The sequence below is a fragment of the Mustelus asterias genome, chromosome 1, assembly GCF_964213995.1.
Source record: "Mustelus asterias chromosome 1, sMusAst1.hap1.1, whole genome shotgun sequence".
Taxonomy (NCBI): domain Eukaryota; kingdom Metazoa; phylum Chordata; class Chondrichthyes; order Carcharhiniformes; family Triakidae; genus Mustelus; species Mustelus asterias.
Window position 1 is genome coordinate 125,473,953 of NC_135801.1, and position 135,627 is coordinate 125,609,579.

The following is a 135,627-nucleotide window of genomic DNA, read 5'->3' on the forward strand; positions in this document are numbered from 1 at the left end:
GGCGGCCTTCGCGACACACGGCGGTGCAGAGTCGCTGAGCAGAAACTGATAGCCAAGTTCCGCACACACGAGGACGGCCTCAACCGGGATATTGGGTTCATGTCACACTATCTGTAACCCCCACAGAGTTTCACTGGCTGTCTTGTCTGGAGACAATACACATCTTTTTAGCCTGTCTTGATGCTCTCTCCACTCTCATTGTTTTGTTTCTTAAAGACTTGATTAGCTGTAAGTATTCGCATTCCAACCATTACTCATGTAAATTGAGTTTGTGTCTTTATATGCTCTGTTTGTGAACAGAATTCCCACTCACCTGAAGAAGGGGCTTGCAGCTCCGAAAGCTTGTGTGGCTTTTGCTACCAAATAAACCTGTTGGACTTTAACCTGGTGTTGTTAAACTTCTTACTGTGTTTACCCCAGTCCAATGCCGGCATCTCCACATCATTCTGAGAAGATACAGCATTATGCCTTTTAAGTATATTTAAATTCATTCAGATTGATGGTAATCAGATTCACGCAATGGCTGGATGTGAACCTGATGACATTGCCGGAGGGGGAGGGGGGGGGGGGGAACGAAGATCGCATTCCGAGATCTCCCCGGTGCTAATCCCGTTATGGGCCTTTCTCTCTAGAGTTGGCAGCCATAATGGGATTCACGCCCATCAAGAACGACTCGGAAGATTGCAGCCATCATTTCCAGGGATAGCAATCAAGAGTCCTGGCATTAATGCTCTAACGGACAGTGAGGACAAGGGCTGGGGCTCAGACTAGAGTTTGGGACTTGGACCGTTTGGGTGCCATGGCCTGGAACTGGACCTGCACTGAGACCAGAGCTTCAGCTGAGGCTTTGGCTGGGACTCTGAGAAGAGCTTTGCCTGGGGGTTGGAGCTGGGAGTAAGAGCAGCCTAAGTCCTGCTACCCAAGCCTTTCCAACCCAACTCCGGTTAAAGTTGGGGAACTTAGGTTGTGGTTTTGGAGGAGACTCGAACACCAAATGGAGTCGGGACAAACGGAACAAGTGTTTTAAGCATTTTAAAGTTTATTTATTAGTGTCACAAATAGGCTTACATTAACACTTTGCAATGGAGTTACTGTGAAAATCCCCCTAGTCGCTACACTCAGGCGCTTGTTTGGTCACACTGAGGGAGAATTTAGCACGGCCAATGCACCTAACCAGCACGTCTTTCAGACTGAGGGAGGAAACCCACACAGACAGTGACTCAAGCTGGGAATCGAACCCAGGTCCCTGGTGCTGCAAGGCAGCAGTACTAACCATTGTGCCACCATGTGGTCAGCTGAGCTGAAAGAAAAAATGTTAGATCATTACCTGCTGATAGTTTTCTGTGTGAAGTGGAAATAAATGTTTTTTAACTGTTTTAGAACATATTTTCAAATTTACTGTCCAACACCAGCCAGCCTGATTGCTGCGCTCTGGTCCTCATGGTTAAATTGGCCTACAGCAGAAGGCATGTGCTGGTGCATGTACAAAAGAAAAGATGCAAGGACAGTGACCAGAGCAGTCTCACCAGCAATCTCCCATTCACACCCCAGGAAATACAGGATAAATGACATTCTGCAGCCAAAAAAGGATGTGGAACGGAATGTAAACTTATGGAATGATCCCATAAAATATGAGATAGTTGGTCCTGCTCCACCTCCCACCCACCCTCAATGGCACTTTACAGTCCCCATGCAAAATCATATCAACTTAAGCCTATTCATGGCCCCAAATACCCAAAGAACTAAAACAAAATATAGTTTTAAAATTATAATACAGATTTCACAACACCGACTGGATAGTAAAAACAAATTCCATCCATAATGCCCATTTAAGCGTTCTTAAAAACCTCTTATAAAAGTAAACTTCTATTCAGATTGCACTTCAAATCCATGGATAGACTCTAAGTTATCAATCAAACTATGAACTCAGAATCCTCTGCTGAGATATTAGTAACTTTTTGGAAATCAGCCAAGCATTCATAATGAGCCCTTATGTAAATGTCAAATAGCAACTATTAAAACTGCTAGAATGGAAGTTTTTTTAAAGCTCTTACACCCGCAGTCTATCTTTCTTCCTCATTTTTAAAGGGTTGTAATTAAGATAGCTTCACATAATGACATTAAAAAGACATTATTTATTCTACAAGAGCTGTTATGGATACTCCATAAATTTGTGACACCCACACTAAGGGTGAAGACCCTTGGAACAGCCAAAATGTGGTCTGTTTGAACTCAGCATTGAATTCAAATAGCCCTTGTGATGATACTGTTTTGTTGACATGTTTTACATTTCTGCAGAGTGTTTAAGTTCAGTGTTTATTTTCCTCAAAATAGTTGGTATGTCTGGAGGGAATGCAGCAGATGCTGGAAAGCAGGATAATTAACATTTACATAGAATTAAGCTAATGTCTTCTTGTTTATAACTAGAGAGGATGCCTGGGGCGGCTTCTTGATTAAATTAATGGAAGATGAGTTAGGTATACAGGGTCATATCATGTGATACTAGAATTGGGAGGAGCCAAGTTTGTAGCAGAAGAGCTGTTTTTTCAGAGTTCAGCTGCTGGAGAGGGCTTTATAAAGATAGAAGCCTACAAGCAGCCCACTCTCTCTTTCTTTCTGAAATGTTTCTGGATCCTTCTCAATTTAAAGCAAGTATGCCTGGATTTGCTAACTATGGTTAAATTGGGTTTAAGTCTATGGGAAGAATGTCACTTGAAACTGAAATAGTGATACTTAGAAATTGAGTTGTTTCTTTTCATTTTTAAAGATTGTTCAACGGTTAAATGTTAAACTGCTTCATTTTGTTAAAGTTATACTTAAACTGTGTTATGAATAAAGCTTGTTTTGATAACAAGATCCCTAATTTGTCAATGGAATTACTCCTGAATAAAGCACCCTTCCCTCATATTTATGCCAAATAGGAAAACTGTTGGGGTCTAGTCCAGCTTTATAATATACCTTGGAGTTCGAGTCTAGCACCCTAACACCCTGCTGAATATGGGTTTCCATCATATAGGAATCATGTCCCACTCCTTTTCTCCTACTGGCAAAAATTGGATCGGATCATCATGTGGGTGGAACTGTCACATCGGGTTCCACCTATTCAGTTGGGCAGCATGGTCGGTGCAGGCTTGAAGGGCCGAAGGGCCTGTTCCTGTGCTGTAATTTTCTTTGTTCTTTGCCTGTGGAGTCTTTACAACTCTGCAAACATTTGGGTCAATATTTGAATTGACATACAATAAATGTAGGAAGGAGTGACTTTGCACCTCTGGGCTGTAATTTCCCCTATCCTGGAGAAAGGGATTTGGAAGTGGGACTGAGAGTAAAATTAGAGAATCTTCCAATGCGTTCTCATCTCCAAACAATGTTTCCAGAAATGGGGTTTGACTGACACCGGCTACTGCCTTACAGTGGTGCATAGTAAATTAGGCTCAGTTAAGTGCCTACTTGGTGGCAGATTTGTGACGCTGCTTAGATCTTCATGATGGTGGATAGCTGAGGATGAAGTCCAGTCTTTGCTTGGAGACAATGTCCCGGTTGTGGGGAGGGGGGGTTGATGGGTAGTTGCAGTGAGGTGTCCTTCCCCTTCCACCTCTGAGCTGCACTTATCAGACGACCTTTGCTGAATGCCAGCTTGTAGATGGGTCATCCCTCCACAATGATGGACTGTGGGCATAATTATATTTTGACAGTTTCATAATTCTCCAGAGGAAGCCTCCATCTTGAGATGCTCTGGCTTTCTCCTTCTAACTACACTCCCAATGGGACTGCCAACCAGATATCACTGCAGGCCCCCTGAGTGGGCCTTTAACTTCCTAGTCTGTCTTCCATCCTTAATTGGACCAGGCTGTCAGACACAGATTCTTAATTGGTCATCTCCGGAAATATCAAAACTGATATCCCAGCATATGAATACTTCCGGATTTCCAACTCAGAATTGAGGCCAATGCAGGGACCGAGGGCCTGATTTTGAGACTACCAGCCACAGATTACTCTTCCCTGCAGGGGCAAGAGAGAGGGAGAGATGGCTGTGGCTGGTACTGTACCAGTGATGGTGTATCCATTTACAGGTCCAGCTTGGTCCTTCTCCAGTGTCTCCTCTTGGACTTGTACTGATCTTGTAGCTGGTTTTCATGCGGATCCACTGTGGAATCGGCCGGTTCTGCTTCATCATCTTAGCGAGGAATCGCTTCATCCTGAAGGTTTTGTGGGCTGGCATGGCCACACGTCCACTCCAGCAGGAGGGATTCGTTCCTCCGGTGGGGAGGAGGGATTGCCCACAGAGTGGCGGCGGAACCCCCTGCCCCCTCCCTCCCCACTGATCGGCCGCAGACTGGCAGCGGACCCCTCCCCGACCAGAGGATATCTGGGCCGCTCCCCCCCCCCCCCCCCCCCACCCCCCGACCACCAGAGGATGATCGTCAAGAGAGCCGCTCTCTCCGCTTTCTGCTTTTTTTTTTCGCGCCCGGGCACGCTCTGTCAGATTTTTTTCGAACTGCGCATGCACAGATCAGAGCTCCGATCAGTCCGCCAGCGCTAAGCCCCGCCCATAGCGTGAATCGGACGGGAGCCGGCAAAACACGTATGGGCGCGCTGGAAAGAGGATTCCAGGCTTGGATCTATTTGACGCCCAGATTCGGCTCTTAGACTCAAAATGGTAAAATCAGGCCCCATGACTCAACCAGGAAAGGTCAGCCATATGATTCCTAAGGTTCTCCATACCATCCAACAAACAGAAGGGTACAAGGTTGATTCAATTGACCTTTGTCTTTTTTCTGTCTTGCAATTTCTATAGTTCTAAGTGACTTAAGGAATGGATTTAGCTCATTTTTCACACGGTGAGAACAAATTCAAGATTATAAACCTATGCCACTTTAACTGTGCAATACTAAAACTTGACTTTGGACTTTCTTTTTCACAGATACAGGCTATATCGACAGCATCTGGAATACTTTTAGCAGAGTGACAAATGTGCACATGTCACTTTGCTTTTGGACAGCACCAGGTTACATGAATGCAATCAAATGCTTGAGATTCATCTCCGGACTGTCATTCAGCAGGATGACAAAGACCAACAACTTTAACACATCTTATTAGGAAGGAAAGAGAATACATCAAAGAGTTCAATAATTCCAAAAATACTTTCTAAGTGCTGTATTATTACGCAGAAAGCTTGTATGATGGGTTACCATGGAAACTAAGTGCTATATGGTTAAGAGTGTGTGTTCCAAGAATTTCTTTGCTGGTTAAGTGACTTTAGATTGTATGAATAGGCCCTGATGGGTCTTGGCTGAGTGCCATGGTGATTAACAATTGTAGTAGTTTGTGCTGGTGTGGAGACTATTCTTGCATCAGCTGGGCATCCATGTAACAACCCTTTAATGTCTTGAAATATAAAGAACAAAGAAAAGTACAGCACAGGAACAGGCCCTTCAGCCCTCCAAGCCTGTGCTGATCACGATGCCCTAACTAAACTAAAAACCTTCTGCCCTTACTCGGTCCGTATCCTTCTATTCTCTTCCAATTCATGTACCCATTCAGATACCTCTGGATACCACATCCTATATGTTTGTCATCCTTTGAGTAAAAGAACTTTAGTTATTATTTGTTTTAAATCTCTCACAGATAAAAGCAGTTGGAGGAAGTCAACCTTCACAGCAGCAAATTGCTTGAATGAATCCTAATTTTCTGCTTTCATTACTGCAAGGACAATTCCATGCATTGGCTGCTCTTTGAATAAGTGGATGTAGACTTGTCATTTACTCTTAAACTTCTCCAATCTTTCCTTAAACTCAATCTGTTTCTCTTTGAAAAAAGGTAAATATTTAGCATTTGTGCATTGGAGATCATCTTTCAAAATGCTATAATTCTGGAACGCTTCCTGCAGATTTGAAGGTAGCAAGTGTAACCCCACTATTTTAAAAAGGAGGGAAGGAGAAAACGGAACTACAGACCTGTTAGCCTCATGTCATTGGTAGGGAAAATGCTAGAATTTATTACAAAGGATGTGATAACCGGACACTTAGAAAATAATAATGGTAAGATTAAGCAGAGTCACCAGATATTTATGAAAGGGAAAGCATGTTTGACAAACCTGGAAGAGGTTTTTGAGGATGTAACTAGCAGAATAGATAAGGGGGAACTATTGGATATGGCGTATTTGGATTTTCAAAAGGCTTCTGAGGAGAAATCGAGGAAATATCTTCGGCGTTTAGAAGAATGAGAGGTAATGGCAATGAATATACAAAATGACAAAATTTTAATAGAGCTTTATGGAATAGATGCAGGATGCTTTTCCTGGCCTAGGGAGGGGAATGTGTGGTGGGGGGAGTCTAGAACCAGAATAAGGGGTAGGCCATTTAGGGCTGAGATGAGAAGGAATTTCTTCATTCAGAGAACAAGAACAAAGAAAATTACAGCACAGGAACAGGCCCTTCGGCCCTCCAAGCCTGCACCGACCATGCTGCCCAACTTAACTAAAACCCCTTACCCTTCCAGGGACCATACCCCTCTATTCCCATCCTATTCATGTAACTGTCGAGATGCCCCTTAAAAGTCACTACCGTATCCACTTCCACTACCTACCCCGGCAACGAGTTCCAGGCACCCACCACCCTCTGTGTAAAAAATCTGTCTCGTACATCTCCTTTAAACCTTGCCCCTTGCACATTAAACCTGTGCCCCCTAGTAATTGACTCTTCCACCCTGGGAAAAAGCTTCTGACTATCCACTCTGTCCATGCCTCTCATAATCTTGTAGACTTCTATCAGGTCGCCCCCTCAACCTCCATCGTTCCAGTGAGAACAAACCAAGTTTCTCCAACCTCTCCTCATAGCTAATGCCCTCCATACCAGGCAACATCCTGGTAAATCTTTTCTGTACCCTCTCCAAAGCCTCCATATCTTTCTGGTAATGTGGCGACCAGAATTGAACACTATATTCCAGGTGCGGCCTAACTAAGGTTCTATAAAGCTGCAACGTGACTTGCCAATTTTTAAACTCAATGCCCCGGCCGATGAAGGCAAGCATGCCGTATGCCTTCTTGACTACCTTCTCCACCTGCATTGCCACTTTCAGTGACCTGTGTATCTGTACACCCAGATCCCTTTGCCTATCAATACTCTTAAAGGTTCTGCCATTTACTGTATATTTCCTATCTGTATTAGACCTTCCAAAATGCATTACCTCACATTTGTCCGTATTAAACTCCATCTGCCATCTCTCTGCCCAAGTCTCCAACCGATCTATATCCTGCTGTATCCTCTGATGGTCCTCATTGCTATCTGCAAATCCACCAACCTTTGTGTCGTCCGCAAACTTACTAATCAAACCCGTTACATTTTCCTCAATCATTTATATATATTATATATATTGGAAGCTGGTGAACCTTTCGAATTCGCTACCACAAAGGGCTGTGGAGGCTCAGTCATTAATTATATTCAAGACAAAGATTGATAGATTTCTAGATATTAAAAATGTAAAGGGAATGGGAAAATGCAGGAAAGGTTGAAGATCAGCCATGATGTCATTGAATGGCAGAGTAGGCTTGAGGGGTTGAATAGCCAATACCTGCTCCTATGTTCCTATTTACATCAGACATTGTACATCCACAGGTACGTATTTTGCAACTCAAATTATTTGGGAAGTGTAGTCACAGCTGTGTTGTAGGCAAATATAACAGCAATTTCACGATTAGTAATGAGATGAATGTCAGTTTATTTATTTTTCAAACTGCTGGCTTAGGGATAAATGCTGACCAAGGCACCAACTCTTCTTTAAATATTGCCACAGGATCTTTCATGTGTACCTCCACAGACACAGACCTCTACTTAAAATTTCAGCCAAAAGACAGCACTTCTGACAGTGCAGCACTCCTGGCATGTCAGCCTAGATTATACACTCTGGCCCTGTAATGGAGCTTGAAGCGAGAGGCTTCTGAATCAAAGATAAGGGAACTACCACTAAATCATGGGCAACATAATTCTGCTTCTTCATAACAATAGCAATAACTTATATTTATATAGTACCTTTACATATTTAAACCTCCCAAGTCATGACACAGGGAATTATAAAACAAAATGTGACATTGAACCATATAAGGTGGTATTAGGTCAGATGACCAGAAGTTTGGCCAGAGAAGGAGGTTTTAATGAGTGTCTCAAAAGGAGGAAAGCGAGGTGGAAAGGTATCCAGAAGCTAACCTATCTTCAACAGCTGCAAGAACTGAGGTAGTAGCCCTTTGAAAGCTCGTTGCCGAGCCAGAGATCTGGGTGGGCCATGTAAAACCTTTGCACGAAGAAGGAGTATCCCAGTATATTGTTTTAACTGCAACCTCTTGGGCCACTATGCTTGCCATTATTCTAATAATTCTAGGAACTGATAGGAATAGTGAGCCTAGCTTTCTTCCTCCTGTAGCACAGGTGAGTCCCACCCCTGTTGAACAGCATCTAGAGAGAATGGAGTTTAAAATAACATTTGATTTACATTGGATCTGGAAGATCCATGTAAAGTTGATACCATTATCTGCATTTCAGAACACTTGCGCCATTCTTTTGTAACACTGCAGAGAAGTCCCCTATGTTGACACTATAGTTAAAAAAGCCCACCAATGCCTCTACTTTCTCAGAAGATGGGCGGCACGGTAGCACAGTGGTTAGCACTGCTGCTTCACAGCTCCAGGGACCTGGGTTCGATTCCTGGCTTGGGTCACTGTCTGTGCGGAGTTTGCACATTCTCCCCGTGTCTGCGTGGGTTTCCTCCGGGTGCTCCGGTTTCCTCCCACAGTCCAAAGATGTGCGGGTTGGGTTGATTGGCCAAGCTAAATTGCCCCTTAGTGTCCCGGGATGCGTAGATTAGAGGGATTAGCGGGTAAATATGAGGGTTAGAGGGATTAGCAGGTAAATATGTAGGGATACGGGGATAGGGCCTGGGTGGGATTGTTGTCAGTGCAGACGCGATGGGCCGAACGGCCTCTTTCTGCACTGTAGGGTTTCTATGGATTCTATGGAAGACCAAGGAAATTTGGCATGTCAGCTATGACTCTCTCCAACTTTTACAGATAGACCATAGAAAACATTCTTTCTGGTTGAGTCACAGTTTGGTATGGCTCCTACTCTGCCCAAGATCACAAGGAAATACAAAAGGTCGTGAATGTAGACCAAACGATCACACAAACCAGCCTCCGATCCATTGACACTCTCTACACTTCCCGCTGCCTCAGAAAAGCAGCCAGCCTAATTAAGGAACCCACGCACCCTGGACAATCTCTCTTCCACCTTCTTCTTTCGGGAAAAAGATACAAAAGTCTGAGGTCACGTACCAACCGACTCAGGAACAGCTTCTTCCCTGCTGCTGTCAGACTTTTGAATGGACTTACCTTGCATTAAGTTGATCTTTCTCTTCACCCTAGCTATGACTGTAACACTATATTCTGCACTCTCTCGTTTCCTTCTCTATGAACGGTATGTTTTGTCTGTATAACGTGCAAGAAACAATACTTTTCACTATGTTAATACATGTGACAATAGTAAATCAAATCAAAATCAAAAAGTTAGCCCTTTCCATTGACAGTATGGTGACAATTTAAACTGACTTCACCTTTTAAAGATTTGATTTTATCATCAAGACAAAGTGTTCGAGAAGGGCAGACATTAAAGCCATTTGACATTAGCTACAAGCATTTTTGTTTCTTGATGTAATAACACCATAATGTGAGAATATTGAACTGGAGAATAAAGTTCCTTCAGGGCGAGTAAAGACTAGAAAAAAGACAAATAAAATCACACCACCAAATGAGAATTGGCATAATTCACCTTGGGTGTAGTTCAATTGAATACAGCCATTGATGCACATTCGAGTGAAGGGAAAGTGTGGATGAGACTTGCATGTTGATAGCATTCTCTTGAAAATGTCTGTGTCCTAGCCTATTAAACCTTGAATTCAATAGTTTGCCTGCTACCCAAGATATCAGGGCCATGCAGGGGGAGGTAAGCAAAGATCTTCAGACAAATACTCCCTTGAGAAGATGAGTTGAAAGTCAAGAAGGCTTGTATAAAATGGAACATGTGTGGAATGATACTGATATTGTGTGAGTGCACAGAAGTCACTTGTTACATGTGGAGTCTCTGAAGTGCAGAAGGGCTGACATGCTCAGATACTCAACCAACAAAACAGTGTGACATGAAGTGGGTAATGTGGCCGATAGAGTGAGAAAACATTTTAAAATCAAGACATGGATGAATACTCTGTAGAGAAACCGACATTAAGACAATTCAAATAGAATTAAGCACAATAGCATACAGCATATCATGGGGAGCAAAAACAAAGTGAAGAAGATTCTAGAATGGATTTAGAAAGTAGCCACTAGATTGTTAAGTCTGAGACTACCGGGCTGGGATGGGGTCAGTAGCTCCAAGAAGTCACATTGCAAGACATGCCACAGGAACAGGGTTTATTGATGAACTGTACTCCTCACATGCCAGCCCTCAGCTGGCTGTATGGGCAGTTTACTGGGCAGGTCACCCCATGCCTAGGTCACCTGACCCATCCTCTTAAAGGGGCTACAGCCCATATACATAACAAAGATGGATGCAGGTAAACAGAGAGTCAATGAATCTTTAAATTCCATGTATGAACTTTTATTTGAACCGTATGTATTTACAACATGCTAATCATTTCAAATTTTGTGAGATGATCTGCAGGCTTTTATATTTATTCTTGGGGAGGAAATTTCCCAACCTGCCTGCCACAGGAATCGTAGCGGATGGGACATGGACCATGCAAACATCCATTGACCGCGGGCAGGATTTTCCAGTCTTGGGGTGAGCGCAGCTGGAAAATCCTGCCCTAAGTGTTTGTGTTGATGATTCTGATCATTATAGTAAGAAATCTCACAAAACCAGGTTGAAGTCCACCAGGTTTATTTGGTATCACGAGCTTTCGGAGCTCTGCTTCTTCATCAGGTGAGTGGAGAGGTAGGTTTCACAAACACGGCATATATAGACAAAGACACAATTGCAAGATAATAGTTGCAATGTGAGTTTTTTCAGGTAATCAAGTCTTTACAGTACGGACAAGGCGAGTGGAGAGAGGGATGATCACAGTTTAAAGAGATGTGAATTGTCTCAAATCAGGACAGTTAGTAGGATTTTGCAAGCCCAGGCCAAATATGTGTCTTTATGCAAGTGGTATCTCTGTTAGTCTGTAGGTCTGATCTGGATTTGATTTGATTTATTATTGTCACATTTATTAGCATACAGTGAGAAGTATTGTTTCTTGTGCGTTATACAGACAAAGCATTCCGTTCATAGAGAAGGAAAGGAGAGGGTGCAGAATGTAGTGTTACAGTTATAGCTAGGGTGCAGAGAAGGATCAACTTAATGTAAGGTAGGTCCATTCAAAAGTCTGACAGCAGCAGGTAACAAGCTGGTCTTGTGTCGGTTGGTACCTGACCTCAGACTTTTGTACCTTTTTCTCGATGGAAGAAGATGGAAGAGAGAATGTCTGGGGTCCTTAATTATGCTGGCTGCTTTGCCAAGGCAGCGGGAAGTGTAGACAGAGTCAATGGATGGGAGGCCGGTTTGCATGGTGGATTGGGCTACATTCACAACCTTTTGTAGTTTCTTGCGGTCTTGGGCAGAGCAGGGGCCATACCAAGCTGTGATACAACCAGAAAAAATGCTTTCTATGGTGCATCTGTAAAAGGTGGTGAGAGTCGTAGCTGACATGCCAAATTTCCTTAGCCTTCTGACAAAGTAGAGGCATTGGTGGGCTTTCTTAACTAGTGTCGGCATGGGAGGACCAGGACAGGTTGTTGGTGATCTGGACACCTAAAAACATGAAGCTCTTGACCCTTTTTACTTCTTCTCTGTTGATGCAGACAGGATGTGGAGATGCCGGCATTGGACTGGAATAAGCACAGTAAGAAGTCTCTCAACACCAGGTTAAAGTCCAACATGTTTATTTGGTAGCCCAAGCCACAAGCTTTCGGAGCACTGCCCCTTCATCACAACTCCCACTCACCTGATGAAGGGGCAGTGCTTCGAAAGCTTGTGGCTTGTGCTACAAAATAAACCTGTTGGATTTTAACCTGATGTTGTGAGACTTCTTATGATGTAGACACGGGCATGTTGTCCTCTACGCTTCCTGAAGTTGATGACAATCTCCTTCATTTTGTTGACATTGAGGGAGAGATTGTTATCGCCGCACCAGTTCACCAGATTCTCTATCTCATTCCTGTAGTCTGTCTCGTCATTAGAATCATAGAAACCCTACAGTACAGAAAGAGGCCATTCCACCCATCGAGTCTGCACCGACCACAATCCCACGCAGGCCCTACGCCCATATCCCTACATATTTACCCACTAATCCCTCTAACCTACGCATCTCAGGACACTAAGGGCAATTTTTTGGCATGGCCAATCAACCTAAACCGCACATCTTTGGTCTGTGGGTCTTTGGTCATTGTTTGAGATCCGACCCACTATGGTGGTGCTGTCAGCAAACTTGAAAATCGAGTTGGAGGGGAATTTGGCCACACATTCAGAGGTGCATAAGGAGTATCGTAGGGAGCTGAGAACACGGCCTTGTGGGCACCGGTGTTGAGGATGATCGTGGAGGAGGTGTTGTTGCCTATCCTTACTGATTGTGGTCTGTGAGTTAGGAAGTCCAGGATCCAGCCGCAGAGGGAGGAGCCAAGGCCCAGGCCACGGAGTTTGGAGATGAGTTTCGTGGGAATAATGGTGTTGAAAGCTGAGCTGTAGTCAATAAATAGGAGTCTGTCATAGGTGTCCTTGTTATCTAGATGTTCCAGGGTTGAGTGCAGGGCCAGGGAAATGGTGTCTGCTGTGGACCTGTTGCAGCGGTAGGATCCAGGCAATCCGGGAGGCTGGAATTAATTCATGCCATGATTAACCTTTCGAAGTACTTTCACTCAGTGCTAGTAATTTTATTAGTGTCTTAAATCCCTGATTATTTGAAATTTCTCTACCATTGGGTATGGCTTGTTATCTCCTTGTCTTCATGGCCATTGTTTTTGCAGCTTGTAACTTACAGTCTGAATAGTTTCCAGAAACTTTACTGCATTCAGTAATTTCTAACCCCTTCAGTTACAAGAGGCCTGAACTTCCTCAGAGAGGCAATCCGAGTCAGACTGCCACTCACTCCTAGTTCCTCACCCAAAGTTTTTCTCAATCTTGTCTCACCTGACCTTTCAATTCAGGCTGAATCATGCAGTGTGTCCTTGGGGTCTAGCAGGTGGAGAAATTGGGCCTTTGAAGGTGGCGGGGGGGGTGATGCGGTTGGGGTAGGTGTTGTACTTGGTCAGGTCAGACCTTGGGGGTTGTGTCAGGTTGGGTCTTGGAATGGGGAATCCCAAGGGTTGGGGCGTTCCTGTTAGGATTTCCTTAAGGGTGGGGGAGTCCCTTGAAGGGGTGTAGTCAAAGAGCTGTGGGTAGACCACTGGGGGTCAGGAGGGTGGGGGAGTACTGGGGGGGGGGGGGGGGGGGTGGTGCTTGATGTGGGGCTGTGCAATAATTATCCAGAAGTTAGAAGAGGTTTTAATTCTTTAACTTTTTTCTGGGCAACTACTGGGGTAACCCAATTGGAACCATCTGAAATTTATGAGAAAAACTACAGATCTTTATTAAAGCAGACCCAGATAAGCGTCAAGGCCTTGTTACAAGGGAGGCAACCCCAGAATAGGTTTGTTTATCTAACAAAGACCCTTAGTCTGAGAGAATTCATTAAATCAGACATCTGGACATGGGAGAGATAATTATTATCTCCCAACCCAGGCACAAGCTAGGATGTTAAGGGCAACTTGTAACAATAATAAATTAGGTGAGCTAGCATGTTCAAACCTTTACACTGATTGGATATTACAATTAAGAAGAGGTGTATGTATTGTGATGGGTCTTTAACATTTGTACCTTATGCATGATGTAACCCTAATCAATAGATGTGAGTGGATAGAGATAACGCATATACAAATGCAACCCTTTAATTGGTATATGTTAATTATGTGTAATCCAATCAGGAAGTATATCTGTTTGTGTAAACCTGTATTCAGGGACTCTGGCTCATCACTAGCTGGCGTATTAGGGTCCCCGCTATAGCTTGCATAATGAACAGCTGATTTAAAACATGAAAAATTGAAGGGAACAAAGTCTGAACAAGATAAAGGTTTGAACACGAACAGCCCCGCAACATGCATCATACCCAAGATGTTGCTTCTTAAGCTTAATAAACTACCTTAAAATCACTTATGAATTCTCGACTGCCTTATTTTGGGTAATCTGTGAGCTCCAATAGTAGCTGAGCTTTCATGACTTCAGTTGGAGCTTTCACGACTTCAGTTGGAGCTTTCACTGCACCACTGTATCACCCAAATGTTGGGCAACTTCTGTTTGTGTTGCAATGGAAATTGACACAGCATCATGGATGAGACTGCAAGTGTTCCCATGGCCATTGTATCCACGATGTGGAGTTGCCGGCATTGGACTGGGGTAGGCATAGTAAGAAGTCTCACAACCCCAGGTTAAAGTCCAACAGGTTTATTTGGCAGCACAAGCTTTCGGAGTCTCGCTCCTTCATCAGGTGAGTGAGGACTTGTATTCACAAACAGGGTATATGCAGACACAAATTCAATTTACAAGATAATGGTTGGAATGCGAGTCTTTACAGGTAATCAAGTCTTAAAGGTACAGACAATGTGAGTGGAGAGAGGGCCAAGCACAAGTTAAAGAGGTGTGTATTGTCTCCAGCCAAGATAGTTAGTGAGATTTTGCAAGCCCAGGCAAGTCGTGGGGGTTACAGATAGTGTGACATGAACCCAAGATCCCGGTTGAGGCAGTCCTCATGTGTGCAGAACTTGGCTATCAGTTTCTGCTCAGCGATTCTGCGTTGTCATGTGTTGTGATCTCCAAGGCAGCCTTCACGACACATGACAACACCGAGTCACTGAGCAGAGACTGATAGCCAAGTTCTGCACACATGAGGACGGCCTCAATCGGGATCTTGGGTTCATGTCACAGTATCTGTAACCCTGATCTTCCTGATCTTCCACCAGTCATTTTTTGGCCACTCCCTGGTCATGTTGTAGCTTTTTAGTGTCTGGACATAGAACAGCACAAGGGTTGGGATGTGGTGAAGGGAGGGAGGAGAAAGTAGGAAACACATGTTTACCATTTGCAACTTGTAAGTTAGAACAGATTGTGGAATAAAGGGAAAGCAGAATGGAAGAAGGAGCATTTGGTATGATCATGCCATCATCTTCAGTGGTTTCAGCACCACTACTAGTCCAATAATGGACAGCTTCAATAATGGCAAGCTCCTCCTCTCAATGGGCTTGAGGATATATATTTTTAAAATTTATTCAAGGGATGTGGACTTCATTGGCTATGCTAGCATTTATTGCCCATCTCTAATTGTCCCTGAGAAGGTGGTGGTGAGCTGACTTCTTTAACCGCTGCAGTCTGTGTGGTGGAGGTACACCCACAGTGTTGTTCAGAATGGAGTTCCAGAATTTTGACCCAGTGAGAATTAAGGAACAGCAATATATTTCCAAAATAGAATGGTGAGTGGTTTGGAGACAAACTTCAATGTGATGGCGTTCCCATGTATCTACTGCCCTTGTCATTCTGAATGGCAGTGCCCGTGGGTTTGGATGGTACTGTCTTAGGAGCCTTGGTGAGTTCCTGCACTGCATCTTGTAGATCGTACACACTACTGGTACTGCGTGTCTGTGGTGGAGGGAGTGATTGTTTGTGGAAGGGGCAGCAATTAAACTGACTGCTTTGTCTTGAATAATGCCAAGCTTCTTGAGTGTTGGAGCTGCACCCATCCAGGCAAGTGGGGAATTTTCCATCACACTCCTGACTTGTGGACAGGATTTGGAGTCAGGAAGTGATTTACTTGCTGCAATATTCCCAGCTTCTGACCTGCTCTTGTAGCCACAGTATTTATATGGCTTTATACAGACCAAGGCAACCCATCCACCACTTTAAACATTCAATACCCCCCACCACTGATGCACAGTGGCAGCAGCATGTACGATCTACAAGATGCACTGCACCAACTCACCAAGGCTCCTTAGGCAGCAACTTTCAAATCCACGATCCCTAATACCTAGAAGGACGAGGGCAGGAGGTGCATGGGAACAGCATCACCTGCAAGTTTCCCTTGATGCTACACACCCATTGAGACTTGGAAATATAACACTGTTCCTTCACTATTACTGGGTTGAAGTCCTGGAATTTCCTCCCTAACAGCACTGTGCCTCCACCACATGAATTGGAACAACTCAAGAACGAGGCACATCAGCACCTTCTCAAGGGCAATTAAGGACGGGCAATAAATTCTGGCTTAGCCAACAAAGACCACACCCCCTAAATTAATCAAAAACAGAGCATGATGAAAGGTTGTTTTTCAGACTGGAGGAAAGTATACAGTGGGATTTCCGAGGGATTGGTGTAGGACCACTGCTTTTCTAGATCTATTTTAATGATGTAGATTTGAGAATACAGGCCAAAATTTTAAAGTTTGCAACTGATATAAAACTTAGGAGCATTATGAACTGTGAGGGAGATAGTGATAGGCTTCCAGAAGAAATAGACAGGCTTCTGTAATGGGCAGACACAAGGCAGATGAAATTTAATAGAGATACGCATGACGTGATGCATTTTAGTAGGGAGAATGAGCAGTGGCAATATAAAATGACACTAACTCCTATTACTGCTTGAAAGCTATATTTGAGTGTGCGCACATATACAAAGAAGGCGGTGACATAATCAAAACCAGAAACAGGAAAACCTGTGCCCAGAGGTACACCACTATATAACTTCTAATAAAATGAAGAAACATATGGTGCAATCATGCTAAAAGATGCCTAAAGAAGTCACATAGTCCCAACAGAACCAAAGGGAACTGTACCAACTAAATCAGAATGTTATCAATCTTCATACAGCGACTGAGTATAAAGGGTGTCGAGCATGCCAGTGAACATTGTGTGCTCCTTCTCCAAGACCATCCATGCATCCGTCTGAGTGAGAGCTCTGGAGGTGAACTCAAATTAAGGGAGGGATTTAGCTGCCTGCAATATATTCTTGTCTCATTGCAGGGGAAATATAATACATTTGCATTTTGCTGATGTGTTTGCTTACATGAGAGTGGGGAATGATAGTCTGTATGCAAGTACTCCCCTAGTGTGGTAGTAATAGATGTAGACATAACATAAAGGGACAATTCTAAAGGGGGTGCAGGAAGACAGAGATTTGGAAGTATGTGTGCACAAATCATTGATGCTGGGAGGGCAGGTTGAGATATTGTTCAAAAAGGCATATGGACCCTGGGCTTTATAAATAAAAGCATTGAGTATAGAAGCAAGGAATTTATGATGAACCTTTATAAAACATCAGTTCAAACTCAACTGGAATATTGTGTCCAATTCTGGACATCATGGAAGGGTGTGAAGTCTTTAGAGAGTGTGCAGAAAAGGTTTGCACCATTGGTTCCAGAGGTGAGGGACTTCAGTTATGTGAATAGGTTGAAGAAGCTGAGGCTGTTCTCCTTTGAAAAGAGAAATTTGAAAGGAAATTTAAAGGAGGTGTTCAAAATCATTAAGTGATAAGGCAGACTGGATCGGGAGTAATTGTTCCCATTGTTGGATGGGTTGAGTAGCGACTGAAGCAACACATGTGAAAAAATTATCCCTCACAATCGTGGCCACACCGATGTCATAGGCTATTCAAATTTATCCCCTTTGTGTTTAGTATCTCATTTAGAGATACTGGGCGGAGTTTTCCCATCCCGCCTACCACGAGAATCATTGTGGGTGGGACAAGATCATGCAAAGGTCTGTTGACCTCAGGTGGAATTTTCCAGTCTTGGGGCGAGCGTGGCTGGAAAATCCCACCCACTAAATCATTTGCTTTTCTTTGAGTAGTGTCATGGGAACTTTTACATCCACCTGAGATTGCTTAAGGGACCTTGGTTTGGTATCTGATCTGAGATGGAACCACAAGCAGAGCAACACTCCGTCAGTATTGCAGTGGAGTTTCAGCCTATTTTCTATTATCACCAAAAGTTAAAACTATTGCTAGGATGTTTTAATGGTTAGTCAGTTGGACTACTGATGCATCAAACTTGATAGTCCAAACCATATAAATTAATTTGTTCCCTCAGTGGGGGGGGGCCCCTGACACCTCTGTGGTGGACTGGGAGCAGGGGGCTGGGGGGAGATTTATTAAGGCTCTGATCAGCGCACCCTTTAAAGATGGCATCCTGATCTCAGAGCGGCTGGGTTTTGCCAGCATGCCGAGGCCTTCCCCTCACCCTTGTATGACAGCGTGCCACCTTGATTTATTTTTGGCAGTGTCGTAAGATTTGGAGAGAAAATCGATCAGTTTCTCTCGAGAGAAACACAATAGTTTTCTCGCGAGAAGCAACACTCTGCTGATTTTGGTAAGATTCCCCCCATAATGTTGAGAGCAAAATAATATGCAGAGAGCATTAATATGTGCATTATTTTCAAATTCCTCTTTCATAAAATGACTACATCTGAATTTTCATAACTGTACTTCTTCACAATAGTAAAATTTTGTTAAATGCTGGTTCAATACTTAGAGCCATAGGGTAGTCTTAAAGCCTGCTTAATATAAGAACATATGAACTCGGAGTATAAGTGGGCCACTTGGCCCCTCAAGCCTGCTCCACCATTCATTATCATGGCTGATCTGATTTTAACCTTAATTCCATATTCCTGCCTATCATTCATAACCTTTCATTCCTTACTTATTAAGAAACTATCTACTTCTGCCTTAAAGATATTCAAAGACTCTGCCTCAACCATCTTTTGAGGAAGAGATTTCCTCAAAACCCTCAGAGAAAAATATTTTCCTCATCTCTGTCCTAAATGAATGACCCCTTATTTTTAAACAGTGACACCAGTTCTAAATTCTCCAACAAGACGAAGCATCCTCTCCATATCCACCCTCAAATCCCCTCAGGAACTTGTATGTCTCAATCAAGTCACCTCTTACTCTTCTAAACTCCAGCGATACAAGCCTAGTCTGTCCATCCTTTCCTCATAAGATTACTCACATTTTCCAGGTATTAATCTAGTAAACCTTTTCTGAACTGCCTCTAATACATTGCTCCCCCGGCTAAAGATCAGGGCAAACACATTCTTGCTCTGGCAGCTTGCCCAACAGACATTTAACGCTCAGAGAGGCGTTAATCAATTTAAGACAGGACCTCCATCCCTATCTGGTAAGGAAGTCCCGCCTCAGAGAGCTGTCAGCCAATCAAATGGCTGGTAACTATCTGGTCCCAGCGGCACTGGCGGGTGTGATAGTTCTGGACTCCCCCACCATCGGGAACATTCTTTCTGAATCTACCCTGTCGAATCCTGTTAGAACATTTGTGTTTCTATGAGATCCTCTCTCACTCTTCTAAACTCCAGTGAATATAATCCTAACCAATTTAGTCTTTCCTCATATCACAGACCTGCCATCCCAGGAATCAGCCTGGTAAACCTTCGCTGTACTCCCTCCATAGCAAGGACATCCTTCCTCAGATAAGGATACCAAAACTGCACACAATACTCCAGGTGTGACCTCACCAACACCCTGTACAATTGTAGCAAAACATCCCTATCTCTATACTCAAATCCTCTCTCTATGAAGGCCAATTTACCATTTGCCTTCTCTAATGCCTGCTGTACCTGCGTGCTTACTTTCAGCGACTGATGCATGAAGACAACAAAGCCTCGCTGAATATCCACCTCTCTCAATTTACACCCATTCTGTCTTTCTATTATTGCTACCAAAGTGGATAATCCCACATTTATCCATATTATACTGCACCTGCCATGCACATGCCCACAGACTCAGCCTGTCCAACTCACACTGAAGCATCTCTGCATCCTTCTCACAGCTTACCCTCCCACCTAACTTTGTATCGTCTGTAAATTTGGAGATAATATATTCAGTTCCCTCTTCCAGATCATGAATATATAATGTGAACAGTTGGGATCTAGCACAGACCCCTGCGTAACCCCACTAGTCACTGATTGCCAATCAGAAAAAGACCCATTTATGCTAGCTGGATGTGTTGTATTGTTCACTTGCACCTTATTAAATTTGTGACTTTTATATTGTTTTTGCATGTTTATGTATGGAATTAACAGTAGAATCAAAATAAATTAAACAAGTAAAAAAATTTCTTTTATCTGGGTAATAACATCTGATGGGAAAAGTTATCAAGATATCAGAAGCTCATATCAGAATGTCAGAAGTTACAGAGGGACATAGATAGGATGCAAGACTGGGCGGAGAAGTGGCAGATGGACTTCAACCCAGATAAATGCGTAGTGGTCCATTTTGGCAGGTCAAATGGGATGAAGGAGTACAATATAAAGGGAAAGACTCTTAGTACTGTAGAGGATCAGAAGGACCTTGGGGTTCGGGTCCATAGGACTCTAAAATTGGCCCCGCAGGTGGAGGAGGTGGTTAAGAAGGCGTATGGTGTGCTGGCCTTTATCAATCGAGGGATTGAGTTTAGGAGTCTGGGGATAATGATGCAGCTATATAAGACCCTCGTCAGACCCCAGTTGGAGTACTGTGCTCAGTTCTGGTCGCCTCATTACAGGAAGGATGTGGAAAAGATTGAAAGGGTGCAGAGGCGATTTACAAGAATGTTGCCTGGACTGAGTGGCATGCCTTATGAGGATAGGCTGAGGGAGCTCAGTCTTTTCTCCTTGGAGAGACGTAGGATGAGAGGGGACCTAATAGAGGTATATAAGACGTTGAGAGGCATAGATCGGGTGGACTCTCAGAGGCTTTTTCCCAGGGTGAAAATGGCTGCTACGAGAGGACACAGGTTTAAGATGCTGGGGTGTAGGTACAGGGGAAATGTTAGGGGGAAGTTTTTCACACAGAGGTGGTGGGCGAGTGGAATCGGCTGCCGTCAGTGGTGGTGGAGGCAAACTCAATAGGGTCTTTTAAGAGACTCCTGGATGAGTACATGGGACTTAATAGGATGGAGGGTTATAGGTAGGCCTAAAAGGTAGGGATATGTTCGGCACAACTTGTGGGGCCGAAGGGCCTGTTTTGTGCTGTAGGTTTCTATGTTTCTATGTTTCATAACACTTGCAAAACAAATCTTCACTGAAGTGCCACTCCTCTTTAGAAATATAAACAGCTCTATGGAAAGTAAAATGAGATTACTAAAATCTACCTCAGGTTAACGTTACAAGATGGATGTGAAAGGTGGAATATAAGCAAAACTATGCAAGTTGCATTAAACACAATCAAAATGTGGTTTCTGAGATGTTTGTTGAGGATTAGTTGGACAAACTACACAACAAATCAGGAACTTTTGAGAAAACAGGCACTCTTAAAATATTTCCGATTATCACCAAGAAACAACTGCAATTCTTTGGGCGCACACTTAGGAGAGTGAAACTAGAACTTCTAATGTGACTGGTAAAATTGTGAGAAGCAGAGCAAGGGGAAAACAAAGGGCGGCACAGTGGTTAGCACTGCTGCCTCACAGCACCAGGGACCCAGGTTCAATTCTGGTCTCAGGTCACTGTGGAGTTTACACGTTCTCCCTGTGTCTATATGGGTTTTCTCCGGGTGCTCCGGTTTCCTCCCATACTCCAATGATGTGCGGGTTAGCTTGATTGGCCTTCTAAATTGACCCTAGTGTCAGGGGATTTGCAGGTTAAATATGTGAGGTTACGGGAATAGGGCCTGGGTGGGATTGTGGTCATTGCGGACTCGATGAACCGAATGACCTCCTTCTGCACTGTAGGGATTCTATGAAAAGAGGGAATACACTGACAGTGTAAGGAGCACAATAGGTATAAGATTTGAGAACAACACCAAGATACTGGCTGCTATCCAAGACAGTGAAAGTAGGAGAGCCATAATCATCAATGTTGTAAAACATGACACATGAATGTGTGGCTGGGGCGGCTACCTTACATTGATAAGGACAAAATACTTCAAAGATTCCTCAGGAATTGCAACCTGAAATTTTTGAAAGATTTCGCTCACCCTTGCATGGTCTGCCAACTTTGCACCCTGAAGCTGGATTTCCAAAGGTGATTCAATGGAGTATTCTTTTCTGCTAAAGTAAGAAATTTGAAATCTCTGCTTTCAGCTTCCAAGCTTTACTCCAGAACTTTTTCCAGACAATTATTCCTCTGCATTTCTGCTTCATAGAATCATAGAATCTCTACAGTGCAGAAAGAGGCTATTTGGCCCATCAAGTCTGTGTCAACCACAATCCCACCCAGGCCCTATTCTCGTAACCCCACATATTTACCCTGCTAATCCCCTGACACTAGGGTCAATTTAGCATGGCCAATCAACATAACCCGCACATCTTTGGCTTCTGGAGCTTCTCTTCAAGTCAGAATGCTTTGTTGAATTTTTCCCAGTCTTCAAATATTTTGGGTTGTCTATGCATTTTATCGAGGTTGCAGGTTTTTCCCCAAGCTGCCACCATGTTGTAGGTTGTTGGATACATCGCGATAGGTTTTAATGAAGTCGTTGTAGGCTGAAGTAGGTTAACTGTAAGTTTTTATTAACTACTAAAACTATTTACAAAGATAAAGTTAAAATTAAAGTTTATTTATTAGTCACAAGTAGGGCTTACATTAACACCGCAATGAAGTTACTGTGAGATATAATACAGGGTACAGGCTAGGAACTGTGGCCATGCTCTGGTCTGCACACGGCTCAGTCCAACACCACGCTGACCCTGCGTACGGATCATGTGCTCTCTTACATCACTGTGTGGGTGGGTCCCAGTCCCACATTAACCCTATATATGCCAGATCCTTATGCTTCAGTTAGAAGTGAAACTCAGGAGCAGTTGAGGCAAATAGCATAGATGCATTTAAGAGAAACTAAACAAACACATACAGGAGAAAAGAAGTATATGTTAATGGATTTAAATGAAGCAGTGTGTGGAGGCTTGTGTGGATTGTTAAACAATGGCATTGATCTGTGGGTCTAAATGACCTCACCCTACAGAGTAAATACTATCTAAAACCATGTAATAGCATATTTGTTTCCAGATGTTATTTTGTTGACTATTATCAACAAGAATGTATATGCAAGGCAAATGATCTATAATATGCAGCTTATTTTGAAAATTTACATTATGATTTTGTGCCGTTATGTACTGCAGTGCTAGTATCCGATAGAAACGCCCCAATACCAGACAATTCATTCGCATTGTGTGAACTGTTCTTTTTCTCATTTCCTATTGTTGCCTGTACTGCTGGAGACCCCTGCTGGCTCAACATAGCATCGAATTCATGGGAAGCAATCTTTCTCAGTCAAAATGATCTCCAACTGAGGCAGATTGTGTTTCGTGGGAAGCCAACAAGTGCTTGTTTAGTGCTTGTTGGTAAGATTTTCCAGTCAGTTGTTGAACTCGGTGTTTCTCAAACTGACAAGCATATTGCTCAATCTTCACAGGGAATTTTCTGAGTTTGTCTCCTTTGCCGTTATTGTGAATTCCTGGCCTAGAATGAACCTACCTGTTGGAGCTCAGTGTGAGGGAGGAAATAATATCCAGCCACAGCTCTTAAAGGCCAACAGTTACTTAGTTGTTTTGAATCATTAATTCTCTCCTTTGATAGTAGACAGGATTTGGGGATATCAGCTGCCACAGAATACCTGACCACTGACCTGCTGTTGTCCCCAGAGTATTTATTTGGCTTGTCCTGTTAATTTTCTAGTTAATGTTGCTACAATACCGGTAGAGACCAGTAACATGTTTTTTTAAATCAAAACCCAGGTATTTACTAAAAGAATATTACTGCAAAAAAAAACAAAGACTGTGGGCAGAATCCTATGGCTGTTTATGCCGGTGGGATTGTTTGGTCCCGCTGCAGTGAACCAATATTTGACTGGGCGCCAAATTCTCTGTCCTTGCTGCAGCAGCATCAGGGCGTGAACGGCCAGTAAGATTGCGGCTAATAAATACTAATAACAATACTATCTTAAATACTCAATTACTTTGAAGACTTAAAAAGTACAATGAACACAGTTACTTATTCTCGAAATCAAGCTTCTCTACTTAGATTTCCTTCTACATCTATTTGACTTACTCCCCCAAAAATTCAAATCAGATACTTATCAAAAATTGGAAATATATGGTCTAAGCACTACTTCAAAGATTCATATAAGGGTTGAGATTTCTTGAGACTTCTGCTTACTTCCGGCAAGGTTTCTCTACAAATCTCCTCCAAACATCCCATGGTTGTCGGCTTCATAGGTTGTAGTGGAGGACATGCCCCTGTCTACATCAATGGGGACAAAGTAGAAAAGGTCAAAAGCTTCACGTTTTTCAGTGTCCAGATCACCAACAACCTGCCCGCTCCCTTCATGCCGACACTATCGTTAAGAGAGCCCACCACTTCCTCAGAAGACTAAGGAAATTTGGCGTGTCCACTACAACTCTCACCAACTTTAACAGATGCACCATAGAAAGCATTCTTTCTGGTTGTATCACAGCTTGGTATGGCTCCTGCTCTGCCCAAGACCACAAGAAATGACAAAGGATTGTGAACAAAGCCCAATCCATCACTCAAACCAGCCTCCCACCCATTGACTCTGTCTACACTTCACGCTGCCTCGGAAAAGCAGCCAGCATAATTAAGGACCCAACACACTCCAGACATTCTCTCTTCTACCTTCTTCTGTCGGGAAAAAGATACAAAAGTCTGAGGACAGTTACCAACTGACTCAAGAACAGCTTCTTCCCTGCTGCCATCAGACTTTTGAATGGACCTACCTCGCATTAAGTTGATCTTTCTCTACAAGCTATGACTATAACACTACATTCTGAACTCTCTCCTTTCCTCCTCTATATAAGGAATGCTTTGTCAGTATAGCATGCAAGGAATGGTACTTTTCACTGTATACTAATACATGTGACAATAATAAATCAATTCGAATTCATGTTTAACACAGGTGTAGCTAGCATCTTAAGCATAGCCACCTCGGGTCAGAACTTTCCAGGGTTTTATATTCTTGAACTCTGGAGTTTAGTATATAAAACTATCTCTTTTCTCAGTTTGACTATCCCCAGAATCCAACTGACTGTTGGGAATCCTTCAATGAACAAGAGGTTCAACTCTTTTAGTCAGCACGTTGAATTTCAACTGAACTCTGCTTGCTAAAAGATGTTTACTACAGCAAATAGATTCTCAGTTAGAAACGAAAATTTTTCTTTAGGCCAGAGTCACACCTGCAATCTACCCATTCCTATAAGTAACTTCTTGTTGACCCTTTTCCTATTGTTTATCTCCCATCCAACTTGGTCACACAATCAGTTACTTGAAGTCTGGTGCTTTACAACAATTCTTTCAGAGAAACATAGCACTTAAAAGGACCATCACCCCAACATAAAACATAGGTTTTCCTCAAAAGGAACATGCATCATTGCAATAGTAACCCTCAGGATTTGATGTTGGGAGCCTCAGCAATAATAAAGCCAATGAATGTCAAAAGGAAGTGGGTACATTCTCTCTTGTTAGAGATGGCCATTATTTTGCATAGGGCAAATATTAGTTGCCACTTATTAGCTGAAGACTGAATGTTATCTAGATCTTGCTATAAACTGCTTCAGTGACTAAGGGGATTGTACATGGGACTGAACGTTGTGCATTCAGCAGTGAACATCGCCACTCCTGATCTTGTGATAGTAGAATAGAACTTTCTTGTATCACTTTAATTTAAGTCCAGGGTCAGGGCTTAAGCACTGATGATAGTGGTATATTGTAGGTGAAAAGTCATGAGTCTTTCATAACGCTCCTCCCCCCCCCCCCCCCCCCCCCCACCCATGAAACCTTCAGCTATCCAACTATCACCCTGGACCACACCTCACTTTCCTCCCTCACTCCGCTGCCCAGTACCTTCTGTTCAAACCCCAGGATGCCACCACTGACAGCTCTGACCCCACCCTCCAGAAACATCTCTTTCTCACCAGCTCAGCCTGAAGATCCCTCTCTCTCAACAGACAACAAGGCCCCAGACCAAACAAGAAATTTCCTTTGCTCCATCCTATGTCACTGCACTTGAACATTCCCTCACAGCCTTCCCGCCTTTCCTCTCCCCCTCCCTCACCCCTTTCCTTGCCTCCTCCAGCCTTTGCTTTGCCCTTTGCCTACCTCCCATGTTCCACAATACCCCCCATCACACCCTTCACCCGCCTCCTCGTCAGCCTTTGCTCCATCCTACCACTCATATCTGTCGCCTGCCTCCTCTGTCCAATCTCCACTGAATCCTTCCACCCTACCCTCCCTTGCATCCTTCGTCTGCTCCCCCTATCTGGTGTCCGCTCCATCCTTCCATCCTATCCCAGCTTCTGCCCTTCACCTGTCTCCCCTATCCAACCTTTGGGCAGCTTGCCCTTCCGGCATCTGATATGAGTCAAGATTTGTGAGCAACCCACAAGAAGGCCAAAGCAGCGTCTATTCGCCTCTAAGTTGTGGAAGAAGTAAAATTCGCCAGGTGCACGCCACTTATACACAGCTGTAAATGTGAACATTCTAATTTGTCACTGGTGGGGAGCTTAATTTGGAGGGGAAATTTAATTTTGGCGAGCTGGCATTTTAATGAGCATGCATGACATGCTAATACATGCAAAAGGGCTTCCTGACATTGTTCATCAGGAACAATGGACAGGCTGGAAGATCATATGGACACGAGATTTACACAGCTCCATAATAAAGCCTGCTTTCCCACAGGTCAGTGGGAGTGTTCAGCTACAGCCCGTCACAGTGACAGTTGTGCAATGGAAATGAGTGGTTATGCTGCAGGTTGCTGAGGAAGGTGTGACCTGCCAGCAGTTGGGGCTGTCCATCAGCACCAGCATTAACAATGATAACCAATTACTGTCCTAGTTCTTCTACAACACAAACATTAACATGCACTTAAAAACCAGGATTGACAGTAAAGCAATCTCACTTCAAAAAATCACAAACTAGTATACAAAGATTGGAAATTATATTACATGGGTTTATTAGCTTAGATGAAAGTCTGCCTTCTTTTTGTAAAGGGGTTACCCAGCTATTCTGTCAGGCAGCCGTTCTAGCGCTGTGCCCATCCCCTGCCAGTTTCGTGCTCAAATCAGCTCCATGTTTTTACAATACATCGCAATGTTATAATGTTAAAATGAAGTTATTTTCTACTTTGGCGAAAGCTCCTCATGTCTGTCAGCTGTGACTCAGTTGATAGCACTTTTGCCATTGAGTCAGAAGGTTGTGGGTTCAAGTCCTGCACCAAGAGTGCATTAATCATGGCTCACACTCCAGTGCAGTACTGAAGGAGTGCTGCATTGTTGGAGCTGCTGCCTTTCAAGTCTGATGTTAAACCAAAGACCCTGCCTGACTTCGCAGGTGGATGCGTCAATATTTATCCTTCAATCAGAATTATATAAATGGATCATCTGGCCAATATCAAATTGCTATTCATGGATCTTGTTGTGCACACTGGCTGCTGTGATTCCCACATTACAACAGTGACTACAATTCAAAAAGCATTTCATTGGCTGTAAAGAACTTTGGGATGTCCATTGGTGGTGAAAGGTGCTATGTCAATGCAAGTCTGTTCTTAAAGTACAAAATAGGCAGAGATCCAGTAAGATGAATCTTCAGTTGATTTTCCAAACCCCTTTGCCTGTTCAACCCTAATACAGGCAGCAGTGGTAATTGAAATATTTCCCCATGTGCTTCCAAATTATGAATTATGGGCTCCGTTTGCAATATAATCTGGAAGTTTCTGCCAACAGCGATTTAGTTGTTAAAAATTAATGTCCTATTTATAGAGTTAGACAAATAATTAATTGTTTAAATAAATGTTCAAGTGTCTTCCAAATATTGCCATTTGCATTTCTTTCTTCAAGAGCTTGAAATACCGATGCTACAAAATATATGGTCACTCACTATGTCAATATTTTATCACATAACTGGGGAGGGGGTGACCTGGTTTTCCTGAGCTTTGCCTCAATACATGGTCCACTTCGGTATCCTTCCATCTATATAAGATGGACATGTAGCAAATCCATTGGCAATGGGTGGTACGGTGGCACAGTGGTTAGCATTGCTGCCTCACAGCAATGGGTTTGATTCTAGCCTTGGGTCTATGTGGAGTTTGCACATTCTCCCCGTGTCTGTGTGGGTTTCCTCTGAGTGCTCAGGTTTCCTCCCACAGTCCAAAGATGTGTAGGTTAGGTGGATTAACCATGGTAAACATACAGAGTTATGGAAATAGAGCAGAGGGGAGGGCATGGGTGGGATGCTCTTTTGGAAAGTTGGATGGGCCGAATGGCCTCTGTCTGCACTGCTGGGTTCTATGGGATAGTTTTACGTTGTGCACTTTTGCTGACAGCTGAAGAAACCGTATATGTGCCGTATATAAGGTGATCATCAGGTGTTATTGCAGAGTGCTACTTTTGGCATTAGCACATTGAGTCAAGCTGCTGTAATCACTAACTGTCATGATGAAGCATGCTGGCCCACAGGGAATATTGCCCATTCCCTCTTTTGGCTGGTGGCTCCCACATGTGAAAAATCAATTTTTAGGGTCTTCATGTCACACTTGCAAGCATCCTTGAAGCAGAGCTTTGGGTGTCCCACTGCCTCCCATCCAGAATATCCTTGGGAATGTGTCCTCCTTCCAACCCACAAATATCCCAGAGTCTGTTTGTTAAGTCTTGGCATACTTGGGAGGTTTGGCTTTGACAATACTGGCACATTTGTGTTTTTATCCTTCTGTGAGATGTCGAGAATGTGTCTCAGACATCGAAGATAAAAATTGCTTTGCTTCCCTTTTGACAGCTGTAGGTTATTCATGCTTCAAAGCCTTACCACATACTGAGAACACAGATCACAGACCAGCATCTTGGTCCTAAGGGTTAGCTTGCTGTTTTCTCATGCACGTTTTGTGTACTGGCCATAGGTGATCGCTGCTTTCCCTATATGTGTGTTGAGTCCTGCATAAAGAATCAGGCTGTTTGTCACTATGGACACAAGGTAGCAGAATTAACTTGCAATCACTCGAGTGAGGTGGAAGTGAACTTGCCTGCTACTGTTACTGGCATCCAATAGTTTTCTTTGCTATCAGTTGCTTGAAATTGTCTAGATCTGTAGATGTGGTTGGTACCTGCTAATGTCACTGACATTTCTCACTGCAACAGCGGAATGTAGGAGTAGATTTGGACCATTAAGCCCTTGAGTCTGTTCCACCGTTCAATGATATCATGGCTGTCCTAAACCTAACTCCATATACACACCTTGCCCAACATTCCTTAACACCTTCGGTTAATAGAAATCTATCAACCTCAGCTTTAAAATTAACAATTGACCAAGCATCAAGTGCCACATCTGCCACTATTTCTCTGCAGAGATGTTTCCTAACTTCACTCGTGAAAGCTCTGCTTCTAATTTTTAGGCTATGTCCACTGGTCCCAAATATCATCATCTTATCTACCCTATCAAATCCTTTAAATATCTCTAAATCTTTAACCAAATCACCCTGGGCTAAAAATGGATCTGCCACTTCCTTCTGGTGCATGAGTCACAATCTGTCAGCGTCTGGTCCTGTTGGGGCAAGGAGAATGCAAACATTGTGCAGCCTCAACTCATTTTCCCAATTGCAGTGTTCAGTCATGCCCAGCCCACACTGCTGGCTGACAGACTGGGCGAAATCTTACCACATTCTCAGCATCTCACAGAAGGATAAAAAACACAAATGTGGCAGAATGTTGGTTCCGGCGCGAAAAACGCAGCTTAAACGCCGACGGCGCTGGCATGTTTCAGGCTGCATCTTACAGCTCATTAATATTAATTTTTATTCCCACGAGTTTCACGCCGCTCCAGGCGCGCATTCCCTCTGATTCATCCACTGTGTAATGACTTAACTGCTGCAAGCACTGGGGAGCTCCATATAATGGCTTCTCAGCACTTGTTTCACTATGACTGCAGAGGATGGCAGGGAAGAAGCCCGACCCCCTCATACCTAGGTTCCTGCATTGTGCCCCTTCTCAAATCTCACTTCACCCTCATCCAGCTAACTGGCATGATACATAAGCTGCTCATGATGATGATGATGATGCATTCAATACTTTCCACTTCACCTGCCGATGCTCATCCCAGCCCTCCCTTTCTGATTTTCTGCTTGCAGGCTACCCGGAACTGTTGCCTTTCCAGCCAAAGTAGCCTCATGTGGAGGTTCAGGAACAATGCCACAGCTCTGATGATGAAGCAACATCACCTGATTTGACACCAACAGTCACCAGATACTGGCATTGCATGAACTTTAGCAAGCTCTTTAGAAGTGTATGGTATCAGGGTCAGTTAGCCCTCTAACCCCTCATTCCTGAGTTCCAAAATGATTCAAGGTGTTAATCCTTATTGGTGACGGTGGTTATATTTCATTCAGTACAAGTGAGACTTGATACAGGGTAATGTCTGTACAGTAATAAGAAAGCTCAGCAGTATCACCATTACACTCTGGGCAGAAGCCTGGTTGCACCATTCAATGCGATATGTACCTGTGTGGCCTCGCTCGCAGCCCCTTCTTCCTTCCTTTCCTGCCTCATGGTGATGGCTACACATTTATGAGAACAATGTTATGGGAGACACACCAGACCAGTACAAACTTTGAAAGACAATCTGGAGGGCACTGTAGGATCCTTCCAAGCAGTCAATGTACCAGAACCACTGCTTTAACACACCAAAGGTCTGCTCCTTCCTGTTTCTGGTGGCAGCTTGGCTTCCATTATACACTGCTTGCCCTCGAGGTGGTTAGGTGACGGAGGGGGAATCACCAGCCGGGTATACAGGCAGTAATGGCAGCCTGCCTCAGGATGCAGGCATCATGGCTGCTGCCATTTTCCTACTTTGAGGCTTCTGTTGCACCAGCACCATCAGTGTTCGGTAGCCCAATGTCACGTATCTTTTCTTTTAAATTTCAGAGAATACAACTCTAGTTTGTGTTATCTCTCATTTTAATCAAACCCTTGGAAACCACATATCATCCTATACCTGATCTCATGAAAGGTCATCGATCTCTGTTTCTCTCCTTGGATGCTGCCTGACCGTCTGAGTATTTCCAGCATTTTTGTTTGTATTTCATATTTTCAGCATCCAGTTTTTTTTGCTTTTATATCATTCCAGCAAATATTAGAATGATATAAATTATATTTTTGTGTCCACATGCAGCAAGATCCAGACAATTTTCAGGCATGGATTGATAAGTGGCAAGTAACATTCATGCCACACAAGTGCCAGACAATGAGCATATCCATGAAGAAAGAATCTGATAATTTCCGCTTGACATTCAATGGCATTACTGTTGCTGAATCCCCCACCATCAACACCCTGGGGTTACCATTGACCAGAAACTGAACTGGGCTAACCATTTAAATACTGTGGCTACAATGGCAGGTCAGAGGCTAGGAATCCTGCAGTGAGTAACTCATCTCCTGACCCTCCCAAAGCCTGTCCACCAAGGCACAAGTCAGGAGTGTAATGGAATACTCTCCACTTGCCTGGATGAGTGCAGTTCCAAAAACACTCAAGGAGCTTGACACCACCCAGGACAAAGCCACCTGTTTGATTAGCACCCCATCCACCCTCTTCAACATTTACTCCCTCTACCACAGATGCACAGTGGCAGCAGTGTGTATCATCTACAAGATGCACTGCAACAACTCACCAAGGCTCTTTCGATACCAAATCCACAATCTCTACCACTTAGAAGGACAATGGCAGCAAATGCCTGGGAACACCACCACCTGAAAGCTCCCCTCCAAGTCACACACTCTCCTGATTTGGAAATATATTGTGATCCTTCACTGTCACTGGGTTAAAATCCTGGAACTCCCTTCCTAACAGCACTGTGGGTGTACCACATGAATTATACTAAATACTGAATTGTACTAAAAGAGATGGCGGGAGAAATAGCAAATGCACTAGTGGTAATTTACCAAAATTCGCTGGACTCTAGGGTGGTTCCCGCAGATTGGAAAACAGCAAATGTGACGCCACTGTTTAAAAAAGGTAGACAAAAGGCAGGTAACTATAGGCTGGTTAGCTTAACTTCTGTAATAGGGAAAATGCTTGAATCTAGGAAATGCTTGAATCAAGGAAGAAATAGCGAGACATCTGGATATCAATTGTCCTATTGGTAAGATGCAGCATGGGTTCATGAAGGGCAGGTCATGTTTGACTAATTTGGTGGAATTCTTTGTGAACTTTACATGTGCAATGGACAATGGGGAACCTGTGGATGTGGTGTATCTGTATTTTCAGAAGGCATTTGACAAGGTGCCGCACCAAAGACTGCTGCATAAGATAAAGGTGCACAGTGTTACGGGTAATGTATTAGCATGGATAGAGAATTGGTTAACTAACAGAAAGCAAAGAGTTGGGGTAAATGGGTGTTTTTCTGATTGGCGATCAGTGACTAGTGCGCCTCGGGGATCAGTGTTGGGACCGCAATTGTTTACGATTTACATAGATGATTTGGAGTTGGGGACCTAGTGTAGTGTGTCAGAATTTGCAGATGACACTAAGATGAGTGTGCAGAGGACGCTGAAAGTCTGCAAAGGGATAAAGATAGTCTAAGTGAGTGGGCGAGGGTCTGGCAGATGGAGTACAATGTTGGTAAATGTGAGGTAATCCATTTTGGTAGGAATAACAGCAAAATGGACTACTATTTAAATAGTAAAAAATTGCAGCATGCTGTTGTGCAGAGGGACCTGGGTGTCCTTGTGCAAGAATCACAAGGAGTAGGTTTGCAGGTGCAGCAGATAATTAAGAGGGCAAATGGAATTTTATCCTTCATTGCTGGAGGGATGGGGTTTAAAAACAGCGAGATTATGTTGCAGCTGTATAAGGTGCTGGTGAGGCCACACTTGGAGCACTGTGTACAGTTTTGGTCTCCTTACTTGAGAAAGGATATACTGGCACTGGAGGGGGTGCAGAGGAGATTCACTAGGTTGATTCCGGAGTTGAGAGGGTTGGCTTATGAGGAGAGACTGAGTAGACTGGGTCTATATTCATTGGAATTCAGAAGAATGAGGGGAGATCTTATAGAAACTAATAAGATTATGAAGGGAGTAGATAAGATAGAAGCGGGGAAGTTGTTTCCATTGGCGGGTGAAACTAGAACTCGGGGGCATGGCCTCAAAATAAGGGAGCGCAGATTTAAGACTGAGTTGAGGAGGAACTTCTTCACACAAAGGGTTGTGAATCTGTGGAATTCCCTGCCCAGTGAAGCAGTTGAGGCTACCTCATTGAATGTTTTTAAGGCAAGGACAGAACATAAGAACATAAGAAATAGGAGCAGGAGTAGGCCATCTAGCCCCTCGAGCCTGCCCCGCCATTCAATAAGATCATGGCTGATCTGACGTGGATCAGTACCACTTACCCGCCTGATCCCCATAACCCTTAATTCCCTTACCGATCAGGAATCCATCCATCCGCGCTTTAAACATATTCAGCGAGGTAGCCTCCACCACCTCAGTGGGCAGAGAATTCCAGAGATTCACCACCCTCTGGGAGAAGAAGTTCCTCCTCAACTCTGTCTTAAACCGACCCCCCTTTATTTTGAGGCTGTGTCCTCTAGTTTTAACTTCCTTACTAAGTGGAAAGAATCTCTCCGCCTCCACCCTATCCAGCCCCCGCATTATCTTATAAGTCTCCATAAGATCCCCCCTCATCCTTCTAAACTCCAACGAGTACAAACCCAATCTCCTCAGCCTCTCCTCATAATCCAAACCCCTCATCTCCGGTATCAACCTGGTGAACCTTCTCTGCACTCCCTCCAATGCCAATATATCCTTCCTCATATAAGGGGACCAATACTGCACACAGTATTCCAGCTGCGGCCTCACCAATGCCCTGTACAGGTGCATCAAGACATCCCTGCTTTTATATTCTATCCCCCTCGCGATATAGGCCAACATCCCATTTGCCTTCTTGATCACCTGTTGTACCTGCAGACTGGGCTTTTGCGTCTCATGCACAAGGACCCCCAGGTCCCTTTGCACGGTAGCATGTTTTAATTTGTTTCCATTGAGATAGTAATCCCATTTGTTATTATTTCCTCCAAAGTGTATAACCTCGCATTTCTCAATGTTATACTCCTTTTGCCATATCCTCGCCCACTCACTCAGCCTGTCCAAATCTCTCTGCAGATCTTCTCCGTCCTCCACACGATTCACTTTTCCACTTATCTTTGTGTCGTCTGCAAACTTCGTTACCCTACACTCCGTCCCCTCCTCCAGATCATCTATATAAATGGTAAATAGTTGCGGCCCGAGTACCGATCCCTGCGGCACGCCACCTTCCTCCAACCGGAAAAACACCCATTTATTCCGACTCTTTGCTTCCTGTCGGATAGCCAGTCCCCAATCCACTTTAACACACTACCCCCAACTCCGTGTGCCCTAATCTTCTTCAGCAGCCTTTTATGGGGCACCTTATCAAACGCCTTTTGGAAATCCAAAAACACCGCATCCACCGGTTCTCCTCCATCAACCGCCCTAGTCACATCTTCATAAAAATCCAACATGTTCGTCAAGCACGACTTTCCCCTCATGAATCCATGCTGCGTCTGATTGATCGAACCATTTCTATCCAGATGCCCTGCTATCTCCTCTTTAATAATGGATTCCAGCATTTTCCCTACTACAGACGTTAAGCTGACCGGCCTATAGTTACCCGCCTTTTGTCTCCTTCCTTTTTTAAACAGCGGCGTAACATTAGCCGTTTTCCAATCAACCGGCACTACCCCAGAATGCAACGAGTTTTGATAAATAATCACTAACGCATCCACTATTACCTCTGACATTTCTTTCAATACCCTGGGATGCATTCCATCCGGACCCGGGGACTTGTCCACCTTCAGTCCCATTAGTCTACCCAGCACTGCCTCTCTGGTAACATTAATTGTATTAAGTATTTCTCCTGCTGCCAACCCTCTATCGTTAATATTTGGCAAACTATTTGTGTCCTCCACCGTGAAGACTGACACAAAAAACGTATTTAAAGACTCAGCCATATCCTCATTTCCCACTATTAACTCCCCCCTCTCGTCCTCCAAGGGTCCATCATTCACTCTAGCCACTCTATTCCTTTTTATATATTTATAAAAACTTTTACTATCATTTTTTATATTAATTGATATAATTAATTAACAGATACATTTTTGAACAGTAAAGAAATTAAGGGTTATGGTGAGCAGGCGGGTAAGTGGAGCTGAGTCCACGAAAAGATCAGCCATGATCTTATTGAATGGCGGAGCAGGCTCGAGGGGCCAGATGTCCTGCTCCTGCTCCTAGTTCTTATGCTCTTAAGTTATAGCAGTTCACCATTACTTTTGCATGGGAAATTAAGGATGGACAATAAATGCTGGCCTTGCCAGCAATGCCCGCATCCCATAAATAAATAAACAAATTGTCAGCTTCTTCCTCTATTATAAATACGGATACAAAGTAATAATTTAACATGCTCATGATTTTCTTATTTTCATTTATAGCTTCACTAATATCAGTTTTTCAGGTGCCAAAATGCTCTTCACCATTCTTTTTTCTGAATGTAATTGTAACAGTTCTTTGTGTTGTTTTGGATATACCTTACACATTTCTTTTCATACCCTCTCGTTTTGGCTCTTGCCGTCTGTTGTGTTGCCATTGCTTTTCTTTGTATCTCTCCCCCTTGCCAGGATCTGCGATATTTTTTGCACTCGTGTCTGCTTCTTTTCTTTTTAATTTTATGCTATTCCTAAACTCTTTAGTTGTCCATATTTTTTTTTGTCCAGTTAAATTCTTGCCCTTTTGGGTATAAAGTAGTTCTGTATCCTGTTAAATTCATTTCAGTCGCCTCCAACTGAACTGTGACCAGTTCGCTAAGAGAATCCCAAACCCATACTGCCATATCTCAGTAACAACTCCAAACCTATTAAGTCAGACTCCTTAGTAATGTTACTTGTGTTTATAAAAAAACCTCTCACACCACAGTTAGTAATGCCCTAAATAATCAGCTGGGTTTTTAATAAAAACGGTGGCACGGTGGCACAATGATTAGCACAGCTGCCTCACAGTGCCAGGGAGTTGGGTTCAAATCCAGCCGCGGGCGACTGTGTGGAGTTTGCACGTTCTCCATGTCTGCATGGGCTTCCTCTGGGTCTCTGGTTCCCTCCCACAGTGCAAAGATGTGCAGGTTAGGTGGATTGGCCATGCCAAATTAACCCTTAATGTCCCAGGATGTGTAGGTTAGGGGGATTAGCGGAGTAAATACATGGGGTTACGGGAATAGGGGCTGGGTAAGATGCTCTGTCGGAGAGTCGGTGTACAAAGAACAAAGAACAATACAGTACAGGAACAGGCCCTTCGGCCCTCCAAGCCTGCGCCGCTCATGTGCCCAACTAGACCATTCGTTTGTATCCCTCTATTCCCAGTCTGTTCATGTGGCTATCTAGATAAGTCTTAAACGATCCCAACATGTCCGCCTCAATCACCTTGCTTGGCAGTGCATTCCAGGCCCCCATCACCCTCTGTGTAAAATACGTCCCCCTGACATCTGTGTTGAACCTTGCCCCCCTCACCTTGAACCTGTGACCCCTTGTGTTCGTCACCTCCAACCTGGGAAAAAGCTTCCCACTGTTCACCCTATCTATGACCTTCATAATTTTATACACCTCTATTAGGTCACCCCTCAAGACTCAATGGTTTGAAAGGCTTCGTTTTGCACTGTAGGGATTCTATGATTTATTAAAAATAAGAAAAATGTGTGAAAACTGAGCAATAAAATTGAAAATTAAAAAAAACTTTGCAAATGGAGATTTCTTTTCACACACTCCAGATTGGCGTATAGAATGAGCAATGCAATTTCACCCTAAATGGATTGATGATGAAGCACTCTCACTCATTTGTGTCTTAATACTTTAACTTGGTGTGAAAATGATTGAAATCTAGTGATACAGATTTATGTATAATTTTCTCACTTCTAATCACTTCTGCACTTGCACCACAGTTAATGGTGCCTGCAAGATCCACTTTTATCCTTAATCAGTTTGGAGAGGCTATGGATTTAATTTAACAAACATAACCTTCTTTGATGCTGAAATAGATTTGGGGCTGGATTTTCAAACCAGGTGCCCAACACTCAGTTGAATTACAAAGAACAAAGAACAATACAGCACAGGCCCTTCGGCCCTCCAAGCCCGTGCCGCTCCCTGGTCCATTCTTTTGTATCCCTCCATTCCCACTCCGTTCATATGGCTATCTAGATAAGTCTTAAATGTTCCCAGTGTGTCCGCCTCCACCACCTTGCCTGGCAGCGCATTCCAGGCCCCCACCACCCTCTGTGTAAAATATGTCCTTCTGATATCTGTGTTAAACCTCCCCCCCTTCACCTTGAACCTATGACCCCTCGTGAACGTCACCACCGACCTGGGGAAAAGCTTCCCACCGTTCACCCTATCTATGCCTTTCATAATTTTATACACCTCTATTAAATCTCCCCTCATCCTCCGTCTTTCCAGGGAGAACAACCCCAGTTTACCCAATCTCTCCTCATAACTAAGCCCCCCCATACCAGGCAACATCCTGGTAAACCTCCTCTGTACTCTCTCCAAAGCCTCCACGTCCTTCTGGTAGTGTGGCGACCAGAACTGGACGCAGTATTCCAAATGCGGCCAAACCAACGTTCCATACATCTGCAACATCAGACCCCAACTTTTATACTCTATGCCCCGTCCTATAAAGGCAAGCATGCCATATGCCTTCTTCACCACCTTCTCCACCTGTGACGTCACCTTCAAAGATCTGTGGACTTGCACACCCAGGTCCCTCTGCGTATCTACACCCTTTATGGTTCTGCCATTTATCGTATAGCTCCTCCCTACATTATTTCTACCAAAATGCATCACTTCGCATTTATCAGGATTGAACTCCATCTGCCATTTCTTTGCCCAAATTTCCAGCCTATCTATATCCTTCTGTAGCTTCTGACAATGCTCCTCACTATCTGCAAGTCCTGCCAATTTTGTGTCGTCCGCAAACTTACTGATCACCCCAGTTACACCTTCTTCCAGATCGTTTATATAAATCACAAACAGCAGAGGTCCCAATACAGAGCCCTGCGGAACACCACTAGTCACAGGCCTCCAGCCGGAAAAAGACCCTTCCACTACCACCGTCTGTCTTCTGTGACCAAGCCAGTTCTCCATCCATCTAGCCACCTCCCCCTTTATCCCATGAGATCCAACCTTTTTCACCAGCCTACCATGAGGGACTTTGTCAAACGCTTTACTAAAGTCCATATAGACGACATCCACGGCCCTTCCCTCGTCAACCATTCTGGTCACTTCTTCAAAAAACTCCACCAGGTTAGTGAGGCATGACCTCCCTCTCACAAAACCATGCTGACTATTGTTAATGAGTTTATTCCTTTCTAAATGCGCATACATCCCATCTCTAAGAATCTTTTCCACCAACTTCCCCACCACGGACGTCAAGCTCACCGGCCTATAATTACCCGGGTTATCCTTCCTACCCTTCTTAAATAACGGGACCACATTAGCTATCCTCCAATCCTCTGGGACCTCACCTACGTCCAGTGACGAGACAAAGATTTGCGTCAGAGGCCCAGCGATTTCATCTCTCGTCTCCCTGAGCAGCCTTGGATAGATTCCATCAGGCCCTGGGGATTTGTCAGTCTTTATATTCTCTAACAAACCTAACACTTCCTCCCTTGTAATGGAGATTTTCTCCAACGGTTCAACACTCCCCTCCGAGACACTCCCAGTCAACACATCCCTCTCCTTTGTGAATACCAACGCAAAGTATTCATTTAGGATCTACCCTACGTCTTTGGGCTCTACGCATAATTCTCCACTTTTGTCCCTGAGAGGTCTGATTTTTTTCCCTGACAACCCTTTTGTTCCTAACGTATGAATAAAATGCCTTGGGATTCTCCTTAATCCTGTCTGCCAAGGACATTTCGTGACCCCTTTTTGCCCTTCTAATTCCCCGTTTGAGTTCTTTCCTACTTTCTTTGTACTCCTCCTGAGCTCCCTCCGTTTTTAGCTGCCTGGACCTACCATACGCCTCTCTTTTCTTTTTGACCAGTGCCTCAATTTCCCTGGTTATCCATGGCTCTCGAATCCTACCCTTCCTATCCTCCTTTTTTACAGGCACATGCCTGTCCTGCAGCCCTAACAACTGTTCCTTAAAAGACTCCCACATGCCAGATGTGGATTTACCCTCAAACAGCCTCTCCCAATCAAGAGCTGCCAATTTCTGCCTAATCCCACTAAAGTTAGCCTTCCCCCAATCCAACACCTTACCCTTGGGACACCACTCATCCTTTTCCATCACTATCCTAAAGCTAACAGAATTGTGGTCACTATTTGCCACATGTTCCCCTACCGAAACTTTGAAGACCTGACCGGGCTCATTCCCCAATACTAGGTCCAGTATAGCCCCCTCTCTAGTCGGGCTATCTACATATTGTTCCAAAGAACCCTCCTGTACGCATTTTACAAATTCCTCCCCATTCAGAGTCCCAGCTCTCAGCGATTTCCAGTCTATACCAGGGAAATTGAAGTCTCCCACTACAACAACCCTATTTTTCCTGCACCTATCCAGTATCTCCTGACATATCCGTTCTTCCACTTCCCTTGGGCTGTTGGGGGGCCTGTAGTATACCCCCAACATAATGACTGTGCCCTTCCTGTTTCTAAGCTCCACCCAGAGTGACTCGTTACACGACCCCTCTGAATTGTCCTCCCTCTGCACCGCTGTAATATGCTCTCCAACTAATACTGCTACTCCCCCACCTCTTTTGGCCCCTCCTCTGTCTCGCCTAAAACACTTGTACCCCGGAATATTCAGCTGCCAGTCCTGTCCCTCTTTCAACCAAGTCTCTGTCACCGCAACCACATCCAAATTCCTCGTGAGCATTAAGGCCCTAAGTTCGTCTGTCTTACCTGCTACGCTCCTTGCATTGAAGTATAAGCACTCCAGACCTCCAGGCCCAGTGAGGTCATGCTCCCCCAGAGTGCTCTTCTTCTTTGCCAGCCTTGTCCCAGCCCCAAGCTCGTCCCCAGCCTCTACACTTGTAGACCTAATATTTTGATCCCCACCCCCCTGCCATACTAGTTTAAACCCCCCCGAACTGCACTAGCAAAACTCCCAGCCAGGATATTCGTGCCCTTCCAACTTAGTTGTGACCCGTCCTTCTTGTACAGGTGCCATCCTCTCCTGAAAACTTCCCATTGATCTAGGAAAATGAAGCCCTCCCTCCTGGACCAGTCCTTTAGCCAAGCATTCAATTGTACTAACTCCCTATTCTTAGCCTCACTGGCACGAGGCATTGGGAGCACCCCAGAGATGGCCACCCTGGAGGCCCTACTTTTTAGCCTATTTCCCAACTCCCTGAATTGCTCTCGTAGGATCCCCCTGCTCTTCCTATCTACGTCATTTGCACCAATGTGTACAATGACATCCATTTCTTTATCTTCCCCTTTTAAGATGCCCCCTATCCGCTCGGTGACATCCATTACCCCAGCACCAGGTAGGCAGACTACCATCCTGGAGTCCCGTTCGCACCCACAGAATCGCCTGTCCGTGCCTCTAACCGACGCATCCCCCACCACTATTGCTCTCCTAACCCTTCTCTTTCCTTTCCGGGCCACAGAGCCTGACTGTGTGCCAGTGACCTGGTCACTGTGGCTTACCCCTGGAGAGTCATCCTCCTCCACACTATCCAAAACAATATACTTGTTTTGGAGTGGGACAACCACAGGTGACCCCTCCACTAATTGCTCACTCCCCTCCCCTCTCACACCTGTCGCCGAGCCCTTCCTATTATGAGAGACAGCCACTGGAGTACTCTCTGGTACATTACCCTTCTGACCTTTACTCCTCCTAACTGTGACCCACGTGGCTTCCTCCCGATGCCCCGGTGTAACTAGTTCCCTATAACTCATGTCAATTATTCTCTCATTCTCCCTGACTAGACCAAGGTCAGCAATCTGCAGCTCCAGTTCCATGACGCGGTCCCTCAGGAGCTGCAGTTCCACGCACCTGGCGCAAATGTGGTCCTCCGGGAGGCTAGGTGTTTCCAGGAACTCCCACATCCCACACCGGAAGCACCGAACTGGCCTATCATTCATACTTACCCTTATCCTATATAGGTTTGGATAAAAATAACTTACCTTGCCTCGCCCTGTCCCCCGAAGCCCTGTGAGCCAAAGCCGTTATAGCTCACACTCTGCTCCCTGCTCACTCCCCTGCCCGCTCCCTATGCTGCCCGCTGTATACTGCAGCCTACCTTTTATACTTCGCGCGCTTAAAAAACCCTTCCCAGACTCCTTAGCAGCCCACTTCCGGTTTTCACTTTAAACTTAAGAAAAATACTACTACAAAAGTAAAGGCCAAAAAAAACCACACTAACTGACTAATTACATAAATAAATAATTCAACCAATCTCTCACCAGAACTCCTGCCTCCAATCACTCCCTCTCTGCTTGCTCCAGTGGAACAATGAGTGGAATTCTGGGTCCTGACCGCTGAGCTGAGTTACTTTTGCAGCACTGGCTTAAACTTTAAATAGCCTGGTTGGCCAGGTGACAATCTCAGCACCCAATTAGTGGCACCAGGTGGCCCCAGGAGGCGGAAGTTGCCTGCCTGGTGCCAGTGGTGAACGCAGGAAGCACATGTGCCAAGGGCTGCCACTGCCTTGTCGATTAGAGCAAGGAGCTCATCAGACACAGGAGGTAGAAGACAGTGGAATGCAACCATGGAGGACAAAAATAAGTTGGACCCACACATTTGAATGTGTGGAATCTTACCTGGATCTTGCAGGGAACCTGACAACTGCACAAACTTGCACAAGACTGCTTGGGTTGGTCCAAAAAAGTATTAAAAATCACAGTCTCGAATGGACAAGACCCTTGACAAACTCATGGAGGCACTTATGGGGCTGTTAATTGCTGGCTACCATGTTTCCTGCTCCCACCACCTCACTGCCCCTTGGAGAATTAAAACCTGTCCCAGAGGTGTCAGGATCCTGACCTGACCTCTGGGACTAGCATTTTGAATCCCTTCTTACACTGGGTCCTGACCCCAAGGGTCTTAGAAATTTGACCTTAGTCTATGTTGCATGTTGTGTGTGAAATATAGTTGCAACATTCAATGAGAAGTTTGACTTCAAAGGGGCAAATTTCCATTATATTACCCAGGGAAACCACTTTTGCATAAAACTGATGTGTTACTGAGTAGTTACAGGTGCAACACAAATAGTAACAAAAAGGAGGCTCAGTGAGAGTTAAGGGATAGTAAAAATGTAGCTGAGTGCAATTGATGCTGCCTGAGGTTGGAGAACCTACTCCCTGTTTTAGTGGTTGAAGTAGAAAGGTGTCAGTGCTCACAACTGAATTAGATAGATGGACAAAGGTAAAAGAAATACAGAAACGCAGTAGCTAATTGTGACTGTTATGTACTTAAGTGGTTGCAGGTTACTTTAAGAGCCGATCACATGATATGATGGTGATGTCATTAGGGTGTTGTGCAGGCAACCACTAAAACAGGGAGTAAGTTCTCCAACCTCAGGCAGCACCAATTGCACTCAGCTACATTTTTACCATCTCCTAACTCTCACTGAGCCTCCTTTTTGTTACTATTTGTGTAGCACATGTTACTACTCAGTAACACATTGGTTGTATGTGGTTTCCCAGGGTAATGCTATGGAAACTTGCCACTTTGAAGTCAAACTTCTCATTGAATGTTGTAACTATATTTCACGCATAACATGCAACATAGACTAAGGTGAGGTTTCTAAGACCCTTGGGGTCAGGACCCAGTGTAAGTGGGGATTTAAAATGCTGGTTGGTCCCAGAGGTCAGGTCAGGATCCTGACACCTCTGGGACAGTTTTTAATTCTCAAAGGAGCTGGGTGGAATCAGTCTGTCCTCTGTACAGGCAAGAAGTCCAAGAATAAATCTGTTGTTGTCAGTTTGAATCTATATCTGCAAACCACATTTGTTTCATTTCGTGTAAAATCCACAACCCCTAACATAGTTAGGACAATACAGATGAGAAATACTTATTCGTATGGAGGGTAAATGTATAGACTGGTGGGGTTAATGACCTCTTTCCATAAAATCTATGTACTTCCTGCTCTTCCTTGAATTCCTTTTTCGGAGGATTCCTGCAGTCTCCGGTCACTTGTTGGTTGGAAGCAAACACTTTCTTCTTGTTTGGGTAATGCTGCCTTGTAACTAAAGAATGATTACTATCTTGTTCATTTGGTTCTTTTCAGTCATGCAAATAGTCCAATTTATGTCATTATCAATCATCAACAATAAAAACATCACCACAATGATTTACTGTAAAAATGTATTTAATTAATACAATGTAAAATTTGTTGGATTTATACAGTCAGAGCGATCTCTGGCATGCCGAAGAACATTGAACACAGTTTTTAGTATGCAAGTATCATGCTTTTATTTTCTATTATTAACAAAATGTCATAATCACTAAGGTAATTGTACACATAGTTATAGATACATTTTATATTATAATATATTGCACATTAGGTTTAATCCTTTTATTGAAATAAAATTAAAGGAAAATACAGCAAGGAATTGAGGACTGAATATATAGTACTGAGAGCAACATCTGATACATATTTACAAATTAAGCTATTGTTTATTATATGTGCGTGAAACAAAATTACTGATGGTATGAACAGCTCTCGAAATTATAAATAATATTCAGTACAGAGGAATGCCTGTTATTGACCTTCCTGATTATTTTGCAGAGATTTTGCAGAAATCATCTTACATGAGACATTAGGGATTCTATATACAGTGCAGAAAGAGGCCATTCAGCCGATCAAGTCTGCACCGACCACAATCCCACCCAGGCCCTATTCCCATAACCCCACATATTTACCCTGCTAATCCTCTGATACTAGGGTCAATTTACCATAGCCAATCAACCTAACCCGCACATCTTTGGACTGTGGGAAGAAACCGGAGCACCCGGAGGAAACCCATGCAGACAGGGGGTGAATGTGCAAACTCCACACAGACAGTGACCCGAGGCTGGAATTGAACCCAGGTCCCTGGCGCTGTGAAGCAGCAATGCTAACCACTGTGTCACCATGCCGCCCTACAAATTACAAATCATGCTTACACCAATTGCTTCTCTGACATAAACCACTTCCTGTTTGACAAATCACTTTCGGTCTACATCGCCCACTTCCTGTCTGAATCAAGTTCACAACTCAAAACAGATTAAGGTGGAAATTTTCAACTTCACTATACGGGTAGTGTCTGTTAGAGTAGCTCATCCACTGCCTGTTGTTGAACACAACAGGTGTTTGTTCAAACGCATGATGAGCTCTGCCTAGGGTGGTCACATTTGTCTAGTCTGGCTTTCAATTGGTCTGCCTCTGTTTCAGTATCAGAAATCCTTATGGCTGGAATTTTGAATTTGGAAATGCCCAGCTTGAGAAAGTTCCAATGGGATGCTTGGTCATGGGCATTTGCTGTGGGTTACTGTCCAATGAAAATGACATTTTAAGTGACATTGGAATCAACCATTGAAGATTAGAGGTTGACAGTTCCAAGCTGCCACTCTACCAGCCTCATCAGTTGATATCAATGTCATTTAAAATCATTTCCAGGCTGGCAAGTGCCCATGGAGAATGATCCTATTGGACCTGCCCATGTATTGTGTACATCCTTAGGGTGCCACCCTCACGTTATGCCATGCAATGAACATTAAGCTGTTGTCATCATCACTATTCCCCAATTCAAAATGCCCACTAGTGATTCCTATGGTGGGTCCTTGGTTTTTAATTGCTGATACTATTAGTTATTATATTTTATTTTTTGTCATTAGTACAGTTATTAATAGTTATTAATTAAACTTAATCAATAAAGTAATTCAGTGCACAAATGCAATTGCAATGCTTGTTCTGGTTCTGATTGGCAGGCCTTAAGATCATAATGATTTTTGCATGTACGCCTGCGCAGGGGTTGGCATGTGAGAGTGCTCAATATTCATACTCGGAGCAGGCTTAGGCCACGTGGCCCTTCAAGTCTGCTGTATTTCTGAAGCTCCATTAGTGGTCACCCCAGCTACCAGTTTAGCACCAAGGTGGTGAAGTTGAAAATTATCCCTGAAATTGAATTTATGTTATTTGTATTATTTGCCTCTTCATTCTGTGCCTAAAATACTGTTCAAACATATGTATTTTGTTTTATAAAATTCAAATAGGAACATAGGAAATGCTTGATGAAGGTCCAGCTAGTTTGTCTTCCATCTTCCCATTGCTTGTAAGATATAATGATAATGGAGATTTGACTAATCAGATACAAAAGTCTGAGGTCATGTACTAACCAACTCAAGAACAGCTTCTTCCCTGCTGCCATCAGACTTTTGAATGGACTACCATGTATTAAGTTGATCTTTCTCTACACCCTAGCTATGACTGTAACACTACATTCTGCATCCTCTCATTTCCTTCTCTTTGAATGGTATGCTTTGTCTGTATAGCGCGCAAGAAACAATACTTTTCACTGTATGCTAATACATGTGACAATAATAAATCAAATCAAACAATGTCATCAATCTCTATCAATTAGTTTACAATAAATCACAAGGAGAAACGTAGCAGTAGAAAGGTTTGCCAACTATCGATTTAAAGTCACCTGATCACCCCTAACATTGTACACTTACTAAATTACCCATGTGCTGTGGCCCAACATCTTATTTTGTGAAAGAAATAATTCCAAGTTGTATTTCAATGAATCCATACTAACTGCTGCTGTTTTATTTCTCGGGAGCCTGTGACCAGTCATTCATTGACTGGGCGGTGGCAGGGGGTGGAGTCTCCAATCATGTTCACCCTGTCACTGCTGCCAGTGAGAATGGATAATTTAGCACTCAGCCAAATTTCCATTCACAGCAGCGGGACCTAAGAATCGCAGCTGTGGGCAAGGTTGGAGAATTCCAGCCATTGACTCTACAATATAGCTCTTCACCCGCAATGTCCAGGATCCTTGCAGTATCAGTACCCCAGCAACTCAGTGTAGGTGACTGCAAAACAGGAAGTCATTGAGGTTTGAAACTGACAGGCAGTCAACAACATAAAGGGGAAAAAGCGTCAAGACTGAGGTCAGCTGTAGAAAGAGGCTCGTCAATAAAGGAACAGCTCAGTGAGACTGCTGATATTAAGAGCGCCATAGGGAAAGAAATTACCTAAGCCCTCTCGAGCATAATCTGTCAAATCAGTGGCGATGAAGACCCAAATGCAGGAAAAACTCAACAGGTCAGGCTGAATCTGTGGAGAGAAACAGAGTTAATGTTTCAAGTCCATAATGTTTCATCAGAACTCAGGTGCTGCTGAAAAGAGAGGTTGAGTGTGCACATTGCCACAGAGTGCAAAGTGTGGCAAGAGCAGAGGTTTGTTGAATGTTAAATATCTGGGAGGTATCTGTAATTGTGGATGGATCCAAAACATGGAAGGGTGAAATTTCAGTTGAAATCCACATGCAGCAAATCGGAGCTGGAGATGGTTGCTAAGGAAGGAGATTTGCCTGTGAAAGTGGGTTTATCTAAAGACCTCGTGAAAGGGAATGAAAAGCAATGAAGGTTAACACAGTATGGGAGAGAAACAGGTGAAGGGGTTGGCAATACTGTAAAGGAAGTAGCAGTGAATTAAACACTAATACAAATGCAAAAATACTGCAGGTATTGAAAATCTGAAATAGAAACCGGAATGCCGGAAATGCAATGCAGGTCAGGCAGCATCTGTGGAGAGAAAAAGAGTTAACACTTCAGCTCTATGACCCCTGTTTCCGATTTCCAGCATCTGCAGTATTTTATTTTTGTTTTGGGCCAGTAGGGTGGGTACCATCATTCTGAGGTCAGGTGGTCCACTGAGGAGGAGTTGAATGTGAGCCAGTTTAGCAGCGGGAAGCGGAAAGCGAGAGAAGCAGAAGCTGCAGCAAGCCAAGCACACCAGGCAGCTGGTCGGTGCAGAGGAAATGGCTGAGGGTCAGGACAAACAATGAGATGTTACCCTCAGCACAGGGTCTAAAAGGGTCAGCTTCCTGGAGCTCCCAGATCTGCAGATGCCTCTGAAGCCTGCAGATATCACAGCAGTTGGCCACAGATCTTTAGTGCCCTTTTGGAGGTGGACATGTGGGCAGAAGGAGAGGGTGGATGCCCATTGTCCGTAGTGGTGAAGGTGACCGTGATTTCTGTCTGTCAGGATCATTCCAGGGTTGGCTGCTGACATCTAGGATCACACAGTCTGCTGCTGTTAATTCATCACCCAGGTGACAGATGTCTTGTATGCAAGGGCAATGGACTATATCCAGTTCCAAACTGATGCTGCAATCAAGTCAGCTTTGCCTCGTGGCAGGATTCCCTCAGGGCGGGCCATGATGGGCTGCACCCATGTGTCCATCAATGCACTGTCAGACCAGCCAAGTGCTTTTGTGAATAGGAAAAGCCTTCATTCCTTTAATGTGCAAATGGTAATTGCCCATGGCATAAGGATCTTATAAGTGTGTGCAAGATTTCCAGTAGATTCCTTGACTCCTTCATCCTGCAGGTCAGGCTGCAGATTGTGGAGAAAAACAGAGTTAATGTTTCAAGTCCATAACATTTCATCCGAACTCAGGTGCTGCTGAAAAGAGAGTTCACAGGTGCCTCAGCTGTTCAGGCTACTGGACAGCCTTCTTAGGTGGTCCCCGGGTGACAAGAAGTATCTGTCGAAAGCATGGCGATGTGCATCACCATCACAGAATCCACGAGCAATACAACTGTAGCCATCTGCCATCCACTGAGCAGACCATTGGCTTGTTCAGCCTTTGGTTCTGGTGCCTTTTCCAGTCTGAGGTGGGTTACCCTCTAATATATTTCTTTAAGGATCTCACATGTGCTTCATTCTGCACATTTGGGTACCACTGAGAGGAGAGGAATGGGTGCTGCAAGAGGTTGATGGACTCACCATATCCTCAATGGGGGAGGAGAAGGAAGGAGATGAGCTGGTGGAACATGCAATTGTGCTGCTGATGCTTGTGCTACTGTCACGCTTACCAGGGAAGTCTGTGACGATTTCATCCAGACAAGATTCACCTTTGTGGCGCTTCCTAGACTTCTCTGTGTGCACCCAGGCTCCTTTGCCAGTAGTTGTGGTTGGACTTGCAAGCCCATGGCAACTTTAAGATCCCCTTGATCAAAGCAATCTGAACCCTATCCCCCTCAATGGCCAATAACATTCATAGATTTCATTTCCAAGCCACTCCAATAGGCCAATGGATATTTTGCAGCACAAGGAATTTCATTGCAATAAAGTAAATCCACTGTGACAGTCACAGAAAATAAGGCACCCAAGTGAATCCCATTGTGCAATTAAGAGCTTTTCCGCTTTCTCTGCTGCATATTTCTAATGCTGCCACCTCTGCAGCATCAAAGTGGAGTAAATATGTTTGCCTCTGTGCTTCAGTGAATGAGATGTCCATGGAGCACATCCTCTGGGTTGTGGTGCCTCTGAGGGCCCCACCAAGAATACCCCACCTGCATCTGTGAAGGGGCAACCTTGGCCACAGGGCAGGACACAACAACTATGTTTCTGTTAAATGGGCTGATGGGGTGTTTGAAGAGCAGGGGACACCTTGAGAAGAGCCTCCATTGCCATTACTGTTCCCTCCCACTGCCCCCTCAGAAACCATCTGCATTTTTCTGAACCAAAACAGAAGCGCACTTGGCTATGTTTCCATGCATCTCTGAGCCATTACTGTAACCGACAATCAATACTACCCAAGGCTAAAGACACACTGTGGAGGCTACAATGCTGTTCCTGCATCACTCATTGGCCTGCCACACATGACGCTTCATGAGGGTAGCCCTCCTTTAATGGAGGAAGTCATGAGTTAATGTGCCTGGGACTTTGTAGCATTTATGGCATGGATAGAATTGACTCCACCATCTGTTGAACAAGGTCTGCACTGCACTGAAGGATGGCCACACATCTCCCTTTGCTGCTCCACAAGCGTCAGCTTCATCGAAGATCCTCAAGGCACAACATCTGTTTAGAACTCAGCATGACATTGTGCCCCATCTTCCAATGGGGTAGCCCGCAGATGTTACTGCCTCTCCAACCTCCTGCTCATGTGCAGTGTTCACCTTGTGCTACCTGTTTTATCTGCAACTGAGGTGAGTGAGTCTGTGCTGGTGGATGGTCTGCTTGAATCATGGGATGGTGCATCCTCAGAATGTGACTTCTCCCCTGAGGTCTGCAGTGCCTCCTCGTGTCACTGCTGATGTTCCTTCAACATTGTCTCTGTAGGAGAGAGAAGACCTCTGTTGTGAGATGCACATGCACCAGTGGTTTCATCCCATTATATGGGCCTGAGCTTAAAATGTTCACTTAGACAAATGCACCAATAAGATCACAACTCACATGCAGTTGCATGATCTACAATTGAAACTCTCACATCGTCTCTCTCTCTCTCTTCTCCACCTCCATTACCTCTTTGGCCTTGGCTATCTCCTGCATAGACATCACCATTGTCAGTAATGCCTGGTTAGACTCCTCTTTGCCTGTAATGTGCTCTCTTCTCCTGCAATGAGACAGAGGCGTGGTGAGGACATAAGGTTTTTGGTGTGAGGGTCATAAGGGCTTCACTGCAGGATGGCGAGCACAAGGTCAGTATTTTACTGTCCACACGTATGACTGTTTATGAAGTGACTAGTTGATACATTCCTCAGTGTTGCTGCAGAGTGGTTTTTTCTGTGCCCAGAATTGTAAACTATGAGAGAGTGTCATGATTGCCAGTTGACAATTGCAGGGCACACATCTTGCTATCTCTCAAGAGGTCATTGAAATGCTACCTGCACTATATCCATGTTCCAATGATGACACAGGCATCTTTACTCTTCAGCTACCTCCAGCCAGGCCTTCTTGTTCTTGTTGGTTGGCCACTTTCTCCCATCCTCTAGAAATATTTTTTTGCTTCCATACCATCCCCACCTGTAAACTGACCACCAGAGGATTATCACTGAATCCTGAAGCAGCACTGCAATGAATGGCATTTAGCTTTTGATGAATTCCTTGCTGAAAACTTCCTCCCTTATCTCAGTGCAGTGATGGTGCAGGCTGCCAGCTGCCTTTTAAATGTTGCACACTCATTAGCGCTGCCGACTTGGCATCCCACCCATCATCTCTAATTGAGTGATGGCTTTGGGGGAGGGCTGTCAATTGGACACCTCTTGGATTGGATTTTAGTCCAATCTTCCAAGTGCACAAGCTGGTTTCTGATCCAGAAATAATCAAAATGTCTGAAAAAAAAACAAATTGGGGAAATTCATCCCATACAGATTTGTTTTACCTCCCTTCAGATACAGCCTGTGCTCTCTGATTCCACTGCTCTAGACAAGGGACTTAACTTTTTGCCTACATTATATAGTCCCTTTAGAATCCTAAAACCAACAATCATATCACTTCACATCCTTCTATTTTCCAATGAGAACATGCCTAATTTCAATAATCCCTCTATATAATCTAATCCTTGTATTCCCTCACTCATTCTGGCTGTCTACTTCTGCATTCTTTCAATATCTGCAATGTCTTTATGCTGCAACAAGGATAGTAATGATTTACAAAGTGCCAGGATTACCTCATTATTTATTATTTTGACAGTTTTGACCTTTTCCACATCTGATTTGCTTCATTTACTGCCACCTAGCTTTGTTCCGATAGCTTCAAGCTTTTGTCAAACAGGATCCTCAAATCTTTGTCATGTTCCATGTTTTTCCTTCCAGTTAATAGTTCCTTTCTGAATTTTTGTCCTCATGTAAAGCACTTTATAGTTTTCCAGATTTAATTTCATCTCCCTGTCTAATTCCCAAATATATTCACATCCTCCTGTAATTTACCCTGTGGCTCCTAAATATCTGGCAATTTTTGCCATCCACTGACGGTTCACTTCCATTATAGGGAAAAATGGAGGTTATATTGCCCCAATTAGTTGGAAGACTAAATTAAACAAATTATTACAGTTAGGAGAGTACAGCTTGAATGAACAATGAATTTTTAACCATGTTTTCCTTGTGTACAGATGTCAATTTTTCTGCTTTTGCAGATTTAGTTCATGGTCTCTTTGCTTCTGGACATGAATGCTTGTGCTGTTTTATTCCAATTGGGCTTTGATATTAAATTATTTATTCATATGTTCGCATTGAGCTACAAAAGGAATATGTATTTAATATACATCCCTTTTTATTTACAAAAAATAATCTTCTAATAGTTCAGCTTGTGAAAATCAGTTTAAAATATATTTCAAGCATAACACTGCTGTGGAACCCATAGGTACACGGGTACCAATCTTCAAAAAAATTCTTCAGAGAAAAGTAAAAATACAAAAATCGGCCATCCTGTACAGCAAAAATAAAACGATATTTACAGTAAACAGTAGGAAGAAGTAAGGGGAAAGTATCTTCTCACCAGAAGCATTTATTCTGAAGAACTTAATACCCAGAATTAACTTTGTTCTCAGTTTTGTGTTAGGTATCCTAGCTTGACACAAGGCAGCAAAGGCCAAAGAACCTTCGTTTCCTCCTTCTCACGAGTGGATACGGAGTCAGGTTGAGGAGGCTGCTATCATCTGTCAAGGAAATAGAGAACCAACGTTTAAATCTAATTGTCATCCTCAGATATAAATGCTTCTTGTAAAATAAGTTAACAAATATTCAGTCCATTCTTTGTTAATTAGTACAATCCTCTATTATTAGCTCAGTTCTGAGTTTTTAAGATGAGGATGATGGAAACGCCAAAGGCCGTCACTGCAGATCCCACCATGCCAGGAACTGTTCACAAATAGCAACAAGGAGAGATCACATCCAATCTATATAAATCCATCTGAAATACCCTGAGGAATCATTTATTTAAAGACTTCTGCAAATACAGTAATTGAAAACAACATGAATGGAATTAATTCACCGCAATAAGGACTGGAGAGAAATAGAATTAACTGGAATTCTGCAACATAATAAATTGTACTTATCTCACACCTTTAATGGAAAAAATGTCCCAAGGTGCTTCACATATAAGTGTATATAAAGCAAATGCTAAGACAGCAAAGCAAAAGTTAGAAGATTGACCGAACACTTTGTCACGGAGGTGGGTTTTTAAGTGGTACTTAAACCAAAGGAAGATAACATGCTGGGGGGTTTTTTAGAAACTAGGACACGGGTAATTTTAAAGTTAAAACACATGAAAGTCATAGAAGGATTTTAATGCAATAAAAGATTTTAAAGTTGAAGCACTGGAGGATTGGGAACCGATGTAGGTCAGTGAGGACTGATGTTGTACATGAATGGCACTTAGTTCAGGAAAGATTTGAACTGGTTAGTGAGGGTGAACCCCATGGCTGCGTGGGTTTCCTCTGGGTGCTCCGGGATCCTCCCACAGTCCAAAGATGTGCAGGTTAGGTGGATTGGTCATACTAAATTGTCCTTTAGTTTTTCAAGATATATAGGTTAGGTGGATTAGCAGGATATACGTGGGGTCACGGGATAAGCCTGGGTATGTGTCAGTGCAGACTCGATGAGCCGAATGGCCTCCTTCTACACTGTAGTGATTCTCCGTGATGGGAGGCTTGCACAGGAGAAGTGAAGTCTGGAGATGACAGTGACATAAGTAAGTTTCAGGAACAGCTAAGATAGGGATAACACTGTCAAGATGGAAATATGTAGAGTGAGAAAATATGAAGTTCAGTTCACAGTTGAACAAACTCAGACAGCCAAATGCAGTAGACAGAGCACCCTTCTTGATTCACTTGAAATAACTCTAGGGAGAAACCACATAATCTCTGTTTCAATGGTCATCAAAATAATCCATAACAGCAGCAGCTAGTTTCCCTCAACAATCCTGTAGGTTGTTCCCAATGAGACAACGCAAATTTAAACTGCATGAAGCCAAAATACAGGTGGGTTAAGGTGTGCATGAAAAGGAAGATACACAAGGAGGAGATTTTCCATCTTCAGTTGTGAAGGGATTTGAGGGCATTCCAAATGAGATCAAGCACAGAAAGTAAGGAACCCAACACGAATCTGTCCCACCACAAGAGTTCTCTCAGAACTCCAAAAGGGTAATATTAACCTGATTGGGCACAGGTAACTTTCTCACTGCCTGTCCAGGTGGGAACATCCTACATATTCAGGCCGAGACCATCTGGGGTTGAAGGTGAAAAATTGGGTTTATTGATGATATGTCTAGTCCCCGAGATCCCAATAAGAAGCCTGATTGGCTGCTGGCTCAGGTATCAGGTTACTAAGTCTGTGATACAGCTTTGCCTCCACTTCCATTGTCAAGCATGTCATCTTCTAGCCATCTTGATGTCAATGAAATCCCACTTACTTACCCTACAAGGAGGATAGACATTAGATGACTACCAGGCAAGTGACAAATGTGAATTTTAACCCCACTAGATACCTTTTCAGCAAAACAATGGTGCACCTGAAATGAAAATTGTGACTATACTGCGATCATGCATCTTACATCTCTGACAGCCTTCAGTGTTGTGAGATGATGACTGGTGTTTTGCTGGTCTCTGTGTTAAACATTGCCTGGCTCAGGAGTCTCTGCCACACTTGCTACAGATGAAGACCTTGGGCTGAAATGGTGCATGATTTGCTGATCTGTATACCATGTTAGGAGAGGATACGGAAGAAATTTGCTACAATGATCCAAAAGGTGAGGGGTTATAGCCACATGGATAGGTTGGAGAAACCTAGGTTGTTCGCCAAAGAGTAGAGAAGGCTCAGGGGAGATTTAATGGAGGTTTTAAAATCATAAAAGGTTTACATAACTAAAGACCAACTATTTCCAATGGCTAAAGATTTGATAACAAGAATGTACCAATTTAAGATGATTCACAAAATAACCAGAGCATTTATATGCAATGAATGGATATTATTTGGAATGCATTACCTGAAAGGCTGAAAACACACTCAAATATATGGTTTCTAAAGGGAATTGGATAAGTGCTCGAATGAGAAAAAATGCAAGGATATGGAAAAAGAGCTGGGATGTAGGACTCGCAAGATTGTTATTCCAGAGAGGCAGCAAAAACTCAATGGGCTGAATGTTTTCCTTCTATGCTGTCCTCTTCCATGTTTGTCAACGGGAGGTGGCTAGACTCTCTCTTATTGGGGATTGTCATTGTCTGGCACTTGTATGGCACAAATGTTACTTGCTACTTATTAGCCCAAGTTTGAATGTTGTCTAGGTCTTAAAACATGTGAGCATGACTGGCTTCATTATCTTGCAAATAGAACCAAACACTGTGATATCATCAGTTAACATTTCCATTCAGGATCTTATGATAAGGGAGGTCCAGCTGAAAATGACTGGGCCAAGGACATCATCCTGAGGAAGTCCTGCAATGATGCCTGGAGTTGAGATGATTGACCTCTCAGACCTGCATCGATCTTCCTTTGTACTATGTACGAGTCCAACCAGTGGAGACCCCCCTCTCTCTCCGATTCAACTGACATCAGTTTTGCTAGGGCTCCTTGATGCCACTTGGGTTAAATATTGTCCTGATGTCAAGGGTAGTCACTCTCACCTCATTTCTGGAATTCAGCACTTTTGTCCATGTTTGGGCAAAGGTTGTAATGAGGTTTGGAAGTGAGTGATCCTGACGGAGCCCAAACTGAGCCTAGGTGAGATGAGAAAATGCGACTCTGTAACATTGTGAATCACACCTTCCATCACTTTGCTGATGATCGAATGTCGATAGATGGGGCGGTAATTGGCTGAATTGCATTTGCCCTGACTTTTGTGCAATAGGAAATTTTACATTTTGTTGGGTGGGTGCCACAGCTACAGCTGTACTGGAACAGCTTGGCTAGAAGTGTGATTAGTTCTGAAGCACAAGTCTTCAGCACCGCAGCTGTGCTGTGATGTTGTTGCAGCCCACAGTTTCAGCGGTATCCATTGTGTTCAGACATTTCTTGATATCAAGAATAAGATTGGCTGAGGTCTGGCATCTGTGATTGTTGGAACTATAGGAGCAGGCTGAGATGGATCATGTAACTATGCTATTCACCTCAACTACTCTATGTGAGAGCATGTTCAACATTCTAAATACTCGCTTGTTAAAAATGTTTCTCCCAAGTTTGTTTCTTCAAGTTGGTCTCTCCAAAAGTAGAAACATTTTTTCTACATCTACCCTAGTAAATCCCTTCATAAATTTGAAAGATTTCTATTAGGACAGCCTTCAGCCTTTTTTTAAAGAAAAGGTCTGGTTTGTGCTAACAACTACTGAATGCACTACACACCCTATCTGGATAGTTTGGGGATTATTAAGCCTACTTATACCTGTGAAGGAGTAGGTTTACTTATTGCTGCTAATGAGGTATGATGGACCATGAACATTTGTGAATTGGCATTGGGGATAAATCTCAATCAAACGTTACACTCCTAGAAGCAGCCTCATCTGCTGATAACACACATGAAAACATCTGGTGTATGTTGGATATGTTTTCTGACCATTGAATTTTATTGTACTTAATGTATTTAACATCTGCTATATAATAATCACCTGTCGAAATATTTCAGTTTCCAAATATTATACAGAATAATACAATACATGTATATCTCACTATATGCCAAGAACATTCAGTACTTAATTGAGGGAAAAGCAGTATTGTTGATTGGCATGGTAATGCTATCAACGTTTTTTTAAAAGCAAATCTGCAAATCTGATCATTTGTTCTCAGATCCTTTTACGAATCCTGATTTCATTTATGGGAACAATAGCCGTGAATGGCAGTGGAATTTAACCCTTTTTTTCTGCTCTCCAAATAAAATGAAAAAGATATTTTGAGATGGAATTAAATGGTTGACTTGGTCAGACTTGCCTGTAAACCAGATTCTTCACTATGGCAGATACCTACAATCAGCAGTTCTCAGCCATGTTACAAGACAGGCTGTTCCAACTCAGGTGAAAACTGGCAATCTGCCAATTTCATTCTGTAATAACTTGAGACACAAAGTGGCAACGATTAACTAAAAGGGTTCATCAATGATAAGAACTATATACACAAAGGGTTCAATAGCACGACTAATACAGGTCTATTCCTAACAACACAACACCCTAACGTGGGTGAGACGATGGCACAGTGGTTAACACTGCTGCCTCACAGTGCCAGGAACCCGGGTTTAATTCCCAGCTTGAGTCACTGTCTATGCGGAGTCTGCACGTTCTCTCCGTGTCTGTGTGTGTTTCCTCCAGGTGCTCCAGTTTCTTCCCATAGCCTGAAAGACGTGCTGGTTAGGTGCATTAGCCATGCTAAATTCCCCCTCAGTGTGCCCGAGCAGGCACCTGAGTGTGGCGACTAGAGGATTTTCACAGTAATTTCATTGCAGTGTTAACGTAAACCTACTTGTGCCACTAATAAATAAACTTTAAATTCCAACTGAGGCCCTCCAGGCCTGGGACTGCTCGCTCTTGCTCCTGATTGGCTCAGATTTGCATGCTCGCATTGTCTCTGCCCCAGTCAGGTGGCCTGTGAAGGGTCATCCCTAAAAGGGGCCACACTACCAAACATCCTGTAGTCTGTGATCCTTTTCTTACCTAAACCATACTGGCACAAAATTCGTAAGTAACCCAGTTACCATGCTTCTATTTTAAAGGATATGTAAAAACAAATTGTCTTAAAAATAGTGAATAAGGACTGATACTGACCTTGGTTCTTTAATGGTAAAGGCATGGTCTCCCTGAGTTTGCTTAGAAGATTTTTCATTTCTCGTATGTCTCTGTTACAAAACAAAAAATATAATTATAGAAGAAATGAAGCAGCACAATTCTAATGGAGATGTTTACTAACCTTTCAGTATTTTCTATATCTGCGGAAACATGCCACGAATATGGTTGAAGATCTTGGAGAGGTGAAGTTGGTGGATCTTCTAAAATTGGAGCTTGGGAACTCTCTTCCTGTTTGCTGTCTATTACTTTGGGAGTTATCAATGAGTCCATTCCTTTGAAATACAAAGAAACAAAAGCCTGTTGTGATCATAGTTGATAGTCACCGTCTACCTTATTTGAATCACTATTACATAAGCACATGAAGATTGCAACAAATAATACCTCAATAACAAAATTCTCTTCTACCTAAGTATACTAGGATTAGGATCAAAATCCTGGAACTCCCTCCCAAACAGCACTATGCATGTACCTACACCAGATGGACTGCAGCAGTTCAAGAAGGCTTCTCAAGGGCAATTAGGGGCAGGCAATAAATGCTGGCCTCGCCAGCGATGCTCACATCTCATGAATGAATTTTTTAAAAATCAGCCTAAAAATTAGAGCTGCATCTTTCAGGAGAGAAGAACATTGACTGGTGGTAGAAGTTTGGCACTCTTCCACAAATAGCTGCAGATGCTGAGGGAATTGTTTATTTTAAATCTGAGACTAATAGATTTGTTATCCAAAGGCATTAAGGGATGCAGGACAAAGACCGATATACAGAGTAAGGTAACAGATTAGTCATGGTCTTATAGAATGATGGAACTGACAGTTTGAAAAGGAAGGGCCAATAATTTGGAGCCCTTTCATCTGATGTTTGAATTTTATTAGGTTTTATCATGCTCTTGACCTACGCCCTTTGGGTTTTGGAACTTTTGAGGACTCTGCCAGAAGACTGCTCCACCTGTACCTGCGGAGGGACAGACATAGCCATCGAGACAAGGGGAAGTATGTGGGGCACTGACTGATGGAGGGGGTCAGCAGGTTAGAAGCAGAAATACTTTGGGCTGAGTTCTCACTTCCATGTCCTCATTCACTCCCTGGTCTCTCATGGCCCACTTGCACTTCTCTGCTGGCAATAAGCTGGAGACCACTTTACTGCACATCAATGGAACATTGAATGACAAGGCTAGGATTTCACCAATTCTATTTCATGTGGCATTCAGAGTATACAAGCCAATGGTAAGTGCCTACATGTATTCATTCGATTGTCATGTTTGATGCTCCATGCACCTTCGAGGGATGAAAGCATAATTGTTATGGGTTGCAACGTTAGGTCACGCTTGCTTGAAACAGATTCCGCCAATCTCTCTGCAAGCATGCACAGCACAACTGGAAAGGTTGCCAATACATTGCACATTCAGTTTTTGCTGTTACTCCAAAAGTATTCTCTTCATCGACAGTCCCCATGGTTCAGCATCTGGATCCAGCCTGGCAGAGCTTGAAGCATCCTAAGCCCTCTAATGCTCTTCCCGTCTCCATGCCAGATCTTGCTCATTTGCGAAGTGTCAGAGACCAAGTGAAAATCCAACAATCTAACCACTCCCGCGAGAGTGCAAGTATCTGAGCGGGTCTGCATGAGTCCTGTGCTGGTGCACCCTCTGAAGGACTGACTTCCCCTGAGGAATCCTTTTTGTCTTCCTGGATCACTTTCTTCAGGGTGCTTGATGGCCCAGTGGGTGATTGAAGATATGAATTAGAACTCACAACAAAAATGTGTGAAGTAAACATTATTCACATGATCATTTTTCACTGGCTGCTTAAATTCATTAAACATGAGAGAATGTTGGATGCTGTGAGGTTGTCTGTTATTTCATTCTGTTACCAGGTAGCCGGCAGCTCCCATCTCCAATGACTGAGACTTTGTTTACCTCCACCTCCTCCTCTGCAGCTGTCAGTGTGGAGGTGGCTGGAGGGCTACCTCTGACTTTACCTTGTGTTCTGTATTTCTTTCTTCTGCAAGGAGGGAGAGAGTAATGGGATGTATTGAATAGATGGATGGACAACATTTGTAGATGGTGACCATGAGGGAAAGGTGTGAGTGGATGGACAGATGGGGATATGGGAAAGTGCATAGACAGAGAGGTAAAGAAAGATAGTGTGAGGAGTGACATGGCTTGGGAATAGGCAGTCTAGGGTGACAGCATGAGGAGCACAGCAGGATTTGGCTGAATGTGTCATTTTACTCCACTTTCCCAGCCAATTTGCTCATTAAATTGCTTCTGGCATTGTATGCAGGAGCATGGCACCTCACTCTTACTGCTCATCTCCTTAGCAACCGCCAGCCATGATGTCTTGCTCTCTGTGAAAAGCTTCTTTTCCCATCTGCATGAGAACATCTCATTGTGCATCCTTAGGTGGCTTTAGGTCTGGGGGAGGGGTGTAATCTGTGAAGCAAGGCACAGCCTTGCCATGTTGGAACTCCTTAACAGATAAGATCCGTCGCTTCCTCTGTTCCCCCATTTCCACTATTCATCAATTGTTAACTTTGTGATGTCCTTTTAAATAATGAAGCTGAAATTGACTTATGCATGCTGTTACCATGTCCACTCAGGCTAATTAGTTAGGAAACTCAGAAGTCAGGTGTAAATAGTGGCTGGTTCCCTGGTGCTCCAGTGATTAGGACTCACTGTTTTCATTGTCGCTGCCCCAGTTTAATTCCCCCAGGCGACTGTGCACTTAACAAAACAGCAAATAAGAGCTGGGTTATAAAGTCACTGGCAGGCACACTGCATTAATTCCTGCATTCTCTACATGTTATAGGGACCCTTGCTGCTAGCATCTCGCCATGTTAATATTTGCCCCTTGGTCTCTGAAAATTATTATTCTGATACACCATTTCCCTCCTTTTACTAATTTCTGCTTTTACTAGATTATCTTTTCCATGCTTTTTGGTTAACCATTTCCCATTTCGGACTTGGTCTCTTCAAATATTTTTCCATTCTCAGTTAATGATTTCCCATCATTTAATAATTTTATTTTACAGTTTTTGGTTTACTGTTCTCCTTGCTTGGTTCAGTAAGCCGTTTTTCCTTCTGTTTTGATCACCAAACAATTGTTTTGACTTTTAGTTTAATAATTTCCCACTTTTTACTTACTGAAAATACCTCCACATCTTGACAGAATTGATGCCCAGCACCAGTGACATGTTTCACATGAAGTGAGCAAAACAAAAATAATAAATGTTAACATAGAAACATAGAAGATAGGAGCAGGAGGAGCCATTTGGCCCTTCGAGCCTGCTCCGCCATTCATTACGATCATGGCTGATTGTTCTACTCAATAGCCTAATCCTACTTTCTCCCCATAACCTTTGATCCCACTCGCCCCAAGTGCTATAGCTAGCCGCTTCTTGAATACATTCAATGTTTTGGCATCAACTACTTCCTGTGGTAATGAATTCCACAGGCTCACCACTCTTTGGGTGAAGAAATGTCTCACCTCCGTCCTAAATGGCCTACCCCAAATCCTCAGACAGTGACTCCTGGTTCTGGACTCCCCCACCATCGGGAATATCCTCCCTGCATCTACCCTGTCTAGTCCTGTTAGAATTTTTATAAGTCTCTATGAGATTTTCCCTCATTCATCTGAACTCCAGTGAAAACAATCCTAACCTGACTTCAATCTCTCCTCATACATCAGTCCCACCATCCCCGGAATCAGCCGGGTAAATTATAACTAATTTTGCTGCTTGAAAAGCTACTTGTGTTCCATGGGTTTTGTGGAAATTTTATAACATGTGAGGGGGCCTCAGAAGCAAAACAGTTGAGAATCTTATTGCAGTGACAGTAATGTGCTGGTTTGAAGCCTGAGCCAAATTTGGCCATGGGTCTCATCTTACTGCTGACGGTGAGCTGTGGCACCCAACAGAAACCCTGCTGATGTCAGTGGTCAGGACAAGTGGAAAAGCATTAGGTTCACATGTGAAGCCAGCCAACATGTTGGCTCACCCCAAACTGAAATTTACATTTGAGTCTACAACTGATGCAGGATCTAATTTGCATATTCAAGGGAACTATTGTCTTTTTCTGGTTGGAACCTAGGTAACTAAACGTCACCTGAGCCGATATGATGTGAAGTAAAGTTCAGGTCCAGTACAAGGTCATCACATTGCAATGCAAACTTTTACAGATACCTCGCAGGTAAGTTGAATTTCTCTTTCCTTCTCAGTGCAGTTCTGCTGTTACAGCAATAAGGGAGGTGGAATGATCATATCAGTTTCTTTTTTTACCATGAAACAAATCATTAAATAAATGGACTGAACTTTTTTTGCATGTTTATTATTCTTTACTTTTGTTTCTCTCGCATGGAAATAACTAAGTGATTATTGTATGAAGGCTTAATGTGCTCTCATGCAATTTTGGAAGAAGGAATTTGAGACAGGTTTGATAAGATTTCACATGATACCATTACTTACAGTGAATTATGGGCTTCTCATTTCTTTATTTGTGTCTTTTAAAAAGGCGATTCCACAATTTCCTAGTATGTGCTACCTATGTTAATGTTTCTCTCTCCCCCCCCCCCCCCCCCCACCCCCCCCCCCCCACTGGAAGCACTACATCATGGAATAATCCATTATATTGTTATGATCCCAGCTGATGTTGCTACTGGAAAAGTTAGATCCCAGGGTGGAATCTGGCTTAATTGATCCCAATTTATTTTTCGTTTAGAAACATGGATGGCAGCTACTGAACAGAGTCACAAGAATCTGCTGATGGACTCTTAAAATAATAAACATTTATTACACAAGAAAAGGTGAACTACATTACACTCCTCCTTCATCTCAACTATACCTTTACAGATATATACAAATTTTCAGTTTCTTGGTCCAAAATCTGTTTACCGTAAATGAAGAGGGAGTTTATCTCAGTCACCAATTGCTTCTCTAAATTTCCAATTGTCAATCAAGGAAGGGACACGTCAAGTGCACCCATTGAAGACAAATTAGAGGCAAAATTAAGTCTGTTTGATGTGCCTGATGAAATAATTTTGGACAATGGGCCACAGTATATGGGCAGACCTTTCAGGGACATGTGTGCCAAATGGGGCGTGAACCATGTGATGTTCTCACCACATTATTCCTGATCTAATGGCACTGGTAATTGGATGGTCCACATCGTCAAACCACTGAAGCGTGGGACAACAGAGCAACACTTTTAGATATGGGTTTACTATTGCCAGCAGAGATTGTATTTGGAAGGCAAGTGAGAATGATCTTTCCAAGCCAACACCTCTCCAAATTCTCCATGAGGCAGGATGCACTTCTCGAAAACAAGAAGGGATGGAGATGATGCATGACCAACATGCAGGTGCGGAACTACCTCAGCTATACACAGGATGAAAGGTCAGGGTTGTGACTCCACACTCAGAAAATGGTTACCCACAGAGGTATCCAAAGTGTGCAGTGAGTTCAGGTCGTATGAAGTCACAACATCCACTGGAACAACATTGAGGAGGAACAGAAGCCAGTCAAGAGAAATGCACAACACACCAGTTGTGTACAGCCATCATGAAAGAACACACCCAGAGGACAACAATGGGGTGGAACACCAGGACAACAACCAACACACTGACAACACATCTGTGAATTATGAATAGCCAAGGGCGAACCTCATATCTCCAGAAGGTTACACATGTAACAAGATCTGGAAGAGTTATCAAATCATCAAAATGAGATATGGACTCTTAGATTTCCAAACTTATGAATTTTACAATCATTATATGTGTACTCATAAAGCTTACAATCCTATCTCTGTACAACTAAGTTTGCTATTAATCAGTAACATACAAGATTTTACTTTGGGGAAAAATGGGATATTGCTGGGCCTCTGACGGAAATCTTTGTCGCTTCTTTGGACACGGGTGAGGTCCCTGAGGATTGGAGGATAGCGAATGTGGTCCCGTTGTTTAAGAAGGGTACCAGGGATAACCCAGGAAATTATAGGCCGGTGAGCTTGACGTCCGTGATAGGGAAGTTGTTGGAGAGGATTCTTAGAGACAGGATGTATGTGCATTTAGAACGAAACAATCTCATTAGTGACAGACAGCATGGTTTTGTAAGAGGGAGGTCGTGCCTTACAAATTTGGTGGAGTTTTTTGAGGAAGTGACAAAAACGGTCGATGAAGGAAGGGCCGTGGATGTCGTCTATATGGATTTCAGTAAGGCATTTGACAAAGTCCCACATGGCAGGTTGGTTAAGAAGGTTAAGGCTCATGGGATACAAGGAGAAGTGGCTAGATGGGTGGAGAACTGGCTTGGCCATAGGAGACAGAGGGTAGTGGTCGAAGGGTCTTTTTCCGGCTGGAGGTCTGTGACCAGTGGTGTTCCGCAGGGCTCTGTACTGGGACCTCTGCTATTTGTGATATATATAAATGATTTGGAAGAAGGTGTAACTGGTGTTATCAGCAAGTTTGCGGATGACACGAAGATGGCTGGAATTGCGGATAGCGAAGAGCACTGTCAGGCAATACAGCAGGATATAGATAGGCTGGAAAATTGGACGGAGAGGTGGCAGATGGAGTTTAATCCGGATAAATGCGAAGTGATGCATTTTGGAAGAAATAATGTAGGGAGGAGTTATACAATAAATGGCAGAGTCATCAGGAGTATAGAAACACAGAGGGACCTCGGTGTGCAAGTCCACAAATCCTTGAAGGTGGCAACACAGGTGGAGAAGGTGGTGAAGAAGGCATATGGTATGCTTGCCTTTATAGGACGGGGTATAGAGTATAAAAGCTGGAGTCTGATGATGCAGCTGTATAGAACGCTGGTTAGGCCACATTTGGAGTACTGTGTCCAGTTCTGGTCGCCGCACTACCAGAAGGACGTGGAGGCATTGGAGAGAGTGCAGAGAAGGTTTACCAGGATGTTGCCTGGTATGGAGGGTCTTAGCTATGAGGAGAGATTGGGTAGACTGGGGTTGTTCTCCTTGGAAAGACGGAGAATGAGGGGAGATCTAATAGAGGTATACAAGATTATGAAGGGTATAGATAGGGTGAACAGTGGGAAGCTTTTTCCCAGGTCGGAGGTGACGATCACAAGGGGTCACGGGCTCAAGCTGAGAGGGGTGAAGTATAACTCAGACATCAGAGGGACGTTTTTTACACAGAGGGTGGTGGGGGCCTGGAATGCGCTGCCAAGTAGGGTGGTGGAGGCAGGCACGCTGACATCGTTTAAGACTTACCTGGATAGTCACATGAGCAGCCTGGGAATGGAGGGATACAAACGATTGGTCTAGTTGGACCAAGGAGCGGCACAGGCTTGGAGGGCCGAAGGGCCTGTTTCCTGTGCTGTATTGTTCTTTGTTCTTTGTTCTTTGCTTTAGGAGTGATGTCCCTGTAAGAAGCTCAAGCTGCAGGTGAGCCAAGTACCTGAATATTATTATGTGACCAGGAGTTAGGGTCTCTCTCTGAACTGTAGTACCCTCGACAGCAGGGTGTGTCTCAAGGTTGCCCTATTGTTTGTACAGAATGAGCTGTAAATAAACCTCACCAGAGATCCTCAAGCAAATGGAATCCATGTATCTCATTTGTGTTACTCATAGATAGCACAATTATATCACCACAAACCTAGTCTTCTGAGTTTCCTGTCCAAAACACCAGACAAAAAGCCTAAGTTTCTTTAAGCTTTACTGTAAAATATTCTAATGGTCTGTTCAATGCAGCACCTCTCTCAGAAATACTTAACTCTTGTTTGTTCTTTAGAAGGTACTATTAAGAGTAAGATTTGCGGATATTGTATGGAAAAGTTAGACATATCAGTCTCCAGCACTTATATCTGGTGGGAGAGTCCTCCGATGGCCTCACAAATTGATCCATTGAAGCTGAAGATTTCTGATCTGATCAGAGATATCACTGCAGGCCACCAATAAAACACAAGGAGAGGACAGTTTGCTACTTGAAGAGACTGAAGAAGATTGTGTGATAAGGGAAAGGTTATTTTGAAGGAAGACTTCAATTAACCCAATATAAATTTGCAAAACTCAAGTGGCTTTAAGTCAGAGTTGGTAAATTTTATGCATAACTATTTCACATCTCAGTGCGTAGGAAAAAGACACAAGGGACCGCATTCACCTTGAAGTGGTGTTCATTAATGACCCAGATAATGTACAAGAAATAGAAATATGCCCACTGGGATATTAACTATAGAAACATCAAGTTTAGCACGATCAAGAACACAATTGTGCTTGAGAACATGAGTCAGATTTATAAGTTTAAAAAGTCAAAATTCAAAGAGATGGGGGAAGAATTGAAACACTTGTTGGAGGGGGTGCTTACTAATAATTCTCTAGAAGACACACATTATACCTTAAAGACATGAGATATGCAGGACAAATACATACTTAAAGCAGCATAATCAATCCAAACAAGCGTATCTTTACATCAACTTTTGTGATCATCTTAAATATGTGTGCTCCCTTTATCAAACATAGTGCAAACGTTTCTCTTAACTTTTAATAATCTTTACGACTTCTCAGCTCTGAAGAAAAATTCAATTTGGTGTCATCTGCAAATTCCAATATTGCTTCCTCAATTAGAGTAAATCTAAGAGTCCCTAATATGGCTCATTGTGGAACATTGTAGAACATCAATCGTCACACCATTGCATTCCAAGGAAGTTTCTTTTACTTCCTCGCCCTTGGCTAAACATGAGACATCGTGGGCTGGATTTGACAGAGAATGGAATGCTTGATCCCTGGAAGAAAAGTTGGCCAGCAACAATGCACCTGAAAGAGGCAAACCCCACAGTAATACTGACAGACTAACTTAGGTGAGAGTGGGACTTCCACACATCAATGCATGGAAGTCCCTCCCTCTAGAGCTGGTAGCTAATTTGACTGGATGGAAGCTCCAGCAGTTCTGGCAGCCCCAGGACTCAGTAGAGGTCGCTGCTGAGACAGCAAGGAGGAACATGTAGAAGAATGATGGCTGCTGGAGACGGGTAAGCCCCGGAAAGGTGATGGGCTGGGCACCTGAGCGTGGCTTTGTAAAATCCCTCTTATTTCCTAGCTGGATAACTGCTCCCAAGCTCTCACATTCCCACGATTCGTAAAACCTGAGCTCAGAGGCACATAGAAACAATACCAAGTGGTTCCACCTGTCCGTCCCTTCTCATTTGTATGCAATATAGTATTTTGATGCTTTCTCCATTCTTTTATTCTCCCTACTCACCTCCACTATCCAACTCATTACCATTTCCAGCAGCAGAGTTGATGTAGGGACTTTGTATATAGATTATTACATAGTCTAAACAGGTAGAAGAGCCACATCATTTTGAGTGACTGCAGTATTTACACCAGGAATGTCCACTTTTGCAGTTTTATTTATCCTAATGACAAGTAGACTGTAAGAAAACACAGAAAGCATTAATACCTTTCCGATGAAGCTGAAGGGACCCTAGTAGACAGACCGATTTCAACATTTCTGTTGTGTACATTTCCAGGCAGCACTGAAGCTGGATGTAAAGTCTGCAGATTTCAGGATGGATTTCCCCATCTTCAGCACTGAAGAACATAAATGTTGAAGTGTTAATTTCAAAAAGTATGTATCACATTCAAAATAGTATTAATGGAAAAAAGAAATGTCTGTTGTGTTTTTAATTCCAAATTTTAAAAATATGTTTGAAAGACATTATTTTCAATGCTGCTTGACTAGGACCTCCTCCAGGATGGCACGGTGGCACAATGATTAGCACTGCTGCCTCACAGCACCAGGGGCCCGGATTCGATTCCCAGCTTGGGTCACTGTCTGTGCAGAGACTGCACTTTCTCCCTGTGTCTGTGTGGGTTTCCTCCAAGTGCTCCAGTTACCTCCCACAGTCCAAAAGACGTGCTGGTTAGGTGCATTGGCCGTGCTAAATTACCCCTCAATGTACCCGAACAGGCGCCGGAGTTTGGCGACTAGGGGATTTTCACAGTAACTTCATTGCAGTGTTAATGTAAGCCTATTTGTGACACTAATAAATAAACCTTAAACCTCCTCCTGCTGTAGTTTTACTGTACCTTGAAACCAGACAAATAATAATCTTTTAAAACCTGCCTTTGGGGAGATATAATTGACAATTTCACAACAGCAATATTAAAAAAAAACAACAGAACCATAGAGAACCAAATAAATTTTAAGGTGCAGAAGAGGGGACTCAGCCGTCGTGTCTGCATCAACCAAAAAAAAACAAAAAAAAAACTAGCCGCTCATTTTAATCTCACTTTCCAGCACCTGTTCCATAGCCTTGCAGGTTACAGCACTTCAGATGCAGATCCAAGTACCTTTTAAATGAGTTGAGCATTTCAGTCTCAATCATAAACCTAGGCAGTGAATTCCAAACACCCACTGAGAAAATGTTTCCTCATGTCCCCTCTAATCCTTCTAACAATCACCTTAAATCTATGTCCCCCCGCCTGGTAACTGAGCCCTCAGCGAGGGGAAACAAGTCTTTCCTGTTTATCCTATCTAGCCCTTCTCAATTTTGTACAACTCAATTAGGTCACCCTTTAGCCTCCTTTGTTTAAAGGAAAACAATGCTAGCCAATCTGACCTCTCCTCATAGATGCAATTTTCAAGCCCCTGCAACATTCCTGTAAACTTCTGCTGCACTATTTCCAGAGCAATTATGTCCTTCCTGGCTCTATTCTCACTCCACAGATGCTGTCAGACCTGGTGAGATTTTCCAGCATTTTTCTGTTTTGTTTCAGATTCCAGCATCTGCAGTATTTTGCATTTATCTATGTCCTTCCTGTAATGTGGTGACCAGAACTCTACACAAAACTCCAGCTGTGGCTTAACCAGCGTTTTATACAGTTCAATCGTTACGTTCCTGCTTTTGTATTCAATATCCCACCCAATAAAACATTCCATATGCTTTCTTGACCACTTTGTCCGTTTTTCCTACCACTTTCAATATGTACTCTAAGGTCTCTCACTTTCTCAACCTCTCTCAATATCTTCTTGTTTACTGAGCATTGCCTTGCTTTGTTCGCCTTCCCCAAATGCATTACCTCACACTTTTCCGGATTGAATTCCATTTGCCACTTCTCTGCTCACTCAACCTAACCATTGATATCATTCTGGACTTGACAGCTATCTTCTTAACTACACAACCAATTTTTATGTCAGCTGCAAATTTCCCAAACATGCCACCCACATTGAAATCTAAATCATTAATATATACAACAAACAGAAAGAGCCCCAACACTGAACCCTGTGGAATCCCACTAGAAACTGTTTTTAATTCGCTAAAAACAACCATCAACCTTTGTTTTTTGGATCCAACCTGCCACCTTCTCCTGTATTCCATGAGATCTCAAATACATGTAGGCAACATCCACTGCATTACCCTCATCAATCCTCCTTGTTACTTCCTCAAAAAATTCTATTCAGTTAGTAAGACACAAATCTTCCCCTAACAAAACAATGCTGACTATCCCTGATCAATCTGTGCCTTTCTAACTGACAACCTATCCTGTCTCTCAGAATCGTTTCCAATAAATTTTGTTTGACGACCACCGAAGTCAGACTGATTAGCCAATAGTTTTCTGGCCTAACCCTTGCACCTTTTTTAAATAATGGTACAACATTCACAGGCCTCCAATCCTCCAAATGTGAGATGCCTGTACCTAGTGAGGATTGTAAAATGATCCTCAGATCATTTTTATATTTGAGACATTTTATATCTCAGATTTCTCCTCTCCTTTCTTTCCTAACAAAAGCTGAATCTGTGGCACAATAAATAGCAATTATTAAGTAAGTGTCAAACTCTGACTTATAATATATTTTCTATTTTTATTGTGCATGGATAATTTTTAATGTATAAACATTAGAAATATTACCCTTAGATATCTCATGAACTCAACAGGTGGGGTTATCTGCCCCCCTTCTCCCCCGCAACACATTTCCCAGTGGCGGAGGTGGCTGCCAATGATCGGTGGCGGGATCTTCTGGTCCCTCCAATGCCTACGGGGTTTTGTGTACCCTATATCTTCCACTGCTGAGGAATGCAATGTGGGGGGTCGCCATTGGCAGGACTGCAAGTTCCTGTTGGTGGGAAGGGGAGGAAAATTTCAGCCAATCTGTCTAAACGTAGTCAAGTTATGGGGTGTATCCTCTTCACTGTGAAGTGGTAAGAACATTGGAACATATTCTTGCTTCGGAGTAGGAGTCAGTCATGCAACCCTTTGAGCTTGCTTTCCCATTCTATAAGAACTATTTGACCTGATTGTGCTCTCAACTCTACTTTCTTGTCTGTCCCCGTAGCCCTTGACTCCCCAGTCAATCAAAAATCTAACTCAGCCTTGAAAGGTAAAATCAGGCAGGTGCCGGGAATGAGAAGATGGGGATGCGATCCCTTTAGTTTTAACCTAACCTGTTTGGCCGGAAACCAACATCAATTAAGCTTCAGCAGGTCTGGCATGTGATAATGCCTCAACTGAAAAGCCAATCAAATGTGTCTACAATAATGATGGTGATAACTGGCTAATGAGGCACTTCAAGAATATAAATGTGAGATGGGAATGTTCCTGGGTAAGCCCTCTGTGAGAGACAAAGGACCAACAATAGCAGTGAGGTACAACACATGGAGGGGGAATCGCAAGAATGGTAAGTGGATGTGAATAGTTTGAAGCTTCCATTTATGGCTATCAGGTGTATGAATACTTGATTGAGCAGCTTAACAAAAGTAGTGGGCCAAAATTTGCTGAAATTGCACCATAGAATCCCTACAGTGCAGAAGGAGGCCATGTGGCCCATCAAGTCTGCAACTACTTACAAGTTAGTTATGGATTGATTTCTTTCCAGCTCTTGCTATAATTGCAGAAGTTGTGTAAAGCTGCTGAAGTCTGTGTGTGATATGCGCTGAATTACTTTGACCTGACTTCAAGGATTCTGCACAAGCTACCTGCTCCCAACTACAACGGCAGTAGTTTGCAACCTGTTAGACCACAGATAGAATGAGCAAAGGCAATGCAAAGCAGAACAAGCAGCTGGAAGAGGGAGGCTGAGGAGTGGGAGGACTCTCAGCTGCAGGTCACATCCACTCAGTATCTTCAGGGAACAATTCCCCTACCTGAATCTCAGCAAAGAACAAAATTATGTCGGTCATCCGTGATTTGCAAAGGAGGTTCTCAATGAAATCTGCCACGTGCTGCAGCCACAAGTGCAACCATGGAGTTGATTTGATTTATTATTGTCACATGTATTAACATACAATGAAAAGTATTGTTTCTTGCGCGCTATACAGACAAAACATACCATTCATAGAGAAAGAAACGAGAGAGCGCATAATGTAGTGTTACAGTCATAGCTAGGGTGTAGAGAACGGTCAACTTAATGCAAGGTAAGTCCATTCAAAAGTCTGACAGCAGCAGGGAAGAAGCTGTTCTTGAGTCAGTTGGTACGTGACCTCAGACTTTTGTATCTTTTTCCCGAAGGAAGAAGGTGGAAGGGAGAATGTCCAGGGTGCGGGGGTTCCTTAATTATGCTGGCTGCTTTGCCAAGGCAGCGGGAAGTGTAGACAGAGTCAATGGATGGGAGGTTGGTTTGCGTGATGGATTGGGCTACATTCACAACCTTTTGTAGTTCCTTGTGTTCTTGGGCAGAGCAGGAGCCATGCCAACCTGTGAGACAACCAGAAAGAATGCTTTCTATGGTGCATCTGTAAAAGTTGGTGAGAGTCATAGCTGACATGCCAAATTTCCTTAGTCTTCTGAGAAAGTAGAGGCGTTGGTGGGCTTTCTTAATATAGTGTCGGCATGGGGGGACCAGGACAGGTTGTTGGTGATCTGGACACCTAAAAACTTGAAACTCTCGACCCTTTCTACTTTGCCCCCATTGATGTAGACAGGAGCATGTTCTCCTTTACGCTTCCTGAAGTTGATGACAAATCTCCTTCATTTTGTTGACATTGAGGGAGAGATTATTGTTGCTGCACCAGTTCACCAGATTCTCTATCTCATTCCTGTCCTCTGTCTCATCATTGTTTGAGATCCAACCCACTACGGTGGTGTCGTCAGCAAACTTGAAAATCGAATTGGAGGGGAATTTTGCGCTTTCACATTTCATGTGCATTATGATTTTTTTATGGCATCAAATTTCCAGTGTCTGTGTTCAAAACCTTTATGAGTCTGACTCTTTCCAGACTGGACCAGGAGGAATATCCCCCAGGTTTTTGTCCATTGTTGCACAGGGGAGTTTACTGAACCCTATACTCCAAAGTAAGCTCAAAACATTTATTCTCTCTCTCTCCAGAGAAGCAGAAGGAATGACTATGTGGCTTTACCTACATGTAGACTGCTTTGCAGACACTGCATGTCAATCTGAGATGTACCACATCCAAAAAGGGTTCCATTCCCTCACTATCCAGCTGGTGTGCAATCATACATAGCAAATCATGCAATCAATATTCAGTATCCTAGCTGCAGTCACAATGCCATCATCTGTAGCAGCCTGCTATACCATCTCCATTTAAACCGTCACGCCAAACAAATGTTTGGTGACTAGGCAACAGGATATAAGGAACACCAGGACACAAGGAATCGGAGCAGGGACCGATCATATGGCCCACTGAGCCTACTCTGCCATTCAATACGATAATGGCTGATTCTGGACTTCAACTGCATTTTCATTCCCACTCCCAATATCCCTTAATTCCCTGAGAGACGAAAGATCTGTCTATCCCAGCCTTAAATGCATTCAATGATGGCGCATCCATAACTCTCTGGGGTAGAGATTTCCAAAGATTCACAATCCTTTGAGTGAAGTAATTTCTCAGTCCCAAATGGCCATTTATCCTGAGCCTGTTTCCTCGTGTTTTAGGTTCCCCAACCCGTGGAAACACTCTCTGGGCAGGATTTTCCAGCCGTGCTCGCCCCAAGGTCAGAAACTTCCACCCAAGATTAATGGACCTTTGCATGGTCCGTGTCCCACCCGCTATGATTCCTGTGCAGGGCAGGAGGGGAAAGTTCCACTCTGTGTCTACTCTATCAAGCCCCTTCAGGATTTTGTAGGTATCAATGACATTGCCTCTCATTCTTCTAAACTTCAGAGAATATAAACCCAATTTATTAGATTTTGCACTCGATATCCATTGACAACACGGCTCCTGATTTTTGGTGCACAACTCATGCACAAGTTGGCAACAAGCACATAAAAAAACCATAATGCAACATGAAATGTGAAAGCGCAAACCATTGGAGTGCTTAAACAATGCTTCCATTGCCTGGACCACTGTAGAGGAGCCCTGCAGAAATCAGCAAAGTGGTGCATTCTCACCATCATGAGGACACAGCCCTTACTTAAGCCATACATTGAGCTGCTGAGGAGGAAGAGGAGAAAGGAGGAGGCAACTCCCACATCCCCTTTCTGGCTCAGTCATCCATGATTGGCTCATTTGACTGGGATACCAATGAATGAAACCTCAATTTTCCATTCACCAACAGATCAATACCTGACTTTCCTGTGTCCCTGACCATCACAGCATCTGTTTCACAAAATCCAAAAGTAAAAGTCACCACAAGATAAACATTTCAAGCAGATTTATATATCAAATCACACCATATTACACACAAATGTCAAATAATCACTCTTGTTCATTCTCTTAATATCTTCTGCCTTTGCTTGTCCTGGTGCTTCAACACAGGGCTACCTCTGTAACTGCAGCGTGGCTGGTGAAATGCTGCTAACTGTAAGTGGAAAGGACAGTCATTAGCCTTGCGGCATGCCCTTGAGCAACTCTTGACCTATTTTCAGGCTGCACAACCTTGGCATGATGGTTGCCTCCATCTGTGCTGATTGGCTAACAGATAACAACAATGGGCTGGCAGAGTGGCAGTGATGGGAAAATAAATATTGTCATCCTGAGAGCAGGTTCCCGCTCCACAGAGTCACTGCCAGTTACCTGACGTGGCACCTTAGCAACCCTGAACATGTACTGGAGGACAGAAGGACAGAAGGCTGGGATGCTGAGACATGCTGCAAACCAGAGTGATAATGATAGCAGTCTGAGTTTGTGGCAGAAAGCTGAATTTGTCAAAGACCAGAGCTTCTATTGCTGCAACCAGAAGTCAGATGGTTTCAGCTGTTTGTGCTGCAATGCATGTGAGATATCAGTCATCAGATGGTGCATGGGTGAAGTGTTTACATGGAGCTGGCCACTGCTTCCAAATTAGAGAGGAATCTGTGCAAGGACCTGCATGTGCCAAGTTATGCTGGACTCCTCTATAGTCTTTGACGATGTGGAAAAGATATAACTGAAAAGGTTGCCTTGTGATTTTTGTCTATTTGACATTCTTTTTAAATGCATTTCAAATTCTAAGAATTATTTGTATCTATAAACTCTTCTAAACTGTCTCTTTATGCTTTGAATACTAATCCGAACTTTGCACTCACTTGTTATCAAATTGCAAATTAGTGGAACCAATTATCTTGTCAAATCCTTCCCAACTTTCATTATATCACCCAATTAAATGCCTTTTCTCCTCCTGGAAATTCAACAATAGTTTTCCAACTATTTCATCTCAAATGTATCTTCTCATACCTGGTCTCATTCTAGTGAGCTCTTGTTGCATCTCTTCAATAGCTGCGATATATTTATTGCAATGAGGTATCTAGAAATTCACACAGTACTGCGACTGTGGCCTAACCAATGTCAGGTTGATCCTTACTTTCTTTTCCTTTGCTCACATATATAAAGCCAATGCAGTTGTCTCCATTTGGCCTTCAGCAACCCTACTTGTATACATCTGTGCATCTGCAACTTTAGATCTCCATCTCCAATGTGGATGTTCCTGGTTTCTGTTACTTTTCCCAAAATGTATCCCTTCATACGCATCAATGTTGAACTGTATTCCACCTTAACTGCTCGCTTTCTTTACCTGTTTGCATTTCCCTGCATCTCCAGCATTCTTCCCCACAGCTCAGCATGCCTTCTATTTCAGTATTGTCAGCAACTGTTAATATTCTTTCTAACCCATGTCCAAAACATTTACGGGGTTTGTCTATCTCTTATAGTAAGGGAATAATAGAAATAAAGGATTAGGGATTCGTGCAAGAGGGTGGAATAGAGATAGAAGATCAGCTATGATCATACTGATTGGCGGTGCAGTTCGAGGAACCAAATGAACAAGTCCAACTGCTGCTCAAGTTCAGACAGGTCCACCCATGGCTCCATCTTGCATTCTATCGTTCAGCCATCTACTAGCCATGCTGCCAGGGCAATTGTCAGTGGCATCTGCAGGGGGCCTTGGGCATACAGAAAACACCAGCTGAAACATCTCTCAGGAATGTTTAGGCATAGAGAGTGGCAGGTAGTGTTGCCATAAAGTCTTAATTTGAAGCTCTTGGAAATACCAAAAAGGATTTCAGTGATCTCATAGAAGTATACAAGCTCTCTTCACAGATATTATTGTCCACTTTAAGCACTCCATTTCTATTTATTTATTCGTCACAAGTGGACCTACATTAACACTGCAATGAAATTATTGTGAAAATCCCCTAGTCGCCACACTCCGGTGTCTGTTCAGGTACACTGAGGGAGATTTAGCATGGTCAATGCACCTAACCAGCACATCTTTCAGACTGTGGGTGGAAAGTGGAGCACCCGGAGGAAACCCACGTAGACACTGGGAGAACGTTCAGACTCCACACAGATAGTGACCCAAGCCGGGAATTGAACCCAGGTTCCTGGCACTGTGAGCAGTAGTGCTAACCACTGTGCTACCGTGCCGAGTGCATCATGCGTGCAAAAGTATAGGAACCAGTGGGATGGCTTTTGTGTCACTGCCTTTCACTTGCCCATATCTGTCTCCGGCAAGGGACATAAGAAACTTGCATGCACCCTATGTGAGAACAGAGGAAGCTGTTGATTTTGTCGGAAGGATCATTTGGATCTACCACATCTATAGGTGGACTGATGATGGTATCAAACTGGTTCTCAAGGAACCTTTACATCTTTCCTTTGAAAGTGCCAGAAGAAGAAAAGCACTAGCAAGATCACTCAGTGCTACGAATATATTTCAAAGTGCCACATCATATTAAACGCACAGTAAATATTCAAAACATAAAAATCTGCAACCTTTGAGGGATTAAGCAAGCTCAACCAAGAGTTGAATATGCTGCAGTGGTACATCCATCTGCACTTAAAAGACCAGCAATGTATGGATTTGGGGCTAATAGCGGAGATTCTGTTCTCCATCCTCAGCTGAGACCCAGCAGAGTATCTGCGAGCAGTGAGTTCCAAAGTGAGGTTGATTCTAGCGTAACTGTCAGGATCACACTACCCCCAACCCCATTCCCCATACACTTTTGGGGGATAAATGCAGCATCTCAACTAAAATTTTCAAACAATTGTAAATTTATCTTTGCAATGCACAATGGCAATAAGAAATTCTTGAAAGGATAATTCAGTAAAAGTAAAAAGACATGAACTCAAATATGAAAGATTTGAGACTTCCTGGAATGATGTCTGGTAATTGAGTTACAATGCCTTGCGATGGTCAACGATGGTCTGATAAATTTGTTTTCAGCTTCTAGCAACTTGTCGTCACTTGTTTCCTCCTGCAGTTCAAATTGTGGCTACTACTTTCCCACAATCAAGCATCATTCCCTTTTACATTACTGTGCTATTCAGCATACAACATATTACTGCCTTCTGCCAGCTGATTCTGGCTTATTGTATTGATGCAGTCTGAACATCTAAATCACTGTTTAATCAGGCCAAGTCTTACTTGCTTTGTGTGTTCTTTGCTGAGGTGTTTAGGATTGCATACAGTTTCATGAGCCACTTTTTCTGGCATAACCTACATCTCCAAGGGCCCTTGTTATCACTCTCAAAGGAGAGGAATCCAACAATTCCTTAAGATATGAGCATCATCGGCATTAAAAAATGAGCAATTATATACAGAAATTTATGCTGGTGATCACAACATTTGCATATTCTTGTAATGCTTCAGTGCATCATTTCATATTTTAGAGCTAATTGTGTCTATCAATCTGTTCACTTCTGATACGCCATTAACTAAAATATTTTATTTTGATGAATAAAGCCACATCCATTTGTGCAGGCAAGCAAGAAAGATATCCTTCAAACATTTATATTCACATTCTCTGCACAATGATGGTGTGAAGATTTGTAAAGTGTTTACTTAATTATATGCAAGTGGAAATGCACTTTGATATGCAATTTCTATCTTTATTTCATTACTACATTTTCATAATAGCTGCTTAACAGGCTGCCTATCTCTACATGGAAGCAGCAATCAGTCATTAGCTTTCCTACTACTAACACTGGGTGTGAACGTCTGCTGACCCAACACACTGCATAAAGGCAGATGTTCAGACCCACCAATTGTGTCCAGGGCTGATCCCAACAAGCTTGGTTACTTAACTAAAATGAACATGCGCCCATGCCAAAAGGGGCACATCTTGGCCACCCACAAGCCAGAGATGGCTGCAAACTAGCATGGAGCATGGCGCAGTTTCTACAAGGTGGACAACAATTCTGGCCTTTCTTCTATCATTGGCTGCCGTATGGTACAATTATAATCAGCCTGCCAAATATGAAAGGAGATAGGGTGAGGGGTTGGGAGAAGAGAGGCTCAGCTGGCCTTCCAGATCTGGATTGTGGCCCAGATTCTGGGAAGTAAGAAATAGTCTGGAGGAATGTAGCAGTAGGTGTATTGTTAAACTGGTAGGAGGTTTAGAAAAACAGAATTTGTATCAGCCAGTCCATAATAACCTGGGACCAAGAATTATAGAGTCATAGAGGTTTACAGCATGAAAACAGGCCTTTCGGCCCAACTTGTCAATGCCACCCTTTCTTTTTTAAAACCCCTAAGCTAATCCCAATTGCCCGCATTTGGCCCATATCCCTTTATACCCATCCTACCCAAGTAACTATCTAAATGCTTTTTAAAAGACAAAATTGTACCCGCTTCTACTACTACCTCTGGCAGCTTGTTCCAGACACTCACTACCCTCTGTGTGAATAAAATTGCCCCTCTGGACACTTTTGTATCTCTCCACTCTCACCTTAAACCTAGGCCCTCTAGTTTTAGACTCCCCTACCTTTGGGAAAAGATATTGACTATCTAGCTGATCTGTGTCGCTCATTATTTTATAGACCTCTATAAGGTCACCCCTCAGCCTCCTACGCTCCAGAGAAAAAAGTCCCAGTTTATTCAGCCTCTCCTTATAAATCAATCCATCAAGTCCCGGTAGTATCCTAGTAAATCTTTCCTGCACTCTTTCTAGTTTAATAATATCCTTTCTATAATAGGGTGACCAGAATTGCACACAGTATTCCAAGTGTGGCCTTACTAATGTCTTGTACAACTTCAACAAGACATTCCAACTCCTGTATTCAATGTTCTGACTGATGAAACCAAGCATGCTGAATGCCTTCTTCACCACTCTGTCCACCTGTGACTCCACTTTCAAGGAGCCAAGAACGTGTACCCCCAGATCTCTTTGTTCTGTAACTCTCCCCAACGCCCTACCATTAACTGAGTAAGTCCTGCCCTGGTTCAATCTACCAAAATGCATCACCTCGCATTTGTCTAAATTAAACTCCATTCGTCAGCCCACTGGCCCAATTGATCTAGATCCCGTTGCAATTGGAGATAACTTTCTTCACTGTCCACTATGCCACCAATCTCAGTGTCATCTGCAAACTTACTAACCATGCCTCCTATATTCTCATCCAAATCATTAATATAAATGACAAATAACAGTGGACCCAGCACTGATCCCTAAGGCACACCGCTGGTCACAGGCCTCCAGTTTGAAAAACAACCCTCTACAACCACCCTCTGGCTTCAGTCAAGAAGTCAATTTTGTATCCATTTAGATACCTGAGCCTGGATCCCGTGAGATTTAACCTTATGCAACAACCTACCATGTGGTACCTTATCAAAGGCCTTGCTAAAGTCCATGTAGACAACATCAACTGCACTGACCTCATCTACCTTCTTGGTTAACCCTTTAAAAAACTCAATCAAATTTGTGAGACATGATTTTCCACTCACAAAGCCATGCTGACTGTCCCATATCAGTCCTTGCATCTCTAAATGCCGCAAATTAACTCTAAATTAACCAGCTATTTGAGATCAAAAATATGAACCAAGCCCTGGTGAGATGGGTTGTGTAATTGTAAAGTATACTGAATGTTTGAGAAAGAAGTGAGGCACTGGGTCGAATTCAGTAAAACATAAATACATCCAAATTACACTGTTGAACTTAATTGTGGGCAAACTTTTCATAATCATCAGAGCCCTAAGGGCATATACATCAATTATGTAACTATCAGTTCACTGTCTTTTGTTACATATGGAGAAGAGATAATGGGGATGACTCTCCCATCCCGCTGTGCTGCTTTTGTAGCAGCTGGGCGCCATGGCCTCCACAGGTCTCCAGCAGCCGGATTTCCGGCACCGTCAGCTCTGTGCCGCAAATCGGCTTGGAGCTGAATAAATTATGCAAATTAGAATTTTAATATACAGTTTCGTCTGTCTTTTTTGGATTATGTGGAGCACTGCTTGTTCCAGTCCTACTGAGGTCTGTTCCCACACTCTTTTTTCCATTATATCGGCGACTGTATCAATGCCGTTTCAAGCTCTCACCTGGACCAGAGTTAGACTGACCACAAATATTCATATAAATCCACCATCTCCCACAGCTACCTCATCTACAACTCCTCCGACCCCTGGAAGGACTCCATCCCATTCTCCTGAGGTGTTCCCCCCCACCACCCCCCCCGCCCCAATTTTGTTGATATGGCACTCAACTGGGTTCATAGTATTTCTGCACTCACCCCTTTCCCTCTCTCCCAAAACCATTATGGAATCCCATAGTCTTCACTTTCCACCCCACGAGCCTCCACATTTAAAGGATCATCCTCTGCCATTTCCACCAACTCTAGCATGATGCTACCACAAAATATTTCATGGCACCAACCATGACCATGAGAGATGGTTGAGATCCTCAATGAATATTTCTCATCAGTATTTACTGTTAAGAAAGGCATGGATGTTAGGGAAGTTGGGGAAATAAATAGTGACATCTCGAGGAGTGTACATATTACAGAGCAAAAGGTGTTGGAAGTCTTAAAGTGCATTAAGGTAGATAAATCCCTGAGACCTGAAGAAGTGTATCCCAGGACACTGTGGGAGGCTAGGGAGGAAATTGCAGGTCCTGTAGCGGAGATATTTGAATCATCAACAGCCACAGGTGAGGTGCCTGAAGATTGGAAGGTGGCAAATGTTGTTCTTTGTTTAAGAAGGGTTACAGGGAAAAGCCTGGGAACTACAGGCTGGTAAGCCTAACATCTGTAGTGGGTAAGTTGTTAGAAGATATTCTGAGAGACAGGATCTACAGGCATTTAGAGCTGCAAGGACTGATTAGGGACAGTCAGCATGGCTTTGTGAATGGAAAATCATGTCTCACAAATTTGATTGAGTTTTTGAAGGTAATTGAGGGCAGTGCAGTTGATGTTGTCTACATGGACTTTAGCAAAACCTTTGACAAGGTACCGCATGGTAGGTATGGTAGGTTGTTGCATAAGGGTAAATCTCACAGGATCCAGGATGAGGTAGCCAATTGGATACAAAATTGGCTTGATGACAGAAGACAGAGGGTGGTTGTGAGGGTTGTTTTTAAAACTGGAGGCCTGTGACCAGTGGTGTGCCTCAGGGATTGGTGCTGGGTCCACTGTTATTTTTCATTTATATTAATGATTTGCATGAGAATTTAGTAGGCATTGTTAGTAAGTTTGCAGATAACACCAAGATTGGTGGCATAGTGAACAGTGAAGAAGGTTATTTAGGATTGCAACGGGATCTTGATCAGTTGGGCCAGTGAGTTGATGAATGGCTGATAGAGTTTAATTTAGATAAATGTCAGGTGATGCACTTTGATAGATCGAACAAGGGCAGGACTTACTCACTTAATGGTAGGGCATTGGGGAGAGTTATAGAACAAAGAAATCTAGGGGTACAGGTTCATAGCTTCTTGAAAGTGGAGTCACAGGTGGACAGAATGGTGAAGAATGCATTCGGCATGCTTGGTTTCATTGGTCAGAACATTGAATACAGGAGTTGGGATGTCTTGTTGAAGTTGTACAAGACATTAGTAAGGCCACATTTGGAATACTGTATATTGTTCTGTTCACCCTATTATAGAAAGGATATTATCAAACTAGAAAGAGTGCAGAAAAGATTTACTGAGATGCTATCAGGACTTGATGGTTTGAGTTATAAGGAGAGGCTGGATAGACTGGGACTTTTTTCCCTGGGGCGTAGGAGGTTTAGGGGTGATATTATAGAGGTCTATAAAATAATGAGGGCATAGATCACCTAAATAGTCAACAGCTTTTCGCAAAGCTAGGGAAGTCTAAAACTAGAGGGCATAGGTTTAAGGCGAGAGGGAAAAGATACAAAAGGGTCCAGAGGGGCAATTTTTTCACACAGAGGGTGGTGAGTGTCTGGAACAAGCTGCCAGAGGTAGTGGTACAATTTTGTCTTTTAAAAAGCATTTAGACAGTTACATGGGTAAGATGGCTATAGAGGAATATTGGCCTAAATGCGGGCAATTGGGACAAGCCTAGCGGTTTAAAAAAAAGGGTGGTATGGACAAGTTAGCCTGAAGGGCCTGTTTCCATGCTGTAAATCTCTATGACCCTACAACCTTCTTCTCCACCTTCCTCACTGCAATATTGCACCCCACCTCCAGCAATCTATCCACAAGGGGAGAAGCTAAGTTAAAAAATAGACAAAATCAATCCAAAACCAGAATCACTCCAACTTCAGTCACTGAGCTCCAATATGCAGCTGACGCTTGTGTTAACTCAGAAACTGAGCTCCAGATCATTGTCGATTTCTTTGCCAAAGCATATGAGAAATTGGGCCTTTCACTGAACACCCAGAAAATTAATGTTCTCTTTCAACCAGCTCACACAGCAGGACACCTTCCACCAATCAATTAAGATTAACACCGAGATCCTGAAAAATGTGAATAATCTTTCCTATTTTAGGAGCCTCCTCTTGACAAAGACGATAACATTCATCATCCGTTCCAACATGCCCATTCTGCTGATTGAGAAAATGAATATTTGAGGTCCAGGGTATCAATCCCGAGACTAAGGTGTGGTTTACTGGGAAGCAGAGATCCCCACACTCCTAAATGCTTCAGAGACTTCAATAATCTACAACAGGCACCTCAAAGCACTGGAGAATTACCACCTGTGGTGCCTTAGCAAGACCATCTAAGTCTGGTAGCAAGAAAGGCGACCCAACAGCAGCATCTTCTCCTAAGACAACATGTTCAACATCAACGCACCAATTATCTAAGACCAATTCCGCTGGGTGGGTTGCATCATTTGTCTGCCTGATACTCGACTCCCAAAGCAACTTCTCCACATGCTACTCTGTTGCGGCAGGAGACTCCCAGGAGGATAGGGGAAATCCTTTGTGGATGTCCTCAAAGCATTCCTGAAGAGGTCAAACATCTCTATTGACTCACGGGAGTCCCTGGTTTGTGACTGACCAAAATGGAGAAGTTTCATTCGGGAAGGCATTGAACACACAAAGAATTTGTCAGGCACAGGCAGAGGCAAAATGCAGGCATTAGAAAGAGTACACAAATCTCCAAACAACTCATCTACCCAGCTCTTCAAGCACCACCTGCCCCCAAGTGAATTGAAGTGGCAACAAGTCATCACGAGGTACTGTCTAAGAAGATGACTCAGATCAGCACCCGTCTATCTCCTCCTCCCGGCAAGGCAAGTAGCCCGACAGTGATCTGCCTCAATGAGAGAGTTGACCTAGCATGCACAACAAGCACCAACTAATCACCCAAATAACATTAATAAGGCCCAATTTTGTCATCTTTGGGTCTCTTGGTTGGGGCACAGATTGCACATGCAATACTCACTTCAGGCCTGAACATGAATGCAAAATAATTTCTGCCCCACTGAGTCACCTGTGAGTAATACTGAAAGATTTGTCTTCCTTGTAGAGATTCAAGATACATAACAGTGGAGGGTAAAGAATAACTGTTTCAATTGGCCTGGGTGGTAGAAATAGGGAAGCAGCCAAAATCTCCTATATTGAGAGATTGACCACTTACACAATCGACTCCGTCAAATAGGGTTCATTTTTCAAGATAGCAAAAAAAAAAATTATCCGAGAGAACAACTGGGAGAAAAGTGTTTTGGGAGTAGTGGGGTGTGGTGAGAGTATGGTCAGTGGGAAAAAAAACATTTCCTACGTGAGTTATATATAAAACAAACCCATTTATAAAGGATACTTTACACTATTCCACCAGACAGTGGACAGCAGAAAGCTTACATGTGAGATACTCTCACAAAGATTTGAGATTATATGTCACCAGTCAACAATATATTCTCAAAAATTTCTTCCAACCTCTAATTGTCAATTTACAGCTTAGAATCATGTTTTGTTTTTGCATTAATCTCAGTCATAAAGCCAGCTTTAATACCTGCTGTTCTTCACTAAAAGGTTGAACAAGGTTCTAACTCAGGACCTAAACTTCTAAAATGTTTAAATAGCTATACTTTTAGTTAGTGATCCATCAAGGGCAGTATCAAATCAGAAAATTATAAAGCATGGATTTTATATGGGATGGATCATCTGTTGCAGTGATGGGATAAAATGGATGAGATGACTAGAATTTATTCATTCCTGGGATGTGGGTGGCGTTGGCTAGGCCAGCATTTATTGCCCATCCCTAACTGCCCTTGGTGGTGATGAGCTGCCTACTTGAACCACTGCAATCCATGGGGTGTGGGTACAGTTAGGGAGGGAGTTCCAGGATTTCCAAATTCATGGCTCTATTCTCTCTCCACGGATGCGCTAAGACCTGCTGGGATTTTCTAGCATTTTCTGCTTTTGGAACAAAAGTAATGTTTCTTCCAAAAGCCTGAGTATCTAGTTGACTACTTAGATCCAGGTTAAAATGTGCATCGTACAAAATTAAATCATAGTATAAGAGGCTAGGTCAAGATAGCTACTGAAGTACAGGGAATGAAATTCTAATATCTCAGCAACAGACGGGCATCTGGCGAGCTGTTAACTCACAGAGAAATCAAAGGGTCATCCAGATTTGAAACGTTGGGTCTATTCTCTTTCCACAGATGCTGTCAGACCTGCTGAGATTTTCCAGCATTTTCTGTTTTTGTCTCATAACAATAAGTCAGTCTTCGTTCTAAATATAGCACAAAGTGCAAGTATATTGGCTTGGTGGTACAAACTCTAGTTTACCCAAATAAAGTGAATGATAAGGTAGTTTGTTGATTTTATATTGACAATTAGCCAGCGGACATCTTTGTAGCAGTAGTCTGTTTGGATCAAGAAAATGATATTAATTAGATTGAATAGTGATTTGTTTCACAGTCTCAAAGTTTTCAGCCTGAACCAGATACTACTCAAATACCATAGCTCTTCATCAGCCCTTTGGTCAATGGGTGTTGCTTACATTTGTTACAAAGCAGCACTTAGCAACAATGCCATCTGTTCCCCCTTTTGGTTACTGCTATGTGATCTTGTTATCTTTTGATTCCCAAATGTTGGCAATAAGCACATGAGGAAGAAGCTCTTTATATTTATTACTGGCCTTCCTATCTGTACAACAGAAGGATTGGTTTAAACTGGTTCTGTTACACATCAAATGAATCTTTAGTGCTACCATGAAACCTGCTCCCTGGAACACTTACACATAATTACTAATTCCTAGTTCTTTACAGATATTTACAGATAATACACCAATTTACAACAGTTATGCTCAAATTAGAAACCCTACCTGAGGCAATCCCAACTCAATCACAAAATCAGTCGTGATTGCCTCTGGTAGTCGTTCTAATGTGAGCATAAGCAAATGAGCAACAGAAAGTACTACTGTTGAGTACTACTCTGTAACTGAATGTGAGATTTTGGTTGGGAAATAAAACCGACGAAAAATGCTGTATATTAATGATGCTCTTCCTAACCTTCAGGGAAATGTTAGAATTGCTATAATCAGTCATTCACAGTACTGGCAAATAACACAAGCAATAGCAGAATATGCCACTAAATACCATTTTTGCACGGATATCTGTGTTTCCTGTCATCTGGGTGATTACAAATATAAGACACCAAAGGGTCTATTTTTCCAATTTTAAGAGGAAACATGGAGTTCAATATAAAGTTATTAACCTGCACAAACATAGATAAATGTTCATCTTTGGGGGAACAATTGACTGTGAAAAATAAAGTTATCCTAAATAATTGATGTCAACATAGCATTTCAACGAAATGGGAGAATTATTTTGGTTGGCAGGACAACAAAATGAGTAGGAATGCTACAATATTGCTAAATTACCAAGAACGATTGCTGATAGTGCCCATTCCAATTCCCCCACCCACACAAAAAAGATGGTGCAATGTATCAAAGTCACAAACCTCTCAGTAAGAACTGAGAAAAAAAGTTAGATTCAAATCCCTAAATTTGGTATTAACTCAAAAATCCATTGTACAAATCCATTACCTGGGGAAAACAGATGCTGCCAAGATCTTATTCAGCCTAACAATTCAATTGGGCATGTTAATCTAAATTTACTTTATCAAATGTTAGGTGCAGTTAGTGCTCTGATGTTATATTCATTATTTGTATTTTAAACTGTTTTTCTACAATGAAGAGTGCTGCAAATGTTATTTAACAAAAGTACTATAAAAAATATATAAAGATGTGTTGCATTTGACAATGTCTATCACATTTCAGGCATTGTATTCTGAGATGACACTTTACTATATGCAAATTCTCAAAGTCAAAATGGCACAGAAATAGGTCATTCAGCCCATTAAGTCCATGCCAATTCTCTGTAGAGCAATCCATTACTCCCGTTTCCCCACGATACCCATATTCCTGCAAGTTTATTTCCCTCAAGTCCCCATCCCATTCTTCATGGAATCATTCATCAGCCCTACTCCTACCATCTTCACAGGCAGGGAGTTCCTTTGTAGGCAGAGTGTTTCAGGTTGCTGCACTCACTATATTCAAAAATTCTCACTCACATTTTGCCTGCATTTCTTGCACAAAACTTTAAATCTGTGTTCCTTAGTCCTGTACCATGGGATAGTAGAAACAACTTTCATTGTCTACCTTCTCTAAGCCAGTCATAATCTTGTACACCGCTATAAAATCTCCCCTCCAAGGAAAACAATGCCAGTTCCTCCAACTTAAAAATCCTTCACCTCTGGAACCATTCTATTTGGTTATGAATTTGTATGGCTGGGGAAGCAATTTAATGTGGAGGTGATCAATCCATTCAACGGCTTCAGCTGACACTGTGTGAATGGCTGTGATGCCATTGGGAACGGACCTCTCAGGGCAGAAGTTCAGCTCTCTCTATCTTATGGACTTTTGCCAAAATCCATCACTTCACATTTCTCTGTATTAAGTTCCATTTGCCACCTGACTGCCCATTCTGCTAGACTCTCTACGTCCTGTTGCAGTTAATTAGTATCATCTTAACTGTCAACCACACCTACAAGTTTGGTATCATTGACAAACTTTGAAATTTTACTGTGTATTCCAATATCCAAGTCATTTATACATGTCAAAATGCAGTGGTTCAAGCACTGAACCCTGTAACAGAACCGAATGCATATCCAGCGTTTGTAATTTAATTTTTAACATAATTTTGCCCTTTAAGCCTTAGAAATCATTTTGATGAATCTGCTCTGTATCCTTTTCAACATCAAAGGCCAATGTATCCACCTCAGTGTTTAGTACCCACAATTCAATACAATACTCCAGGTGAGGCCTGTACAACTAATTCACCACTTCCCCATTGAGATAAAGGCCAAATCAAATTTTATATCCATAAACAGCAACAAATAACACTGCAGAGCCAGACAATGCCTCAACTGAAAAAAGAAAAGCTGATTAACTTTCATTACAAACTAAAATGCTATTGAAAGAAAATACAACCAGTGTGTAGTCACTGGGGAGGCGATGGCCGAGTGGTATTATTGCTCGACTATTAATCCAGAAACTCAGATAATGTTCTGGGGACCCGGGTATGAATCCTGCCACGGCAGATGGTGGAATTTGAATTCAATAAAAAAATATCTGGAATTACGAGTCTGCTGATGACCATGAAACTATTGTCGATTGTCAGAAAAACCATTCTGGTTCACTAATGTCCTTTAGGGAAGGAAATCTACCGTCCTCACCTGGTCTGGCCTACATGTGACTCCAGAGCCACAGCAATGTGGTTGACTCTTAATTGCCCTCTGAAATGGCCTAGCAAGCCATTCAGTTGTATCAATCACTACAAAGTCTCAACAAAGAAATGAAACTGGACGGGCTACCTGGCATCGACCTAGGTATCAGAAAAGACAACGGCAAAACAAACAGCCCTGTCGACCCTGCAAAGTCCTCCTTACTAACATCTAGGGGTGAGTGCCAAAATTGGGAGACCTGTCACACAGACTAGTCAAGCAACAGCCTGACATAGTCATTCTCATGGAATCATACCTTACAGATAAAACTCCAGACACCACCATTACTATCCCTGGATATGTCCTGTCCCACCGGCAGGACAGACCCACCAGAGAACAAAGAACAAAGAACAATACAGCACAGGAACAGGCCCTTCGGCCCTCCAAGCCTGCGCCGCTCATGTGCCCAACTTGACCATTCGTTTGTATCCCTCTATTCCCAGTCTGTTCATGTGGCTATCTAGATAAGTCTTAAACGATCCCAGCGTGTCCACCTCAATCACCTTGCTTGGCAGTGCATTCCAGGCCCCCACCACCCTCTATGTAAAATACGTCCCCCTGACATCTGTGTTGAACCTTGCCCCCCTCACCTTGAACCCGTGACCCCTTGTGTTTGTCATCTCCGACCTGGGAAAAAGCTTCCCACTGTTCACCCTATCTATGCCCTTCAAAATTTTATACACCTCTATTAGGTCGCCCCTCATCCTCCGTCTTTCCAGGGAGAACAACCCCAGTTTACCCAATCTCTCCTCATAGCTAATACCCTCCATATCAGGCAACATCCTGGTAAACCTTTTCTGTACTCTCTCCAAAGCCTCCACGTCCTTCTGGTAGTGTGGCGACCAGAACTGGACGCAGTATTCCAAATGTGGCCTAACCAACATTCTATACAGCTGCAACATCATATGCCAACTCTTATATTCTATGCCCAGTCCAATAAAAGCAAGCATGCCATATGCCTTCTTGACCACCCTCTCCACCTGTGCTGCCACCTTTAAGGATCTGTAGACTTGTACACCCAGGTCCCTCTGTGTGTCTATACTCCTGATGGTTCTGCCATTTATTGTATAGCTCCCCCTCACATTAGATCTACCGAAATGCATCACTTCGCATTTATCTGGATTAAATACCATCTGCCATTTCTCTGCCCAATGTTCCAGCCTATCTATATCCTGCTGTATTCTTTGACAATGTTCATCACTATCCGCAACTCCAGCAATCTTTGTGTCATCCGCAAACTTACTGATCACACCAGCTACATATTCCTCCAAATCATTTATATATACCACAAACAGCAGAGGTCCCAGTACAGAGCCCTGCGGAACAGCACTAGTCACAGACCTCCAACCGGAAAAAGACCCCTCCACTGTTACCCTCTGTCTTCTATGGCTAAGCCAGTTCTCCACCCATCTAGCTAGCTTACCTTTTATCCCGTGAGATTTAACCTTTTGCACCAGCCTGCCATGAGGGACCTTGTCAAACGCGAGAGATGGCAGCACAGTGGTTTACAGTCGGGAGGGAGTTGCCCTAGGCGTCCTTAACATTGCCTCTGGACCCCATGAAGTCTCATGGGGTAACCTCTTACTGGTTACCATGTACCGCCCTCCTTCGGCTGATGAATCAGTATTCCTCTATGTTAAACAACACTTGGAGGAAGCACTGAAGTTGGCAAGGGCGCAAAATGTACACTGGGTGGGGATTTCAATGTCCATCACCAAGAGTGGCTTAGCAGCAGCACTACTGATCAAGTTGGTCGGGTCCTAAAGGATATAACTGCTAGACTGGGTCTGCAGCAGGTGGGGAAAGAACCAACAAGAGGAAATAACATATTTGACCTCATCTTTACCAACCTGCCGGCTGCAGATGCATCTGTCCATGACAGTATCAGTAAAAGTGACCACCGCACAGTCCTTGTGGAGACGAAGTCTCGCCTTCACATTGAGAATAACTTCCATCGTGTTGTGTGGCACTATCACCGTGCTAAATGGGACAGACTTTGAACTGATCTATCAACTCAAGACTGGGCATCTATGAAGTGCTGTGGGCCATCAGCAGCAGCGGAATTGTACTCCAGCACAATCTGCAACCTGCAGATATCCAAGTTGATATCCCCCACTCAACCATTACCATCAAGCCAGGGGATCAACCCTGGTTCAATGGAGAGTGCAGGAGGGCATGCCAGGAGCAGCACCAGGCACACCTAAAAATGAGGTGTCAACCTAGTGAAGCTACCAAACAGGACTACTTGCTTGCCAAGTGTCAAAAATAGCAAGTGATAGGCAGAGCTAAGTGATCCCACAAGCAATGGATCAGAACTAAGCTCTGCAGTCCTTCCACATCCAGTCAAGAATGGTGGTGGACAATTAAACAACTCACAAATATCCCCTTGCCCAATGATAGAGGAGCCCAGCACATCAGTGCAAAAGATAAGGCTGAAGTATTTGCGGCAGTCTTCAGCCAGAAATGCCGAGTGGATGATCCATCTCGGCCTCCTCCAGTGGTCCCCAGCATCTCAGATGTCACTCTCCGGACAATTCGATTCACTCCACGTGGCATTAAGAAACAGTTGGAGGCACCGAATACTGCAAAGGCAATGGGTCCTGATAACATTCCGGCAATAGTACTGAAGACTTGTGCTCCAGAACTTGCTGCTCCCCTAGCCAAGCTCTTCCAGTACAGTTACCACACTGGCATCTACCCAACAATGTGGAAAATTGCCCAAGTATGTCCTGTATACAAAAAGCAGGACAAATCCAACCTGGCCAATTAGCGCCCAGTCTACTCTTGATCATCAGTAAAGTAATGGAAGGGGTCATTGACAGTGCTATCAAACAGCACCTGCTCAGTGATGCCGAGTTTGGGTTTCGCCAGGGTCACTCAGTTCCTGACCTCATTACAGCCTTGGTTCAAACATGGACAAAAGAGCTGAATTCCAGAAGTGAGCTGAGAGTGACAGCCCTTGACATCAAGGCCGCATTCAACCGAGTGTGGCATCAAGGAGTCCTAGCGAAACTGGAATCAATGGGGACAAACTCTCCGCTGGTTGGAGTCATACCTGGTACATAGGAAGGTGGTTGTGGTTGTAGAGGGCCAGTCATCTCAGCTCCAGGACATCTCTGCAGGAGTCCCTCAGGGTAGTGTCCTAGGCCCAACAATCTTCAGCTGCTTCATCAATGACCTTCCCTCCGTTACAAGGTCAGAAGTGGGGATGTTCGCCGATGATTGCACAATGTTCAGCACCATTTGCGACTCCTCAGATACTGAAGCAGTCCATGTTCAAATGCAACAAGATCTGGACAATATCCAGGCTTGGGCTGACAAGTGGTAAGTAACATTCGTGCCACACAAATACCAGGCAATGACCATCACTAATAAGAGACACTCTAACCACGGCCCCTTGACATTCAATGGTGTAACCATCACTGAATCCCCCACTGTCAACATCCTTGAGGTTACTATTAACCAGAAACTCAACTGGACTCACCACATAAACACAGTGGTTACAAGAGCAGGTCAGAGGCTAGGAATACTGCGGCAAGTAACTCACCTCTTGACTCCCCAAAGCCTATCCACCATCTACAAGACACAAGTCAGAAGTGTGATGGAAAACTCCCCACTTGCCTGGATGGGTGCGGCTCCCACAATACTCAAGAAGCTTGACACCATCCAGGACAAAGCAGCCCGCTTGATTGGCACCACATCTACAAACATTCAATCCCTCCACCACCACCGCTCAGTGGCAGAAGTGTGTACTATCCATAAGATGCACCGCAGCAATTCACCAAAGATTCTTAGACAGTACCTTCCAAACCCATGACCACTTCCGCCTAGAAGGACAAGGGCAGCAGATAAATGGGATCACCACCACCTGCAAGTTCCCCTCCAAGCCACTCATCATCCTGACTTGGAAATACATCGCCGTTCCTTCGCAGTCGCTGGGTCAAAATCCTGGAATTCCCTCCCTAATGGCATTGTGGGTCAACCCAGAGAACATGGACTGCAGCGATTCAAGAAGGCAGCTCACTATCACCTTTTCAAGGGAAACTAGGGATGGGCAATAAATGCTGGCCAGCCAGTGACGCCCATGTCCCATGAATGAATAAAAAGAACCCTGCCAATGAAACCACTCAAAACATATTTTGAAACTCTTTTTCCAGCTTCCTTCTTGGTTTCTCCACTAAACTGAGGAAATACCAAAGTTTGTAATAAAGTAAATATATAAAAATTCTAAAGTTTACAAAATAATGAGTAAACTTAACTTTACAGGAATGTTTTCCGTGGGTAATATCTGTCCAGCATTGTTCTCTGTTGAATGCCTGTGTCTGTCTGGAAAATATAAGCCTTGAACTCATAGGGCATTTCCTGAGCCAGCACTTTCAATGGAAAAAAAATCAACAATGCCTAGGATGGACATGTTAAACACATTGGCAGTGAGACCAGCCATTCACAGAATGTGTTAAAACCTCCTGTTGTAAGCTTTGACAAAGGGTCATCTGGACTCGAAACATCAACTCTTTTCTCTCCTTATAGCTGCTGCCAGACCTGCTGAGATTTTCCAGTGTTTTCTCTTTTGGCTCCTGTTGTAAGTCCTGTACCATTGTGCCATACCTTTCCAAGTGAGTATTGCTTAGAGAAAGACAGGGAGCATTTTTAGGGCCTTGAAAATAAATTTATTTTTGTGTACAGAAGTATTAGGACAAAATAATAGACAAGTAGGAAATTACAAATTACTTCTTACAGAATAAGAATAGAACTGGAGGACATTAGTACAAAGAGCTGAGGTGAAAAAACATATTTTTCCCACAACATGTGAAGCAAACTACCAGAAAAAGCAGTTAATTTGGGATAAGTAAAGTTTCTTTATTAGTCACAAGTAGGCTCACAGTGACACTGTAATGAAGTTACTGTGAAAATCCCCTAGTCGTCACACTCTGGCACCTGTTCGGGTACATTGAGGAACAATTTAGCATGGCCAATTCACCTAACCTGCACATCTTTGGATTGTGAGAGGAAACCGGAGCACCCAGAGGAAACCCATGCAGACACAGGGAGAACGTGCAAACTCCACACAGACAGTGACCCAAGCCAGGAATCGAACCTGGGTCCCTGGTGCTGAGAGGCAGCAGTGCTAACCACTGTTGAAACTTGAAAGAGTGATATCCACTTGAAAGGGACCATGAGGTTATAAAGGTATGTAAGAACACCACCTTCCACACCAGATCTCCCAAACCTCAGGCTGGAATTCCATTGCTCTGCCATATCTTTGATTACCCCACCATAATAATTTCAGAACTCCAAAATCTCCCCAAGCTGCCAAACCTCAGGAGGTCCATGGCCATTTAGCATTCCAGCTTAAGAGCTACCAAAGATTGTGTGACAATAGCTTGTACCATTCTATGAATTGCTACTGAAATTCATGGCTGCCCCCATATACAGCAGAAACCCAATCCCTCTCCCGAACAATCACTATTACAAAAGTTGAATACTGTGAATGCTGGTGATCCGAAATAAAAACAGAAAATGATCAAAATACTCAGCAGGTCTGGCAGCATCAATGGCAAAAGAATGAGTTAAGATTTAATCCTGCTGGCCTTTCATGAAAGGTCATTAAGATAAACACGAGGTGGTATTTTATTGAAACAGACCCACTCACTGCTATGGAGATGTGGGTGGGGAGGTGTGGGGGGAGGTTGGTATGTGTTTGTTTTTGTAGCAGGCTTTGCCATGCTGCTTAACTCATCCCACTTCCACATTCCCAACCAATGATTATGATTTGCATCTATCAATGAGAGACAGGTGCCCCAACAAGGGTCAGAATGGCTGCAACCATTGTGGCTGCTATAAGCTGGAGGAAGGAAATGAATGGAAAGAAGTTCTGGGAACTCTGGTCCCAGCTGCTTCTCTGACTCTCCCCAGTGCTATTGGTGGAGACAGTGAGGGTCAGAGGGTTTTGCTGGCGGGAAGAGGCCAGCCGTGCAGACTAAACTGGCCTGAATAGAAGCATCAGAGACTGCGAGCAGCAGAAGTACGTTTCTGAGGACATGGATCCAGTATTGTAAAAGGTTTAATAATCTCATTAGGTTTGAAAAGATAAGTGGCGTACTAGTTTCAGGTGACATCATTGCTGTCCGATTTCACCAGCATTCTACTACACAGCACCTCTCTGACTAACACATTTCACAGCTCCACTCATTTCTTTTTCTCAATGAACTCCTCAAATCTCCATCTGCACAACCAGCAGTTATACTCATCTAGTCCTTCACAAATGTACTCATTCACTTATTTGCACGCATTGCACTGCTCACATTCATGATTTCCTGCTTTCTCTTGTTGCAGAAGAAAGTGTTCAAATGCAGGGAGAAGCACTGAACTCTCCAGCCATAGACAACTTGACTGCAGCAAAGGAGGATGCCTTGGAGAGCAGCAGGGTGACACAGTAAAGTAATTTGAGTATGTGATGGAGAGGTGGAGTCTCCCACAGACCTGATACAGGTCTGGGGCGGTACAGTGGTTAGCACTGCTGCCTCACAGTACCAGGGACCCGGATTCGATTCCGGCTTGGGTCACTGTCCGTGTGGGAGTTTGCACCTTCTCCCCGTGTCTGCGTGAGTTTCCTCCGGGTGCTCCGGTTTCCTCCCACAGTCTGAAAGACGTGCTGGTTAGGTGCATTGACCCGAACAGGCGCCGGATGTGGCGACTAGGGGAATTTCACAGTAACTTCACAGTAACATGAAGTTAGGAACAGGCTTCCGGGTAATGTAACTGTAACTTGTGACTAATAAATAAACTAAAAAAAATTCCAGTGAGTACAAGCCCAGTCAATCCAGTCTTTCTTCATACGTCAGGTCTGCCATTCCGGGAATCAGTCTGGTGAATCTTTGCTGGACTCCATCAATAATGTCCTTCTTTAGACCAGGAGACCAAACTGTACAAATATTCAAAATGTGGCCTCACCAAGGCCCTGTACACCTGCCGCAAGATATCCCTATTCCTATACTCAAAATCCTCTTGCTATGAACACCAGCAAGCTTTCCTCACTGCCTGCTGTACCTGCATGCCAACCTTCAGCAACTGTTCCACCCAGGTCACTTTGCACTTCCACTTTTCCTAAACTGCCTCCATTCACATAATAATCTTCCTTCCAGTCCTTGCCACCAAAGTGGATAACCTCACATTTATCCACATTATATTGTATTTGCCCACTCAGCCAGCCTGTAAAAGTCACACACTACCACCAGCTTAGTTTCGTCTGCAGATCTGGAGATAATTCATTCAATTCATTTGTTCAAATCATTAAAGTATATTGTGAACAGCTGGTGTCCCAGCACTGAACCCCGCAGTACCACACTAGTCACTGCTACTCTGAAAAGGACCCATTTATTCCCAGTCTCTGCTTCCTGTCTGCCCACCAGTTCTCTATCGACGTCAATACATTACCCCCAACATGAGCTTTATTTTTTCTCACTAATGTGGGACCTTGTCAAAAGCCTTTTGAAAGTCCAGATCCACAACATCAGGAATTAAATATTACTTGACACGCTTGGGTCAAAAGCCTGGAATTCCCTCCCTAACGGCATTGTGGGTCAACCCACAGAACATGGACTGCAGTGATTCAAGAAGGCAGCTCACCATCACCTTCTCAAAGGCAACTAGCAGAGTCTGGTCAACTCCACTGAGGGACTTACAACACCACTGGAAGCCTAACTGAGGGGTGATTGTAAATATTAAGTTAGGATATAAGATTTAAGTATGAAGTTAGGAACAGGTTTCCGGGTAATGTAACTGTGATTATAACTGTATTTTATGATTGCTGAATGCAGACCTTCTCTGAGGGCTGCGGGTAATTCAATAAATTGTGAATTATCAGAAGAAACTTGTCTTGCTGGTCATTCGGTTCAAGCCACACATTTGTGAATCAGGTAGCATGAACTTGTGTGTAGAGAGGGTCACTGAGGGAGAAAGGAGATCCTCTAGACACCATTAATTGAAATGTCAAGAGATGCTTATGTAGACTTTGAACCTTTTCCACTTGTCAATTCGAATCAATGCCTTTCAACTCCCACAGTTTCTTCAAGGATGACAGAAGAGAAACAGCAGGAGGAGACTGAGGAGTCCTTAAAAGAAGGCAAGCACGTGAAGGATGCATCTTTGGAATACAAACCATCAGTCTGAACTTGGTGGTACTTACTACAATATTTAACTTGAATGTCACAAGTCTCTGGTTGATGTGATGTGTCAAGTGGTGTAGTGGGTGATGCATAGTGGTCAGTCTGCTCAGTCTGCTTGTCATCTCTTACTTTCACCTTTCACTGCTGGCTAGCAGTATAACTATTGTGAAAAGAGAGCTGAGCATGTAAACCTCTCCTGCCAGTAGATAGGCTCTTCATCAGCAAGGCTTAGGGAGTGCCTCCTCATCGCAACATACATTAAATGGGTACCTGGTGGACCCAAGCTAAACTACAGGAGTCGCGGAGCAGCCCCAGATGTGTGCAATACAGGTCTATCAGTGTGTGGTTACGTCCTGATGCCCACAAACCAGACTATGGTTAAATAGCCCCACCGCCTCAGGAGAGAAGGTAGCTAAACACTGATTGAAAATCCAGAGTGGTGTCCCATGGAACACCTGTCTGCAGCGATCTGTTGGCTATCAGGCAGCTTTCTAGCAGCTGAACTGGTACCGAACAGTCCTGATTTCATTCTTTCCTTTGCTCAGTACTAGCAATTCTGAGAGGGGAGCCCTGATGCTTGGCAATTCAGGGTCTCCATATTATTTGTCCAGGCCTGCACCCGGTTCATGGTTTACATTAGCACAACACTGGAAGAAACAATTACCAGTTAAAAGCTCGTGCTCGAGTCGAGTGATACAGCACAAGCAGCAGGGGGAGAGATCACAGTGGGAGAGACCATTACATCTTATTGGATAGCTAGCAGGAGTGTAGTCCGGGGGCAAGTTGGGTCAGGCTGGGGGAGTGGAGGTTGGAGGCTGGGTAGTTTAGTCAAAATGGTGGGTGGTTGATAGGTACCCAGAGTGTGGATAGTTGGATCAGCATGGTAGATGGTCAGGTTAGGAGAGTGGGCAGTTGGATCGGGATAGTCAGTGGTCAGGTTGGGGCGGTAGTCTGGTTGGTATTCAAATTGGGGTTGTTAGTATTCAGGTCAGTGGAGTGGTACTCGGGTTGGCAGGGAGTGCAGTTGAGTTGGGTGTGAGTAATTGGGTCAGGTTGGGGATAGTTGGGTTGCAGAGTGTGGGGAGTCAGGTCAGGGGTGGCGGGAGTTGGGATGGGGAGTTGGTAGTCAGGTCATGGGGGTGGGTAGTCAGGTTGGGGGTACAATTGAGGGTGTGGGGGGTGATAGGTTGAGTTAATCAGTGAGCTACATCAGAGTTTAAACAGCGGGGTAATACTGGGCAAAGTTTCACATATCGAGCCCAAGTACCCGACCCTGAACTCCAGGTTGGAATTGTTGTTCTCTCAAATACCACAGCTATAATTGCATATATTACCAAAAAACTATGGTGTTAACCAAATTTTTAGTGCTTCCAAAACACAACTGAGTTTATTATATCTTCCACAGAAAATAGATTAGCAGTTTACCAGAGTTTTATCATCCAAGATATCAACCATTGATCAGAAACCAAGTCCTCTACCATTCAAACTGCAGTTCACAATGTAAGGCTTCTTTCAACCATTTGTCATAAATTTTGCATATCTAAATAGCATTTGTTCTGAATGTTACATGAAAATATATGTATTAGTCACCCACAAAAATAAAAATCATGTTTTAACTATTTTGCTCATTTCACAAAATGGAGTAATATACCTCTATTAAAAACCAATAAGTTTTGTATTTGGTCTTGGAAAGACAGTTACTCAAGTTACAGTCATTGTTCTAAAAAGTGTGTCACTTTAAATATTAATATTATGAATGTTATATTAGGTTTGATTAACATAATACAATGCAAAAAGGGCCTGTCTTTTCTTTCATGTTCTCTTTATAAAGCTACGCTTGCATTAGTATTTATCCATGGTATTATCTTGAAATAAGGGGCGGCACACGGTAGCACAGTGGTTGGGGTGGCACGGTAGCACAGTGGTTAGCACTGTTGCTTCACAGCTCCAGGGACCTGGGTTCGATTCCCGGCTTGGGTCACTGTCTGTGTGGAGTTTGCACATTCTCCTCGTGTCTGCGTGGGTCTCCTCCGGGTGCTCCGGTTTCCTCCCACAGTCCAAAGATGTGCGGGTTAGGTTGATTGGCCATGCTAAAATTGCCCCTTAGTGTCCTGGGATGCGTAGATTAGAGGGATTAGTGGGTAAAATATGTAGGGATATGGGGGTAGGGCCTGATTGGGATTGTGGTCGGTGCAGACTCTTTGGGCCGAATGGCCTCTTTCTGTACTGTAGGGTTTCTATGATTTCTGAGGCTTTAATAATCCTGGTTATGAGTAGAGTTCTTTTTCGTTTTATATCAAAGCTTTCCATTATTTAGAGACTTGATGATTGTGGCAGCTCTAGGCCACTTTCTAGAATACAATTAAACATGATTTTCCCAGGCAGCTATTGTCAAGTATTATATGATAGTCTAATCAGCTGAATACGTCAAGTTCTTGCAAAGGACAGGAAAAGCATATTGTACAGTCACATGTACAATTTTAAGGTATACAAAAGAATACTTTTGTATTCAAAAGAATACTTTTGTATTCTTCTGAAGTATCAATTAGGTGCTTCTTTGACTGTACCTTCCAAATTCATGACCTTTATCGCCTAGAAGAACAAGGGCAGGAGGCACACGGAAACATCACAAGTTACCCTTCAAGTTGCATACAATCTTGACCTGGAAATATAACACTGCTCCTTCATCATCACTGGGTCAAAGTCCTGAAACTCCTTACTGTTACATTATTGTCAATCTATTTCCCAATAAGGGAAACCAAATCATTTGGTTAGGTAACATTTTTGGAGGAGTCAAATAGGGCCTTGTGTAAGATACTGCATCAGCTACCACAAAACAAAATCAGCAACAAGCACAGAATATTGTAATTTAGTTCTTGTAGCACAACATTCTTTGCATGCCCCATTTTCTTTCCTTCATTCTCCCAACTATGATGGTGATTCAGTGCAGTGGGTGTACTTACATCCTACAGACTGCAGCAGTTAATGGTGTCTCACTATCACCTTTTCAAGGGCAACTGGGAATGAACAATAAATATTGACCTTGCCAGTGATTACCATGTCTCATGAACAAATTAAGAAACTCTGGTTACTTTATCACACATAAATAAATGACATTTCATAGTCTTAATTTTCCTTTGCTATTTATATGCATCTCTTACACCATTTTTGAGCAAGTGTTAACTTTACAATGATCAATTGCAATCTTAGGTATAATTATATACAAGTACAATAAGAAAATACTGGCCTGTTATATATAAGAAATAAGATGGAGATCACACACTACAAATACTAATATGTGTTATTTGTTTGGATTTTTAAAAAAAATTCACAATGTGCTGTTTGACCCAGAGTTGAAGTGCATATCCAACATCTAATCTATTGCCAAACCAACATCCATCATCCTCCAGAATGTTATCTATCCATTTACACTCCAACCTCTTGCTGACCACCAATCAGAACCTGACCCATGACTTTTTCACTTAGAGAATTGCTTACTCAAACATTCTAATCAGCAACCTTCACTCTTCAAACATTTCAGCAAATAGGAACTTGAAGACAAGTACACCCATATACAAAAAAACTGACACAACTGCCATCCCTGTCCTTGCCATGCTCTATCATAGAAATCCTACAGTGCAGAAGAAGGACATTTGGCCCATCGAGTATGCACCAACAATAATCCCACCCAGGCTCTATTCCCATAACTCCACATATTTATCCTGCTAATCCCTCTAATTTAGGCATCCCGGTTCACTAAGGGGTAATTTATCATGGCCAATCAACCTAACCCACACATCTTTGGACTGTGGGAGGAAACCAGAGCACCAGGAGGAAACCTATGCAGACACGGGGAGAATGCCAAACTACGCTAGGTTCCACACTACTGTTATTCCAAAATCCCAATTCAGTTCAAGGTAGCTGGTGATTTAAATGGCTGGCTATATCTCCATGATATGCAAACTCCAGTCCTGCCGTCTCGAGGATGGGAAATGTTGGGTTTGGGGGAGAATCTCTCCATCATGGCGAAAATCTGGGCTTGAGAACTTCTGTTGCACCCAGCTTTATGGGAAGTTTATGTTATTTGCTAAGCTGCTGCATTCTGGTAAATGCGTAGTGTTAAACTTTAACATCTTATATCAGGCTATGCATGTCTCATTACATTTGTAAGATCATAGTACAGCTTCATTATATAGAATATACAGCACAAAAACAGGTCATTCAGCTCAACCAGTTCATGCTGATTACTCCACTTGAGCCTCCTCCCATCCTCCCTCATCCAACTTTATCAGCATAGTTCCCTAAACCCTTTTCTTTTGTGTGCTTGTCTAGCTTCCCCTTAAATGCCTCTAAACTATTCATCTCCAGGTTCCACATCATCACCACCAGATCAGAAACTCCAAGGTATAGTATGAAGTTAGCCTAGACCCCAACTGCTTTTGATTTTGGCATTAGAGCGAGCATCAGATGTTTCACTCCAGGTGTGATTCTATTAGCACACTGGGAAGTTTTTATTAAAACAAACTTTATTTAACAATACAGTTTAACTACAACAAAAATTAGCATAACTTTTACCAATTTAAGTACTTAAACATGACATGGTATAATTCTTAACTGCTAGCTATCTCTATTAGTTTCAATTTAAGCAATATTCCTCATAGACGTAAATGCCTCTTCAGAATCAGTTATGAAAAATACAGAGGCATACGTGAATTGCCAGTCCTCAAGCCTTTTAACACCTCTTCACAGAGATACAGAGACACCTGTCTTCTGACTTTCAGAGGGCAGCCTCCAGGGAAAGACCTGTCTTCAAAGAGCAGAACTCCAGAGAGACAGAGGAAACAGAGCTGCTGCTCCTTTCAAATTCAAACAGAAACTGCCTGCTTTTCTCTCTGTAAGCCTAGCTCTGTTCATTCACATGACTCTCTCTTCTTGTCAATTCAACCTAATTAACTCCACTCTGGAAACCCCAGGGGACAATCCAAAAATTAACAAAATTGCATTAACTCAGATTAAAACAAACACCACAATAACTAGGAACAATTATTCTTCTGCATGCTTAGCATGTGGGCTGCCAGTTGTGGACAATCGGTACCGTAGTCAGAGCTGAAATATAAAGTAGTCCCTTCACAAGAAACATGACACAAAAAAATTTCTTAAAGGCACAGTATCATCACAGAGTTCTTATTGATTTCTTGGTGACTATCTTATATTGGTGATCTCAAATTTTGCTCTTTTCCAAAAGAAGAAGTATACATTGAAGCATATGATACTGAATGGTCTTGTCAAGATGGACATAGAAATGATGCTCCTCTTGTGGGTGTGTCCAGACTAGGGGGCACTGTTTTAAAATTAGGGGATGGGGGGGACTTTTTGGACTGAGATGAGGAGAGGGTTTTTCTCTCAGAGGGTTGTGCGACTTTGTAACTCTTTGCCTCAGAAGGTGGAGGAAGCGAGGTCATTGAATATTTTTAAGGCAGAAGCAGAAAGATTTCCTTGGTTATCATGGGTAGAGAGGAATGTGGAATTAGAAACACAAACATATCAGCCATGATTTTACTGAATGGCAGAGCAGGCTCGAGGCCCCAAAAGGCCTACTTCTGCTCCTATTTCATTTGAAACACCCTGTACTGCTAACCCATTAGCCTTCTCAGTTCAAGACAAAAGGTACCCATCCTTTGCATCCTTTTCTATCAATTAGAACCTTGCAGTACAGCCACTTTCTTTCATAAATGTTTGCACCCTCTCCAGATCCTCTATATCCTTTGTATAATATAGTGATCAGAACTGTACACAATACTTAAAAGTGTGGTCTAATCAAGATTCGATACAAGTTTAGCAGAAATGATCAACTTTTCAATTCTATCTCTTTAGAAATAATCTCTAGCGCTTGTTTTACCTTTTAAAAATCTTATTAATTTTTATCATTGCTTTTAATGATTGGTATATTGTTACTCTCAGATTCCTTTGCTCCTCCACTCCATTTAGATGCATATTTACCAACTAACATTAACTCCTTATTTTTCTTATCAAAATGTGTTACTTATTTATGTTGAGATGTATTTGCCACTTTAAACTTCCTCCTGCAGCATTCAAATTCATGCTGAAAATAGGATTCACTTGGTTAAAGCTATTTTGCCTTAAATCACATCTCTTAAAATCGGAGGAGAAATGAGGTTATGATCTTTGCCCACTAAACATTAAGCCTTGCGGGTATCATGGGTGCACTTAAAAAGTTGTATGATATAATTTCAACTGCTTCTCATACTTGCCTCTAATCCCATAAATAATACAGCGTACAATTTGCTTTTAAATAGCAACATGCAAGTTTATTTAGAAAACCTTTAATATGCAGCAAAGTAATTTTCAAAAAACCACAGGAAATTCCATTAAACAGTAAGACCATTCCAGCTTCCTTCCCATCTCTGTCTGCTCAAAATAAAGGGAAAAAAATGGTATGGAAACTTTACAACATAAAGTGCTTGTAAATTAAATAAACTTGCTCTTAAAAAAGCGCTTGCATGCATTCAGTTGTTATGAAGACTAATATGTTGTTGCTTTAGAAATTTCAGCAGCACATTTTTCATTTGTGTTATCAAAGCTGAGAACCTCCCCATAGATGGAGCTGTTACACCAGTAATAACACTTTGGGTACAGCAATATAGGGAGAGATTTAATATAGTACTATACAATGTCTTATGCTTTATACACCCTTTGACAGAGAATCAAATAATTTTTCTGAGAAATAATCTCATTTCTACATGTAGATTAAAAATTACATGGATTTTAGGATTACAGGTTGGGTGATCTATCTACATCAAGAAACTGCTCAGAGCTGTAAAAAGGGAATCCTACTGGAAATATAAGCGGAACCATAAAATGATGCTCTTCAAATCCATCAGCAAAAGAAGGGAACAGAGTGACACTGAATCATCTGAAAAGGGGAAGAACTGCCTCCGTTGATCAAGGAGGATCAGAGAAGACTGAACAGTCCTAGTATCAAAATGGAAAGGTTTAGGAAGCTGAACCAAAAAATGCTTTTGTGACTGGATAATTTCCATCCGGCTGCAATTAGATACCCTTTAATATGCAGCAAAGTAATTTTCAAAAAAGCCATAGGAAATTTCATTAGATAAACAGCTAAGACCATTCCAGCTTCCTTCCCATCCCTGTCTGCTCAAAATAAAGGGAAAAAAATGATATGTGGAGCGGGAATGAGGTCTGAGATTTTTTGTAGATTGATCATTGAACAAAAGTTGTGTAATCACAGGGATGAATATACTGAAGTTGCACAAGGTCTTGGGGGGGCCTCTTCGGGAGTACTAGATTAATTATTTGCACAAAGTGTGTAGAATTATTGAATAGAGGTGAAAGGAAGCCAACGTAACAGATTCCTGCTGCCTGAAGTTAGGCAGCTAGATTTTAAGATCTTAACGATTTTCACAAATACAAAGAATTTAGAATCAAGTGCAGCGTGTTTTTGGACATGGGTTTCAAAACCACAGAAGAAAGATTAAAGTTAAGGCTGGCAAAAGAAAATAAGATATTTAAATATTATCTTTGTAGTAACAGGGTGATAACATTGTGAAACAGATTACCAGCTGAGGTAATGCCAAGTTCTTAAAAATTATTCAATGAATTTCTGTTAGAAAAAGGGGTTCAGGACTATTAGCTCCAGAATCACAGTGATGTGGAACAGTGAGTGGTCTTTTGCTCTACAAAACATTATGATGTTACTATAACAGATAAAAATAAAAGTCTTTATCATTATCAGGTCATCCTGACTAATAAATGTTGTTATACACAGGCCTGGATTTCACAGTCAGCAAAGAAGCAATGGCACTGCGCTGACCTGAAAGAAAGCTGCCCACAACAAATCTAGTGTGATCCGTGGCATGGATTTCTCTTTTCCCGATGTTGGCTTGTATCTGGCACCAAATCAAAAGGATTTCCAGGTGTCCAGTAATGTTATCAAGCACATTGAAGTAAACTCACAGAGAACAAATCAAGAAATTAAAATCATTGATTATCATTCACTTTTAACGAAATTTTATAACAAAGTGAAATAAATGATTGGGACATACATGTCGTATTAAGGTAGAAGCCAAAATATCATAAAAAACATTTCTTTAAGTTTTAAAATGTGGAATATTTTATTATAAATAATAATATTGTACATTATAAATGTACAAATTTAACATGAGATAAATATATTAGTTTTCCCAAGGCCAGAGAGGTTTTTTCTGCAATAATCAAGTACATTATATGCTGCTAAAAACTCAATTGCAACTCTTTCAACAAGATGCATCTTTTTCAAGGGTTTTTACAGCGAGATTGTGTGTAATTGGGCAACTTCTCAGCAGGCAGTGAATTTTAAATTCAAAGCAAATTACTGCAGATGCTGGAATCTGAAACAAAAACAGAAAATGCTGGAAAATCTCAGCAGGTACTGACAGCATCTGTGGAGAGAGAATAGAGCTAATATTGCGAATCTGGATGACCCTTCGTCAGAGCTGGTGGGTAGTTACTTCGAATTGATTGCAGTCTGTAGGGACTTCAATGCCTTAGCCTGTGGAGAAGTGCAAAATCATTGACAGCAACTTTTGGATTTCTGTGCTTAACTGCAAACATGTGGATTTCAGAAATTGCTGTCAGTTTCAGAGAATAATGACAGTGAATGTTGACAGTTTCACTATCATTACTGCTACAAATTCCAGGTCATAATTTCCAGATTGTGCATCCTTTACTTAAAAAAAGAGAATCGTACTTATTTAAGTCTACTGAACTACAGTTCTGAAGGAAAAATAGATGGAACTGTGAAGTTTGAATCAAAGAACATGAGCAAAAAATACTAAACGTCTATGTCATAATAACAGACATTGATTTAAAATCATAGAATGATACAGCAGAGGGGGCAGTCTTGAAGCCCAAATGGGCCAGCTCTGCTTCTTCAAAAATGCTACCCAATCAATCCCACACCAATATTTCCCCATACCCCTGTAAATTTTTCCCATTTCAAGCCTCTTCCCATTCCCTGTGGAAAGTTATGATTGAATTTGTTTCCACTACCCTTGACAACTCATTCCAAATCAAAACAACTCGCTGCGTAAATAAAAATGTCAAGTTGCCTCTGGTTCTTCTGCCAATTACCTTAAAACTGTGTCCTCTCATTACTGACTACTCTGCTATTGGAAACAATTTCTCCTTATGCAAAAGCCCTCCAAGATTTTGAACACTTCCATCAAATCTTCCCTTAATCTTCCTCTGCTTTAAGCAGAACAAATCAGGTTACTCCAGTATCTCCATGTAACTGAAATCTTTCATCCTGGTAATCCATTCCATCTACTCTAATAAATCTCCTCTGCATCATCTCTTGACATCTCCTAAAATGTGATGCTCAGCATTGCTCACGATACACCAGCTGGAGCTCACCACTGTTTTATAAAGGTTTAGCATAACTTCCTTGCTTTTGTATTGATGCATCTATTTATAAAGCCAAGGATTTCTTACGCCTTTCCTAAACAACATTCTCTATAGGAAAAAACAGTTAGGATCAGTTTTTACCGGTGTTCCATTTTAATGTATACAAGACCGGTTCATGCCAGTATTCTTATTTTCCCGTTTTTACCTGATTTTCCCTTCTAGAACTTGCGCTGCTGAGTTCAAAGTCACCTCCCGGTCTCCCCCGCCGAAGCCACACATCATCCTGATTTGAAACTACATCACAGCTCCTGCATTATTGCTGGGTCAAAATCCTTGAACTTTCTTCCCAACAATACAAACACTTCACCATAAATATTACCTACACCAGATGGACCACAGCAGTTGAAGAAGGCACCTCACTATCACCTCTTCAATGGCAATTAGGGATGAGCAATAAATGCTGGCCTGGCCAGCGATGCTCACATCCCATTAGAAAACATTGTATACTTACAAACCCAGGTTCCTCCATCCCTTTATAACTGTACCATTTAGTTTATGTTACCTCTCTTGTCTCTTCTTACTAAAATGAATCAATTCGCATTGTTCTGCACCAAATTTGATCTTCCATATGTCTGCCAATTTAAGCCTGTCTAGGTCCTCCTGAAGTCTGTTATTACCCTGATCATTGTATATCCGACTTTTGTGTCATCTGCAGACTTTTAAATTATGTACCGTATACCCAAGGCCAGGTCTTAAAATATACCAAAAGGAATAGCATTTCAAACACACCCTTGGGGTCATCATTGTGTCGTTCCTTCAGTTTGAAAAATAACCATTCACCACTACTTATACAACATAGAACATAGAACAGTACAGCACAGAACAGGCCCTTCGGCCCACGATGTTGTGCCGAGCTTTTATACTTGCTGCTTTCTGTCCCTTTGCTAATTTTGTATCCATGCTATCATTGTCTCTTTACTCACATGGGCTTCAATTATGACAACAAGTCCATTATGATATGAGCTTAATGTAGCATTTTCAATTAATAATAACTATAAATTATACCAAAATATTAATTAAAATTCATTCCTAGCTTAAAAAAATGAATGAACCGCAGTCAGTAATGTGCTAAGCTGTTACTACCAGTAAATATTTTTCTCCTTCCTTTGTAGACAAATATATTATAGAAGAAAATCAATGGTCCATATGTGTGTGCACTGATGTGCGTAAGAAAGAATTGAGGAACACAAGATTGGAATTATGATAATAAGCAAAATACTATGGATGCTTGAAATCATAATGCTTTTCTTGCTTTTTCACTGTTAATCTTTTCTTTCTTCTTGGAGGTGTTGGGTTCAATTCTACAATTTCAAAAACTTTCTGGTACTTTGTTCAAATGGGCATTCTCCATACATAATCTTAGATAATATTAACAGGATATTTAACTGTTGAAATTGACTGGCTGTGGTGCATCATAATTGAACCAGATAACAGAATCATTAAATCCTAAGATGAACCCCAGGATAAATAAACATATTTTACCAGTGCGGTGTTTGGAATTTTTTAAAAAACTATAATTACCCTGTACTTTTAATATATTAAAGCTAATATAGGAGCTAAACTATTTTCTGAATATTGTAACTCAAATAAAAAAATCACTATAATTTAGAGAATATTAATGTCTTCACTTTTTATGTGAAGGGAATAAAAATTGGTTAATATTTCACCAAAAATATTAAAGCAGTTATAATTTTTGCAGAAATATTCCAAACCTGTAAAGAAAAACTCCAGAAAAGGAAATCAGTCCATAAATGGGGCCAGATTGCACAGTGGATTAACATATTGTTAAACATTCTGCCCTTTCAGCTCCAGGACCTAAGTATAAATTGAAACCTGCCGACTTGAAAATTTCTTCTCTTGGCTGGCTGTAAAGCATGAGTCTCTAAAATATATAGAGGGTGATTTTCCCATCCTGCTGTGCTACAAAAGCAGCGCAGCGGGCCGGAGACTCTAGTGGAGGCTATTTCGCGGCTAGGCGCCAGGGCTTCCACAAGTCTTCGGTGGCACGGAGCTGAATAAATTATTTAAATGGGGAATTTCGTGAATTTGAATATTATTCAAATTCGGCACGGTAGCACAGTGGTTAGCACTGCTGCTTCACAGCTCCAGGGTCCCGGGTTCGATTCCCGGCTCGGGTCACTGTCTGTGTGGAGTTTGCACATTCTCCTCGTGTCTGCGTGGGTTTCCTCCGGGTGCTCCGGTTTCCTCCCACAGTCCAAAGATGTGCGGGTTAGGTTGATTGGCCAGGTTAAAAAGTTGCCCCTTAAGAGTCCTGGGATGTGTAGGTTAGAGGGATTAGCGGGTAAAATATGTGGGGGTAGGGCCTGGGTGGGATTGTGGTCGGTGCAGACTCGATGGGCCGAATGGCCTCCTTCTGCACTGTAGGGTTTCTATGACTTTCTATGACTTTCTATTAGCGAGCCCGGAACTGAAGTCTCTGAGCCCATTAGCGTCTCCCTCCCAGCAGGAGTGGTTGACTCCAGCGGGGTTTAGTATAGCTCCCCACTTGTGAGGAGCTGGCGGCCTGACCCCGCTGGAGTCAGGTCGCCAGAGAGTCGGATGCCGGGGGGTGCCCTCAGGGCATTGCTGCCTTGGCAGTGCCAGCCTGGGCCCCCTGGCACTGCCCAGGGGATATCTTGGCACTGCCCACCAGTCATATACTGCCGGCCTTTCCAGAGGGAATAGGCCCCGCTCGCTGATTTTTAGACTGATTCACACTAGTGCACAGAGTGTGGGAGATTCATTTTGAAGCTCCCGCTGAAAAATCCAGCGTGATTTACTCCAGTTTTTACATGAATTCGACATTTAGAATTTTTTTGGGAGAATCACCCGCATAGTTTCAGACCACAGAACTTCTGAGAATTCATCAAAAACTGTTTTCACTCAAAGAAACCAAAGGATATTTGGTGCAGGAACAGTTCACACTGGTAGAGTAGCGGGTATTTGTCTGAGGTGGTGTTAAAGCACATTGTAATGTTATGATGATAAAGCTTTTACTTAGGTTCCTCAAGCAGTACTGCAAGTTTGATGCTCACAATGCATACACGTAGTTTTAAAAAGTTTAATCCTTGAATACTTTGGTCCCATGTGTGTAATGCAAAATCAGGATTTTAAACAAAAACTGACAGAAGTTGGATGTAACTCTTAACATTTAATTATGCTAATTATGGAAATATACATGATTGCTGTTTTTTTTCAAATCTGCACAACATTCATTTGTCGTAGACTATATAAATGTATGAATATTCATAATATAAATGTATGAATATTCACATGATACAGAACAAACAGAATGAACAAAATAATTAAATATATGATTTCTAAAAATCATCTTCATTGCACAAAAAAAGTTAAAATATACAAAATAACATGGATAGAATCTGATTCTGTGAAGGAATCCACACATTAGTTTGCATTCTAAGTTCTGTCTACTTCATTTTAATTCCCTTAAATGTTGGAGACTACTTGATCCTAAAACTTATATTTGAATTTGTATATCACCCTAAAGGAAAATATCGGATATTTTGCTGCAAAGCCTAGTTTTGAAAAAGGTAAACTGCACCATCATGCAAGATTCTTACATCATCTATGGATAAGTCAACGAGTTACATACTACTGATAATCACATTTCTTTATAACAAGATAGCGACCATAAAAGTAGTATGCGACTTACATTCTTGATGTTATGGTTTTTGAATAAGAAGACCATTTAACAACTGTTGGACTATAAATTCTGCTTCTCATAAATCTGCATGTTTTTTGGAATTTTGGTAAGAAATCTTTAATGTGAAAAAATACATCTAGCATATCAAGATAAGATTGTAACATTCTATGTTACAATGAAAGTCTGGACTTTAGTCTGGAGATAAGTTTATTGTGGGAGTGAAGAGCTACGGTTGTATAAGATCAGGAAACCAGGAAGCATGGGTTCCCGAATGGCCTGCAGAATTTAACTGCTGAACACCTTTAATATTTTTCAATGGACTGTCGGTTGACTGACAGCTTGGAATTTAGTTGGACAGAAATCCTGGTTTATGGGGCCAAAACAAAAGCAGGTAGTATATTTGGAGAGTGAGAAAGATCATGGGCAGCAGTCTGGATCACAGGGTGGTCCAGATTGCCAGGGATCGGTCAGATCATGCCGTGTCTGGATCGTAAGGAGGATCAGATCATTGCATAAAGGGTCCCAATTGCTGAAGTGTGTAAGTAGGTCTAGGTAGTAGATTTTAGTATAACTTGACCATTTTTAGATTGATTTCATGTTATATTCATTATAATAAGTAACAAGGTCAAAATGCCATTTTGCGCTAACACCAAATAAAGCAGCCATTTTGAACTCTGACAATCAGCCACATGTATTAAGGATTATTACATAAATAGGGACCAGCCAGAAACAGATGATTGACCAAATAGTGTACCTCAACTAAGCTGCAATTGAAGATATGGTACTGAATCAAGTAATTATGTTAAGGCTGGATTTAAAAGCTCATACGTATAAACAGTACGAAAAAAATGCGGTAATATTACTGCTTTAGATGGGCATCAAATCAGATATTTTATGCTGAGCTCAGCATAAGCCTTGATCAAAATGAACAATAGGCAAAGTCAAATAACAAAAGACACTACAAAAGAAACACTGTCCCTTTGAAAGAACAATGTATGTAGGTGGACAAATTCCAATTAAAATAAGCCAATAATTAAATGAACTAATTATGAAATTAGATATACATGTTCTGAGATGAGGTATTGATAATTTTGTCTGAAAAGGTAAAGGCTTTGAATGATACTTTGCCAGCTAGCTATGTAATAGCTGCTGCCGAAGCAGAATTGCTGTCAACAAAGGAACTGGAGGTCAACCTTACTCTTTAGGGACCTGATCACTCGCTTGAAGCTGTAAAGTCTGTTTTGTGTTGTAAAGCATACATTTTCCTTTTAAAATAAACTTTCTCTCTTAATTTGTGACTCCAGAATCCAATTTTGCCTTATGCATGTGTTTTGTTCAAACCAAACCATTTATTGGGTTAATTTAAAGTCAGATAATTGTATAACTAAGAATTAAATTAAAATACTCTATATAGAAAAAATTCACAGGGGGGAAGAGTTCCATGTTGGTTCAGGAGGTGTGATGACAGTCAGGAAGCTGATGGTAGTCGAGGGGCAGGGGTGAATGTTCACTGATGGTCATGAAGTCTGACAATGTTTGCAAGAGAAAACAGATGAATCACAGCAGGAAGAGATGGTTTACTGGATAGCATGTGGGGCCTGAAAGAAACACTCCTGCACTTCCTGACCCGCAAGCTGTGTTATAAATGCACTCACCAGAGGGAACCAGCCTTCTTGCCTCTTTTAAGCTGCCAGGTTTCCCTGAGGCCTGATAATGGGCGTGGCATGGTGGCAGAGTGGTTAGCACTGCTGCCTCACGGCGCTAGGGACCCGGGTTGGGTCACTGTCTGTGTGGAGTTTGCGTGTTCTCCCCGTGTCTGTTTAGGTTTCCTCCAGATGCTCTGGTTTTCTCTCACAATCCAAAAGACATGATGGTTAAGTGCATTGGCCATGCTAGATTCTCCCTCAGTGTACCCAAACAGGCGCCGGAGTGTGGGATTATCTAAGGGATTATCACAGTAATTTCATTGCAGTGCTAATGTAAGCCTACTTGTGACACAAATCAATAAATTTTAAACCTGGTTGCCTGTGGTTAAAAATATAATGTAACATGAAGGCACGCAGCCTCATTATAATATTTAAATGACCAGACCATTTCCCATGACCGGACTCACCCTCATCCTGCCTCCTTTTTGCATTTTACGCATGACCTGATGGAGTTAAGGTTCATTCCATGGTAAATGTTAAAAAGCCTGGAAAAATCGACTTTAACTGATAGAGACAAATATTCTTTGAAACCTGTCTGTACTCTTGGTTCTGTTGCAACAAAAAATTGATGGCACTCTGTACTTTTTCATATCAATCTAATTCCACTGCTATTTTGCACCCTAGTAAAACAATGCTTGATGTGTTTCTGAGAGGTGTAAGTTATAGTTATGTTGCCCACTCACACCAGAGCATTTTGGTGTAAATGGAATTCTGCCAACCAACCTCCAACCGTTCATGATTTTTTTGTTCATTCTTAACATTTTCTTATTTGATCTTCTTTCCTCATCAACAGGTGCAAACTCATGTCAGGGTATGATCAAAATAAACCCGGTCATTTATAAAGCACTTGTCCCACTGAAATGGTGGATTGTTTCCCAAAGTTGTTGTACAGATACATTCAGCATGTCATCTCATACCAATAAGAACTCACAAATAGCAGTGAGTTGAACAACAATCTGTTATTTTGTAGTTGAGGCAACAATGTTGGCTGAGGCACTGGGAGAACACCTTGTTCTTTGTCAAAAAGTGGCATGAGATTTTTAGTGGCTATCTGAACCATAGGGAACAGGTAAATAGGACCTTGGCTTAACATTTCATCTGAGGCTCCGTGAGCAATAGCATCATCTGCTATGACAAATTATTACTCTTTCTGCTTTCTTAGGCAATGAGTGTTGGAAGATTCAATGCGGGGAGGGGAAATTAATCACATTGACGCATAATATGTTCTCAACTAATATCTGTGTTCTTATATTGCTACTGTTGTCCAGTTGAGATATGTTAATTCAAAGCATTTTGCTAGTGAATGATGCCATAAGTGTAAGTAGCTGTTGTTTTAAATGTAAATGGCTGAAATTACACTGCTGAACAACACTAATGATGACTGAATCACTACTTTCTTTTGGGTAACTACAGTATGAATCAAAAACTGCTATCACTGGTACAGGACAAAGCCTATGCCACACCAATGTCAAATGTAATGTATAGCTGGGCATGTTCTCTTCCACACTGTACTCCAGCAAAATTATGGCTTTCAGATGTTTTCGAAACCCTCATAGCTGTTTTGGCCTCACTCCAACCTGTTCCTGCCCAGATTGAAGCTCAGATCTTTCATTCTTCCAATTTTGGCCAACATTACAATGGCTAAGCTCGGCTTAGATTTTTTTTGCCACATCCTACAACACCCCCTCTGAAATTCTCTATGAAACTTCCTTTGCCCAGTGACGTCTCTCCCCTGCTTCAAATGCTCGATTAGGTGTCTGAGATTATTGCATTATTCTTTTAGTAAGTTGTTCATTTCCAAATATACAATACATGTTAAGAGGCTGGGAAAGCCACTTTTATTTTTGACAATGTATTTATTTTTGAGAGAAATATTTCACTCAATTCAGTAGTAAGCTGGAAAAATTTGGGATGAAATTTGTCTTTGACAATCCTGCAAAACATGCAATCATGAATTGGCAGCCCATCCTAAACTTCACACAACTATCGTTTCCACAGAAAAGAAAACTTGTGGGCCATAAACAGCAAATTGTGCCTTTTGCTACTGGCAAAGGTCAATTTCCCTCCCCACCCCCACTAAACTTTAACTATAAAGGATCTGTTGCAATGGTCAGCTTTGGAAACAAATTTAAATGACCTTTTTCTCTCAATTTGTTTTTAATTCAGCCAATTCGCTCCTCCCTTCTCCCTTTCTTTGGTAGGTACATGAGCTCCAGGTACCCTCCACTGTCTAAATGAAATGGTCATTTAATAAGTGAGAGTTTGCATAGCAAACATTGGCAGGATATTCTACTATAGGAAGGGGGGGTTTACCATAACTGAGCTGGATCCTGTCAACTCAAATATTCATATGTGAACCTTTTTCAGAGGAACCACTCTAACCATCAGGTGTGGGCATACTAATAGCTTCTCCCTTCAATTTCCATGGGCCCACGAGACCAATTGCAACATTTCTATTTCTACCTGAGATCAACACAGGCTGATGGAATGGAATCCACCGTGATGCAAAAGCATAACCCATCACTTCTTAAATTCGCTTTTTATGAAAGGAAATATTTCATTTTCCCAAGTAAAAATTCTCAAATCAAAACGGAAATCGGCTGAACTGCTCCTAAATCAGGAGTCAGGCCGTGCGCTGGAAAGCCGACACAGTTTAACTCACACAAGGGTGGCAAAAGGAGAGGAAAAGAAATGTGAATTTACCGCCATTTCCTTTCCAAACCCAACCAAATGCGCACATGAACTGCGAGTACGGAATTGCCATGTGAGTGCTGTGATTATGCATGTCACAAACTTGCGATCAGTCTGGAAGCTGTGAGCGCCTCTAAAGGGCAGAAACTGACAAGAAATCACTGCTGCAACTTAAAGGCTGGGCGCAACAATCTGAGACTTAAACTGTAAAAATCTGGTGCAGTACATAAAAACTACTGAACAAATAATTCTAAAACACGGCTCTGTAATAAACAGACATTAAAAACATCTTTAAGGTCTCGACCCACGCCTGGATTAAAAGACATCACACCTCCCAAAAAAAAACCCTTCATGGTGGACAAGTTCGTTGGGAGTTTGGGATGGTGTGGGTGGAAGTTTAAATCCATTTGAAAGTCCAGTATAGGATCAGTGGGAATGCTTACTCACCCCGAGATCGCGGAGAGTTTCTGATGTGCGCTCTGTGCCATCTCGCAGCCTTTGGTCCGAGTTTTCTGCATTTCAGCTCGCAACGACGGAGAATCCACCGAGGCATCTCCAATGGAAATGACCAGTTCGCGGTAAAGGGCCACCTGTGTGTTGAAGTCTTGCACCAGCTGGGGGAGAAGAAAAAAGACAGAAATTCTGGCGGTCATCGGCCCCTTCGAAAGAAAGCGGAATGAAAAATGGGAGACGGGGTGTGGTTGGGAAACATGAGAGAGCAGCTAGGACTTGCTGCCATTTAGTCGGGAGGATGAAAGAAAATTGAAGGTCAATGGCGGGGCAGCCATTCTAAGCGGCTGTGGTCCAAACATGCACACAATATTTACCAAATAACACGGAGGGGTTTGATCATGGCACCATGAGCATTCTCAGATCATGGCGCAGGGTGTTTTTAAATGTAACTCTCACTATAGTTATACCTGAGCACCTTCCATCCGAGCCTCAAATCAGTGTAACCACTGCAAGTGAGTCTGACTCGAGATTCTGCCCTCAGGATCAGTAAATCGGCACAATCTTGGGACAGGACAACATGCTCGCACTTTCCAGGAATGATGTGCTGCTATCTTCCACTCGGATCTGAACACTTTTGTTTAACACTTGGGAGGAAAAAAGAAATCGCAGACCGGTTCTAGTTAGGCGGAGTGACTTGTGTCCTCTTGACACGGGCACTCCACTTAGTATTCAATAAAGCACTTCAATGTGCAACCAACTCACATGCAACAGAACAGATAAGCCGTGCCATAAATAGAGGCGTCAGGATCATGGTGAATTTCAGTCATCACCCAGGCCAATACTCCACATTAACAAATACGGTTGTGCATTTACACGTGATCCGAATGGGAAGCAGTCGGGAGGAGTGGGGGGGCGGGGGGGGAGCCAGGGTGGATTTAAAAAAAAATAAGAGCGATTCTTTCTTTCCAGTTTGCACCTACCATCTTACACTGCTCGAGTGCTCGGAAGGGTTTAGCGGCGCTCTCGGAGCTGCCCCTCCTCTCCGCTTCTCTCTCCTGCGCCTTGCCCAGCTGGAGGAGGCAGGCAGGCGACTTGCGGCGGGGTTTGCGCCCATTCAGTGCAGAACTCATGCAGTCACATCAAGCTGAGCTGCTCTTCGCTGAGGCGCGTTGCGATCAACTGCGGAGTTCGAGGGAGCGAATTGCGAGCTCGAAATACAAGAAAATAGACGTTTTTTAAAAAATTTCTCCTCCCTCCCTACATAACCTTGAGCCTGCAGAGCGGGCACTGCCTGCTTGCCCTCAACATGCTCCAAACTCACCACTATTTAAGAATAGCGGAAATATCCCGGTGTTAGCATGCTCCGTGCTGCTCAGGGTGGTGGTGATTTCATTCGGAAGATATTCACATCTCGAAGATTTAGGGATTTCCATTAAGAGACTGACAGCTCCAGAAATCCTACACTGGAACGAGCCTGTAATGCTTCACCGGGCGAGGGAGGCCACACTAACAGCTTTTATTTTCATAAGAATAAAAATTAAAAGAGTCCCGGTGGGTAGAGGGTGACGGTGGTCGTTTGCTCTAATAGTCTTCCGAATGGCTTTTTATTTATTTTTGCGGCTCTAACCTTGCTGGAAATGCAGGGATCAGGCAAGCTGACGTGGATAGCGACACAACACATTGATAGGACAGGAATACTAATGCAACCCAAATTGCTGGATCTCGCTATTTAGACACTTAGCCGAGGAAATGTTAGCATCGGCAAGGCAAATATCAACACGGCGTCTTAACACTCAGATGTTCTAGTGTTAGACAGAGAAAGTGAGGCAGCCTTGAAACAGAACCATTGGCGGCTGGCATTTAGCACCGTGCGTGAGGTTTGACCCAGGTCACTGCAACAAATCAATCATTATCCTGACATATTTCGATCGTGTTCATCGTAGGCTCGGTAGCCCGGGAGGTGCTTTGACAAAGCAAGGCACTAAACCTCGCCAGCTCCGTCAGCCTAAATTGTTAAAACAAATGAAAATGGGGACCTCACCTCAGTTCTCCCCAGGGTCATTTTGTCAGGCGCGTTTCTGTTGGAATTAAGGTGAGAAAGTCGGTCCGTCTCGAATGACCATAAAAATCCAGATTGTTCACTTCTCAATTGTATCAATGGCAGTAGCAACAGTGGCACAGAATACCATTGGGAATGTTATGGTACAAGCGCTCAGTACACTCAGCTGAAATTTCTCTCGGGGGCGTTAATCCATTTATTAAAAATTTGATCGGCACCTGTAAAGCATTTAAACAATAACATCAGGGTAGAAATGACATTTCTATCATTCCGTGTCTGCAGGAAATTCATAATCCCCGCTTTCAGTTGACAGCCAGTGAAACACTCCATTCTGAAATGGGAACCACATATATATATATATATACTTTGGACGAGGGAAGTGAATGTACTATTGCTAAGTTCATAGATGACCCAAAAATAGATGGGAAGGTGAGGATGACAAGGGTACAGAGGGATATAGACATGTTGGGGGCAATTTTCCTGTCCCACCCACCACGGGAATCACAGCGGGCAGGGGGTGGACTATGTAAATATCCCTTGACCTTGAGCAGGATTTTCCAGTTTTGAGGCGAGCGCGGCTGGAAAATCCTGTCCCTTAAATGAGTGGACGGAAGTTGGGCAGATGGAATATAATGTAGGAAAATGTGAAGTTACATGCTTTGATAGGAAGAATAAAGGAGCCGAATATATTTAAATGGAGAAAGACTGCAGAAAGCTGCAGCACAGAGGGATTTAGGGATCCTCGTGCATAAATCACAAAAAGCTAGCATGCAAGTTCAGCAGGTTATAGGGAAGGCAAATGGAATGTTGGCCTTTATTTCAAAGGGAATGGAGTCTAAAAATAGGGAAGCCTTAAAACTATACAAGGCACTGGTCAGACCTCACTTGGAATACTGTGAACAGTTTTAGTCCCCTTATCTAAGGAAATATATACTGGCATTGGAGGCTATCCAGAGATGGTTCACTAGGATGGAGGTATTTTCTTAAGAGGAGAGGTTGAGCAGGTTGGGACTGTACTCATTGGAGTTTAGAAGAATGAGAGGCCATCTTATTGAGACATATAGGATTATCAGGGGGCTTGACAAGGTAGATGCTGAAAGATTGTTTCTTCTTGTGGGAGAGTCTAGCACCAGAGGACATAATCTCAGAGAAAGGGGCCACTCATTTAAGACTCAGAGGGTAGTGAATCTGTGGAATTCTTTACTGCACTAGAGGCTGGGTTGTGAAGTATGTTCAAGGCTGAGACAGATAGATTTTTAATCAGTAAGGGATCCACAGGTTATGGGGATAAGGTGGGAAAGTGAAGTTGAAGATCATCAGATCAATCATGATGTTATTGAATGGTAGAGCAGACTCAATGGGCCAAATAGCCTACTTCTACTTTTTATGACGTTATAGTAAAAAATGGGGCAAGATGTTGGGGACGAGTAAACTTGATGGTCAAAAGGAGCTGGTCCTGCAAGGACGTCTGAAACGTTTCACAACCTCAAGTAGAATACTAAAGTAAGGCAGTGAGAATATTTTTGCTTTGACAAAGGATCATCTGGACTCGAAACATCAGCAGTTTTCTCTCCTTACAGATGCTGCCAGACTTGCTGAGATTTTCCAGCATTTTCTCTTTTGATTTCAGTGAAAATATTAATTGAAGAGCAAATTTAGGGACCAGTTGATGACCAAAAAGAAAATCTTCTTATCAAGGCAGAGGGCATGGCTGAGGTACTAAATTAGTAATATGCATCTGTCCTTACCAAGGAAAAAGATTTGATTTGATTTATTATTGTCACATGTATTAGCATACAGTGAAAAGTATTTTTTCTTCCATGCTATACAGACAAAGCATTCCTTACATAGGGAAGGAAAGGAGAGGGTGCAGAATGTAGTGTTACAGTCATAGCTAGGGTGTAGAGAAAGATCAACTTAATACAAGATAGGTCCATTCAAAAATCTGATGGCAGCAGGGAAGAAGCTGTTCTTGAGTTGGTTGGTATGTGACCTCAGACTGTTGTATCTTTTTCCCGACGGAAGAAGGTGGAAGAGAGTATGTCTGGGATGCATGGGGTCCTTGATTATGCTGGTTGCTTTTCAAAGGCAGCGAGAAGTGTAGACAGAGTCAATGGGTGGGAGGCTGGTTTGAGTGATGGACTGGGCTTCGTTCATGACCCTTTGTAGTTTCTTGCGGTCTTGGTCAGAGCAGGAGCCATACCAAGCTGCGATACATCCAGTTGTAGTGAAAGTGGATGTAATTGAGATAATAGATGGAGTAACAATTGATAAAGAGGAGGTATTAGAAAAGTTAATGAGTGCAGTGTGGTTGATGTGATACATGTGGACTACCAAAAGGCATTTGGTAATGTGTCACATTATAGGCTTGGCAGCAAAGTTGAAATTTATGGAATAAAGGAGTATCTGCAGCTCTATGGAGTAAAGAATCCCAAAGAGTCACAGCCCTTTGAATGAAGAAACCTCTTCTTATCTCAGTTCTAAATTGCCAACTCCATATTCTGAGGCTATGGTCCCAAGTTCTAGATTTCCCAGCCAGAGAAATATTTTCTGAGCATTAACTCTGTGAAGCCCTTTAAGAATTTTGTAAGCTTCAACTAGATTATCTCTCATTCTTCTAAATTCCAGGGAATATAGGTGAAGTCTACTCAATCACTTATGGGATAATTCCCTCATCCAAGAATCCAGTCTAGTGAATCTTTGTGACACTTCTTCTCGGGCAAAATATGTTCTTTCTTAAGGGGACCAAAACTGCACACTGTGCCTTACCAATGCCCTGCATAATTGTTATAAGACTTATTTGCTCTTAGATGCTAATCCATTTGTAATAAAAGCTAACATATTATTCATCTTTATAATTGCTTGCTTTGTCTGCATGTTAAATTGCAGTGATTCATGCACAAGGACATGGGGATCTGCGTTATTGTGAACATGACACCTTCCAAATATCATTCTTCATTTTCATTTTCCACATCAAAGGAGCTGACTTCACACTTGGCCATATTGTCTTTCATTTCTTATGTTCTTGCCTATTCACCCAATGGCAGGATTTTTCATGTCTCCCCATGGCATGTTTTGCAGGGGCAGAAGCAGCCTGCAAATGACCAGCAGTGGGATTTTTCAGTTCCACCGCTGTCAGTGGCATTTTCTGTTGTTTCAACCCTCTGCACTGCGGAATCTGTGAGGCCGGAAGATCCCGCTGGCTGGAACAGCTGGAAAATTCCGCCAAATGTGTCCATATATGTCTGCAGCCTCTTAGCTTCTTCTTCACCACTTACATTCCCACCTAATTTTGTATCATTAGCAAACTTGCATATGTTACACTCTGTCCCCTCACCTAAGTCACGAGCATAGGTTACAAATAGCTCAGGTCCAAGTGTTGATGCGTGTGATATCCTGTTACTTACAGCCTGTCAACCTGAAAATATCCTGTTTTATCCTGTTTTCTGTTTTCTATTCATTAACCAATCCTCAGACAATGCTAATATGTTATCACCAATCTCATTTGTGTAAGAACCTCTTTTTGAATGTTAGTTTGAAAATTCAGTCCCACAACATCAACCAGTTCTCCTTTATCTATCCAACTAGTTACATCCTTAAAAAAACTCTTAGCAGATTAGTCAACATGATTTCCCTTTCATAAATCTGCATTGATTCTGCTTAATAATATTATGTCTTTCTAAGTACCCCGTTACCATGCCCCCAATAATAGATTCTCTCATCTTGCCTAATGCTGTTATGCTAGTCTTACTAGCCCTGTTCCTGTTTTCTCTCTCCCTCTTTTATTAAATATGCTTACTATTTTTAATCCTTGGGAACTGTTCTAGAATCCTAAGAAATTTGGGAAGATCAAAACCAATGTATTTATAATGTCTGCAGCTACCTCTTTTAAAAGCTTAGGACTTAGGTTGTTGGGTCCAGGGGTTTTGTCGCCACTTAGGCCCATTAATTTCTCCAATACTATTTCTCTACTTATGCTGATTTAAGTTCCTTATTCTCACCAAATCCTTGATTCTCCATGAAGTCCAAAATGTTTATTTTCTTTTATTATGAAGATAGATACAAAATATTTCTTTATTGTCTCTATGATTTCCTTATTCCCCATTATAATTTCATCATAGAATCCCTGCAGTGCAGGAGGAGGCCATTCGGCCCATCGGGTCTGCACCACCCACAATCCCACCCAGGCCCTATTCCCTTAACCCCACATATTTACCCTACTAATCCCCCTGATACTAGGGTCAATTTATCATGGCCAATCAACCTGACCTGCACATTTGTTCACTTCCTCCAATGGACCCATGTTTACCTTCACTAATCCCTTCCTATTTACATACCTTTGCAATCTTTTTTGTCTCTTGCTAGTGTTAGAGACAGACAACCAGTATCTATTTTCTCTTACCACCTGTCTGTGAGCAGACGGTGTTTTTAATTATTTTTGAAAAAATATGTGTTGGCGTGTTTTTCCAATCCCCTGGTATTTATGATCCAATTTATTAATAATCCGCAGCAAATTTGAGAGTTGGATTAACTCAGAAGGTTAAGTTTATTTCACATTTAAAACCCGGGGGAAGTGTGTTAGCAACTTCCCACTCCACACCCACATCACACACCCGCACATAGTAAATGGAGGAGCGGGGGTTAAAAAAAGGAGTTTTACAGTACAGGAACCACAGAAATCAATATTAGTTTACATGATTTCCAGAAAGTCAGAGTACAAAGAGAAATTCTTTCACGTAGGTCGTTCAGGTTCAGCTGGCTGAAGACTGGAGTTGTAGTATTGCTTTTCAGTGCCGATTTATAAGAGGAAGTAGGTACACATAAATTGGGTTGGTTATGTATGTTATGGTAGATATTCTGCCGGTAGGGACTGCTTTTGAGGATTAGGTTGTTGTTCTGTCTGGAATGGTCTGCTTATTGGTGGTTGCCCAGCTGGATGTTACAGCAGACTGCCTATTCCTCAGTTCTCAAAAGCATGTAGAAATTTCAAAATGGTCATCCAAGTCAGATGACCTTTTTTTCTCCACAATGACTACAGTGTCTGGAACTGGCTTTTACTTCAGGACTGATAACATCCCAGTTACTAGTTGTTGAGAGACCATCCATATTGAGGGTCTGATTTCTATGCAGACCCACTGACTCTGCTAGCAAGGCAAGCTAATTAGATGCATATGCATCCCTTTGGTTACCTTTTGAAATGGATCTGGATAGTCCCAGGTGCGATATGAGTCTGTTAGCAGCTTTACATGATGTGGAGATGCCGGCTTTGGACTGGGGTAAACACAGTAAGGAGTCTAACAACACCAGGTTAAAGTCCAACAGGTTTATTTGGTAGCAAACGCCACTAGCTTTCGGAGCGCTGCTCCTTCGTCAGGTAAGTGGAAGATCTTCCACTCACCTGACGAAGGAGCAGCGCTCCAAAAGCTAGTGGTGTTTGCTACCAAATAAACCTGTTGGACTTTAACCTGGTGTTGTTAGCAGCTTTACAGGCATAATCAGTTTTGATATGCGATCTTCAATATCCTGATTTCATGATTACAAGGGGTCTATATTAGGAAATGTGCGATTCCACAACTGAGGAAATAATTATTTTGTTCTGGTAACTCCTGGGGGTAGCTCCCAGACAAAGGGCCAACCTTGTGGCCATGTGACTTGTAGTAGTCATTATTTTGATTCAACAGGAAATCAATCTTTTGAACATACAGTGTTGGATTTCTTCTCATGTCGTAGGAACCTAGCACTAGTCTACGCTCATAGTCTCTTTTCTCTTTCCTGGTCTTCTGGTCTTCTTTTGCTGAATTCTGAAATTCCCCCAATCTTTAAGTTGCTTAAGTTTTTGGCAACATTGTCAATCTCTTTATCTCAACTGGTTGGCTATTGCTGGACAATACTTTCTGTGGGGATTTTGAGCCTTAAAGGAATGTATATCTATTGAAAATTACACAGTAATTCTTTGAATGCTAGCCTTTGCTTGTCCACTGTCATATATTTTAACGTGGTTTCCCAATCTACCTTGGCTAACTCAACTCTTATACCTATCTAGTTTGCTTTGTTTAGATTTTAGACCCTAGTTTTGGTCTGAACTAAGTCACTTTCAAACTCAATATGAAATTCTATCATGGGTTGTAACTTCCAGCCTGAATGCCGGGTTAAGTTGATTATGCGCTGCACATGTGCGTAGGACATCATGGAAGTCCCGGTGCATGCACATGCGTGCTGAAAGAGTGACAATTTTGAACCTCTGATCGAGGTTCTGAAAGCCGCTGGTACTGAAGCGCCAAGCTACAATTGTGCCAAAAACACAGTCACTTGTGCTGTTGCTAGGTGAGCTTTTGCCCTTATTTATTTGCACTTTTGTTTTTTCGTTTAGCTGCAGCACATCGAAGTAGCAGATATTCTTTGGGTGGGTTTTTTTATTACATGTTTTTAAAAAATGTTTAACATGTATGTAAAGCACAGAAAGTGAAAGAATGATTTAAAAATTTCTTTAAAAACTTTGTCATGCCAACTAATCCCAATAAAAAAGTTCATTCATAAACAGCAAAGTGGATGTTAGTATCTGGAATGAATATCAGTATTTGGATTTTGCAATATTTTAAAAGCAGTTTTTAACCTTATTTTAAGAGTTTCCCTGATGCAACGTTGGTCCTTGTGTAACTTGGCTAGTTCAAATGCTTCAGGAAAGTGTACCCCTTAAGATAACATATGCAAGTCTCCTGTAATATTTATCCCAATTTTAAGAGTCTTCCTGAAGCAATGTTAATCCTTATGCAACTTGGCTAGTTCAAATACTTTAGGAAAGCATATGCAAGTCTCCTGTAAACTGATGTGAACTTGGTAATACAGAATCCAGTGCAGCTTGAAAATCTGGAGTCACGTTTCGCTTGATTCTTAATTGAAGTTCTTTTTCAGGCTTTGATGTCAGGCTACATGTAAAATTCAAACCCTTTTCTCTCCCTTTTTCCCCCTCCCCCCTTTTCCCCCTCTTCCTCCTTTCCCCTCATTCTTTTCCCCTTTCCTTCCCCCTTTGCCCCCATCTCCTCCCTTCCCCTCCTCATACCCCTCCCTCAGCTCCTTGTTTAGAGACAACAGAATTGTGATAACATATAGATGTTTTATTGATTGTTGTTACAGAAATATATATTTTGTAAGAAACTTGAAAAGATAAGGCAATTAAACATGTCAGTGCAGCTGCTAAAGTAAAATGTTAATTTTACTTGCTAAATTTTACTTGCTAATTTTAAGTGCTAAAGTTAAATGTTAACATGGTATCAAAATTTTGTATTTATAACATTATTTTTGTTAATAAATATTTTCCATTGAACTACAAAAATCTACTAATGCTTTATTGAAACAAAACATTTAAATACAAAACTATACAAATGCTTTATTGAAACATACAGCACAGTTAAATATGAGAATTATAAATGAAATAAGCAAGGCAGAAGAATACTAATGATAAACACAGCCCAAAATGTGAACTCTCCTTTGATCAATCTCAAGCAGGTATCCAAATCATGGTTCAAGAAGTTCTGACTTCTCACCTTCCCATTAACGTTTCAGTTTCCATCATCTAAATTAAAACACACAAAAACTTATATAACTTTTATAATAATAGTACGCAGATTTAAGTTGTTTCCCAGATTTAGAATATTCTAAACTAAAATGAGGAGGTCATTGACAGGAGCTATCGGCAGGTGGTCACCCCGGGACCACGGGAGGAGGGTAACTGGGTAACAGTGAGGAAGGAGAAAGCTCGGTTGATGGTGAGCACCCCGGTGGATGTGCCCCTTAATAATAAGTACTCCTGTCTGAGTACTACTGGGGAGGACAGCCCACCTGGGGGAAGCAGCGGTGGCAGTGTCTCTGGAGCTGAGCCTGGCCCAGTAGTGCAAAAGGGTAAGGAAAGGAGGGTAGTGCTAATTGGGGACTCTACGGTGAGGGGGTCAGATAGGCGTTTTTGCGGACACAGACGGGACTCTCGGATGGTGGTTTGCCTCCCTGGTGCAGGGGTCCGGGATGTCTCTGGTCGAGTCCCAGAAATCCTGAAGGGGGAGGGAGAGGAGCCGAAGGTCGTGATGCATATAGGTACTGCTGACATAGGTAGGAAGAGGGAAGGGGTCATGAAAAGAGAATATAGGGAGTTAGGTAGACAGCTGAGAAAGAGGAATGCAAAGGTAGTAATCTCGGGATTGCTGCCTGTGCCGCGGGAGAGTGAGAACAGGAATCGGTGGAGAATGAATGCGTGGCTGAGGGACTGGAGCAAGGGACAAGGATTTGGGTACTTGGATCATTGGGACCTCTTTAGGGGCAGGTGTGACCTGTTTAAAAAAGACGGGTGGCACTTGAATCCCAGGGGGACCAATATCCTGGCGGGAAGGTTGGCTAAGGCTACTGGAGAGACTTTAAACTAGAAAGGTTGGGGGGAGGGAATCGAAATGAGGGGACTGAGAGCAAGGAGGTTAGCTCGCAAATAGATAAGGAATGTAGACAGGGTAAGAGGGAGGTTAGACGAGTGATGGAGAAGGGAAGTGCTCAGGCTGAAGGTCTGAGATGTGTCTATTTTAATGCCAGGAGTGTAGTGAATAAAGTGGATGAGCTTAGAGCGTGGATTGCTGCTTCGAATTGTGATGTGGTGGCCATTACGGAGACTTGGATGTCTCAGGGACAGGACTGGGTGCTTCAGGTGCCGGGTTTTAGATGTTTCAGGAAGGACAGGGAGGGAGGCAAGAGAGGGGGGGGAGTGGCACTGTTGATCAGGGATAGTGTCACGGCTGTAGAGAAGGTGGACGCCGTGGAGGGATTGACTACGGAGTCTCTGTGGGTGGAGGTTAGGAACAGGAAGGGGTCGGTAACTTTGCTGGGTGTTTTCTATAGGCCGCCCAATAGTAACAGAGATGTTGAGGAGCAGATGGGGAAACAGATCCTGGAGAGATGTAGGAATAACAGAGTTGTCGTGATGGGAGATTTTAATTTCCCAAACATAGATTGGAATATCCCTAGGGCTAGGGGTTTGGATGGAGAGGAGTTTGTTGGGTGTGTCCAGGAGAGTTTCCTGACACAGTACGTGGATAAGCCTACTAGAGGAGAGGCTGTACTTGATCTGGTGCTGGCTAATGAACCTGGACAGGTGGAGGATCTCTCGGTGGGTGAGCATCTTGGGGATAGCGATCATAATTCTATCTCCTTCACGATAGCATTGGAAAGAGATAGGATCAGGCAGGCTAGGAAAGTGTTTCTCTGGAGTAAAGGGAAATACAGTGTCATCAGAGAGGAAATTAGACGGGTAAATTGGAAGGAGGCATTCTTGGGGAAAAGTACCGAAGGAAAGTGGAGGATTTTCAAGGAATGTTTGTCTGGAGCTCTGCATGACAACGTTCCGATGAGACCGGGGGGTGTTGGTAGGGTACGGGAACCGTGGTGCACGAAAGTTGTGATGAACCTGGTGAATAAGAAAAGAGAGGCGTACAGAAGGTTCAGAGAGCTAGGAGGTGTTAAGGATTTAGAGGAGTATACGGGATGTAGGAAGGAGCTTAAGAAAGAAATTAGGAGAGCGAGAAGGGTTCATGAGAAGACCTTGGCGGGTAAGATTAAGGAGAACCCCAAGGCTTTCTACAAATATGTCAAGAGTAAAAGGATGAGATGTGAAGGCATAGGACCCTTAAAAGGTGAAGGGGGAAAAGTTTGTGCGGAACCATTAGAAATGGCGGAGGTGCTTAATGAATACTTTACCTCGGTATTCACGGTGGAAAGGGATCTGGGTGGTTACTGCTGGTTTGCGGTGGACAGAAAGGATCGAGCATGTGGACATAAAGAAAGAGGATGTGTTGGAACTATTGAATGGCATCAAGGTTGGTAAGTCGCCGGGACCGGATGGGATGTACCCCAGGTTACTGTGGGAGGCGAGGGAGGAGATTGCGGAGCCTTTGGCGATGATCTTTGCATCGTCGATGGAGACGGGAGAGGTTCCGGAGGATTGGAGGATTGCAGATGTGGTCCCTATATTCAAGAAAGGGAACAGGGACAGCCCGGGAAATTACCGACCGGTGAGTCTAACCTCAGTGGTTGGTAAGTTGATGGAGAGGATCCTGAGAGACAGGATTTATGATCATCTAGAGAAGTTTAGTATGATCAAAAGTAGTCAGCACGGCTTTGTCAAGGGCAGGTCGTGCCTTACGAGCCTGGTTGAGTTCTTTGAAAATGTGACCAAACACATTGACGAAGGAAGAGCGGTAGATGTGGTCTATATGGACTTCAGCAAGGTGTTCAATAAGGTCCCCCATGCAAGACTTCTTGAGAAAGTGAGAGGGCATGGGATCCAAGGGGCTGTTGCCTTGTGGATCCAGAACTGGCTTGCCTGCAGAAGGCAGAGAGTGGCTGTGGAGGGGTCTTTCTCTGCATGGAGGTCAGTGACCAGTGGAGTGCCCCAGGGATCTGTTCTGGGACCCTTGCTGTTTGTCATTTTCATAAATGACCTGGATGAGGAAGTGGAGGGATGGGTTGGTAAGTTTGCTGACGACACCAAGGTAGGTGGTGTTGTGGATAGTTTGGAGGGATGTCAGAAGTTGCAGCGAGACATAGATAGAATGCAAGACTGGGCGGAGAAGTGGCAGATGGACTTCAACCCGGATAAGTGTGTAGTGATCCATTTTGGCAGATCCAATGGGATGAAGCAGCAGTATAATATGAAGGGTACCATTCTTAGCAGTGTAGAGGATCAGAAGGACCTTGGGGTCCGGGTCCATAGGACTCTTAAATCGGCCTCGCAGGTGGAGGATGCGGTCAAGAAGGCGTACGGAGTACTAGCCTTCATTAATCGAGGGATTGAGTTTAGGAGTCGGGAGATAATGCTGCAGCTTTATAGGACCCTGGTTAGACCCCACTTGGAGTACTGCGCGCAGTTCTGGTCACCTCATTACAGGAAAGATGTTGAAGCCATTGAAAGGGTGCAGAGGAGATTTACAAGGATGTTGCCTGGATTGGGGGGCATGCCTTATGAGGATAGGTTGAGGGAGCTTGGTCTCTTCTCCCTGGAGAGACGAAGGATGAGAGGTGACCTGATAGAGGTTTACAAGATGTTGAGAGGTCTGGATAGGGTAGACTCTCAGAGGCTATTTCCAAGGGCTGAAATGGTTGCTACGAGAGGACACAGGTTTAAGGTGCTGGGGGGTAGGTACAGAGGAGATGTCACGGGTAAGTTTTTCACTCAGAGGGTGGTGGGTGAGTGGAATCGGCTGACGTCGGTGGTGGTGGAGGCAAACTCGTTGAGGTCTTTTAAGAGACTTCTGGATGAGTACATGGGATTTAATGGGATTGAGGGCTATAGATAGGCCTAGAGGTAGGGATATGATCGGCGCAACTTGTGGGCTGAAGGGCCTGTTTGTGCTGTGGCTTTCTATGTTCTATGTTCTAAAATATATGAACACTCATAAGCATGTATAATACAGATTTTAATAGTAATTTTGCATGACCTAAAATTTGAACTTTCCTTTGTTCCATTTCATGCTTTAATTTTTCTAAATCATGATCAGAGAAATTCTGAGTTCTCTTTTTCCCTGCAAACCTTTCAGTGGCCATATTCTAAGCTAAAGCATATAAGCACTTATAAGCATGCTATATATAATAAAAAGTTACATCATAATACAATGCAGATTTAGGGCGACATGGTGGCTCAGTGATTAGCACTGCTGCCTCACAGCTCCAGGGACCTGGGTTCAATTCCAGCCTTGGGTACTGTCTGTGTGGAGTTTGCATGTTCTCCCTGTGTCTGCGTGGGTTTCCTCCGGGTGCTCCGGTTTCTTCCCACACTCCAAAGATGTGCGGGTTAGGTTGATTGGCTATGCTAAATTGCCCCTTAGTGTCAGGGGGATCAGCAATGTAAATTCATGGGGTTACGGGGATAGGGCCTGGGTGGAATTGTTGTCGGTGCAGGTTCAATGGGCCGAATGGCCTCCTTCTGCACTGTAGGAATCCTATGATTCTAAATAGTACTTTAATATATTTAAAATATATGAAATAATATTCATGTTCAATTATTTAAAAAATACAGTTTGAGTGAGCCAATGACAGTAGTATTAATTACTTAAAAGAAATAGCAAAATAAAACAAAATACAAATACATATCTTTTATAAGAGCAGGGGAATCCTTCTGTTTTCAATGCAAAACTGCCTTTTGGAACCTGGACCTCAATGGGTGTTCCCAGTCTTGCCGCTTCATAATAGGGCATGGTTAGAATTTGCTTGCATTGCGCTGGGGCCTGGGGAGATGACTGCACTGAAGGTCGAAGGCTGCTACACTCATCGGGAGTTCCAGCAGAATTTCTCATGAAAGGCAAGCGTGCAAAAGTTTCTTCTATTTGATAAACACAGCCCAAATGACTCCATAAAAGCACAAGAACACAAGAAATAGAAGCAAAAATAGACCATATGATCTGTCAATCCTGCTCCGCCATTCAATGTGATATTTGCTGATCGTAGGCTTCAACTCTACTTTTCTGTCCACTCTTGATATCCTTGATTTCCTGAGTAAAATCTGTCTATTCCAACATTTTTTTTCAATTATGGAGCATCCATAACCCTCTGGGGTAGAGAATTCCAAAGGTTCACAACCTTTGAGTGAAGTAAGTTCTTCTCATCTCAGTTCTAAGTGTTCAGCCCCTTATCCTGAGACTGTGCGCCCATGTTTTAGATTCCCTAACCAGCAGAAATAATCTCTCAGCATCTACCATATTAAGCATCTTCAGAATGAGATTGCCTCCCTTTCTTCTAAACTCCAGATAATATGGACCAAATTTACTGAGCCCCTCACCATGGGACAACCACCTTATCCAAGGATCAATTTAGTGAATCTTAGCTGTATTGTTTCCAATGTAAGTATATCCTTCCATAAATATGGAGACCAAAACTGCTTACAATATTCCAGATGTAGTCTCACCAAAACCCTGTGCAATTGTAGCAAGACTATTTATTTCTTACTCCAATCCCCTTGCAATAAAAACGAACATGCAATTTGCCTTCCTCGCATGCTAACTTTCTGTGTTCCTTGCATGAACACACCCAAGTCTCTCTGAATATCAACATTTACAAGTTTCACACCTTTTAAAAATATCCTTTTTTTATTCTTCTGACTAAAGTGAATAACTTCACCCCCTTCTCCAATCTATATTATACTCCATCTGCCATCTTGTTGCACATTTACTTCACCAGTGAATATTGTTTTTGCAGCCTCCCTGTGTCCTCCCGCACTTATCCAGCTTGTATCATTAGCAAACTTAGATAGCGATTAGGTCAGATCTATTAATTTCTATCCATGCTATTAATTCATTTTAACTTGTTGCAAGTGTTTTGCTCATTCAGATACAGTGGCTTTAGCTTTGATCTTTTTCTCATTTTCCCTGAGGTCACGTCAGACATTGATGCCCTATTACCACTATTATTCTCAGTATATCTTCTTGACTCACTCTGCTTATTTTCACCCAAACTGCTGTTTTGCTTGAGGGCGTTGACATTTCCTTTGCTGGTTTCAAATTTTCCCTTTCCTGAATCCTCCCAACTCGCAGTCACATTCTTCTGTCCCTGACCATTGACAAACTTTAAAGATTTGCTTAACCTAAGGGCTGTGATTGCCCCCAAAACAAACTGTCCAGGTAACTTTCCCCCTCCCTGCTGTCCACAATATCTGAAGCTAGGACTCAATCTTAGCAATTTTGAGCCAAAGTTACTCAAGCTGCAGACACTGACCACAGATATGATTGCCCAGCATCACAATGGTATGGCAGACAACCTCACCTGCCTATTAATTAATCTGATTAGTGAATTAATTTTTATAATTGAATCAATTATTTTAGTTCCATTACTTAATTAATCTTGTTCACATTATTAATTTAGTAAAGTGATAGCAAGTTACTATTGATACTTCCCTAACTTAGAAATAGAAGGAAAATTAGAGACAAAAAAATCAGAATTCTGAGAATCCTCTGGTATTTACTTATCTCTCTATGTTCTGTGCTGACTGGGGATTTCCCCTCTCTGCCTCTCCTTTTTAAACTCGCAGGATGCTTTCTTCAATGCTCCATGTTGACTTGGGATTCTCCCTCATGGATGTTTTTCTTTAAAACTGGTTGAGCTCCACACTGACATCTTACTTTTAAACATAGAATCACAAAGCACAGAAGTGGGCCTTTCAACCAGTTGTTCCGGTGCCAGTTCTTGGAAAGAGCAATCCAATCAGTCCCACTAACCTGCTCAGTTTGCATAGTTTGCACATTTTTCCATGTTATTTCTCCGGCATATGTGTGATTCCAGACCCACAAAACACAAGAATTAGTAGCAGGGATAGGTCATTGGACCCCTCAAGGCTGCTCCAACATTCAATAAGTTTTCTGTCTGCTCCTCAAAACTCTTGACTCCCTTCTGATCAAAAATAGTTGAGATCCTAACACTGATCTCTGTGGCACTCCACTAGTAACACCTTGCCAACCTAACAAGGACCCATTTATCTGGACTGCCTGCTTCCTGTGAGCTAACCTATTCTCTATCCATGTTAGTATGTTACCCCCTACACCATGAGTTCTTATTTTGTGTAGGAACTTTTGATGTAGCACTTTGTCGAATTCCTTTTGGATATGCATTCTAGTACCACACGGCAAAGTGGTCAACTCTTAACCAGCCTCTGAAATAGGGTATCAAACTGCTATGAAAAATATTAAAGATAAAACCAGATTGACCGACACAGGAAGACTGGTATGGCAACACAGCGCCTATTTTAATGAACTATGTTTTGCATATGTGAAATAAAATATGTTCTACTGATTTGTACGTCAAGGCTTATGTGTACTTTTTATTCACCACTGTTTGCAACCGATTCAGGTTGTGTTTTAATGAAATATCACCTTACAAACTTCAAAGGATTCTCTTTCGAAGTGTAAAATGCAAACAAGTGATTTTAATCAATTGAAAAATGCTGAATATTCAACATCATTAAAACATGAAATGCCTTGGTTCACTGTATTTGCAAACTTGTGATTTTTCACTCTTTAATATAGTAAAATTTTGGAATAAGTTTCCTTGTTGGCGCAGTCTTTATCCCAGTGCCTGGTCTGCCGGCAGCATTGCTTCTTCTTACAATTCAGGTTTGGTTTGATTGACAAAGAGGTAAGTTTTAATGAAAGGCGTTATTTTTTGTGACTAACCAAATGTCAATTTCCAATCCAGCCCAATAACGACGTCAACCACGTTACCTGCTGAAAGATGTCATGTGCTTCTTGCAGGTTGATCCTCTGAATCACGGGCGGCTCACACTGAGGCCGTTGCGAGGCATGCGCGAATGGCTTCCGCCTTGCCGTCGCGCGGAGGGCCGGCCTGGTGGTTAACGCGCGTCACAATGGGGCCGCTGGCCCGGCGGGCGGATGGCTTCCACGTTGCTATCGCGACGGGCCGGCCGGCGGTTGGCGCTCGTGCTTGTTTGAGTCTAAGATGGCGGAGTCGAGTGGGAGCAGATTTGAGGCGTCGTGTGAAGAAGCGGTCCCACTGCTCACTGTCCTCCACTTCAATGATGTCTATGAGATCCAGTCCCGTTCAGAGGAACCCGTGGGAGGCGCGTCCAGGTTACAATCATTCTTTTTACACATGGTACACTGAAACAAAGTGATTTAATAATTCATGGACATCCGTCCCTGTGTGAGTTTTGTATGGCTGGGAATGGGGTGGAAAAATGGTAATTCTTCCATGATCGTAAAATGTTTATACGATTTTATAGAAAGTTAGGACAACACCATTGAATAAGAAATCAGGAAATGCTGAAAATGCAGGTCTGGCAACAGGTGTGGAAGAGAGAAAAATCATTGGACTCGTTCTCTCCCCGCAGATGTCACCAGATCTGGAGTTTTCCCATAATTTTATGTTTTTATTTCTGATTTCCATCATCTGCAGTATCTTGCTTTTATTACCATTCAATATAATCATGATCCTTCAATATCCTTTTATTGGACCAGATTGGTGACAACAGAGGCAGTTACCAATTTGAGTTTTTTTTGCATCAGATGTTTCACTGGCAGGATAACCGGTAACCAGAAAGCACAGATTTAAAATCATTGGCAAAAGAACCCTGGGCATTGGAGGAGAATCCACTTAACCAGTTGTTATAATGTAGAATGTCTGAAAAAGTGGTGGCAGCATTTACTGCAGTAACTTTCAAAAAGGAACTGGATATATATTTGAATATGAAATATTATCAGGGCTCAGCGAGGAAATCATGAGGCCCCCCTATCAACGTTCCCGATTCCAGCAAAATCCTTCCTAATGGTTCCACAGCCAAGAATTCCGTTTCCATAGTTTCCCAGATCATGGCATCCCATCCATTTCCCCAGCATTTCTCTCCATTGCCCCCGTGCTTTCAGGTTGGACATCACTTTCCACTACCTTTATATTCTACACTTTCATTTTCAATAATTCCCTCTCCCACTGTTCTCAGGATCCAGTTTCCTGCCCATCTCTAGGACCCTATTTCGAGATGCCACAGTTCCATTCCTACATTGGCAGGCAATGGGACTAACTGTTGCTCCTGGAATATGGAACATCCTCACAGACACCAGGATTCTACCCACCATATCAGGGATCCTCCTTTACACAACTTTCTGATTTTGTGCTACCAGTCCCAGTGCTTCCAGACATCTGGCTCTCCGACCACAATTGCTATCCAATGATACAATACATTGGTATTAACCACAGATTTTAGCATTCGATGGTGTTGCAAATCCTGATACTCTGTTTAATGTTATCGCCACCTCACACTATCGTTTCTAGTGTTTAGATGAAAATGGGATGTTCCCCTCACTCACTGCTGCATATCTCTGGTAGTCTACACAGGAGCTACCTTCTAGAAATTATCTAATAAGCAGCACCAAAACTTTCATACACTAGTATTAGCAAATGCTGCGCTTCCTATCCAGAAAGGAGATTTACCAGGATGCTGCCTGGTTTGGAGGGTAGGTCTTATGAGGAAAGGTGGAGAGAGCTAGGGCTTTTCTCTTTAGAGCGGAGAAGGATGAGAGGCGACTTAATAGAGGTTTATAAGATGATGAGGGGGATAGATAGAGTGGACGTTCAGAGACTATTTCCTCGGGTGGATGTAGCTGTTACTAGGGGGCATAACTATAAGGTTCATGGAGGGAGATATAGGAGGGATGTCTGAGGTAGGTTCTTTTCTCAGAGAGTGGTTGGGGTGTGGAATGGACTGCCTGCTGTGATAGTGGAGTCGGACACTTTAGGAACTTTCAAGCATTTATTGGATAGGCACATGGAGCACACCAGAATGATAGGGAGTGGGATAGCTTGATCTTGGTTTCGGACAAAGCTCGGCACAACATCGAGGGCCGAAGGGTCTGTACTGTACTGTGCTGTACTGTTCTATGTTTCTATGTTTTATAAGAGTACCACCATAATGCCAGTCCTTTAGGTATCAAAGCTTACAATCCCACATAGAACTGCTGCTAAATCACAACACCAATTAACTACTTGTTTCCCCAAAGCCTTTCCAGCAACTACAAGACACAGGTCGGAGTATGATGGAATACTTCCTGAAATATTTGCCTGGAAGAGTCCAGTTCCTACAACAACTTAAACAATCAACCCCTTTACCATCAATGCATTAGGTTGCAGTGTGCCCCATCTACAAGATGACTGCAGTAATTCGTCAAGAACTTCTTCCAAAGCCATGACCTCTAATGCCTAGAAGAGCAAGATCAGTCAGCGCATGGGTTTTCTTTCTGACTTGGAAATTCATCGCCATTCCTTCATTGTTGTTTGTTCAAAATCTTTGAACTCCCTCCTTAACTACATTGTGGGAGTGCTTACACCACACAGACTGCAGTAATTGAAGGAGGTGGCTCACCACCACATTCTTTGGAACAATTAGGGATGGACTGGCATTGCCAGCAATGTCATATTCCGTGAATAAATAAATAATTTGGGAAATAATGACCACAGAATATTTGCATTCAAGGCAAGAAAAGACAAGAATAAACAGGTGACAAACATGGATAGAACGGCTCTACTAACTAGACAAAATGTTAATTAACAGATCAACAATCCAAAGTATATATAGTTCCATAGATAAATGGAGAATTAAAACTAAGCTGAAACTTAAAACAAAGGAATATGATAAAGTTGGAGCTAGAAATATAATCTTTCAAATTATTTGCATTTTCTCCATATTGCCCTTTTTAGCCTTTTAAATATCACTTTTCACATCTTTAAAGCACTTCTCTAAACATAAAAAATAAAGGAATTGTTAGTGAGTAGAAAGAAAATCAGGGCTAGGAAACGGAGTATAATTTCAGGGAATTAAGGTTTGATGGTGATTTTAATATTTAGCACTGGTAGTGAAAGTGAGAACGTACTGCTAGAAGGTAAGGAACAACTGTTGAGGTAAACTGGGATTTTGGTCTGGGAAAAAAAAAGTAGAATTCAAGAACCTAAGTCACTGGGTCATGATGGCATATACCCTAGATATTAGAGGGGAGATGATAAGAACCTGACCACAATGCTTTAGTACTCCTTGATTATACAAATTGCACCTTAATTCAAAGGTAATATCTTTGTTCATAAAAGGCGAGAAGGATAAACTATACACAAACAATACTATGTATAAATTTCAGTGCCCGTGCAATGCCTGATACTTCGGCTGACATTCTAACAATCCGCTAATTGAATCAAACAACATGTTCCTTTGGCTGTTCATAACAGGCAGAGTACAGATCTTACTCAACCAGCTCATGCTTGTAAAACATAAAACAAAATGTCTACTATTAGACATGACTCTGGGATTGGGCTACACTTGCTGAACAATCCTGAGTGTGCTAACAGCGACACTAACAACGAATTTAATGCTTGCTAAGGTGACATACATTCATTTGCAGGGATAATTTTCTACAAACAAAAGGAATATGTTTAAGCTTTGTGCCTGATCTGAATTACCCAGAAACATGGATGCCTATATTTCCTTACTACTTTTTCATGGCAATGTCTCAGCCAAACAGAGCTGACTCATCCTTTTTTTCCTGTATTATAAATTGTTGTGCTCGTTTGAAATTTAGCATTCTTGCATTTGTCCTGATGAATGCAAGACAAAACGCTTCGGCAACATGTCTCTCTTCTCAGCATTATAAGTTAATAGAACGCCAGTTATATGAAAACAATTAGAGTCCATAATTTAAAATAAAATCATTGGAAATACATGGGTTAATCATGTCAACAGTCAATCTATGTGAAAGACAAGTCATGTTTGACAAATTCAGTAGCATTTGAATGTTTGTTGTTCCTCAGTAAATTGAATTAAACACATTACTCAAATGTTGCTCAACTAAAATAATATAGTTTAGCCACAACGTCTCTCTCTTGTATTTTACTAGATCTTAATGTATTTGAAATTATTTGAGGAACTGCCATTTCCGTCCATGCAGTATTTCATATTTATGTGACTTTGCTTTTGGGCAGAAGAGTCTCCAGTAACCGTGACATGTAATTTGTGGTCAGCAGCGAAGCAACATTGATCTGATGATCTCTGTGAGGAGAACTTTATCTCTCTGAAAATGCAATTGATTGCAATATTGTTGAATGGTGATCCCCAGCATTGATCTGCAGTTATGCCATCAAGCTGTCTAAGCAGCTAATCAGATTAAAGATTTTTTTGCAGGCAGCAAAGCAGAAAAGCATAAGCATTCATAATCCACTTTTTAAAATTTTACACAGAATGAAACAAACATTTGGACATACACATAGGGTTAAGGTAGAAGCTGAAATATCATGAACAAACTCTTTAAAAAATGAGTTACTATTCATAATGGAGACATTTAGCAACATTCCACTATTTCTTCAGGGCCATATCAGTTGTTCAACTGTAGTTATTACTCAGACAGCCATTAAAAACCAAGTTACATCTCATTGTGCACAGCTGAACTTTTTATGGAGTTTCCAATAGCACTGTGAATGCAAACCAAAGAAGAACGTACAGGGTAAATGGTAGGACTCTGAAGAGTGCAGTTGAACAGAGGGATCTGGGAATACAGGTACAGAATTCCCTAAAAGTGACGTCACAGGTGGATAGGGTCGTAAAGAGTGCCTTTGGTACATTGGCCTTTATAAATCGGAGTATCGAGTATAAAAGTTGGAGTGTTATGGTAAGGTTATATAAGGCATTGGTGAGGCCGAATTTGGAGTATTGTGTACAGTTTTGGTCACCTAGTTACAGGAAGGATGTAAATAAGATTGAAAGAGTGCAGAGAAGGTTCACAAGGATGTTGCCGGGACTTGAGAAGCTGAGTTACAGAGAGAGATTGAATAGGTTGGGACTTTATTCCCTGGAGCGTAGAAGATTGAGGGGAGATTTGATAGAGGTGTATAAGATTTTGATGGGTATAGATAGAGTGAATGCAAGCAGGCTTTTTCTGCTGAGGCTAGGGGAGAAAAAAACCAGAGGGCATGGGTTAAGGGTGAAAGGAGAAAAGTTTAAAGGGAATATTAGGGGGGGCATCTTCACGCAGAGAGTGGTGGGAGTGTGGAATGAGCTGCCGGATAAAGTGGTAAATGCTTAACATTTAAGAAAAACTTGGACGGGTTCATGGATGAGAGGGGTGTGGAGGGATATGGTCCAAGTGCAGGTCAGTGGGACTAGGCATAAAATGGTTCGGCACAGACAAGAAGGGCCAAAAGGCCTGTTTCTGAGCTGTAATTTTCTATGGTTCTATGTGAAAGTGGAAAAGGGGGAGTTCTAGCCAAATCAAATGATTTCACCAATTGCAACTGTAAGAAGCAGGATGGGGAGGAGTCCATAGTGCAGCCTGTGGTGAAGCAGTAAATGACAGACTGCAGTGCGGTCCCATTCAGAAGATAATGAAAACACACTGCCAGTTTGCAGTCAAAATGCTCCAAATTTCAGATCTTTTTGTTTGTTTAACGCTAATTCTTTCTGTGTTCTTCAGCCTTTTGAATTTGCATTCTCCCTATGCCCAACCTTTTCTTGCTCCTTGTGCCTCTTATTATCTCTATCACGTATTTTATTTTTCTGTAAGCCCCTCTTTACTCTGTTTCCTCTCCTACATCTCTTTCTGGTGGCACAGTGGTTAGCACTGCTGCCTCACCCGGGACCCTGGTTCGATTCCCGGTTTGGGTCACTGTGTGGAGTTTTCACATTCTCCCCATGTTTGCATGGGTTTCCTCCGGGTGCTCCGATTTCCTCCCACATTCTGAAAGACGTGTTGGTTAGGTGA

The 135,627-nt window shown here is 42.6% G+C and overlaps 1 protein-coding gene across 2 annotated transcripts; it reads right to left on the bottom strand.

Annotated features, from left to right (window-relative positions):
* Window positions 1–51,636: 51,636 nt before the first annotated feature.
* On the bottom strand, window positions 51,637–113,432 carry rgs7bpa (regulator of G protein signaling 7 binding protein a). 2 transcript variants are annotated; one of them, XM_078221726.1, is made up of 7 exons: window positions 113,283–113,432; window positions 112,297–112,463; window positions 95,578–95,583; window positions 66,249–66,379; window positions 56,959–57,109; window positions 56,817–56,887; window positions 51,637–51,728 (listed from the first exon to the last, which is right to left on the bottom strand). In XM_078221726.1, the coding sequence occupies exons 1-7, from the start codon at window positions 113,430–113,432 to the stop codon at window positions 51,637–51,639; spliced, it is 768 nt and encodes a 255-aa protein (XP_078077852.1). The 2 variants fall into 2 exon arrangements, with proteins under 2 accessions (XP_078077852.1, XP_078077940.1); XM_078221814.1 differs by lacking the exon at window positions 95,578–95,583.
* Window positions 113,433–135,627: the final 22,195 nt, after the last annotated feature.

Bases quoted from the DNA above. Each gene is read 5' to 3' on its own strand.
- rgs7bpa (XM_078221726.1), bottom strand. From the start codon at position 113,432: ATGAGTTCTGCACTGAATGGGCGCAAACCCCGCCGCAAGTCGCCTGCC. The intron at 112,464-113,282 runs GTAGGTGCAAAC...CTTCTCCCCCAG, and splicing joins CACTCGAGCAGTGTAAGATG to CTGGTGCAAGACTTCAACAC. The intron at 51,729-56,816 runs GTCAGTATCAGT...TTTCCTTGACAG, and splicing joins TTTACCATTAAAGAACCAAG to ATGATAGCAGCCTCCTCAAC.